The 144179-nt window shown below is 40.5% G+C and overlaps 6 protein-coding genes across 9 annotated transcripts; 2 read left to right on the plus strand and 4 right to left on the minus strand.

The window, feature by feature from the left end:
* The first annotated feature begins 286 nt into the window (after positions 1-286).
* Positions 287-16449, plus strand: LOC146323241 (homeobox protein PKNOX1-like). Of its 3 annotated transcripts, none has more exons than XM_084725450.1 (11): positions 287-405; positions 4802-4913; positions 7409-7539; positions 9778-9949; positions 11264-11464; positions 11632-11782; positions 11962-12059; positions 13184-13312; positions 13408-13484; positions 14247-14413; positions 15798-16449. In XM_084725450.1, the coding sequence occupies exons 2-11, from the start codon at positions 4863-4865 to the stop codon at positions 15974-15976; spliced, it is 1356 nt and encodes a 451-aa protein (XP_084581576.1). In that variant the 5' UTR covers positions 287-405; positions 4802-4862; the 3' UTR covers positions 15977-16449. The 3 variants fall into 3 exon arrangements, with proteins under 3 accessions (XP_084581576.1, XP_084581577.1, XP_084581580.1); XM_084725451.1 differs by lacking the exon at positions 287-405 and adding an exon at positions 741-862; XM_084725454.1 differs by lacking the exon at positions 287-405 and having other exon boundaries at positions 4212-4913; positions 11632-11749.
* A 99-nt stretch (positions 16450-16548) lies between these two features.
* Positions 16549-35008, minus strand: tmprss3a (transmembrane serine protease 3a). Its single transcript, XM_084725449.1, has 14 exons — positions 34947-35008; positions 34738-34784; positions 32658-32892; positions 30652-30765; positions 29103-29219; positions 28799-28922; positions 28348-28467; positions 27829-27875; positions 26038-26203; positions 23901-24070; positions 22190-22285; positions 21892-22034; positions 20648-20800; positions 16549-17891 (listed from the first exon to the last, which is right to left on the minus strand). Exons 1-14 carry the CDS (start codon positions 35005-35007, stop codon positions 17847-17849), a joined length of 1638 nt encoding a protein of 545 aa, XP_084581575.1. The 5' UTR covers position 35008; the 3' UTR covers positions 16549-17846.
* A 1091-nt stretch (positions 35009-36099) lies between these two features.
* LOC146323243 (fibroblast growth factor 4A-like) lies at positions 36100-38872 on the minus strand. Its single transcript, XM_084725455.1, has 4 exons — positions 38707-38872; positions 37003-37134; positions 36731-36834; positions 36100-36556 (listed from the first exon to the last, which is right to left on the minus strand). The coding sequence occupies exons 1-4, from the start codon at positions 38864-38866 to the stop codon at positions 36374-36376; spliced, it is 579 nt and encodes a 192-aa protein (XP_084581581.1). The 5' UTR covers positions 38867-38872; the 3' UTR covers positions 36100-36373.
* Positions 38873-41891: 3019 nt separating this feature from the next.
* ccdc93 (CCC complex scaffolding subunit CCDC93) lies at positions 41892-54763 on the minus strand. Of its 2 annotated transcripts, XM_084725456.1 has the most exons (24): positions 54584-54763; positions 52729-52842; positions 52183-52277; positions 51856-51967; positions 51430-51528; positions 50825-50881; positions 50585-50685; positions 49199-49216; positions 48825-48861; positions 48613-48711; positions 48094-48144; positions 47718-47804; positions 47374-47490; positions 47228-47290; positions 46778-46851; positions 45218-45299; positions 44982-45056; positions 44779-44850; positions 43681-43789; positions 43478-43560; positions 43320-43357; positions 43153-43237; positions 42788-42901; positions 41892-42195 (listed from the first exon to the last, which is right to left on the minus strand). In XM_084725456.1, the coding sequence occupies exons 1-24, from the start codon at positions 54710-54712 to the stop codon at positions 42139-42141; spliced, it is 1968 nt and encodes a 655-aa protein (XP_084581582.1). In that variant the 5' UTR covers positions 54713-54763; the 3' UTR covers positions 41892-42138. The 2 variants fall into 2 exon arrangements, with proteins under 2 accessions (XP_084581582.1, XP_084581583.1); XM_084725457.1 differs by lacking the exon at positions 49199-49216 and having other exon boundaries at positions 54584-54759.
* Positions 54764-56608: 1845 nt separating this feature from the next.
* LOC146323245 (U3 small nucleolar RNA-associated protein 14 homolog A) lies at positions 56609-60445 on the plus strand. Its single transcript, XM_084725458.1, has 3 exons — positions 56609-57172; positions 57790-59310; positions 60003-60445. Exons 1-3 carry the CDS (start codon positions 56687-56689, stop codon positions 60414-60416), a joined length of 2421 nt encoding a protein of 806 aa, XP_084581584.1. The 5' UTR covers positions 56609-56686; the 3' UTR covers positions 60417-60445.
* Positions 60446-74792: 14347 nt separating this feature from the next.
* insig2 (insulin induced gene 2) lies at positions 74793-83613 on the minus strand. The gene is made up of 7 exons (XM_084724157.1): positions 83476-83613; positions 80834-81046; positions 80166-80338; positions 76840-76964; positions 76437-76603; positions 75173-75272; positions 74793-74979 (listed from the first exon to the last, which is right to left on the minus strand). The coding sequence occupies exons 2-7, from the start codon at positions 80953-80955 to the stop codon at positions 74938-74940; spliced, it is 729 nt and encodes a 242-aa protein (XP_084580283.1). The 5' UTR covers positions 80956-81046; positions 83476-83613; the 3' UTR covers positions 74793-74937.
* Between the last annotated feature and the right edge of the window lie 60566 nt (positions 83614-144179).

The raw sequence follows: 144179 nt of genomic DNA on the forward strand, positions 1-144179 counted from the left end.
TCTTTGGGTTGTCATTGTGGAAAGTGTTTATTGTAAGAGAAATCTAATTAAAATCTTTTACAGGTTGTACTCAAGTACTTGAGTAAATGTTATTAGTTACATTCCATTATCATTATGTTAGTGCATTTGTGTGTATATGATGAGGTAATATGAATAAAGCAGTGTAAAGCTGGAGATATACACAGAAAATGTGTAAATGAGGGCAGTGAACAGCGTTTGCCAAGCAAGAACAAACCCAGCAGGGTGCAGAGGGACTCTGAGGCAGCAGGACGTCATGTCTCCGCCCACTACATAAATATTCATGAGCCGAGCGCCCCTGCGTGCCCTTACGCGATGACGCAACGCGACAACTGCGGGTCCCGATTGCTGCAGCCGCTTGTCAGTGTGACGAAGATTGGCACTCAGGTAAGCTGTCACTCAAAATCCCTCTTTTTCCGTTCCCTATCAATCAAACAATCTGGGCCGCACGCAAAAATGCCCCGGGGCGAGGAGCGCGGACCTAGTCCGGGCAGCGGAGGGTGTTTGTGGAAGGGAAGGAGAAGCGCGAGAGCTCCGGGAAGAATTAAAAAAAAATCTGTATACAGGGGAGGGGGGGTAAAAAAATATGTCGGCGTTTTGGGGGCAGAGGAGGATTGTGGAAAAGCAAAGGGCGAGAGCAAGAAACGAGGCCCGACAGTTGTAACGTTACCGCGGAGGGGAGGGGAGGGAGAGGGCAGCTGTCCCCGCTTGATTGATTGACTGATGTGGGAAGGATTTGAGGATCAGCCGGGCTAGCCTGCTGTGAAGCCGATGCTTCTTTAATATCACTGCACACGGCTGACAAGAGATGCATATTCATTTAAAATGTTAATAGAAAGAAACGGTAAAGCGGCCGAGGCTGTCCTGTTATTTGGCTCGCTCTGTATCAATCCGCAGCGGGGTCTTTTTTTTGTACCTGGCTAATGTTAGCTAACTGCGTTAGCTTGTTTTTCTGGCAGTGATTCCTTTTCTAAATATGGCGCTTTGCATTTTGGCTGCACCGTAGCAGCGTGAGAAACACTTTTAAGTTAACAGTTAGCTACCTTGCTAACGCTAGCTGTAGCTAACCAGATGGCTGCTCCTTTGAGTTAACCCCAGACGGTTGTGTCTAAAAGGGAGCCCTTTATTTGCGAAAGTCTCGCGAGATTTGTGTACGCAGTTTATTTGTTACTAACTGTGTGCAAATTGATTAAAGTTTACAAGGAGGCAACGATATGGTTAGGATCTGGGTATTCTGAAGGACAGAAAATACTTGGTGAGGGTTATAGAAAGATCATAGTTTAGGTTAAATTGACCACTCTCGCGAGATTCTTCGCGTGTGTGGGGTTCCCTTTGAGACTGGGTTCGGTAGCTAACGCGAGTGTAGCGCTAACGGTACAGGCTAACAGCTAAATATTGTGTAAAAACAAGGCTCACTCCAGCCGAGCTTCTTTGTCTGTGTGTTGCACGAACGTTGTACCAGTCAGAGGACAGTTGGCTCATGTTAGCCCAAAGGCTTTTTAAACTTTTATCCCCTTTGCCGCCACAAATGGTGTGTGAGGGGCTAACACGGGGCTAAAAGCTAACTTCATCGTGGTGGGTGTGTTAAAACAGTTGCAGGGTAACGTTAACATAAGATCGCTATTATCACAACAGCACACCTCAGGCTCGATTTATCAGCCTCCTTTTGTTCTTTAGGATTAGCGTGAACATTAATGTTCATGATTAAATGAAATGTATACAAAGATATAAGTAAACGGAGTTCCCTAATGTAATGTTGGTGTTTTTTCCTGAGGGTGCCTTCACAATCCCTTGTTTTGCCCAGATGTGTGTGTCTCTACCAGTACAGAACGTTGGATTAGAGGTTTTTGTGATATTTTATTTTTGTTTTCATTATTCCTGCTGTTCTAATAAATGTCCACCAAACCAGGGCTGGACAATTTGGCTTGTAAATAATCTATTTTTAGGCTAGTCCACGATATATGATATGTATCTTGGTATACACATTTCTCTAAAATAACATACCGCTAATTCTTTTATAGTGCAAACATGATGAGCTTATACAATATGATACCATTAGGGCTGGGTGATATAGATTAAATAAATGTCATGACATTTTTGACCAGATGTGTTTATGGACATTCTGGCAATATTGTAGAGATGACTTCTGACACTTTCGTAAAATTAGGACTTCGGCTGAAGATTATTTTAATCGACTATTGTCATTGATTAATCCCTCAATTATTTTCTTGATTAAGTGATTACAGTTGATTGGTCTGTAAAATATCCAAAAAAGGTGAAAAATGTCGAACAGTGTTTCCCAAAGCCCAAGAGGGTGTCCTCAAATTGTTTTGCCCACAATCTAAAGATATTCAGTTTGTCACCAAGAACTAAATAAACCCGATTTTAACATTTAAGAAGCTGAAATCAGAGAATTTTGACTTTTTTCTTATCAATCTAATCAATCGATTATCAAAATAGTGGGCGATTAATTTAAGAATTCCCCATCATGATATAACAATATCACAATCTAAATTATTTCTAGTTGCATATCACAACATTGCTCTAATATTGATGTGTTGTCCAGCTCTACTCCAAACACATGCTCAATTTTGATGACAAGGTTTGTTTTAAATTTTTGGCCGATATGTTACTGTCCAGTAATGAGATAATTAGATCATTTATTTTTTCAATAAAAAAGTTTTAGCTCAACAAAGATGGCCATGATAATATCCGATTTGACAGATTGTGCCAAAACATTTAATTTGAAATCTTAGGCAAACTACTCCATGAAAGCCAAGAGATATTTTAAGTTTTTTACGAACTTAAAAATAAATTAACATTTGAAGACTCAGAACTGTTCTTTGTTTTTGTTTTAATAGCAATCGCTGTTAAATTTGGTTTGGTCAGAGCTGTGGAATATTAAATTGCCGTTGCTCAGAACATTTTAGCCTTTCTTACCCTCAAGGTATGTGAACTTCTTTTGAAAATACAGAAATGGGAAATTATCAGTTATCATATCGTCAGCCACGAGAAGCAGCCTGTGGGACAGGAAATTGGCATGAGGCACCAGCCAAATGCTGATGAAATATCAAAGTGAAAGAGGCTGGTAGATTTCAGACACTAAATTATGGTGAATTCCAACATTTATCTTCCAGCTGCTGGTTGATGTTCACATTTTAAAAAGTTAATTTCCCATCATGGAAGAAGGTAATTATTGGTTATCTGTATCAGCTGAATAAGTCAGTGTCATGCATCCTGACTTTTTAATGCTTACCCACCTTAAACTTACATTAATTAGCAATATCAGTTCTTTGCTGTAAGAAAATGAGCACATTCAACCTCCTTTTAAAGGGTCAATTCACCCCAAAATGAAAAATATTAAAATGGGTTTGACACCAATGATTTAGTTAGTTTTGCTGTGAGCTGACAAGTTTTGGAGATACTGGCCTGTGACTTGTCTTCCTTCTCCCCAGTCTTAATGGAACTAAATGTCTCTTCCTAGAAATCATGACCCAGTTACTCAAGATTATCCACACACCTTGTTGTAAGCAGTTTCATGTAGGAACTATTTTCTTTCTACCAAACTACACTGCACAGATGGAAGCAAAAGGATGGACAGACGAAAGGCCATAGAAATTTATACGTAGATGCCGCATTGAGCAGTTTTCCCAGTTGCTATGATACAGCAGCGACGAGGATCAAGCAGGGCTCATATCGGAACAAATGAAAGTAAATGGGGAGCTTTGGTTTTTCTGGATAAAAAGCAATGCAACTGTTACTCCTCAACTGATTTCAGTGAGTCCTGTTATATTCAAGGGTCCATAATTAGAAAAAAAAAAAAATTTTCCCCCCAGCTTAGTCCATGTAGAGCGCTTCATAAAAAACAACTCTTTAAGTTAGGTTAAGAAATCTCAATGTTGTAGTGCTTTTATCCAGAAAAATGGCAGCTCTCCCATTTACATTCATGCGTTCACAGGCCAGTATTGCCCGGTCCAATATGGAGGTGACGTTGACGTAGAATCCAAAGGCCAGTGTGGCGTCTATGCTTGTGACACTGAAATTGCAATAGCGATATAAGATACGATTAGTTGGAATGATTATTCAGTTTGGGTATGGCACTTGGTGACATTGCAGTTAATTGTGCAACCCTAATTCAAATTTTAATGGCATCCTCAGCTGAGCTGTAACCTCTTTTCTTTGCAGACATGCATACTTACCTCTGCGTGGTGATGTCGTCACCAGATGTGATTTGGAAGAAAATAAATTGTAAATAATATTCATCCATAACTTGTTAGCTCACACCAAAACAATCTAGATGGAAAAATAGCACTTTGGTTAAGTATTTTTGATTTTGTGGTGAGGGTCCCTTTTAGGGCTGCAACTGATGATTATTTTCACTGTTGATTAATCTATCAATTATTTTCTCGACTAGTTGCTTGGTCCATAAAACATCAGAAAGTGGTGAAAAATGTTGATCAGTGTTCCCCACAGCCCAAGACGATGTCCTCAAATGTCTTATTTTGTCCACAACCCAAAGATAAAGACCTAAAGAAACGAGAAAAGTTTCTCATTTAAGAAGATGAAATCAGAGAATTGTTATTTAAAAAAAAAAGGAAATTAATTCTCAAAATATTTGGCGATAGATTTAATAGTTAATGACTATTCGACGAATTGCAGCTCCAGTCTGTGAAATTGCATTTGCCCAGTTTACATAATCTAATAATAATCTCATTTTGACATCATGACAGAACAAAACTACTATTAAAAGCTCATCTAACTGTGTGATCTGTGTATTGTGCAGGTTGGCCACCTGTCCTGGTCTCTATAATGCCCCAGTGTTTGCAGCATCTGCAGTGAACGTGATGGCAGCCCAGTCGGTCTCCATAGACAAGTACCCAAAGGGAGAGCAGCAGGTGGGTGACAGGGACCTCAAGGCCTGAATTATCTGCTCCAACTGCTCTTTTTTCGCTCGTTTGCTGAAGTTGCTTGCAATAACGACACTTACATGTTCCAGGCTACAACTTCAGTATTATGCATCCTTTGCCTGTGGATCCCCCAGTTATTTTTAGCAGTGATAAGTCGGCCTGGATAGCCAAACAAAGGGAAACACTTAATGCATGTAACACTAGAACACAGGCAGTGTTAATGCTATTACATCAGTTTTGGTAATCTGTTGGTGGCATGCATGTCTGTCTGCTGTGGCAGGCCACCACAAATATATCACTGTATGAGAGACACTGGTGCAGTGTATAAAGCCCCGTTTTCTGCCAAGTGTTTATGTGTCTGTGCTTATGTAAATTGCTTACAAAACATCTTTATTCAAGTGCCAAATTTGGGGGTGTCGAGAGCTGAGAAGGATCTATGACTAATGAGAAATTTTCCACCCCAAGCAAGTGATTATTTTTAGCTTGTTTGCACTCAATCTAAGTCATTGTTGGTCTCCGTCACATGGCTGGGGATGGGATTTATGCTCTGGAAGGGATCCTGTGTTTGCTGGTAGGCAGGCAGGCACAGTGTGAAAATGTGTGAAAGAAAAGGAGGAGAAACTTGGCTCCTAATCTATGAATGTGCCTGGAGTGGAGCACTGCAGAGGCTTCAGCCACATTTGAATGTGTCTGTTTATTTGCATCCGTTGATAGGTGTGCACAGGTTCTAGATTACATTTGAGTGGTAATCAGATTGAACACCAGATATGTCAGTGTTTATGTCTGCATTGTGTCTGGATGCAGTCTAGCCACAACGCATTGTGAAGAGACTCGAGGGCACGATTGAATGCAGACATATTTTAGTGCATCTGTGTGCTGGAGATACCTTAAAGGGATAGTTGGGGTTTTTTGAAGTCGGGTTGTATGAGGTACTTATCCATAGTTGGTGTATTACCTATGGTTGATAGCAGTCAACATGCCCCTAGTTTGGAGAAGCAGCAGGAGTACCATTGTAGGAAGTCAAGCAATGTACTGCTGTGGACTGGGACAGCAGGAAACGTATTTTAGACACAAAAAAATCTATATCCATTTAAATTTACGCTATATTTAGAATATTTTTACAGCTTTACCTTGCTGTCAGGTAGCTCCCACCAGATTACTTCAACAAAAATCTTACCTCACAGAACACAGAAGTTGTTGGTCTACTGCTGCTGCAATGTGTTAGTTTAATTCTGTGACTTAAAGTGTGCATTTTAAAGGTTTGGTTTACATTTCATCAAAGTTGCACAATAACACAAACAAACTAACAGATGCAGGCAGTGGTGGAACAGCAGCTCCTGTGTTCTGTGAGGTTACATTACTGTTTTTGTCAAAGAGGTCTGGTAGGACCATCGTGGTCATGGAATTTTGCCTGCGGTTATTTGGGTTGACTCAACGGTGAGGTACAAATTCACAACACACAATGTTGCAAATGAATTCCTACAGTTTGACCATTTCCATTTTTTTTTAGTTATGTTGTTTCTTTCAGAGCATTTATTATGCTATTTATTCCACTGATTGAGTAATCAGATAAGAAGTACTTTCGTCTTATTAAAGAGCAATAGTAAATACACAAAAAAAATATAAGACAAGTCTCTTAAAATGAACAAATGGTTTCCTTTTTTGAAAAATCGTTGTTAAATTGTGTACGATAATATCAATTATTAATCTAAGAATGCACTTGGCTCTGATACTGGAGCCTCTCTCTGTCTATAGTTACCATTATAGTATAATATATATACTAATAAAGTATAATAATGATGTGCTGTACAGTATACAGACAGTTGCAGTATGAGTAAAGTAAAATTTTCTGACTTGTAAAAAAGTCTTGGCTCATGGAGAAAGAGAAAACAAATGAGCAAAGTGGTTGTTGTGGTTGGTTTGTCAATAGCGCTGTATTTCAGAATTGCAGCTATTGTGACAGCCCAGTGGGTTTGGAGGGAGCAATACAGCGTCTGGGTTTTTTGAAGTGTGGTCGTAGGAAGTACTTCTCCATAGTCGGTGTATTTTCTACAGTAGATGCAGTTGGCATGGCACTAGAAACAATCTATTCCTTTAAGAGCAACAACAAGAGAAAAAACTTCTGAAAAATCAGGTAACTCTAACAGAGTGAGGGACTGAAAACTCATGACTATCAGTAAGTCTTTCTGTCTTGTTGTTGATCACAGTAAACAAGTCTTACGACTATAGTCACACACACACTGGTGTGAGAAATGTATAGTTTTGGAAAGTGGTTGTCAGACCACGTCCTCATGACTTCTCCACAGGGTTCATATTGAAGCGAGGCTCTGTGTGAAGTTTTGCCCTGCGGCTACTCTTGTTCTTCACATGATGTCTTCATGTCTCTTCATTCCCCGCCTTTCCCTTCACCTCTTCTGTCAGTTTCTGTCTCTCTTTCTCTTTCTGTCACTCTTATCATTTCTTTGTTTTCTCTCTTTCCGCAGATGCAAGGTGTGGCGACGGTAGACAGCGATACGGAGCAGAAGTTCATGGAGGGGACGTTGGCAGAGGCGCCCAGCCCGGCACCCACAGAGCCGCAGACGCCCATGGACGCGGACAAAGCCTCCATATATCGGTAGAAATAACTCTGCTTGTGTGTTTGTGAGAGAATCAGAACAACATCCCTGTGTTCCTGTCCTGGTCCGTTCTTTTCCTGACTTAACTTCATTACTGCCAGATCGGCCAGAAATTAAACCATCACTATGAAATATCATCTGATGTCTGTGAAGTCCTCCCCTTTGTCCATGTGACTCCCATGTTGCTCTCTGGCATCTGAAGGGTGTTTTAACACCGCCTGCTGATTTTGTTTGTTGTCTGATCTAATGGAGATGTTTGTTCCATTTTTGTTTTGTTCACACTGCCCACTTACAGTCTAATCAGAGCCGACAAACAAGTCACATGGTCTCATGAACAGTGTACTGCGTTGAACTGTAGCATCATATGGCTGTGGTCGTGTGTTCATAATGGATATACAATAGAAGAAGAAAACTATACAGCAGTTAATACAGCAATTTGTCTCGACAGGGGATTTACAAGCGTTTGTTTTCACCCTTAAAGGGGTAATTCGTATCACTTGAAGTGTGGCAGTATGAGGTACCTATCCATAGTGAGTGCATTACCTACAGCAGATGGCGGTTGACACGTCCCCAGTTTGAAAAAGCAGCAGGAGTACCGGTGTTGGAGGCTAAGCAGTGTACTGCTGTGGACAGGGTCCGCAGTTAAATATCTTTTAGACACCTAAAAAAATCAATTTCAGTTAAGTGTACACTGTATTTTGAATATTTTTACCATTTTAAATTGCTGTTAGACAGAGTTTTGTAATGTTGAACTGCCGATATATAAGCCAGATATCCAAACCAACCAAACTGAACTGACAAAGTTAGACCATGGCTCTCAGTAACTGATGAAGATTTCTTTTAGGGTGACGATATTAACATTCTTCAAATTTGACGCAGTAGTTCGATGATGATTGCGACAATAACTATAAATCGATAATGGTGAACAGAAACGGACCACCTGCGCCACATTTAAGTGATAAAATATTGTGTATTATATATTAAAAATATTGTATGAATTTGAATTTGTTGCAGGCATTTTTCACCAAAAAAAGTACTCATAAAAGCAGAAAATTGTAAACTTATGACGCTCGCATTAACTTGCACCACCACAGTAATGGCAGCTTGTTAACTTTGTCTGTAGGGAATAGAAAGGAGATTTCATATAAGTACAAATCTGTCTTCATGGAATATTGTTGTCAGAGTAATATTGTATTATTGTATTGTGTAGATAAGTATTTAATAATCATGTCCTTCTCTTTACGTATGAAGAGTTTCTGTCAGAATATAATATCCCTTTGACACCTGGGAATTCTGCAGAAGTATTTGGTGAAGAAACCCTCTGGTGTCTGTGTGCTGTTTTGATTTCTCTTTCGAGGGTTAAAGCCCAGCAGTTGTCCATGTTTTCTCCAGCATACACTCCCATAAGGAAAAAATGTGTGTCCAGTTTTTCCTGGTAATAATATCAGATCTGTAAGAGCTTTGTTCCAAAGAGATATTACCACATTACTATCTGATTTCATACTGGAACTGATTGTTAATGATGTAGTATAGAAGAAGGCCTGGCCTCCAACTAATCAATACTTAATCACCAACAAAGTCAAGGAAATCTCTTTTAAACTCCAGCTAAAGATTTTAGAGAGACATTGATGTCAGTTGTAGTCTCTGTAATGGATGTCCTGAATCTGTTGTGCATTAGTTTTGGTTTGGTGAAGAGATTCTTGCAGAATCTGTGTTTTTATTGTTGGAAGTATTGATAAGGCTTTTGTCCTGTGCAGGAAGAGAATTTATTGTTTGGTCTCCTGGAAGACGTATACATAATTAACCTTATTATAATGGAAAATTTCATATCCATGAATGTAAATTTACAGGTAGGAAACAATAAGGAATTCAACCAAAACATTGATTAAACTTGGCACTCTTTGAAGCAAAAAGCAATTAAATCTTGTAGTAATTAATTTTGCTTCTAAATAAATGATCTTTTATTTTTTTATTTATCCCCCCTGGTGTTAAAACAAAGTATTTTCTCTTTTATGTATGTTTTTTTCTTTCTTGTGCTCCCTTTTGTAGAAGATTTGTGCATGCAAATGAATAAAGTACCTCATACAGTCACACTTCAGATAATCTGAACTATGGCTTTAACCCCTTTTTTTGTTTAGTTTGTTGCACTTCATCTTTATTACTGCGGAGCAACTGTACTTTGTCCTTTTGAAATAAGTGCTCATTTTACCAACTTGTTTTGTGTGTACTTTTCACAGACATCCCTTGTTCCCTCTCCTGGCCCTGCTGTTTGAGAAGTGTGAACAGTCCACACTGAGCTCGGACTGCATCACTTCGGCAAGCTTCGACGTGGATATCGAGAACTTCGTCCGCAATCAGGAGAAGGAGGGCAAACCCTTCTTCAGCGAAGACCCTGAACTCGACAATTTGGTGAGAAACCTCATGGGGGAAAAGTTGTTTTTTTGTTTGTTTTTTGTTTTTCCCCTGAAGAAAGATTTTCTTTTCTGTGTAACACACTACTTTGACCCATGAGTAAAATTTTTTTAAAAGCTTCTTAAAACAACAAGTCACAAAACTATAAAAAGGAAAAAGAGGTTTAAAATAGTTTGAGTCAAACCTTAAATTTGACTGATATGTAATCTAATTTCAGTATTTGTTGGACCCTCAGCACCCGTTCATGTATGTCTAGTTAGTGTTTGGGCTGAAAACATAAGCAGACGACTGAAAACCAGTTTTAGTTCTGAGGTATTTGACAAAACCAAAACAGGGACATGAGGTATTTCACAAAGAAATACAAAAAGGAGCCCCCAACTTACTCTCACAGTCACATGTGAGTGACCTTTAACCTCAGCAGCATATTGAGCTGCAGTCCCGTCCACCTATCGATTAGAATACAGTATCTCTACAGAATGATTAGATGCTGCAATCAGTGTCACAGAGCTGGTGAATCTTAAGTTGTTAGAAATACAACATGTTGCTCTGTGCTGGAACTGACCCTGACCTGTCTGAAGGGCGCAGGTTGAACTTTTTTACCTCAAGTGTATTTCTAAATGTTCAGTGTTTTAGCTTTTGCTCCTGGTGGTCATATCACTGTCTGATTCAACCTTTGTCACTTGTAGTTGGCAAGTAAGCATCCAGAATAATCAATTAAAAATACAGTGTTTACCCTAGATTCACTGTGTCTGCCCTCACAAAGCAGTAAACCTCATTATACTATCTACCACCACAACTTATTCCGTTGTCAAATTTAACACTTAGATGTTTCTGTGCTTATGTGCAAAATGGAAGTGACTCTGCTCTTCGTCGAGAGCAGAGGAGAGAAACCAGTGTGACTGTAAGAGACAGTAAAACACAGTTAAGACTCACACACTGAGCTGAAATGAAAGGAATGCACATAAACTAAGTGAAAAACATAAATAAAATATTTTATTTCGTTCAAGGCAATGGTAGGGGAAACACAGCATCACACTTAATAAATACTTTGGCTGGTATGATTGTGGATAATTATTAAATTCAAACTTGTGAATCCTGCAGATAAAAAGTAAAATACTGGGATAAAATCAGAAGTCAGCAGCAGAACATCAAAGGAGTGGAAATTATGTAATGAACAGAAGTGGGCAAGAGTGAGACTGATTATCTAAGTTTAGTGTCTAAATCCTCAACATGAGGCACAAGAATGGACAAACATTCAGTCTCCTTTCTGCAGACTGCCAGTAACCATTTTTGAATCCCTCTGATGTGTAGATGGTGAAAGCCATCCAGGTGCTGCGGATCCACCTGCTGGAGCTGGAGAAGGTGAGTGACCTGTGTAAGGACTTCTGCAGCCGCTACATCGCCTGCCTCAAAACGAAGATGAACAGCGAGACTCTGCTGAGTGGAGACCCGGGAAGCCCGTACTCCCCCGTTCAAGGCCAAGTCCAGAGCTTCTCACCCACCAAGACTCAGGTACGAATTGCAGGTGGACACTGACTGTGGCGATTCTTTGCCCTTAATGCGTGTCAGCTGATTTCAGTGCTGCACAATAATAAAGTCAAATCAACATGTTGTAAAAATCAAGTTAAAGATCCATCAACATGAAACAATGTTACTGAGGCCTGCTCTCTGTTCCACAGACCCCCAGCTCTATCTCGGGGACCATCAGCCCCCAGGGTCAAATCGTGGTGCCTGCGTCAGCCCTGCAGCAAGGGAACGTTACCGTGACAGCTGTCAACCCCACCCAGGTGGTCGCAGGTATGTCACCGTGGCATACAACCCCTCCCTCAGGTACTGTACTGTTGTGACTGCAGCTGACATGTCATCATGTACCAGTGGGACACTCTGATCAGAGCTTTATGTGCACTCTGCAGCTCAGCAGATTATATTAAGCCGTGTGTGTGCATGTGTGTGCGTGTGCGTGTGCGTGTGTGTGTGTGTGTGTGTGTGTGTGTGCATCTTAATTCCAGGTGGCACGGTGTACCAGCCTGTTACAGTTGTCACTCCTCAGGGCCAGGTGGTAACACAGGCTCTGTCTCCCGGGACAATACGCGTCCAAAACAATCAGGTAGCACATATCTCTGTGTGTCTGTGAAGGCTGCTGTGTTGTCTGATGATGTTTCCACTGCAGGGTACAGCTCAGCGAGGGCAGGGTATCATTCAAAACTTTTCAATACCATTACCGATACCTTGGCTTTGCGTTTCAATACCAAATCCATTTTAACAAAAAGAAAATTACACATTACGGTACGTGTTATCCCCTCTCTCTCTGCCCCCTTTCCTGTCTTCACTTCAGCTGTCTCTGTCAAATAAAGCCCAAAAATCATCTTAAAAAAACAGAGAGAGAACAGTCGTGTGAAGTGCAGGAGTTCTTCTGTTATCCCTTTTCCACCAATCGGTTCTGGTTCTTCAGTCGGTTTCATTCAAGAATCTGTGTAGCAGGGTGCCTGGGTAGTTCACCTGGTAGAGCGCAAGAATCCTTAGACATGGCCGTGGGTTCAAAACCAGCCTGTGGCATGTCATCAACAGAGGGTTGCACTATGCACACCAGCTTCACCTCAGGTCAACCTGTTGTTTTTTTTGCTTTTAACTGGAAATGAAATTTTTTAGGTTATTAACTAGTTTATTTTCGGACAGATTCCTCAAAATCTCAGTGCATGAACAGGAACAGAACCAGTCCCACGTGGTGGAAATGTTTGGTTGCTGATGGAATGATCTCCAAAGAAAACATATCCTCCATCGTTCTGTGTGTGTTTGTGTTGTTGAAAATGATGCCATGATATCTTGCCTGCATTAATAGGGTACCAGCTGCAGTGGAAAAACCTAATCATGAAAAATACCTGCTGCCAAAAGTGCTTCAGGTTGAGCTGAGCTGTGCCATGCAGTGGAAACACGGCTTAAATCAGAGGTTCCTGTATGTTGGGGGAGTAGGAACTTTTACTACCCTTCAAATGGGGTCCAACAGAGAAAAAAACTTTTGAGACAGACTAATGTTAATTCCTCAAACAAGTCTTTTTTTTTTACAGGCTTTACAGTGGTACATTAAATATACTAGATAGTGCAACTTCAAATCATCAAGTTATTATTCTACACCAACCTTTTATAGCAGTAATATTAGAATTTACATGATCATTGACTTCTACATTGGTCAAACAAAGAGAGAGGTGTCTAAACAAGTGTTTGTCTGTTCAGCTCCAGCTGCAGTTTCACCAGGACCTGAACCTCTTCAATCACGACGACAATTCAACCAAGAACAAACGCGGTGTTCTGCCCAAACACGCCACCAATGTCATGCGCTCGTGGCTCTTTCAGCACATCGGGGTGAGTCCGTCCGTCTGTGAGCGTCAACTCTGTCTCTTTCACATGTCAATTCAAAACAAAACAGTGAAGCATCTCTTTGCTGTTCTCTTCTGCAGCACCCGTATCCAACAGAGGATGAGAAGAAACAGATCGCCACTCAGACAAACCTGACACTTCTGCAGGTCAACAACTGGTGAGTTTAGACTTTTCTTTTGCATTTAAATTGCTGACAGGATGAATGTGTTCATTCAGGCAAAAGCAGTTGGGGAAAGAATAAACAAAACACACAATTCAAACATTTAAAAATAAATACATAAAGATAAAAAAATATCTAGGAAAAGAGTAATTTCTTTAAATAATATTTCCACTGTCATTTTCTTATTCTTTTATAGATTTCTTATTTTTATGGCACTCTTGTGACTTTTTCTACCCACTGTGGAAAACTGATTAGTCCGTCAGCTGATTGTTGATGCCCCCCAGAAATCCTCCTGATAAATGCAAACTAGTTTCTCTAATCTTTTTCTATGTTGAAAGTAAAAGTAAAACTGTTGGTGGTGAATTGGACTGAGACATCCTGTTCAAAGATTTTCCACGGTCTGAAACAAAAAAGGCAAACATGTGGTGTTGACCTCAGGATCACACAACAGGTTTCTTCCCAGAAGTACAATTCCGCTCTGCCAGAGTGCAGATACACATTCAGCCTCAATAACAGATGGGTAACTGTTTTCCCTTTACACTTTTGTTGCTGCTACATTAATTTATCCTTCTCAGACTAAAAGAAACAAGTTTGCTGTTTGTTTGGGGGTATTTTAGGCTCAGATGATTTCATCACAGCCTGTCCGGACCGAAGGTGTACAGGTCTCTGCTACACCTGCAAGAAACCACAGAAACACATGTTCCAGCCAGCGTCAACACAGATGGAGAAAAACCAACCTGTGTTGTCTTGTGTCTCCAGGTTTATAAATGCACGGAGGCGAATCCTGCAGCCCATGTTGGACGCCAGCTCCTCCGAGACACCAAAAGCCAAGAAGAAGACTCCTCAGAACCGGCCACTGCAGCGCTTCTGGCCCGACTCCATCGCAGCGGGAGGAGGCACTCATCAGCAAGTTACCATGCCAGACGGTACGCAGCCGTTTTCTGTGTACTCTTTGTGTTCAAGTTAAATGTAAACTGAAAGCTAAATACAGCCCCGCCCCTTTTTGTGTGGCTGTAGTAAATATTAAAACTAGTGGAGATGAAGACTTTGGTTTTTCATGCTATAAGAAACCTCATCTAGAATTGCTTATAATATATTACTGTACATTATGTCACTAATAATCGATCACTGTTTAACAGAACGTGGTCTGTCTCTGTAGTCCTGCACAGACTGTCAGCCCAAAATATTTTTTGGTATATCCAGATTGAATTTAAAAAGTCTGGACAGTAAAAAAAACAACATCAAAAAAAACATGTGATTTTTGAAAATCAAATCCAAGCCACATTTGCAGATGGTTTTGAAATGTGACACCAATCAAATTTCCAAGGATCAACAAATCCAATCTGATCAGTCTGTCTTTGAGATTTGATTAGAGCAACAAATGTGATTTTCCTGCAGTCTGAGCAAAGCCTGTGTTTAGTGAAGCTCTCTGAATGCTGACTTCACATTAGAAATAGAGCTTTACATCATCTACACTGAACTGATTAAAAAACAGCCCAAAAACTGTTATAACAACTGTGGCCTCTATTCCACTGTGAATGTGCTGCTTGTGTATTTGAGGCAGAGGAGCTAATTTAGAGATTTTCGGCCCAGAGCTTCAGCTGTAACAGATAAATACAGTACATGTTGTGTTGTACAGTAAGAAATAGTCACCACATCTCACAATCCATTTAAAAAAACCCTAAACTTCACATTCCTGATCTTAAAAAAGGCCAACAGTGGAGTCGCTGCATCTTACAGATGTACCAGTCCCAAATAAGAGGATAAGAGCAGCCCATCTGGGTACTTAGCTCCTGCATCATGCCCCCAGCACTGTGTTGTGAAAACAACCGCTCTAATTTGACCAGCAGTCAGTACACATGTCAAAGTTTAAATGTATAAAAAAAGGTTAACAGTATCGCTGTTTAGGTATGAGGAGCCAAAATCCTCTGGTCTGTCAGCTGAGCATGATTTCACCGGTGAATGTTCAGTGTTGTCACATAGAATAGTCACTCATTGTGGGACGTGTCGTAAGCCTGCTCTCATCTGTCAGAAATGTTAAGCACAGCAAGCCACAACCCCAAAGTTCCTGTACTTTTGGAAAGCTCTATCAATGATCAGTTCAAGTTCCCATTCACACGAGCCCATATGTTCCTGAACATTTCAGGGTTACACTGCAAATGTGGACTTTGATTTACTTTGTCTCAACTATTTAGACTTCAGAATCACATATAAATAATTTCTTGCCATTTGGAGAATTGTTGTTGCACTCGTAAAAGACTGATGAATATTTTTTAAGGGTATTGTCACAAGTAATTCTTTGATTCTCAGGTACAATGGTGACCATGAATGTGGAGGGTCTGCAGAGCCTGACGTCAGATGGCGCCACGCTGGCGGTACAGCAGGTGATGCTGGGAGGCCACAGTGAAGACGAGTCGGGGGACAGCGGAGACGAGGACGACGAGGACATGGCCGGGCTGGGCCTGGACAACAGCGACTCATTGCAGTAGAGGACACACTCCCTCACACTCTGATCTACACATACACACAAGACTACGTGCGTAAATAGGTCTGCAGAATGCATGTGCGTTCTCGAACACACGAATCATAGTACAAACACACACACACACACACACATTAGGTTTACACAGAGCACAAAAACGACAGGACGTGACAGGAACGGTCCTGCTCTCTTCCAACCCTCCACCCTGCTGACCGGCGGTTTACGCTGCGTGTGTGTACATCAGGACGTTTCATTTCAGAAACCGTTTTATAATTATTTAGTTGACGTATGCGAGTGCACTTTTTTGTATATTTAAGCTCAAAAAGATTAAATCAAACAAACGGAAGAAAAAAAAAAAAGAAGTGTTAAAACACCCGAAGCAAGTTTATACGCTCCGTTACTAAATGTTGACTGAGTTTTGATTTGTTTTCCCTGTCCCCCGAGTTGAATTCTCATTTTGGATGCCAACACTTTAAAGTTGTATCTGTAAGGGTTTGTCTTCACTTTTTGCATGCTTGTGTTTTGAGTAGATGTGCGCACTCTTACGACCGACTCCACGGGCTTTCACACAAGGCCCCTGAGTGGAGAGAATGGAAAAAAAAGAGGAGAGATGCTTATTTTTATATACAAACATATGGAATTAGTGTTTTTGTTTCATTTTTTGTGTTCTCCTGTTTTGTAAGGACTATTTATGTACAGATTCATAATTAAAGCTAGTGACCCTGTTTTCCAGGGTTCTTTGAAGTTTTCTAAAAAACAGAAAAAAGGAATTGAATGCTGGTGAAAATTGCTATTTAAATTGGTTTTAAACTTACAATACTAACAAGGCCTTACCTGTGTTCTTTTCTAAAGAATTATTGCCAAGAAGAAGCACAAAAAGAAAGTCTGACCCTCGGTTGTGAAATTGGTCAAAAAGACACTAAACTGCAGAACGACGTCTGTGTGGTTCTGTATAGAATCGTTATAAATAATTTCACTTTTTGTGCTCGCAGCTCTCTGAAGAGTTTTATCTCACACAGTAACGTTACTGCAGATATTTTTAAATACAGCTCCAGTTTTACCCTCATTGTGTATACCATACGTTACGTCTTTTAATCATTTTACAGTAGTAGCGTAGGCGTCACTTTCTCAAAATGCACAATCCAGAACACTATGCTGATCACACAATCACAAAGGTCTGAGTCGGAAACCCCTGGAGGGGCAGCTATCACACGCAGTGAGATACAAACTCATCATGAACAAGAAGCCGTGGACTTTTTGCACGCATTAAACTTTTATTTATGTACACGTACATGCTACTGCGATGAAAACAAAGAGCAGTTGGAAAAGTTGGACTCCTTGTTCGCTGCCTGAAGGACTGGGACTAAGCGCTGCAGCCTCTGTCGGTCCCCCTGCCACTACATACACATGTAGTGAAAGATCGGAAATCTCTTTATCAATATATTGATATTGCTGCACAAATTGGGGTGCCTCTTGTTTGAATATCTGTAATATTGTACTGTACAACAGTTGTCTGTCAATAGTTGCAGTAATCTGGTTTATATCCCTCTTGTAAAGTTGAGACTTGAAATGGTTACCTTCACGCAGCCTGAGGAGGGTGTAGTGACTCTGGGTGGGCCCTCGCTGAGCTCTCGGTTCCTCACTTGCGTCTGTCTTGCTTTTTATGAAGCGTTCTTCACTTTTCTCTTGTCTGTTTTGCCTTAGAGCTTTCTATTTTGGAATAAACGATGCCTAACTCTCTGTTGCTGTGCACCGTCTCTTCTCTCTCCTGAATCGAAGGCTCTGTCACTCTGCTGCTGGAGTTTGTCTTTAAGTTTTTGGTTTTTGTCACATGTGGAAACATCGAACCAAAATCCCGTGAGAAGTAACCAGGTGCTTCAGTTGTCTGTGCTCAGAGTCGGAGAATTTTGAGCTTCTTCTCTCTGAAAGACAATGTAGAAATGGGCAATTTTAACACAAGTGGACACAGAAACATGTAGCAGCGATTATGCATGACTCTGGAAACACTGTTCTCACAACTGACCAGATCTGAATGTTTTAGTAAAACCAGCTGTGCTTCCATCTTTACTTCAGCGGTGCATTAAGGCCATTGTAGGCTTTGAAAAAAAGGAACCCAGGAGGGGGGTAATATTCTGAGAAATAAGTCTGAATTTCCAAAATTAAAGTCGTAAATTTACAAGAAAAAAACTTCAATATTCTCTAAGATTATGTCGTCCTACATTTGTGAGCAAAATTTCAGAAATTCTAAGATTGGCGTCATAAATTTACAAGAAACTCGGAGAAGAGGTGGGCATACAAATGAATTGATCTGCAAGTATTTCTTTATAACTAAATCTGATTGTAAAGTATAATTAATATATAGTATAATAATAATAGTGAGAATAGTGTTTTTGTTTATTTGTTTGTTTTTTACTTGCAGTGGCCCTAATACACTGCTGTACTTTACAAACTTCTAGGGCACACACTGTATTTTGAAACTACCAAATATCCAGAGTTTTATGACAATATTAATAAAAGAGATGCACCATGAACTTGAGGGGCTTTTCAGGAGTTCAAGGGCAATTCCAGTATTCTTAGACCTTGGCTCAATTTGTACATGCATAGTGGTTTTAATGATTAACAGGTAGCTTTTGGAATTGGTCCAGTAGATCAGACAGCAGCCGCCAGATGGGCTCAAAGACTGTCCACTAAAAGTGTTTGTTTTTGTCACTGACGTGCTCAGATTGTTATCCTTACAGAAAGCATCCCTACAAAGACCGACCTTGGTGAGTAAGAATAAAGTCCTTTTTGTTTAACCAGACACAGCCATTATATCGCTCTCTTCAAAGCCGCCAGTCTCCTGATCTGATACAAACACTGATACTTTGGTGCTGATACAAAAAAAGTATGATGGTGATTTGTTTGCTTATTTTGACACCAGACCATGAGAAAATGTTTAAAAAACACTTAATAGAGAGTGTGCATCATGTTGACTGTTTCGCACGTACATTTCCAAAAAACAATGCACATCTCAAGATAAGGAGTTAATGGACTGAAGGCTAGTTATTTGGCTTATATTAAATAAATTCAGGAATAAAGAAATAGATTTAAAAAAAACCTGGTTAAGTAACTAAACCTTTAAACACCAAGGTTGCACAATAGCAAACTAATGCATCGAGCCAGCGACTGGCAACCAGCAGCTCTTGTGTTCTGCCAGGTAAAATGACTATTTGTCAACGGAGCTTTGAACGGTGCGATGTGACGGCTAAAGGTCTGTGTCTGTAGGGATCCTGTTTATAATGTTGTCTCTCAGAATAACTATCTGAGCCTGTCTGTGGCAAAACACGCACTTTTAGAGGGCAAAGGTTGACAAGTGCATGGTCGTCCTTTACGTTCCAGCCAAGTTTGTAACTGCTGATCTGTTACTTTTGTACCTATTAGCCATTTAGACCCCGAAACCTGTAAAGAGAAAAATAGAGGGGATAATTGCATTTTGCTCCTGTAATAGATCTTCACTCGTCTCAGTAACAGAAGTTTGTTTCCATGTGGTCTGTGAGAGATTATGTGTGTGGTGAGCAGCAGAGCACATGGAGACAGGGCCTAATTCATGTTCTCATATCACAGAATCTAAATGGTAAAAGGAACTCTGTGTCAAGTGTAACATTTCAAAGCTTTGACCATATAAAGGCAGCTGAAATGAGGCCAATAGGAGCTCGCTGCCAGCTGCTGCGGTCAGATTCCATTCAGGAGGAGAACCAGCTGTCGATCCAACATCACACAACAAATTCACCCAGCAGCTGGTGCTCTGCAGCGGTCAGTTAGTCCAGACTTAACTGAAGAAATTGTTAAACTTCAGCTGTTCTTCAAATGCCCCCTTCATAAAATTCACTGAAAGTTGTTCATGACCACGTTAGAGTCATAATATCATGCCCTCTGCTCATATGACTTTCAACATTTACTGCAGAGCTGCTGTTGTTTTGACTGAGGTTTAATGAGAGTGAGTCGACAGGGACCAGTTTCACAAAGATGGAGGAATAGTAAGACTTCAGACAGACAAATTGAAATTCATTCGTTGCCCAAAGCTGTCCTGTTCTTGACTGAGAACTTGGCTTCATTCGCTCCAGCAGACAGTGTTTGCATTCTGGAAGAATCCAACTCTGACGTTTCACTGTGGACTAGACAAAAACATCTGTGCTGAGGCTCTTGAATGTAGCAGCTCTCAGTGCTAATGTGAACTCAGTCAGTCAGGCTCAGGACAGACGACTGTGTCCTCACTTCTATGGCAAGCCGTTGTAACATTTAATTGAACCACACTTATCTGTAATTATTTTAGATGCCTGTAATCGCATTTCTCCATGTCAAATTTGTATGATAATTAGTATGGTAATGAACATATCTGCTGCTAGTGTCCCAAACTCAGCTGTGTGTCCTCCACTGAGACACGGTCTATTATTCCAAAACCCCAATAGTCTGAAAATGTCCTGGTCCCATTAGACTGAAAGTCTGTCTTGTCTGATGGCTAGTTATCTCGCAAACAAAAGCCCAAGGATATGAAAACACACTCTCTTCCTTGAGTTTTTTGCGGAACAACAACAAACACGTGGTTAATGTTGTAAAGCAGTTTGGTTTGGTTTAGACACCCAAGTTTAGGAAAAGATTGTTGCATCAAGAATCAGGACCCGCCTAATCCTGTACTGACCTCCATCTGTTGGCGGATCCAGCTCAGCGACTGCGTGATGCGAGTGTAGACGCCCGGCTTGTTCCTCACAGCGCAGCCGATTCCCCAGCTGGTCGCTCCAACCAGCTTCCACACAGACGAGTCCTCGCAGGCCAGAGGACCTCCACTGTCCCCCTAAGGAGAGACACACGGACACACACAGGTGAAACAGTCCACATCTCACTGTCCACATCACTGATCCGTCATAGGCTCACATGATAGATGACATGCAGCCACAGGAGATGGAAAATCATTTAATGTCTTGTTCATATATTTGAGAAGACTCTCTGAACTTTGGGGGAAATTTAAAGTGACTGACTTAGTTTACTATGAAAATTTCAAGGGTGTATTTTAGTCCACTCAAAATTATAGTGTGATTGTATTTTACAGGCCCCAGTTTCCGATTAATTTACAGGAGAGAAACAGTTGAGTGCAAATTACTGGAAAAGACTGAATTTGCTATAAAGCTCCATGAAATCATCACTACCAGCAACACATTTCACTTTGCATTTCAATGCATTGTTATGATAGAAAATATGCATTTTAGCAGCTTTAAGTAAAATGTCAAATGTGTGACAGTACTGATGGGCAGTAAGAATGATAACTAGAACTAAATATATCATTTTAAAAATTGATCTAACTCAAGTGGATGATAGAGAAAATAATAAATATATTAAGAGCTATTCAACCCACATTGGTAAATGAATCAGTGAATAAATAATTATTACAAAACATACTACAAAAAGATACAGATACAATCATTTTATACGCCCTCAAATGCTGAATAATAATAAATTAGCCTATGCTTTAGAATATACAAATATGCACTCAGAAATATTCTTTATAAATAGAGGGCTCAAACTAACTAGTAAATAGGCGAATCACAGAAACTGGGCCACATAGCATGTGCAGTTAAATGAATTTAGAGCTATATGACCCTATCAGCCCAAGAAAATTTCAAGAACATATAGAGATATGTCTTAGAAACAATGTAAACCCTACATACAAAAATATGCACAATAGTTTTAGGGTACTTAACATGTAAAAGTCAAATAATTAAGAGCTATATGGTCCTGTCAGGTGGCTAGAATCAAAATAAGAGAGCAATGATGCAATGTCAAGGAGAAATGACACAATGGAAAAACTGATGTCATTGTGATTCCAGCTCTTCAGGAGCTCTCAGCTGCTTTGAAATCTCAATGACTCTTAAAGGAAACCGTGCGTACCTGACAGGAGTCGGTTCCTCCTTCCAGGTATCCTGCACAGATCATCCAGGAGGAGATGAAGCCCTGATAAACCTCCGGTTGGTTGCACGTCTTTGTGGAGAGGAGCGGCACCATGGCAGAGCGCAGAACCACACTGGTCTCTCCTGGAATAAAAAAAAGAAACAAAACACGATCGATTCCAGCGATGTATGAGTCAGAGTGAGCAGGACCATTAAGTTATTACATTACACTCCATTTCAAATGTATCTGTGGCTGTGTGGGCGCCATCACACAAGAAATCAGCTGTTTTCAGACTGACCTTCATCCTCAGTTGCTCCCCATCCAGAGATCCAGCACATCGTACCCTCCTCAAACTCCTCCCCATAGTTGGGCAGACAGATGGGCTCCACGAATCCTACAGAGGAGAAGTTTAATGAACTACAACTCCCAGATTATCAGACACACTGTATACAGCTCTGTGTGTGTGTGGTCTCCATCATAATCATCATCAATGACATCAGTCACAGCTAATGTATAATTACACCAAAATCCTGTTTTCAGACGGAGGATTTCTGCAGTTTGGACTGAAATGACACAGCAGACACAGTTACACTGAGAGGCGCTGAAGAGAAAAAAAATGAAGACTAATGGAGCCAAACTCAGGCAACTGATACACATAATGACACTGAGCTGTCAGAGAGCAGAAACCTGAGATGGAGGCGCGAGAAGAGAGGCCTCCCCTCACAGGACTGGGTGCAGAGAGAATAAAGGCCAGACAAGAACTTTCATTTTAACATTCCTTCAAGTTACAGGTGATTTTTGATCTTTGCAGGGTGTAAAGCAGCAACACACATAAGTGGAGGTGGATTACACAGAAGCCCAGAAAAGCATCCATTTTTAAGTCCAATCTAAGCTTTTTTCTCTCCTGTGATCTTGAGTTAAAGGGTCAGTGTGAAGGATTTAGTGGCATCTCACAGTGAGCTTGCAGACTGGAAACACTTCATCTCACCTTCCTCTTCAAAGGGTTAGGAGAACCTATGGTGGTGGCCACCGTGAATTAAGGATGTATTTCAACCAAAGCAGAGGTGATGGTTGTTGGGACAGTGGAAAGACGAACCAAGATGTTTTATTTAGTTTCTGTAAAGTTTGAAAGAAACACGATGTAGCAGAAGGCTTCTGGTGAGTTTGGCGAGAGCCATTTCGGGTTAAACAAAACATATCTTACGCTTTACAATAAGGTCTCTCACCATCGTGATAACAGCCTGAGCCTGTCAGTGACTAAAACAAGCACAAACAACCAGCAAGCGTCACCTGCTCTGAGCGCTCTGCAGGTGCGTCTGGGTGGATGAGGTGTTTGACTGCGCGTCACGCTGCTCTGTGTTTCAATCACTCTTCTCAGCTTCCATCACAGTTAGTTTTGTGGTGATTTAGAGACTTGGTTTGTTAAGTTTACAGCCTGTCTCATTGCTCTGTGTACAGTGATGCAGATAAAAAAAACAAGAGCTGAAACTTGTTTATCAACCACTTCTTTCATCCTCGCTTCAGTCAACTGACAGTGCATGTGATCCCAAGGATATTTTTGAATAAGTGAACCAGTGAATACAAAAACCTCTATTTGATTACCTTTAATACCTCACTGAAATGTTCTCCCTGTGCATTTGTGTGAGCTTCTGTTTTATCCAGGGACTGTAATGCACACTGACTGACAAAGGAAAAAAAAACTGCACAGCTGGGAGAATCTCAGTCGACTACGGGGGCTCTGACTAATCTGAATCATAAACTATCAGGGGGTAGTCCTATTCCCATTATATGAAACTGAATATCAACTCAGGCTGTAAGTACCTCATACAATCCCACTTCAAATAAACCAAACAATCCCTGTAAAGTGTGTCTGATTTCCATTTGGGCCAGAGAGTCAGTACACGGTCTGAACAGCTTTGAGGCATGAATGGATGGATGAGTGAATGAATGAACACAGAGCAGCAGGTTGTTTGGACTCAGTAAGGTCTTAAAAAAATGAACACTGTTACCATTGAAAACCAGTGACGTAGCCAGTTTCATCAGAGCGATGTCGTAGTCCAGTCCTTTGGGCCTGTAGCGAGCGTGGTAGATAATCTGCTCCACGGCCAGAGACTGAGCCCCGTTGACCGGCTGCTCCGTCAGCCCCACGTGCACCGCCCACATGGAGGGGTCTGCAAACCTGACCACACGCAGGAGAGGAGGACAGACAGACAGTCAAACACGACAGTTATGTTAGTCTGACACAGTGAAACAAAATCCTTGTACTACAGGGACAGTTTCCTCCTCCTGAAGAAGCCAATCAGAGTTTAAACACCAGTCATGTGTTCAGTTCCTGTCACTCTGCAGGTTAAAGGAGTGACTGCAGAGTAATCTGATTCCCGTTGTTACAACTTTAACTACACACGATGACGGCGTGTTTGTGCTCTGTGCTGTGTTCATGTTGACACTGCAGCCAAATGCAGCAGAGAAGAAGAAGGCGCCTACAGCTGACACCTCCTTCAGTAACAGCAGTCATTTCAAACTGCTCAGGACAAACCTGGCTGACAGGAGGAGGCAGTTCAAAACCCACCACTTATCAGTCCTGGAGGATAAATGTGCCCACATACACCAACACAGTCAGTCTGTGATGCTTCATATGAGGACACCAAAGAAATGAGAGAGGAAAATCACACCATGAGGCTGAGAGATGCACCGTGCTCGACTGCTTCTGTGACCACATGCTGAGTGCATCAGCCAGGTGTGTACATACACTGTCTGGCCTTAAATTAAAGTCACCACATGGATTTAACTAAGGAAATAGGTGAGATGCTTTCATTGGATAATTACTGCAGTGATTAATATGTTTCAGCTGGGAACAAGTTATTGAACCCTAACCGATGCAGTGAGCAGCTTCTCATTTCTTAAACAACCATGTCAGAAGACACATCCTGTGGTTGAGGAAAATATGTTCCTCTGTTTCAGAAGTCAGCCAGAGGTCAAATTATTGGCATCAAGCAAAGAAAACAACTAAAGAGATTGATGAAACTACTAAAACTGGGTTAAGAACTGTCCAACACATGATTAAAACCTGGAAGGATAGAGGTGAACCATCATCTTCAAGGAAGAAATGTGGTTGGAAAAAAGTCTTGAATGATCGTGATCAGAGATCACTGAAGCATTTGGTGGAATCAAATCATAAAAAATCAATAGTAGAACTCAATAGTTAAAGTAAGAGCATTTCCAAACACAGAATGTGAAGAGACTAAACAGCTGTGTAGCCTTAAGAAAATCAATTATCAGTGAGGCCAAATGGAAAAAAAGACTTCAGTTTGCTGGGGAGCATAAAGATTGGACTGTGTATCAATGGAAAAAGGTCATGTGGTCTGATGAGTCCAGATTTACCCTGTTCCAGAGTGATGGGGGCATCAGGGTAAGAAGAGAGGCAGATGAAGTGATGCTCCCATCATGCCTAGTGCCTACAGTACAAGCCTGTGGGGGCAGTGTTATGATCTGGGGTTGCTTCAGTTTCTCAGGTCGAGGTTCAGCAACGTTATGAGCCCAAAAAAAGAGGTCAGCTCACGACCTGAATATACTGAATGAGCAGGTTTTTACATCAGAGGATTTTTTTCTTCCTTGATGACACAGACACATTCCAAGATGACAATGTCAGGATTCATCAGGTTCAAACTGTGAAAGAGTGGTTCAGGGAGCGTGAGACATTGTTTTCACACAAGGACTGACCACCAGAGTCCAGACCTGAACCCCACTGAGAATCTTTAGGGTTTTTCTGCTGGAGAAAACTTTACGCAGCGGTCCGACTCTCCCATCATCAATACAAGATCTTGGAGAAAAATTAATGCAGCTCTGGACAGAAATAAATGTTGTGACACTGCAAAAGCTTATTTAACGATGCCATGGTGAATGTGTGCTGTGATCAAAGCTTAAGTCCAAATTTGCAATGAAAAGCTGTTCTTAAATGCTGTCGACTGTAGTTTTGTACTTCTTTCTTTAATGTTGCAACAGGTAAAAGTGGAGCTCATTTAATGTCTTTATATACTGCTGGGTAGCTTATGAACTTTATCTTCAGAGGACATTGGTTAGAAAGATTTTAGTGCAAAAATAATATCACATTTTGGAAAGTGAGGGTTACACAGAGGTGTGACTCACCCGTACACGCAGTGAGCTGCAGTGAGGATCCAGCGTGACGTTATGATGGAGCCTCCACACAGGTGTTCGCTGCTGAAGTGGAGGCTCACCTGCCAGGGGAACTGACCCGGCTTGGAGATGTTTCCCCCGACGATACGAGTGGTGTACCGAGGCCTGGAGCCGCACTCTGAGGACAGACAGGGGGGGAGGGTCAAAGGTCAGATCATGTACCTCTAATGGCATCACTGCAAACACAACAAACTGGATTAACACCATGTTCGTGGGCTGATATTAAACATCAGTCAGTAACTGTCAGGTAACAGGTGTTCTACTATCCAAAAGTTTTCTCATGATGCTGTATTTACAGAAACTTTCAGCAGCTTGAACATGAGAAAATTCTGAAAGAAAACATCTGAAACTTCAATTTATTTTCAAGAAAAGGTTCATCTAACAGCTGATCTGCAGTGGTTTAGTGTTGCACTTCCCTGATGGGGACTCAACGACAAAAAATTATACAAATAAGTGAGTTATTGTCATTTTCTCAAACTTGACAAAGCTCTTTCTGTTTTCACAGGTTCAGTGCTCGTCATAATAAACTGATGCAGCGCCCTTTAAAGCTCGACCCAAACTGTCGCCTCTGAGCAGGTCGGACCAGAAGTATCAACCGTCACAATCCACACTGGTTGAACCCCGGTGCAGACATATGCTCAAATCCAGAAAACCACACGTGCACACACACTGGTTCCATGTCAGTTGTGTAATGACATTAAATCCTCACTGTTTGCTAAAGTGTTTCATATGAACATTATGAAACATCCTCCCATGGCGTGTTCACACCAAACAAAACCAAGCAAAATTTCATTACTCTCGATTTCGCAAATGATCCACCTTCAGCAAATATTCACCCTTCTCTTACAAAAAAGAGGAGAAGGAGATTTGATTGGTGTTTCGCAAACCATAAGATGACATCCTCCAATGTCTTGCTTTGTTCACAACCCAAAAATATTCAGTTTACTGTCAGAAAGGAGGAAAGAAAACAAACAAAAAAAAATCACATTTGAGAAGCTGAAATCTGATTTTATTTAAAAAAAAAAGTGACTGAATTGATCATAAAATTAGTTAAAGATTGATTTAATAGTTGAAAAGTAATCATTGCAGCTCTACTGCAGAGCACCTGTCCATCTGTCTCCACCGAGTGGCAGTGTTATAGTTGGTGTCTCAAAATCAAAAAAATGAATCTAGTTTACTATAATGGTAAGAACCCAAAGTAAACTTAAACTTAACTGAGATTTAATTAACAATCGGATCAAAAAGATGCCAAAGTAACGGCATCATGATGAAGATTTGTAAAAAGTCTGAATTCATGTTCGACATGACGACAAGCAAACAGCTTTTAAAATGCCTGTTTTCTGAACTATTAGGATTAGAGGAAGAGAAAGACTCTTTATGCTGACAAGCTTTGGTGACAGAATTTACTTAGATTTTTCACACAAGCTGAAAATTTTCATCTCTGCAAAATCAGTGAATTTGTGTTCTTTGCATTGACTTTCACTGAAATTTGCTTCGCATTTGGTGTGAACACGTCATGATTGTGGTGATCTATAAAAACAGACTACTTGTCTTAGCATGCAAAAGTAACGACACACGTGTCTGCATACTCTGCAACAAACAAACACACAGAAGAAACAAACATATTTGCATTTCATGCGAGAACATCTGCCCATGCAAGAAGCACATATGCTCCTCTGGACTCCATCTGAAATCCTTATAGAAAAAAGAGAGATGATTTCAGTCCGCAGTTTGTTTTCTCACCCAGACATTTCAGAGTGGTCACCTTCCCTGAGCTGCACTGAGTTTTACTGTGGAGGTGGAGGTCAGATCAGATCAGACAGCAAACATGGAGAACAACCACAGGTTAACATTTTAATGTCCACTGACTTCACGGATCACGAAACGGAGAAAGCAGAAAACTCAGGTCTAGGAAAACATTTCAGTGCCTGAAGAGTAGCTACACTCATCACAGTTCATCAAGATATTTGACAGCAATGGTGGAAGTAAAGTAACTAAAATACATTTACTCATGTACTCTACTTAAGTACAGCTGGAAGGTTCTAGTTCATGTGAGCATTATCAATTTGAGATCCACTTTTTTCCTCAGAGCGAAACGTTCTTGTTATTTCTGGACTGTCTCATTCATTGTCTGGGCCACAGTCCTGGACGGTTCCCTTAGAAAATCTGAGGGACGCAGCTGAGATGTTCTTTAATTAATCAGGGCCACTTAATCAAACTGTGCATCTGCCAAAAGCAACCACATCTTTAAAGTGTTCCTACCTGAAGGTTGTGGCGTTCTGGAGTTTAATGATCTGTGATTGGCTCAGGTTGATGGACACCAGGTTGTACTGAAGGTCCTGCTCGATGGAGGTTAGAGAGATGAAGAACGACTCCACGTAGCTGAAAGACACGCAGAGATACAGACAGAATGGAAAGCTGATGATGCTGAGATTTTAACCAGATAAAGTTTTTAAAGTATTAGGATGAGACTGTTACACAAAGCAATACAAGAAAAAACACAGAAATTTGTCTCCTAAACCTCGTATTTTTCATTTGGTCAGATATGTGAGTATAATGTGCATAGGAAGCTCTTTATGCCAAAAAAAAGTTATATTTTGCTGTTATTTAACTGCAATAACGGATCAAAAGGATGCTGAAATAACAATATCACGATGCTGATTTGTGACTGTGAACATCAGGACAGAAAATCAAAGAAAGTATTCCAGAGTACCTGGAGTATCCGAGCTGTTTGCAGGCGGAGATCCCTAACCAGTTGTTCCAGCCCTCTGAACAGATTGTCCTCCACACTCCTCCCCTCTGGACCTGCAGGACAGAGCTCTGTCCACTGAGACGCACTGACACACAGACAGACAGAGAGATGCAGAGACATACACAAAGACAGAGACAGGTTTTTTAGGGTAACGTCAGGGTAAGAGTTATAGTTAGACAAATGGTGGTTGTGGTCCAGTTAACGTAAGTCTCCAGGACACGGTTAGCGGGGTCAACATGTGTGTTTATGTGTGTGTGAGAATCACCACAGCCAAGCTCGTCCTCTCCGTTGTCACAGTGCATCTCTCCGTCACACTGAGCCGATGTGCTGATGCATTTAGACGAAGAGCCGCAACGAAACTTCCCGGCACAGCTCAGACCCACTGTGGACACACAGGTGAGACTGAAAATAAGTCCAGCGGACATTTAAACTGATAACAGTGAGGGTGGAGCGTAAATGCAGAAACTTGCATTCTGTTCATTTCTATTGAGACCAACTTTAAAGTTTCCCCCCAGATACATTTTAAAGTATGGAAAAATACTCTTAGTTTAACATGGTTTGCCCACGTTTGTCCACAAATTAAAAAAATCATCCGGCAGCACATCTACTCTTTCTCCCTCACTGAGAAATTCTGATTCTTGCCTCATGCCACATCAAAATGAAAAAGGAAAGGAGGAAAAAACAGATAAAATAAAAAAAAAAGATAAAATAAATAACTAAAATGTAAAAGTAAAAAAAATAAGGACAGAAGGAGGGAGAAAGAAAAGAAGGAAATAAAATTCATTTAGACTGAATTAACAGCCCATCTCATTGTTTTTACTTCCTCTTATCAAAGAGACAATATAGGAAATTTCATTCTCCTTCATAAATGAGACAAAATAGGTGCATTTAGGCAGAATTAACAGGCTGTTGTTCTTTTTACTTTCATTTATTTTGTGACCCAAATAAAATCTCCTGTGACCCGTGTCTGAAATCTTGAGTTATGGCCAAAAAACATGTTTTGTAAGGTCACAGAACGATGCGTCTAAAACTGTCTGTGTGATGTGTTCAATCATCTAAAGTAAAATATAGACTACTGTACAATATATCATTATGTTATGTTCCACATGTCACTGTCTCTGGCCTTTTTGATTTGAGTTTGGTGTTTGTTTAGATACTGATCTGATCTGATCTTCCAGCCGTGTAATCTGTGATCTGCTACAGACTGTGACTCTGCTCCATTTGACACCAGTTACTTCCCAACACTGTGTGAGTGATCACCACCTCCTGCTCCTCCAGGTAGCAAACTAACTCCAGTCTGCCAGCGAGAGTCTGTCTGTTTGCACCGTTCACAAAGTGCTGTCGTCTTTAAAATCACAAAGCTGCAGAGGAAACTGTAAATTAACACTGTCCCATTACCTTGATGCCCAGAACTAACCCAAACTCACATGTCAACCTAGTTAGCTGGCTGCCAGGTAGCATATGATAAAGATCCTACACACTAGAGCTGCACAGTTAATATAAATTTTATAGAAATTGCAGTATGGCTTTCTGCAAATTTTCAAACTGTGGGTCAGGCTGTTACTCTTATATTCCCCTAAAATAACTGGACTCTGTGTAAAGTGTCGGTTTCCACTCTGCTCACAACACGACTGACCGCCACATTAAAGCTGTCAGTTAAAGTGTCGGTGGCCTCATGCGTCCTGCCTGCTCTGTGTGGGTGGGATCTAAATTGTGTAACAGGTAAGGACCACATCAAATATTGATGGAGCGAAGGCAGCCCATGCTACAGTGGTTCCATTGTTGCCAAGTTCACACTGAGCCGAGCCGCTTACCTCCGAGGCCGACGCCGAGAACGAGAGTGACCCCCACGGTTACGCAGGAGGCGATTAGCAGCTCGACACGGTGCGCCCACAGTCTGGTCTTCCAGCTTTTGTCCAAGTCGTCCTCTGTGGAGAGAAAATAGTTCGTAAACATCAACATCTGTTTAAATATCACATGATATGAACTTTTAACAGTTGAATATCAAGAGGGGAAAGGACAATGTCAGAGAAAAGCTGTAATTCTATGGGTTTTTTTTTTTACAATCTATAAAATAAAATGTATTAAAGTTGGTGTTCTTTTAGGGGATGGTACAGCGTTTAAACCATTAAACCACCACTAACAGGCTTTTATGTTTACTCAAAACTGGAGTGGTAAACTTTCAATTCTTGTATCTTTACACACTCAAAAATGATATAAACACACTTGTTTTTGCTCCCATTTTTAAAGAGTTGAAGTAGGCCTAAAAGATTTAAGACTGGTTGTCTGTTCCAGTGGTGACTGTATCAGGTTGGGCGATTATGGTCATAAATTGTGGCTGTGACTTGGCTGAGAGACACGACAGACTTCACGCTGTTCACAGAGCTGTTGTGCATTACATCAACGGGAAGGAGGTGCTAGAGAACAACAATATAAACAAACAATGGTTGTGTACGATACTGGCTGTTTCGTGTTCAGAAAATCCTAACCTGTTGATTCCACTGGGGTCGTCACGTCTGCGCCACAGTTTTGATACGTCCTCCACACGCCCGCAGGTCCCACCAGCAGCGTTTCAACATGATTATGTTGACCTGCTCGGGTTTTGTTGATTTGATCCTCTTTTTGTGCCACCGCCATGGATAAGTAGACTATTTTGTTAAATCGTTTCTTTCTTTGGCTGTTTTTATTATCACAAATTGCACATGGTGTTTTATTTTGAAAATTGATTGGATTCTCTCTGCTGTTTCTGTGTCTGACTTCCTGCCTGCTTGATCTGCTCTGTGCAGTTTGACACGGCATCAAAAATATACGCTGCATGTTTGAAGTGGAGAGGAGCAGTGTAGCATGACTGCAATCAGCTCAGATGGATGTGGCAAAGCTTTAACGTGACGTAGCCAGGCCCAGTTGAATCAACAACATATACAGGATTTTTCTCAAAAACGAATATTTTCCTCCTGTATGAAAGAAATTCACAGCCCACATGACCCTCACTTTGCAAAATATCTCGGCCAGCAGAGGGCGATAAAATCTGCATCAACAATATGAAAGCAGAGAAGAGCAGAAAACAACAAAAACACACATGGACATTCATGAAATAAGGCGACGATATTGTCGTTTTCCAAATGCTCTCGTTACACAGAAACTGGAGTTTTTAAAAATCTGCACTTTCAAAAAAATGCAAATAAAGTTTTAGTGACCTAAAACTCTGTTTGCATGTGGATGAAACGGAAAGAATATCTTTTTTGCAGAATATCTTTTTTGCAGAATATCTGATTATGATATATTGGGGGCTTTTATGCCTATTTTATACCTAGTCTGAATAGGGTTGTTCTGATATCAACACCAAAATGTCTCTGATCCAGCCTAAAACACTGGTATCATTTTTTGGAAAATACACAAATCTATGCACAATCTGATATCATGCAATTTATTAACCCCAAAAGAGGAAACCTCTCCTTCAACCTGAGCCAGGCCATACAGCAAGGACAGAATCTAGACATTTCTAGTCTGGACTAAGTCAGTAAACTTCTTCATTACTGTTCAAACAGGCATTCAGCAGCTTAAAGTCTGAATGAAAATCCCACAGAATTATCTGTTAAGGTTAGGAAACAGTCTTAGTCACAGGAAAGTGAAGAGGAACAAAGAGCTGAAGTCTGGAACACATAAGTTATTGTGGGGCCGATGTAGGACTATTATCCTGTAACACAGCGTGTCGCTCATCTCACATTTCAAGCAGATCCCACCTGTAACTCTACCTGTGTACAGTCATCTCCACATTGTTTCATGCTGTACCATTACTACCACGTGAACAGCGTCTCACCGTGGATGAACGGCTGCACCTTGGTGATGGGCATGCTGGGACTGGGTGCAGCCGGAGGTTTGCTCTCCTCGGGTTTGGCAGGATCGATCTCTGATTCGGGGCTGGCGGTGAGGCTGCCCAGTGGGCTGACGTTCAGTGTGTTGGGGGTCTCGACTGTGGGGAGGTCGTCCTCCGTCACCGACACCACCTCGATCCTTGAGGGGTCTGGTTGCTCAGGTGCCTCTGCCTTAACTTCCTAAACGTGGGCAACAGAGAAGGGAAAGATCCAAGACAGTTTGTGACAGCAGTTTAGAGATGTATTTGATCAATCTTCTTGCAGAAAAGAAATGATTAGGCTGAAGTGAGACTGTTAAGCCTGGATTATACTTTCCATGCCCACAAGTGTGCAAAGGCACACTAGCGCCCACACCTTATAAATTTCATCAGGTGTGTGCAGGTTTTTTCAAATGTATTTGCCTTCATTACGATGGAACAGCTGGAGGACACGCAGGTTGGAATCAAACCAGGGCAGCTGCTGACTCAGTCTCTACATGCTGTACCAGCTGAGCTACTGGGGCGCCTCTGTGCAGACTTGGAAGATGTTCACTGGCTTAGCACAGTCCTTCCAGGAGTCGTCAACAGTGCATGGAGGTTGATGCAGATGGTGCCCAGAAAACAAGTTAAGCTGAACATTTGCCTCTTTTTCAATAAGAGCACTCTGGTTTTTCTAATTTGGAATGAAGGCTACATCTTACCCAGAGGTGGAACACCAACATTACAAACATACATATACTGTATTTTCTACAGTGGACCACCAAAGTATCACCTATTAAAATCAATCAATATCAAGACTGCGTTCTCTGAACAAAAGACTACGTTTCTGTTTGACCAACAGCTGATTACTGTTCAGAGGGCTCATAGAAAATGAGAAAATAACCAAATCTAAATATATCTAAAAAAACTTCTGAATCTTATAGTGAATAATCCCTTTCTGGAGGGTCTGGTGGCTAATGAATTACAGCAGATATCAGCCATTTTCAAAGGGTCCGTGTGGCCTACGGTAGGGACACTTTTGTCTACATCATCTGAAAAGAGCAATGACTCCAACTCCCTGCTGCTCGTCTCTGGGATTCTCTTCGCGCTCGTCCCCTCAGTTGCTATTGAGAACACAAACTTCAATCCACAAGACAACAATTTCCGATCTATAGCTGCATTTCCAGTGCAGAAGCCTTTCCCTGGCGCAGGGAAAGCTTTGGAGGAATTCAGTGCATTTCCACCTCAGGGACCAGGGTCTAAATTAAGTCTGACATTATTTTACCCCCCAAAGAGTCCCTGCTCAGGGGGTTGTGTCATCAAAGTACAGGAACTTTGGGGGTGAGGCTTGCAGAGCTGAACAGTTCTCATTGGTCGAGTTCATGCTGTATTTTCTTTCAGCAACAAAGCAGTTTGCCTTTGTTCAGTGTACCTCAGCACATCAGCATGGAGTTACAGAGGAAAGAATAACAGATGGACCACCAGTGAAATCCAGACCTGACTGAGCATTTATGCCGGGAAATCCAAAAAAATGCAAAAATCTCCTGCGAGTTAAGTTTGCTGAACATTTTATAGAGAGGGAAATAATGCCAGGAGAAGCTTAAAAATTAAAACAAGGTTACAATAAAATTAAGGAACACAATGACAGAAGCAGTTCAATTAAGTGGTTTTGCTGTCTGGATGTGTTGATGGATCACTGGCCACAACAAAGCAGCTACAAAAAACTCAGATCAGAAGTTGGAAATCTGTTAATCATCACCTTTTGTCATGGGCTATAAAAGCGAAAACAAGAGTGCAAAAACCAGTGCAGGGGTTCAACAAAACTGTCGTACAAAACTGGTCCAACAATCATCCCTGTTAGTTACACGTTGCTGACATGTGAGTATGACACTCAGGTAAGACTCCTTCACATGTTTCGATGTTTTCGATTTATCATCCATGTTGCATTTAGGGCTGCACACAATAATCTAGTCTATTCAATCAATTGACAATATGTTAAAAAAAAAAAATAATTCTATCATGTAATGGCTCCAGCACTCATTTCATTGATTGTAGTTCGTCCACCTACTGTTGGAGGAGTTGCCGTGTCAGCAGCAGTGGTGTCGGCAGCAGGATCTGTAGAAAAGAGGTGAGGGACAGGTGGATAAGTGGAGAGGACATCGGAAGAGGAAAGACAAGAGGAAACAGAGGATAGGTGAGAAGAAAAGAAAAAAAAACAAAACAAGGATCCTCAAGAAAAAGTCTGGATGAGTTCCAGGTTAAGTCCACTGTACTGACCCACGAAGCTCTTCGTCATCGTGCCATCGTCCACACTCAGCTGTGCTTTGTCTAAGACCATATCCCCCCCTGACTCCCTGTATCCCCCTCCCCCTTTTTTCTGTCCCCTTCCTCTCTTTTATTCCCTTTTTCCTCCCCCGCTCTCTCAGTCCTAATGGCCGCCCTCCTGCCGTTCCTACACTTTGGTACAAAGAGACACCTGAGCAGGTGAGCGTTGCCACTCGCGGTGGGGATCGGGTGACCCTGCACCTCCCACTCTGGGGATAAGATTACATACTCGCGTGTCCCCAAAGTGTCCAGGGAGTCGGTGTGTTTTGAGGCAGGTGGAGGAGGAGCTGGAGGGAAGCTGCTGGTCACTGCAGCCCGGACACCGTCCAGCGGCTTCACCGTCCAGCTGCTCTCTGCAGACAGACCCACACACAGGTGCTGCTGAAGACTATGAGTCAGAGGTTTTCAGAGGGAGGCGGGGCTCCTCAGGGGGTCTCAGTGAAAACAAGTTTTTCACACATTTCTAAGACCTTCAAGCATAAACACAATACTTGAGCTAAATACTGGTGGAGGAGGCCAAAGAGCAACTTTCTCCAACAAAGCAATTCTTAATTCTCTAGCTTTCTAGTTTATCTAATAAGCTAGTTAGCCAAGCCCAGCTATTAAGTTAAACATGAAAGGATCATCAATAAATTTAAAAAAAAAAAGCTTTTAAACATTCAACTCATCTTAATATTTGACAAGTTTCTTTATTTCTCTCACATACTCACAACTTAACATTACTGAATGTTTTTTCTCTCGAGTTTGTGGAAAGTTTATGTAATCCAAAGATTTAATCCAAAGATTTAATCCAACCTGCGACAGAGAAACTTCAGCACAAAGTGATTATAAAAAAATAGATGTTTTAACACTACAGTTAATTCAGAAATGTAGAAGCCCATTTCTGCCAGTACGATGAAAAAGAGATCCTCATTATTTTGAAGTACAGACTCATTTTTTTATGATATCAAGTCATTATTTTGGTTTAAGTTTCTCGTAATAATGACTTTCAGTATCATTTTTTCATCAGTGGAAAACCATCGGCAGAAATGGGCTTCCATTTAAAAACACAAATAAATAAAACTACACAAACAAAATAAATAAGAATAAAATACAGATTTTAAAAAAAAAAACTATAAATAAGTCAAGTCTGCTTAATCTCGTCATCCATCAATATTTCTATAATAATACAGAGGATTCTGTATTATAATTCACACTGTTCTTACTTAAGTAAAGCTCCAAAGAATCCCACCAACTGTGTCTCTTGGATGTGGCACTAGCTTTTTTTAGTAGCTTGTTTTCATGTGTTGTTGTGTGGAGACCAATTTCCACTCCGTTGCTCTCAATGAGAGCGACCATGTTCCTAACGTGGCTCCAGTTCTGGTCTTGGAGGACCGTGATCACGCGGTCCTCCGAGGTAGGAAGTGGGTGCAGGCCTGGTGGCGGCCCACGGCGTTGCCCTTCCTGAGCTCTCCTTTGTGGGACAACGCCAGATAGATGCCCGGGTGAGACAGAGAGGAGTAGGTGGTGTAGTGGTTCTCCTCCAGGTTCTCCTTCAGCAGGCAGTCGTCAGAAAACTGCCCCTGGAAAAGATGGTGCATTTTATTTGATGGTGTTTTGGTGCCATAATGCAGCTCTGTGCTTGGTGTTAAGTGATGACAGTTTATTATTAATTCATCCTCATATAAAACTGTTTGCACAAAGTTTGAGAAAGTGCATATTTTCTCTCACAACATATTTTATCATCTTCTACATACCGCTCCATATGCCAGTCCTTCTCGACTCATACAGAGGTACAAGCCACTCTTGACTCCTTTGATTCCTACAACTCCATGTTTCATAGCGAACACCTTCAGCCAGCCTTGAACAGATGGAGAAATGGAGAATTAAAAAATGCATAAAGGCTTTTGACTCCAAACATTTTCACTACAAATTCACTACAAGTCCATTCTAAAATAGTTGAAAAAAAGAAAACTGCAAACCAGTGAACATACAGGACGTAAACAAACCAGGTTCGGACTGAACTCACAGTTCTCAGTGGGTTTGTGGACGCCTCCCACAGAGCCGTTGGACAGAATCTGGAGATGGTAGCCAATCCCGACGCGGCAGTAGAGCAGCTGCTGTTTGACCCCTTCTCTGATTGGATGAGAATTTGAACCTGCTTTACAGAGACAGGAGGAAATATCGCAAACAGATTCTGTTCTGACAAAGAGTCTGCAGTTCTTGTTATGAAATAACACTCATGTGTGACTTTTAATTTCTATATGCTCTCTAAAGGCAAGGTACATTTATTGTGTGTTTGCAAGTTATTATATTATTGTCATGTCTTTTAGAAATGTATTGTACCACGGACAGCAAATTAGTGCTGATTACAAACTAGACACAAGGCACAAAAACCAGAGCAGGTGTAAATTCTGGATGTTGACAGGTTGATGCTAAACTACATCACTGGTTTTAATTTGTTTAAAGAAACAGTTGAAGGAGTATCAAGAGTTGGAAAAGTGGGAAATGGATAAAGGATGTAAAATAAACTGGAAGCTGGAAGCTAAACTGCATTGCTTCACTACAGGCTGGGATCTAAACTACAATGTTGGCTTTAAAATTTCATTAATGCTAATAATCTATGAAAGCTGTAGAATATTTTAAGACTGGTTTAAAACTGGTGCTAAACAGTGGAATAATATCAATAATGTGTGAACAATGAGGACCATTTTAAGGTTTGATTAAATGCTGAAACTAAACTGAATTGCCAGGTTTAATTTGCACAGAAGCAGCTGAAGGAGTATAAATAATGGACGGGAATTAAACTGAATCACTGGCTTAACTTTGTATGAAGAAGTCACACTATGAAGAGTTCGAGAAGAAGGGAAAAGGGTCATTTATATGAACTGGAAATGAGCAGATAAAAACATATGAGGATGTCTGAGTTGTCTTTGCGTGAGCATCAAACCTGCACCAACTAGCTCATCTCAGTCAGCTGTGTTCCTAACTGTAGTCATGGGTTGCCATGGTGATCATAGCTGCTACATGAACCGCTTAGAGTTTATTTCATATAGATGTTAGTTGAAGTTTATCTCTCACACTCCTTCTACCTCAAAGACAGGCCATCCTGTCGCTTGGAGGCTCACGGAGCCAAAGGTCTGAGATTGTTTGCCTCTGAAGTTACATGTCTGTGATTTGCTCAAAGTTTTCTACATTTTGAGGTATAAATTATCTACGTGGAGATAAGATTGTGGGAGTGAGGGCAAATTTAAAGAGAAGATTTTCAGACAATTTTACAGTTCCTCTGTTCTCCAGCACAAAATATCCTAAAAGGTATGGAAATATTACATTAGTTTCAACTGTGAAAGATATGAAAAAGGTAAATTAATTAAAGAAACTCCCAAAAGTGTTTTTAACATTTTAGTTTGAATGGAGCTTCAGATCGAAAGTGTGAATAAGTACAGTTGAAGTGCATGGAAAACTGTAGATGTGTCAGTTTTGAACATCCCATCCATTATTTAAAAAAAGGGAATATTTTATAAAGTGTTAAAGGTGTTAATGAGAAAAGTAATAATCATGTCCTGATTGAGCTGAATTGAAGATGTATTGTAACAGGTAATGTTTCACCTGTTCTTCAAGTCATAAACAAAGAAAACTTTTTTGACACTTGCCTCTCTGTGCAGTTTCCATTCTGGAAGAAAATTAAAACTTGTAAAAAAAAAAAAAAAAAAGTCTCCTGGTGCTCGCTCACCTTTTCCTTTCAGCAGGGAGTCCCTCATGTGCAGCTTCCAGAGGCCTCGGAGACGAGAGCCGTGGTCCTCAGGTGAAACCACGGCTTCCTGTTTCTTTGCTCCCATCGTTTGATGACACACGCCGAGAGCCAACAGCAGCAGCAGCGAGGACACACTCATAGCGAATCACACCAGACAGCTGTCAGCAGACAGACCCACAAAGTCCTACAAACAGTCATGTCCACTTATGACGGGACACAGCCCGTCCATGTTAGGCCTCCTCTGTTCATCCCCTCGACACACACTTCCTGCTTTTATCTCCTCTACGCCTCTTTCTACACTGACTGACGGGGACACAGTGAGATACTCAGCTGTACACCATCACTATCAGCCACATATCAGTCATAATCCTGCCTGAACACACGTGCTGTTCTCTGAAGCTGCTGCAGAAAGAAGCTTCTCATATTTTCACTAACACAGGTTCTCAAAGTGTAAAACTGCTGCAGCTTGACCAGTTTACGAGTTTTACTTCGGCCACTGAAGGATGGAGAGGAGGTCAGTCAGGTAAACTGTGACATTTCACTGTTTGGGGTGCAGCCTCCTGCGTACATGAACGTGTTTTCATGTCGCCCAATCAGGCCTCTGACGGGTGAGAAACATGCAAACTGTCTGTTCAGTATCACAATCAGTGAGATATGAGGGCAGCTGAGCCGATAGCGAGAGCAGGAAAACACAAATACAAGTTCAGCTGTGGAAAGTTTCCTCAACTTCATCACATTTTGGTTATTTTAGGTCTTAACAGGATTTTCCAGCCTGACAAATAAAACATAAACAAATGTACATGGACACCTGAACATTAAAACCATATGTGATAACAGAGGAGGGACCAAGTCATTGTGTTTAGCAAGTCGCAAGTCCCTAGCATTTGCACTCAAGTCCCAAGTCCTGAACAATTCTTGAAGGCTAACCTCCTCCTAGAGGGACTCTATCCCCACACAGCGAACCTTCACCAACACAACATTACAGTTCCACAACATCGATTTCTTTGCGCCTTTTAGTTTAACATTCAACAAAAACAGCCAGGGTCAGCCAAAGTCAAGCTTTGCAAATTGCAAACATGATCTTTACAGGAAGTTTAAATGGCTAGAATGTGACGTATCTAAAGACGTAATGTTTCCTCAACTAGCTGAGAAATCCTGCTTGTTTTTCATCAGAAACAATAACAAAACACATCTCAGTTAATAGGAAACATAAGCATCCCAGTTAAAGGAGGCTGCATTATGCTGCATTAAATAGACTTTTCCCTAAGTTTGCATTTGAGCCACTGTAAATGTACTTTGGCCACCAAATCTAGGGGCTTGGTGGCCCACGGGGCCAGTGTTTAAAAATACCAGCATCTACCCGTGCAGTGAGTTTCAGCCTCATTCATTTACAAAGTTACTTAGCTGTTAAGCTACCGTTAAGCTAAGTATTACCTCACTAACTATACTAATACCAGCCTCAACTCACCATTCTTTGTTTATCCTCAAATGAAGTTTGCAGCTGATGCGTCTTTGTCTGTAATTTTCAACCCACACGTTGGGCTGCAATTCATTTTTTGTTCTTGTAGTTTTTTTCATGCAAATTAAATGATTTGTCATAATTCTTTCCAGCTGGAGCTCAGGAACATAATGTTTGGCCTTCATGGTTTACTTCTGCATCTCTATAGTTTAGCTTACAGTTACCTAGTTGGCTGGCCATGCCTTGCATAGCTTTTGGCTGGTTGAAAGCAATCATTAGTTATACACCTTTGCATAAGTATTTTAACACAAATTTCTCAGTAAATAAGTTAGTATCATGGATCAAGTTAGCTGGCGAGCTAGCCAACTAACATATCCATTCAGACAGTATTTTTCTAGCAATAATGCACAGATCTGGCACTGGTTGTTTTGTAACATTAGCTGATGAAATAATTTGCAAATGGTGGATCAGCTCTGGGAGTCTGGATGAAAAATGACATTATCCACCCAAGACAGTATTTTGTTACATTAGCGGGAAATTCATCTGCGTTAATGTTAGCCAGCTAAAAACCACAATATCACAATACATTTCACATGCTGCAGTAATCTTAAATTTGACTTTGGAGTCTTCTGTTGCTGTTAGTGGACTTCATTTCTAAGCTAATCTTAGACGGTGTTGCACACTGTTGGCGCTGCAGGGGAGCTGAAGAAAGGCCAGACACTCAGAAGCATAAATGTCACATCCTTTGGATTTTCACAGAAAACCGTCCCGAGTTCTTTGCAGAGAAATTAGTCACAGACAAGCAAAAACGCTGGTTGAGGTCTCATTTTTAAGTTAGGTTACAATCTGTTCACACATTGGCAGCATGGAGTGATTAATACACGTGAACTGCTTCACACATTGCTTCAAATTACACCTTTAACATTCCTTCTGTAACAATGGTGTGAGATTTAAAAAAACGAGTTTCTATGTTGTTCACCCTGTTAATGGTTTTCTGATTCAACATGTTTGTGAAATAGATGAAACATATCTAGTGGTATTGTTTTTCCAAAGACTTTTTTTTTTTTGGACAAAATCTCTGTCTGTTGTACACTTTCCAGGGTTAAAAAGTTTATTTATCCAGCTTGTGCAACAGGAGATCTGAAGTGCTGTGGTGACACAAAGGATGTTTCCTTCACAGATTCATCATGTGACTCAACACTGGAGACGTCTGATAATGCGCCGTCTTCAATCAGCACACAGTGCGTGACAGAACACTTCCTATCTGACGTGAGTAACAGCAAAGGCATTTATTTAACCGTTAATCCAAATATTCTTTTACTCATTAAATACTGCATGTACACATACGGTCAATGGACGGTGAGAGAGACAAATCTGAGACATGAGGCACGAGTCAAAGGCACATAAGAACATCATCGTTGGCAAAGAATTTCTCATTCAGAGGTTGACATTTAAAGCTGCACTGGGAAGCTTCACACATCAGCATGTTATGATGAAATTTAAGGACTTTAGTTCATAAACATCCTTTGGCATCTCTTTTGCAGCCCCAGTTTATGACCAACATGAAGACATGGATGTATTTTCTACGGATAGTGCAGCTGCCGAGTGCAGCTTTAAAAGTATGGAGTAAAAGTTAATCAAGTTAGGATAGATTTGACATTTAAACCACCAGAATTGGTCAGATATTATGAAAAAGGAGGAACTGTCTGACTATTTAAAGGCGTTTCAGTCAGCTGTATTTGGCACATGTGAAGACTCTTCTCACAGAGTTTCAGATGCAACTCATTAATGTTCGTTTCCAACATTTATCAGTCATAAAGAAGAATGATGAAACAAGGTGTGGAATGTTAAAAATCCCTCGTACGTGTACATTAATCCATGATCAGTTCAGCTCATATAGATAACATTTTTCATTTACATCAATAAACACTTTACCAACAGTCAGAGGAAGGTTAAGAGGCTCCTTTTGCTCTCAGCTTGGAAAGCAGAATCTCGTTCTTCCGACACTCCTGGAAACAAAAACATTTCATCGTCAGTCGTGTGACATTTATCAGAGATCAACAATAAATGAAGTGATGCTTTACTTTTAAACTCTGCTGATATCTGCTAACCAGTAAACTCAATAGTCATTAACTAATCAAGATAAAATTCTAAATCAACATTTGAGTGCTGTGCAATTTTTTAATTTATGCCCGTCTATTAATTCATTTCAGATGGAGATTAGGCTACATTTATAGTATTATTATTAGTAGATTATATTATTAGTAGAATTAGTGATTGCTGAATCATGTGATCTAAACATTTCCAATAACCCCAGAAGTCAAATTTATGGAGACAAATTGTATAGTCTTTCAAAAACATCATTACATTTATGTTGACAAAACTGATGAGATATGCTCATTAAAAACTTTATCTAAAAATAAAGACTACCTTTTTTAAGGGTGATGTCATAAAGTATGACAACAGACATCTGAAGCTTCATTACAGAACACAGAAAACAGAAGCTCTGAATGTAAAAATAAGTTATATTTGATACAACCCTGTCATTTGGTTCATCCATAACTACTGGAGCACAAACTGATACTACACAGATTTTCTCACCTCTTTAAAGTCTTTGACAGTTTTGAAGTAAAGCCTCTGCTTGTCGAGCAGCTCCAGGTACTCGTCGTTCAGCTGGTCTCTCCTCATTTTGTTCTCCTGCTTCTTCTTCTCCATCTGGAAAAACAGACGGGTGTCACATAAACGCTACAGCAGCTCGTGCTGAAACTATTAGAACTTAACTTGGCCTCTGGATAATTCTGCTTTAATGCGGTGACACCTGTCTGACTGCTTGTCTTTCTCGCTCCGTTCTGTTCAGCGATATTCGCAGATCTCTGCACTTAACTTGGTGAGTTCAGCGGCACCAAAGCCACAGAAATAACAGGCACATTTATGAACAAAGCAGAATGATCCTGTCAGAGTTTTACCTTGATGCGATTCTGTTTGATTCCCTCCACGATCTGCTCCATCTGTCTGAGGAACTGATCCTTAGCTGCTGAGGACGACATGGCCCTGGAGGGCAGAGCAGCGCTTTACTCACCGAACAAATGTTTTATATTACAAACATACAAGAAATTAGTCGAGTTATACTTACTGCTGGAAGTTGTCATGAATGGAGTTCAGCAGATTCACCTGCAGGGCACAGTTTTTCATTATTATGAAGAACATAATGTGTTTGTCTGCCAGAAGCTTTCTATCAAATTCTATCAGACGTCGGTATCATATTATTTCCTGCCTGCTGTGGTCACTCACCTCCTTCTCCAGATAAACCTTCTTGTCATCTAACGTGTTGTACAGAGTGAAGAACTGTTTGGTCTCTTTGTGTGTTGCAGAAACTAAAAAGAAGAATTATGAGACAATTAACGTCTTTGTTCGGCTTTTTGGAGACACTGAGTGTTGTCATTTACGGTCGGAGACAATTTTTTTCCCCGAGAACAGATCCTGGTTCAACCCACCTTGACCGTAGAGTTCGATGAACCTCTTCTGGTACTGCGTCAGCTCGGCCCGACTAGGCACCTCGTCGATCTTCCTCTGCAGGATGGCGATCTCACGGTTCCTCCGAGCCTGGACACAGCGGAGGGAAGAGGTTCAGCTCAAAGAGGAGGGAGTTTCAACTCGCTAAAGCACCAAATATGGATAAATACGCCACTGAAAATAGTTCCCATTGTCATCTAACGTAACACTGTGACATTATATTAAGAATAATTATCTTAATGTTAGAACTGATTAAATACTTTATGTGCTGTTGCGATGTTTACCATCACCACTGACCAGACATCCACATGAAAAGTGCTGTTCAATTCATACTCCAAACAAATACGAGGCTGTGCATCACCAGGGTAACCGCTAACTGCTGCTAGCTGCCGTTAGCTAGTTAGCTCAGTTAGCCGTGCAGGTAGCAGTCCAGAGTACTGATGGGAGTTTTGGTGTTTAGACCTCTAGCACAGGAGCTTTGGACCGTCAGGAGGAGGAGATTTTCAGGCCCGAGGTGGAGGGAAATGCTGGCAGGAAGCAGCAACAGAATGGGGAACAGAACCAGGCTAAGCAGCCTCCCAGTGAACATGGTCAGATGGGGATCGAACACAGTCTCCAAGACCAATGGAGGCCAGTAAAGATCAAGTACTTCAGTACAATAGTTGACCAACGGAGGAAAACATTAAAATACTGTCCTCATTTTAGTTTCAGCGAGACAATTTTAATGTCTCTTGATGGTCTAAATGATGTCTGATAAACTTTCCCACTCAGACCAGGTGACAATTCTGTTGGCAAGGGAATTATTTTAAATAAAAAAAAACACTAGATATAAGCAGAGACTGAAACAAAACAATGACATCAATCTTTACACCAGATGCTGAGAATAACCAGTGAAGCTGATCTGCACATCTGCAAACACACCAGTAAATGACACCGTGAGTATTTGTTGTATTATTGTCAGAACTCTCACTTTGTCTCGTTCTTATCTGCAGTCTGTTATCTTACGCTGTGACCTAATTGCCCACAGAGATCCCTGCAGCTGCATCTAATCTGTGTTGTGTTAAATGTGAAGTCGTTACCATGAGCAGACGGATCTTCTGCAGTTTCTCTCTGTCTGTGTTGTACTGTTTGTCTATCAGCTCGTTCCTCTCCTGAGAACAAGAGAAAGAGGAAAAGTTTAATCCTGAAGGGTTTTTCTCACAATTTTTATGAGTCTTTACGTATTTTATACAGTAAAAGACAAATGCTGATATATAAGATGTGTTGAAAAGTGAACAGAAACCTTGTCCTCATCTGTATCCTGTCCCGACGCCGTCTTCAACTCCTCGATGTTCTGCTGCAGACGGACCATTTCTTCCTGGACACAACATGCACACGTGTAAAGAGAAAATCAGCAATTTCCATCACACTCATCTTATTTTCTGTATGAAAACCCAGCAGCATCACATCACTGTGTGTGTGTGTGTGTGTGTGTGTGTGTGTGTGTGTGTGTGTGTGTGTGTGTGTTGATGTTCTCACTCTGCAGTGTGTGCGGAACTCCTGCTCCTGTTGCTTCAGGTTCTCGTTCATCGTCACCAGAGCTCTCAGCTTCTCCAGCAGGCTGTTCAACAGAACCAAACACTGTCAGATAAACTGTCCACCAATCACAGATCTCAGGTCTCATGTCAGATATTGCTGAAATGTCCAGCAACAACACAGCAAATGTCTCAGAGGGGCTTCGTCACAGCTCTTTACATAAATTTGACTTTTCTGACTTCTGGCAGCAGACGTACAGTATAGACCCACCCTATAGTGTAGTGATCCCATCAGAAACATACAGGGGACATGACTGACAACAGTAACTGCACCATTCAGTCCATGTCTGATATCTGCAACAGCTCCCAACTGTAATGCAACCAGGACTAATGTCCCTCATTCTAATGGCTTTAATATGACTGTAATTATTTCTTAGGCACAAAATCAGTTTAATAAATTAAGAACCACAATGAAAGGGCCAATTATAAGTTGCTGGGGAGATTCTTCTCATTTCAGATCAGTCTATAAAAACTATTTTTCACCTCATGACATCACTGGAGCAGAAGAGGTCATTAAAAAAAAAAGTCTCTGACAAGCAGAGTAATAATCAAACCAGCAAGCCCTTTCAAAATGAACCATTTTCATTCATGCCGAATGGTGAATAAATTAATATCCAGCAAGATTTGATACAGAATGTGAGGATATTAAAAAGTAAATGAGTAACATTCACCGTCAGTGAAAAAGAAAATGCAAATTAGGTTCGTTTCCATCAACTGATTCAGAGCGAATAAACTAGGCTGCGTGAAAGTAGCGTTGGTTGTATAGGCTACGTTAATAAAAGGGGTAGAAGAAGTAGAGGTCATGGACGGGACACAAAACCAGTTTGCCAGCTGAAAATAAACCTCAAAGGAGAAGAAGAATAAAACCAGTTGCCTTGACCCTCTACAAGAGAAACAAAGAGTCTGTCAGGAATTTTTTTAAACAGGGAACTTTTACTTATTCTTTGATGCAGCAGAGGAAGCATTGAGGAAGTTTTTCTTTAAATTTTGTTGTTTCCATTAACTTTTTCTGATGTGATACTTCAAACTGCATGTTAATGTTTTCTGAAAACACGGTTAATGACGACGAAACGTATCAAAGGATCGGTGTGAGAGGAGGATGGTATTAATTCATATCACAAAATAAGTTTTAAAAATCCTTCAGTGATGCAGCCTGTGACAGTCTCTCCCTCTCTCTCTCTCTCACTATCTCACTCTCTCACTCACTCACTCACATCAGAAAGCACTGTGTCTTTTTCTGTGAATGTGCCGTCATGTCTGATCAACATTAACATAAAACTCTCTTCTGTCTAAATGACAGGCTGCAGTTCTTACAGATGCCACAAGAGGCCAGTAAAGGTCTCAGTTATAAACTGCCGCAGAGCTGGAGAGATGCTGGACCTCAAACTCTAACTACAGATTTCTCTCAGATTTTTGGTTGTAATAAAAAATTTTAACACCAAAACGCTTTTATTCATGTGTTTCACGTGTATCTCATTATGTTATGTTTCTCTCCATCACTCACCTGCTGTCTGCCTGCTCCTCCATCTCTTCTAAAGACTTCAGCTCTTTCTCCAGTTTCTCTGAGAGCTCCGTCGCCTGTGGAGACACATAAACACCTGGTGGATCTTTCTTAAAAATGTTTCCTTAAGTTCATGACTCAGTCTTTTAATAACACAAGCTCAATCATTGTCACTTTTTTTTACAATGAATTCCTCATTGTGAAGTAATCGTTGAATTCCAGTGCTGTTTCTGCTGCCAGTTTCCCTCTCTTCATCTATGTTTTCTGAGGACTTGTTTTACAACAGTATAACTACAAGTCAGGATCAAAATGTCTGTCAAATAATTCAGCTACCTTTGATACAGTTTACTGGAAAACAACTAACACTAATACGTCTTCACACCCAATCATCAATAGTCTTATATGTCTGCCAACCTACTACAACCAAACTACAACATTAAAGGCTTCTCTTACCTCCGTCAGTTTTCTTTTTGCTTCATCACAGCCTGTTTTCACCTCTGTGTGCTTCGCTTGCAGCTGTCAAAAGAATATAAATACTTGTAAATAAATAAGAGATAAGAAACTCTCCATTAATTTTACAAATCCACAGGCCTGCTGACCTCCTCCAGCTGTTTGGTCTTCTGCTGGATCTGTTTGCTGAGTGAAGCCACCGCCCGGCGGTGTTGCTGCAGCGGGCCGTAGCGCTCCGAACGCTCCTCTGACGACAGCTCCGACTGCTGCAGCGACACACGGGAGAAACAGTGTTCAACAACAAATGTGAACGCGCGTTGAATCTTCAAAAAGTAATTTTTCATAAACCTGGGGTTGAAAAGAAAGGTGTGTGTGTGTGTGTGTGTGTGTGTGTGTGTGTGTGTGTGTGTGTGTGTGTGTGTGTGTGTGTGTGTGTGTATGTAGGGGGCCTAACACAGCACATAATTTTACTGACTTGCTGACTGTTGCTCACCTTCTCAGCGTACTCTGAGGCGATCTGTTTGATCTCCTCAGACTGAAGTCCAACGATCTGACCCACTGCGCTCGCTGTCAGCCTCCCCTGCACAAACACAAATTACAGTCAAAACCAGACAAAATGAATAATTCACATTTATTTAGACGCTTGTTTTACACTAAGTATCGTGGTACAAAGAGATGCACAGGATCTATTTATCATTAAACAACAGGGTTGCATGGCAAGATTTAGGTGCAATTCCCTTTTTGCTACTCATTAAAAAACAGGCAAAAATATTAATCACCAGTAGGGCTGCACGTTTAATAAAAATATTTGCAAATTCACAATATGGCCAACTGCAATATCATGAAAACAGGCTGTTGTACAACTGTACCTCTTCATTCGCCATGGCAGCCATGCTGGTCATCAGAGTTTTGATTCGCATCTAAACGAAAAAACAGCCAAAGTTACATCACATTTAAGTTCAAAATCTCACATAACAGAAGGATGAAACAGTGGAAAATAAGTTGGCACAGAGATGCATAAACACTAAACAATGTTTGGCATAGAAAGAAGTAAGACACTCCATTTTTAATGAGTCCTGAGATGTTTTTTTTTTTTTAAAGCTCTGGTACTTTCAATACTAAAATAACAGATATTCTATATCTCTTACCCTGACCCTTTTAAATATGTAGTATTGAAGTATAAATACTTTTGACAACTTTAGTATAGTGGTTACCTAGCAACAAAACTACCCAAAACACCTCACTGCTCGTTCTTTTAAACAACAGCTTCAATAAAAAAACATGATGCAGTGATCTTGCTCCCTGACTGATCTGCTTCTTGTCTGTATTTCTAATTCAGTGCATATTTGCCTTCCATGTATAAATCACTCTCTGTGTAAAGCTCTCACCTCCTCTGCTGCCTGCAGGTTGTCTTCCTCCGACACCTCCGCCATCCCGAGAGGTGCCGCCTGGGAGCCACTTGCCAGCGAAGCCTTCCCCTCATCCACCTACAGGAGGGAGACGGGACGGAGAGACTGAAGAAAAGGACGGAGCAGAAACAGGTGGTGCAGACAAAAAGAACATTCACTGTCTGAGTAACAGATAACTGTCGAACACCTACCGTGTCTTGTTTGGACTGTTTGCTGAATCCATATCGCCTAGAGAAGAAAAAACAAAAAAATCCTCAGTGACATCACAAAGGTCTTAAACTAAAAAAGAATATTCTCTCCACAAAGTAGTTTTCAAATACACCATGCCACATAACAACATCAGCACGTCAAATGGCGATAACCCAGCCCCCTCAGGGCAGGACTGTCTGGCTAAATAAATAAAAACATTTTTTAAAAAGAATGCATCAAAGCAGCACCACAGTTTGCATCCATCATGCCTGAAACATGTGAGAACAGTTTGCACTCCCTGACCGACACGTTCAAACACAAAAAACAACACAGTGCTGCTGTGAGTCGAAGCTTCACACGTTCAGACAGTACTTACAAGAGGAAATCTGACACTCTAGTACACAGGTGGAGATGAAAGGGTGGATGGGAAAACAAGATGTCAGACAGAAAAGACATGAGATGTGTGAATAAAGACTACAACAGCAGAAAACTGGGGTTCAAGGATCTACTCAGTGAACTCTGCAGAATGGGATACATCCAAAAGTGATGCTCAAATGTTGCTTTAAAAACATGCAAAGACAGGTTACAACCAAGTATGGTAGTTTTTTTGTTCATCGGGATATGATGACTGACAGTGAGATAGACCAATCAGTTTATGTGCAAGCCTCACTAAAAGGGTAACTTTGGTATTTTTCAACCTGCACCCTATTTTATTCTAATATTGAGGGAGAACGCTTGTTTTTTACCATAGACAGGCTCGGAGTGTTTATCTTAAATGTCTGACAACATCATGGGAGGGATCCCTACAGATGATATACCTTTTTGTTATCATAATCAGCTGTTTTTTTGCTCTTGCCAAACTCATCAAACTCCATTAATAAATACAGTAATTTTACCTCAGAGATCATCTTAAGAAAACTCACCAAAACCGTCTTGGTTTTGGAGGCTCTGTGGGCAGTGAATGCCAATCACTCGCATATTTTCTGGTCATGCAGAAAAATACAACCATTGTGAGACAGGGTGACTCAGATTCTGATAGATGTTTAATGTTTCGAAATCCTTACAGACCCTCAGATTATGTACCTGGGATTCACACTGAGCATTACAGTTCTAAAGAAGGATATCTATCTCTTCAAAATCTTGACATCATTTCTCTCCGCTGCCTCTCTGAAGTCTGACCTCCCTCTTGCTCATCTCTTCATTTTTAAAATCTAACTCTGTGAATTAAAGGTTTATTTTAACCAAGCCTGAGTTTATGATTGTTGAGACAGTGGAAAGGCGTTTCCACTGTTTCATGATGATAAAATTATTGTATTTGTCGATGGTGTGAGCGATAAAACAGCTGGTTAATCAAAAAAGGATGTTAGTCTTAAAGAAAAAGCTCCACCTTTGTTGGGATCCTTTCCAATAATGATGTCATAATGTTGTTACCCTTTAAACAGTGAGCCGGATGTTGACATTCTGCTGGGACTGACAGGGTTAAAGGCTGTGTCATAACTAGTGTTGTGACAGCTCATGTAACAGCTTCCTCTTTGAAAAAATACAAACACGATGTGAAGAGTCTGTCCAAAAACAGATCTGAACACATCAGAAATGGCAGCAAGCTGAGACCAAGGTTCAAAGTGTAACACGGTGATTAAAAACACCGTGCATTACAGTATGTGGTCAAAGACCGGACTGTGTTTACATCTAAGACACATGGAAATGAAAATAAGTGACTGAGATGTCTTAAAAATGAATTTGAGCTGAAGTGAAGTCTCACCTGCCGTATTCCAGCAGAGTGGAGTGAACCCTGGACTCCTCGTCCACCAGTTCACCTGCGTCTCTCTGCCTCCTGTACTTCCTCTGAGGTTTGTACACTTCCTGGAAAATATCACAGTAAGAACTTATATTCAATATAGAAATAAAGTTGGAAAATGTTCTTATTGTTTTTTTAACTTACAGTATAAACAGTTATCTTAATAATTCGTACGTGCTTTTACCTGATGGTGTAGAAACTCACCAGTACATCCAGAACTGCTCTCACAGCTTTGTCTTTCCTCTGCAGAAACTCTTCATCCTGGAACACAGAGTTTCACAGAACATGTCAACACTCACGCCTCTTAAAGGCCTTTTCATGTAATACCACCGAACAAACAATAGTTTGGGTTTAAACTTTACACGTTAAAAACACCAATCTCACACCTGCAGAACACTGCTGAAAGTCTGTGAGGGTTTGTATGTTTCTGATTCTCTCACTTCAGCTGACCGTGATGAACTCTGCTGTTTTTTCTGTTTAATGTGTTTTCTGATATGAAACCCACTTCCACAAGGAAAAAATTATGAGAGTAAGTGACCCCATTTACATCTGATATGAAAATTCAATGTGTATCCGCTCATGTTATCAAGATAAGAAAAAATAAATCTCAAAGCAGTGTCTTATCACATCTGGAGGTGGTCTGACTTGTATTGTATTCAGGTCTTAGGTAGATGTTCAAACAATCCATACAACATGCAGGCGTTTGTACACGAAATCACATTTATATAGATATTTGGTTTGAGCTAACATAAAATAAAGGTTAGCGAGTGAGCAAACGACTCCATTAACTTCAGGTTCTGTGTTTTTACCTCTGGGAGTTTGTGGGTCTTGTGGAACTGGGAGATGGAGTACGCTCTCACGTAGTCGCCCATCTCCTCCCGCGTCTCAATGGCTCTCTTCACCAGCCACTAAAAGGAGACACAACAGATGCCTCATCAGACACAAGAATCACTCGGCACAGAGCGAACTCCCATAAACACTGAACCGTCCTACAGCTGAGCCTGCCGTTTGGACTGATGTGAACACGACACATGTATGAGCAGATACTGAAGTCCTGCAGTAAGTTCCAGATCACAAGACAAATATCATCAGAAGATACAAACTTAATTCAAATTTACCAGATAAACAGACGTTTAAAAACTACTTTAAAGACAAATTACAAACAGCAACCACACTGACTATATTATCATGACTATTTTTTAATGCTCTGTGCAGATGTCCACAGGATAACTCACCTGTATTACTGGAAAAATGTGGATAAAATCCAGCCCTTGGATCTGATGGGGCTCCAGGCGATGAGGACACTTCATTTTTGGCAGCACAGATACGATTTTCTCGGTCAGAGCTCTGCAAAGAGGAACGAAGCGTTCATCAGTGACTGAAGCAACCTTTTCTCTACGTTCACTCCAGTTACTACACTGTTATCAGGAGATTTATATTGAATTTGAAATCTTCTTTTGCTCCTGTATACACAGAAGAAATAAAACTTCTAAAAAGGTCACAATGATTTCAATGAAGAAAATAAGCTTTTAAGGAAAAAAAGCAAATGAAGAGACACTCACATTTTTTGTCCAATGGTGGAGTTTTCTTGGAAAAGAAGATCCACATCAATGTCAAAGTTACATGTGGTGATGCACCAGGTCATACCTCCAACCACCTGAGGAGGAGGAGGAGGAGATGAGCTGAGTGGAGGTGGAGGGTCACTGTTGTGATAAATGCCACCGTCGACGTTCTGAAGCCTCCTGAACTCATTGTACAAGATTTATCTGAACTCAAATTCACAGTTTGGAAAACCTTAGATGTAGTATAATGAACTAGATACAGAATGCAAAGATGGTGCTTCATAGAAAGAGTCATAATTGAGCTTGTTTGCAATTTGAGGTGTCCAATCAACACTTTTACAGCCATCCCTTTCTTAATGGACTATGGGGGAAAACTCCTTTTGGGCCAGAGAGGAATTTTTCGCTGCAATACCAAGAGTGACCACTAGGAAGAAGTGGAGCAACAAAGACCTGTCTGCTTCATTATCATACATCTATGGGTAAAACTTGAAGGGTAAAATGTTCTGTAATGGCCCCTTTGATGGATCAACAACATATTGTGCGTACCTTATCGAAAGGTGACAGTCCTTTGATTCGAGCTCTGAAGTATCCTGCAGCCAGCAGCAGCTCCAGGATCTCTGCCAGCTTGACGCTCTGCTCTTCATCCTCTCTGGTTTCCACCTGGGAGTCAAACGCACATAATTATCACCATCCTCTGTAGAAAACCAGCCTCCTCTGGGGTTGCTGAAGTGCTCTCAAGCAAGACAGTGAATCCAGGGCTGCCAGCTCTCACACACTGAGCGCACGACTCATGCAACTGACACACATCATATACTCTTACACCACACGCCTTTTCTCACACTAACTTTTCATCTGTGCTTTTGTCTGCTACTTTACACCACAATGTCAAAATACTATTTATACGTAAAAGTCCTTACTTTAAAGTCTTACTTAAGTAGAAGCACAGAAGTATCACCAGCTAAAGTGTTTCAAATATCTAAAAGTACCCCTTCTTGAAAATGCCCACTGTGACTACTACCACATTATGTATGGCATTCTTATGTTGTTAGCACCGATGATTCATCATCATCATCATCATCATAGTCTAAGCAGTATTTTACTATTGTAACCTGAGTTGGGGCTACTTTTGTCTTCTTTATATAAAGTTAGTTTTGTCCCAACCTAGTGGTCAGGTCCCCTTCAAAGGGTCACAAGATAAATCTGAGGGCTTGGGAGATGATTAATGGGAGAGGAAACAAGTACAAATAGTCTATACCGATAACTATTCAATACAAGTAAGATACTCAGCAATTTCCCATTTTTGTATGTTAAAAAGTAGTTCATATGACCTTTAGTTTATGCACATCTGAGGGTAAGAAATGTTCAGATGTGGTGAGCAAAGATGGATGATTTATTCCACAGCCCTGACTGAATCAAACCTAACTGACATTACAATGGCTACAAAAACAGAGAATAGTTCTGATTCTACAAATGTTCATTTGTTTTTTCTAGATAAGTTGTTAAAAAAAATGTAAAACTATATGCTTTGGCAATCTGTCAAATCAAATATTATTACAGCCAATATTTATTGGTTAATATTCGTGGCTACCAATACAGACCAATATAACTGGACAGGCCAATATTAGTCGACAGTTTATCGTCCTGCTATTTGTCATACATCCCTAAATAAAAGCAAATTCTGATACACAAATCTGTTTTCATTGTTTTGTAAAATACTGGATAATATTGGATAATCTGATGCCTTCGTGCCTCAGACAAGTATTTGAATGAAACCATGTGAAACGTTTTGAGGGGAAATGTCTCTTTATTGCAGTGGTTCTCAAACTATGGGGCGGGCCCCCCTGGTGGTGCACAGAGCCACAGCAGGGGAGGGTGTGGATGACCAGGGGGGAAAAAATAAATAGTCAAAGCAGGTTAAATGGAAAAAGTGAACTAGTCTGCTGATGCCATCATGCTGACCTCAAACTGGATCCCCTTTTTATTACCTGGTTTCCCCAATCACTATTAATTACCAAATCTCACACCAAGCTGAAGTCAAAAGTTGACTGATCAGCTGACTCTCACGCAGCTGCAGAGTCTGAAGAGGCTGATATGAGTCTGAGGAAAAGAGGCAAACATGGTGCAGTGGGACGTTTTGGTCTGCCAACATTAAATGACATAACATTATGGAGAAACGTCTGCATTCCTCCATAAATACTGTCTTCAAACTGTTCTTGAACTCACCATTGAGACGTTTTTTTATGACATAGGTAAGAGTTTAAATTCACCCGTTATAAGTTAGCTTTTCCCACCGTTAGCTAAATAGCATCCACGTTATTTGTTGACGTGTGTCGTTATAAACGCAGTTTTCACAGTAAACTCCTTACTACAGTGTTAAACACGTGAATAAAATGTTCTTTACCTGAATGAGGTTTCCGTCTTGGTCGTACTGAGCTCCTATTTTGGAGCCAGTTCTCACTCTGTGGAAAACAGACGAAGCCGCCGCCATGTTGAACTGGAGTGTTGCTGACAGGTCACATGACCGTAACATGTGACGGGAAGACAGTCGCTGTTATTTAAGCCTAATGTTGAATACACAGACGAACACACAAAGAAGCATTATATGAGAATATCATGTTATAGTATCTGAAAGCTTAGTTTGTGTTTTAAACCGGTGAAAATGTAACGAAGAGTACGAACATGTCGACAACACAACATGCAGGCGCACGTTCAGCCGGCAGGGGGCGCTCCGAGATCACTGAAATCAGCCACAAAACACAGGGCAGAAGAAGAAGAACAAAACAATTTATTACAAAATAAAGTCAAATAAATACATATATATGTGCAGGTATCGCCCTTGCAATATATTATTGTACAAATTTAAAGTTAAAATATCATTTTTAACATAAAAAAAAGACATTTAACACATTTTCCAATATTTCTACTGTACTACTACTACTACTAATACTGTTTATAAATTTCTTTTAATGTTGCATTAAAAAAAAAATCTATTACATTTGACCATATTGAAAATTATCCATTTACATTTCACAACAATCCAAAACAGTGTAACTGAACATAATAAAATGGAAAATAAGAGCAAACAAAAAAGTCACAAAATCACACAAACAAGGAAACAAACAAACAATATATAATAATACAAATTAAATCAACCTGTACAAGGGAAATGTAAACATAAATATAAATTATATAACTCACTTTTTTTACATAGCATTTTTTCCAGTTAATTGAGATAGCCTTTTTTACACTGTCATGTTCTATCAGCACAGAATAGATGAACATTAGGAATTGTTTGATGCATTTTGGCTTTATGGTTTTGGTATTTTGGTGATAAGACATAAAAACTCGAGAACATTGTTAATTAATTGTGAGCCTTTGTTACAATTCAGAAATAAGACCATATCATCCAATTGGTGTTAATATATTGCAATCTATATATGATCTTTGACTTTTTTTCTTTTTCTTTTTCCTTTACCTTACTGTGTCTATTAGTGAATCTATTCTAAACCTGCTTGGTAATAAACCTAAGGTACAACTGATTGGTTTGATGCTCTTAACTCTTATTCTATTTTACATATAAAGACAACTGACTGGTGTCTCTGGGGAGCCCAAGAATAAACTCCTATAAGAAACAACCATCATAGCAAAATGCTAACTTATTTCTTTCTCCTAACATTACTGGTTATGTAATTCATTTCAAATGAAGAAACAGCTTTTTCTTTTTTTTTTAAGAAAGTTGCAGTTAATGTACATATGTACAACAAAATCAACAGAGCAGGCGAGGACCTCTGTTGAATCTGTTAATCTGTCCATTTATTAAAACTTGGGTGATTCTGATTGAGATCCCCAGGAACCCACTACTGAGCACAAACTGTTTGACAAAGAAGAAAATTGCAATAAAAGAATGAGGCACCTGTGAGCCATTTACACTTGTCTATATTGTTCTTATTTTTTCTAGCTTTACTCTTGTTTATTTTGGTCCGATATTTTATATTTACTCTTTTTTATGTGGTTTCTGTAACACTGCAAGTCCCCTGTTGTGTGGGATGAATAAATGATCATCTTATCTTATCTGATCTTATCTTATCTTATCCACATTCAAGAGTCTAGAATAACTCCAACTCTTTTTTTAACTTAATTTATTTAGTTTTTAATTATTTAGAAACATGTAATCTGCAAAGGCATCCAAAACATCCCAGCTCTGGATACACTTGTACTAGGCTGTTTATGTTTAAACTGTGTTAGAAACAAGCATAAATCTGTGTTTTTATTTTATATTTAATTTTTGTATATTATTCATATATTTATTCATATTTACTATCGGTTATTTATTTTATTGCTATTTTAAATTCACTTTTTTCTATTTTGAATTGTGTCAATAAAGAGAGAGGAGATTGCGACAGTGCTGCTCTTGTTGGCGACTGGTTTACGACAACGGCTCAGTTTCCGGCACACGTGTGTACAGTCCACTGCTCCGACTGCGCCCGGCGGTGTTTACTGCAGCATGGCGAAAGTTACTAAGAAGAAAGTGAGTAAAAAGAAGGTGAAGAGGAAGAGCTCCAAGGTTAAAGACGAAGGTGCAGCTGTGCAGACAGATGTGCACTACGACGATGATGAGGAGGAGTTAAATGTAGAAGATGAAAACATCACGAGTGAGGAAGAAGAGCAGGAGGAAGATGAACGCAAACATCAGAAGCTGCTGGCAGCCATCAGCTCTCTGGGTGGAAACAAGAGGAAGAGTAATGCCGGAGAAAGGTCCGAGGCTGCGGCCAACATGTCCGAGTTCACCGTCAACATGGACGGGGAGGGGGACAAGATCGACCTGTCCGACCTGATCGGGACCATGGAGAAGACCCCCGCTGTCTCCGCAAGGTCCCGGAATCAGCTGAAGAACCTGCAGAGGATCAAGAAGACCATCGAGAGTCCTCTGAGCAGACAGGAGACAGACAGGATCCAGAGAGACGTGGCTTTCCAGAAGGCGACCAAAGAGGTGAGCAGACGTCCTTAAAGGGACACTTCACCACTTTTCATGTGGATTTCTAGCCAGATGGTAGATGTTGTCACTTACAGCGATAAATTTACCAGTGCTGCTGTACTGACAGAAAAACTGAGTTCTCCTGCTGCAAAATCTGTTGTCTTCCTGCATCCAGTGATGTCACTGGGTACAGACACTTGTAATGGAGACCATAAAATCTTCAGGAAACTCTTTACTGAACTCAAAAACCAGTGGAGTCGCCCCCTGCTGGCCATAGTAAGAATGCAGGCTTAAGGTATTTTAGCATTGACTTCACTTTTTAGACTTTGTTGATTTTTTCTGTCTGTGTTTACTACAGTGCTTCATCTTGATAAAAGTGTTTGCAGAGACAAAATAACTTAGAGACCGTTTAGCTGTAAAATGAGAAATATTGCGACCAGGTGGCCGCAGTTGTGTCTAGAAGGGAGTGGGACAATACTTTGTTTAAGGTTTAGGTTTAGACAAAAAACGTGTGTATACAGTTAGAGAAAGACCATGGTGCAGATTAAAATGCAATTGCAAATTCTTTGATGGGTCGTGGATTCTCGCTCTCCCCTGTCCTGAATTTAACCCATTCTGATTGGTCCCCTCAGGTGAGTCAGTGGAAAGGGATCATCAAGCAGAACCAGAGGGCGGAGCAGCTCTTCTTCCCCCTGAACCAGGAGCCTGCAGGCCCCAAACCCATGGAGCGGGTGGTGATGGGCTGGAAGGCTCGCACACCGCTCGAGGAGGAGATCTTCGCCCTGCTGTCCGCCAACAAACAGCCCATCAACGACCCCGTCCTGACCCCAGCGGAGGAGGAGTCGATGAGGGCGATGAGCTTGGAGGAGGCGAAGATCCGGCGCGCGGAGCTGCAGAAGGTTCGCGCCCTCCAGTCCTACTATGAGGCCCGCGCTCGCCGCGAGAGGAAGATCAAGAGCAAGAAGTACCACAAGGTCCACAACAAGGCCAAACGCAAAGACTTCCTGAAGCAGTTTGACGAGATGGTGAAGACGGACCCCGCCGCCGCGCTGGAGGAGCTGAACAAGATGGAGGTGGCGAGGATGCAGGAGCGGATGTCCCTGAAACACCAGAACAGCGGCAAGTGGGCTAAATCCAAGGCCATCATGGCGAAGTACGACGAGGGGGCGCGAAAAGCCATGCAGCAGCAGCTGGAGATGAACAAGGACCTGACGCAGAAGATGGTGACGGCGCTGAATCAGGAGGAGGAAGAGGAGGAGGAGGGAGCAGGCGATGAGGAGGTGCTGCCCGACTTTGTGAACGATGCAGAGCAAGGAGTCGATCCTTCAAACCCATGGATGAGAGGGAAGCTGACAGAAGACCCCGCAGAGAAAGAGGCAAGTGAGACTGTGGATCTGACAGGAGAGGAGGAGGCGGTGGGAAATAAAGGTGGAGAGGAAGAAGAAGATGATGAGGAGGAGGTGGAGGAGACGGAAGAGGAGGCACTGCTCAGAGAGTTTGAAAGGAAGAGGAAACAGCGTCAGGCTCAGGAGGCCGAAACAATACCAGTGATAACTGTGGACGATGATGATGATGATGATGAGGAGGAGGAGGTGGAGGAGGAGAAAGGTGTAGTAGAGGCCCCTGATGATGATGAAGAAGAGGTGGAGGAGGTGGTGCAGGAGGATGAAGCTGCAGCAGAAACTTCTGACAAAGAGGATGAGGAGCTCTCAGAGTTCACAAGAGTTTTCCGAGGACTAGCAGAAGCTGAGAGAAATGAGGCAGCAGCAGACGCCATTAGCCACATGGACACGTCGGCGCCGCTGGAGGAGGGACCGACGAGGGTCCGGACTCTGGAGGACGTGGAGCTCCTCAGTCGGGTGGAGGCGGCACCTGATGAAGCGTCTGCCGAGCCTCCAACTGCTGCAGAAAACCCACCGTCTGCAGCTCAGAAGAAGGGGAAAAAGAAGAAGAGGAAGATCGAGCTGGAAAAAGTCCTCACCAAAGAGACGAAACGTGTCAAAGTCCCGCTCGCCCCCACTGTCGAGGACGCCGAGGAGTCCGATGAAAACGAGGAGCAGAGGGGGCTCATCAAGGAGGCCTTCGCCGGGGATGACGTCATCGCCGACTTCCTGAAGGACAAGAGGAAGCAAGAGGACGCGGGGAAGCCGAAGGTAAGATAAGAGACTCTCTAAAATATACAGCATTTCTGCAGGTCATTTAAATACAATTTTGAAAGATCTTAAACATTAAAAAATGATCTTATTATGAAGTTTTACATTGCTTTTAGAAAATTATATTTTGAAAAGCAAAGCAAGTGAAATACGTGTTAAAATGCATTCATAAAAAACACACTATTAGTTTTAATGTAAAAAAGTTGGTGTCCAGGCTGTTTTAAGTTGACTGAATTTGAAAAGACAATTTGAGAAAAACAAGACATTTAAAGAAATAACCTTGGACTTTGAAAAACTGGGATGGACATTTTATTGACGTTGCACCCCAACATTAAACATAACAATTAACTTTAGTCTCTGTTATTATTTGATAACTGCTAATAAATAAAATAGTTTGCAGCGGGGCAAGTAAAAATTTAATTCTGGCTAGTACATTTCTGACCCATTATTTGTTTTAACTTAAAAAAGTTTTTGTCAGGGCTGCCTTAAAATTTAAGTTGAGGTAATTTTGCAATAATTCAAAACAAATAAACTGTTTGTAGTCACTTTTAGTCCTTAAGTGTTCTGAAAATGAATATTAGACATTTAAAGTTTGAATAAATAAAACTTTGATACTGAAAGTTGATATTTTTCAACCTGCTCAGTTGTTTCCCACCTTCCTGTAGTCAAATATCATGTCTTTTGTCTTTAAGGTGGTGGACCTGACGCTGCCCGGGTGGGGCGAGTGGGGAGGGACGGGCCTGAAGCCGTCGCGCTACAAACGCAAGAAGTTCAGGATCAAGCTGGCGCCGCCTCCGCCCAGGAAGGACCAGCGGCTGCCCAGCGTCATCATCTCAGAGAAGAGGAACGGCGCCATCGCTGACCACCAGGTGAACTCGCTGCCGTTCCCCTTCGAGAACCACGCCCAGTTCGAGAGCACCATCCGCTCGCCGCTGGGTCGCACCTGGAACACGGAGAGCACGATGAAGAAGGTCAGCAAGCCGAAGGTGGTGACGCAGCTGGGCGCCATCATCGAGCCGATGGCCAAGGAGGAGCTGATGAAAGACAAGAAAAGGGCGGCTGCTGCGAGTCAAAATCGTCCGGACTCATCAAAGAGAAAACTTTAACAACAACAAACTGAACTGAACTGAACTGAAATGACTAACTGATGTTAGAAACTCTAAACTGTGTGTGTGTGATGATCGGTTTTCCTCCATGTTGTGAGAATATTTCAGCATTCAGAGATGAAATTACGTGTTTGAAAAATTCTGTATCTCTGGAGTTTTTCATATTGTATATTTGATATTAAAATCTGTTCAAATATAGAAAATTAAAAAAAAGATAAAAGCCTTTTTGAGTTGAATTATTAGCAGCTGTTCCTAATTTGCCTTGTTTATTGATGAGCAGGTCATTAATGCAAAAATAAACCCTGACAGGCTGATGTAGTGTTTATTTCACTATAATGAAATAATCTCTGTACATTATCACTTATTACATGGTTACTTATCAAAAATGGTGTATTAAATTAGATTAGGTACATTTTTTATTTGTTAACCTAACATTCATAGGTAATGAAATTGTCGTGCCTACAAGGCATCAAAATTATGTATTTTTGGCATATAATTAATTATATTATTAATATTTTCCATCTATCATTTTTTATTTGAATTTTTAACTGAACAAAGTTTTATAAACTGAATCCCCACCGCACCTGTTAATTGGGGGATACTGAACAATCAAAAAAAAAAAAAAGATTCAGTTCTACGTTGGACAGTGAAGACACAAAAATATTCATTTCAAGTGAATAATCTTAAATTATAATGATGGTCTTAAAATAAAAATAAAAGTACTAATGTTACTGTGTTACAATTACAATTCCATCACATTATTTGTACCTTTGAAAATAATGTATTTGAATTCAGGTGCATCTCTTTAATGTCTCCTGTTCTACTGGAAAATATCAACCTTATTTTCTATTCTGTTAGAATATTCACTCATATTTCTGTTTAATTCTTTTGCAGATACAGATGTTTTGTGCATTATTGAGCCTCTCACTTTACATAAAATATTTTCCTGCTGTCAATCAAAACCTAAAATATCCTCACTGGTATTTTATACTGTATATATATATATTTTTACAGTATTCTGGATAAAAATATGTAATTGAAACCTATTTTAGAGTTGTAGATGGCCACGGCCTGTCGATCAGCAGGTCTGCAGACACACTGCAGACCTGCTGTTCACACTTCGTTCAGTTCCTCCTGTCCTGCCTGAGAGAGTCTCAGTTCTTAGTGGTCTCGGCGTCTAACAGCAGCAGTGTTTTCACTTTCTCTCTGTTGATCTTCAGTACATGTGTAAGGCCGCGCAGCAGCAGCGAGTCTGAAAAGAGAAGCCATTTGAGTTGGGTTAAACCTTCACACATGGGTGAGAGTGCATGCTTTGGCACCTGACGTCTCTGTATTTCACATGATAGACACTCTATTAAAGTGGGGGATCCCGTAATGGACTATGCATCAGTTCAGGTAATGGTTGTCAGCCTGAGTGCCCGAGAGGCAGCCGGAGAATTCCATTAGAAAGCTCATAGTTACTAAATCAGTCATTCTGCACCTTCCTCTCTATCGAAGCAGCTCTTTGGGGCAATTACTACAGCTTCATACAGCTGAGAGCCATGAAAAGAGACCGGGCCTTGGACTGAGTCCTGCCCGCTGGACTGAGACGACACCAGACAGTGATTCTCACTCAGATATATGAAGGCGGCTGCGGCTGTAAATCACAGAGCTGCAGCCTCCGTGATGGAACATGTTTTCCTCCATAATGTCCATTTGTGAGATCCGCTTAAATGTTTGTCCTAGGATGAAGGAGCATTTAGTCCTGCCTTATTGGTCGGCTGCAAAACATTGAAGATGCAACACTGACTTATGTTGGTATCATTCCTGTATTATTTCTTTTTATTAACTGCTTGATTTATACTTATGTACTGTAACACAGTTTGGGCCACCACCTGTCCGTCTTCTCTTAATAAGATCTTACTAATTCAAAAGGATTTTTTGAGAATGATTAGTTTTAGTTTAATTGCACAATTTAAAAAATGCACAAAATGGCAAAGATAACAAATGATAGACATTCAAATTTCAGTTACTGAGGACACTAAACACATAAAATGATACAAGTGATGGCAAACTAATAGTAACCTAACAAGCTCACCAAACTCACAACCAAACTCATATTGCTTGCGTAAAAGTTTGTCCCACAATCAAAACTACACATTTTCCTCTGGCCTGTAGTGCTGCTTATCCATCTATACTGAAAGATATTGGCTGTAGAGATGTCTGCCTTCTCTGTCTCTTTTCAAAATAATCCATCAGTTTTATTTAGGAACTATTTTCTATCTGCAGTAGAATCAGAATCTACTGGAACTACTTTCTTTCTCATAGAAAGAAAGTAGTTCCTACATGAAACTGCTCACAACAAGATCTGTGGATTATCTTTAGCAAATGGCTCTGGATTTTTTGAAAGAGACACTGGAGACACAAAAGTACTTATTGTAAGTATTTTTTGGTGCTTGGAGCAACACGTTGGAGAGAAGGCAGACATCTCCACGGCTGATATCTCCAAAACTATCTAGATGGATAAATAACTTTACCATTTCACGCTGCTTGCCACAATATTTCATTTTATTTTATCCTCCACAAACAACTGGCGACCCCAGAAACTATCTTGTGACCTCCTTAGGGGTCCAGACCCTCAGCTTGATAATCATTGATATAGAGGAGTTTTCTTTATATCCCAATTTTGGCTTCCAACCTCTCTTGCACAATGTTTAAACTGTTTTTTAAATCCTTATTGTGTTTCTTATATATATGTGCAAATAAACCAAACTAAGCTAAGATTATTTTCTGCGGTTTCTGTGGTGAGATAAGGCTTTAGATGTTATCTTACTGCATTAATCATCATGCAGAGTGGTTGAACACTGACTGAAGAACAGTACAGTGGAGTTAAACACTCCTTTGAGCAGCAGTAGATGTTGAAAGCTGCAGTTTTATTTGCCCCTGCTGCTTCTCTACAGTCCAATCGTCTCTACAGTCTGTGCATGAAACAATCTGATAGAGGACTCTTTCCCATTTGCCCTGTAATCTGAGGCCCAACTCCATTCCCACCCTGACAGGTGTAAGATTAACTTAGTTAGGTGCAGAGCCGCTCATGCGCACCAAATTAAATTAATGGAACAAATTTCCCTCCTAATTAAGATGAAAATACGTGTCAGTTGTAACCTTGCTGAGCACTAATTATGTACAAATGATTTATCATCTGTTTCGTCCTGAATAGCAATGGGCTCACCTCTCCGATAGCCCTGGCTGGCTGTTAAGAGATGGCCCCTGATTAACTGTGACAGGTTGTGCTGCGGAGAAGCTGCACGTCGCCGGCCAGCCAATCAGAGGAGGCCTGAGCTCAGACTCTCCTCCCTTCCATTAACCTACATTGAGTGTGCAGCTGAGCATCTCCTCGCCTCCTCGGCTCTCCTTCTTGTTTCTCTCCTCGGAATGAAAATAAAGTAGATTCAGAGAGGAGAGGAGGAGGTGGAGGTGGAGGCGGGAGACTGATGCAGGCTGATGGAGCAGAGGGGTAAAAACCTGAAGCAGCAGCAGCAGGGATGAATCCCCTCTTGGATGTGACTGGATTAGTGTGTGAGCCTGTATGATCCGAGTAACTGGTCTTTAACAGGCTCTCCACCACAAACAACAAATTGAATAATGCAGAATACGGTCGAGCTCATACATCAACATTTTACGCCCGGCGGCGGATAATTGCTTCAAAGTGCCCGAGAACAAAAACAAGCCTGCATCCACAGAGACGGGGAAAAATACATCAAAACGTGTCTCATTACAAATTAGAACTACTAAATATGCTATGGAAAATGTTTTAACTTAAGTACAAGCAGTTTTTAATGTGAAAATATGAATGTATTTTAGGTAGCTTCAACAGAGTGCTGCAGAAATGACACATTGTAGGCCAATCCAGAACTCAGCATCGCTCTGGTTCCCTCCTCAAAAAGCCAATGAGATTTTTCTGATGGATTTTGGATTAGTGCAGAAAATAATGTCTGTGGGGAGCAAAGGTTTATGACACAGACACATTTTGTTCCGTTCAGCAAGATAATCTTCACCACATCATGACTTCATCGTCACACCAGTGACAAGTGTTCGACGTGATGATGTTTAATGTCCATGACAGCCTCTGGCTGCGAATTCAGGGGTGGATTTTGGAAAGTTTCTTATTTTAACCCAGACAGCAATCTTTTCCTTAACCCAGTGTTTCCCAATCCTGGTCCTCAGGGCCCACTGTCCTGCATGTTTTAGATGTTTCTCTGCTCCAACACACCTGATTCAAATGATCAGCTTGTCATCAAGCCTCTGCAGAAGCCTGACAACAACCTGATCATTTGAATCAGGTGTGTTGGAGCAGAGAAACATCTAAAACATGCAGGACAGTGGGCCCTGAGGACCAGGACTGGAAAACACTGCCTTAACCTAACCAAATAGTTTTGTTGCCTAAACCTAACCAAATTGTCACCATTTCACAACGTTAACCAGACGTTTAACTTGATGTGTCTTGCATTAGTGGTTCTTGCATTGGGGACTGGGGACCCCAAGAGGGTCGTGAGATAATTTCTGGTAGGTTTTGTGGAAAACATGAGGAAGTGAGGAAGCAGCTCTCAGTGACGTCAGCCAATCATAAGTGACAACATTAATCATTAATCAACTATTCGGCATTGATGTTTTAACCAGTTGAAACTATATCCATGAATTTATTATTACATATAATCTATAGTCGAGAAATGGCATTAATTGCACCTCATTCCACATAGTTTTTTTCTGGTGGAGCAATTTGTTAAATAAGGAAACTAAAACTTAAAATGAGAAGAAAAAGAAAAACAAAACAACACAGAAAAAAATGAAAATGAGAAAAAAGTTTTTAAAAGATGTGTTTTATATCTTATACACTGTTAATGATTAATTGATCGTTAGCATTTTCATCTATCGGTTAAAGAAAACCTGAAAATTTGCAACCCTCGTTCGGAGACGTGACTGTGACCACTGAGCAGAACAGACTGAAGACTGTATTTAACATCAGCAGTTAAAAAGTAACTAATACTCTGAGAAGTTTTTGAGATAACTACTTTGTACTTTTAACGAAGTATTTTCCCACCACCATTAAACTTACTTGTAATTGAGTAATATGTTAGTAATGTAACAGTACTTGAGTACAGACTGTCAGTGCTCCTTCCACCTCTGGAAATGAGGGCTGTATTTTAGATGTTTTTACATTAAAATCCATTACCTTTATCTGTGATATAAAGTGTGTTTGGTAGCTTTCATGTGTTGCACAGTACTTCTTAAACCGTCTCAGGCAGGCAGGAGGTCGTGAACATTAACGTGATTTTTTTTTTTTTTCAGGGGTCACGACTCAAAAAGGTTGAGGGACACTGACTTACATCATGCACTTAAAGTCTGATACACCTGTTGCTGGTTTGGTCATATCTTTCATTCTCATTGGCCATCGACGTCCTCTGTCATTTAGGTATGAGGAAGTATTGGGGGTTTATAGTTATTAGGTGTAGTTGCCATTTCTCGAGGACGTGTGTTTGTGAATTGCTCTTTTCTCGTGGTATTTTAGTGTCATTCATTAAAGCCAGGATGATTCATTTACACTCAGCCAAAGACTGTTTTCTAAAGTTTTAACTTGTGGATAAAAATGTGTCTCATTTGAGAATAAAATGACATGTTGAATAAATTATTTAAAAAGTACAATCTGCAACACTTTCCTTAAATAACAATGCATAGCTTATACAAACAGCCCCTTTAATCATCGCTTATGACCCACGAGAAGCGTGTGATGGTGTCTGTATTTGCAGAGATCCTGCAGCCTTCTGCCTGTATGTTTTTTCTCGGTATGTTTCACCAACCCAAAACGTTGGTATCTGACGTCCTGATGCATTTACGAACAACTGAGAAAAATCTTTTTCAAATACACTAAAACAAGCTCTTAAAGTTTTTTTTTCTTGTTTGCTTGTGTGTCTGAGGTAGCAGCCTGAGGCCAGCAGGTGGTGCAATAGGTTAAGCCTGCCAGAAGCCACTGTGTAGACTCCAGTGGACTAAAATATCAAAATAAACAGGGCTCCGTTATACAATTACAGTCTAACTGGGATATTCCATCTTATTTCCTCCTGCCTTGCGAGTACAGATATATTTCAGTGGGCAGCAGCAGCAGCTCTGATTAGCATTAGAATCAGAGTCCCTTGTGATGCTGAGGGACACACCGGCCAATCTGTAATCATTGTTCCGCAGGCGTGCTCACAGGGGATACAGCCCGCTTTGTCATTATCATTCAATATGCCACACACATGCTGGCAGCAACAGGCCATTTGCATTTTTCTCCTCGTGGTTCTGAGAATTTAGCAGAGACAATGATGCTCTCTGCACAAATGACTCCTCTCTGTTTGCACCGTCTCTCCTCCCTGACTGCTGCTGAGGAGAAAAAGCTCCCGTTCTACGTCTCATTCCCTCCTTGTGCGCCTGATTCTGCAATTGTCTGCCCTCAGAATATCATTATGTACAGGTGTCAGCTCCAGCCATTAGGGATCATTTGACTTTCTATTGTGATTTGGGGGTTATTTAGCCGACACGTTCACCGGCGCCACAATTTGCTCGTTGGGTGTTTCATTGTTGTGGTTAAATGTCAGTCTGCTGCACACACAGGGGAGGTACCTGTGTTCTCCTCCTGCTCGTTTCTGTTTTTTAAGCTGAGCTCTTCTGTCCAAACCTGGTTATTTATTCCCCTGCTGCAGGAGACATGGCACAGCTGCAGTTAATGCAGATCCAGAGCATGTCAGACAGGGAATGTCAAACACTCATTGTAAGAGGGATCTCCATGTTTCTGCAGCGTGCACGCCCTGTGGGTGGAGGTTGTTCTAACCTGCACAAGTGAAATAAAATGCTCTGCTCTGACAAAAATCTGTGAGGCAATTGGAAATAAGTCTTTATTTGGATTCTGTTATATTTCCCCAGCTGAAACACAAAAGATTAGCATTTTTGCATGTATTTATCACCCTCACTCTAATCTCTCTCAGCTCTGGACATGGATAAATTCACATTCTTATAGATAAAGATGAATTTCAAAAGATATTACTTTAGGCCTCCTAATGCAGAGCACTTCAGTACAGAAGAGCATTAGGGCCAGAAGGTATAGTGAGTAAAATGAGAGGAGGAAGATTTTTTTTTGCATTTTTGCAGAATGAAGTAGAAATGTTGAGAATAAAGTCAGACTTTCAGGTTTTTAGTTGCAGGCCAAGGAAAAAAAAATTATCAGGCGAGGAAATTGTTTTTTGTTTTTTTAAATTTTCAGAATAAAGTTCGAATGTTGACAATAAAGTTGAAATTTAGAGATTTAAGTCAAAATATCAAGAATAAATTCGAGATAATAATAATAATAATGTCAGAATTTGATAAGAAATTTGAAATTTTGAGATTAAATTGAAATGTTGAGGATGAAGTCAAAATGTTAAGATTATAGTCAAAATAATGAGAATAAAGTCAAACATTAGTGACAGGCATAAGAGAAAAATAAATCAGAGGAATAGTGTAAGATTTTTAATTTTAATTCAGAATGTTAATAATAAGTCAAAATGTCCCGAATAAAGCTGAAAAGTCAAGAACAAATAAAGTCAAAATGTCAAAATGTGGATAAAAATCAAACAAAGCAAAAATAAATCTGAGGAGGAAGATTTATTTATTGATTTATTGATTTATTGATTTATTTATCTACAGTTTTTTGAGAATATAGTCCAAAATTTCAAGAATAACATCTAAATACCATTTTTAAAATAAAGTGAAACTTATTCTCAAAATGCCTCTGACTTTTGAAATGTGAAAGTCACTTTATTTTCAACCTTTCAACTTCATTCTTGAAATATGAAAATAAAAAAATATATCTCCACTCTCTCATTTCACCCCTAATAATCTCGCTCTAATAATCTTCTGTACGTAGGTCCTGAATTTTGTCGTATTTCTCCAGACGAGAAACAGGATTTCACATTTTTCTCCGTATTTATTTATGACCCTCCTGTAATCTTCCTCAGCTCTGCTCATTGATAAACTCACATTCTTATGGACTTTGAGACTCAGGTCAAAACAGTATTTAGTGTTAGCACTGCCAACATTTAGACTTCATTATGGAAATGAAAAAAACAAAATCTTCCTCGTCTCATTTTCCCCCCTTCATGTCTGGCCCTAATAATCTTCCGTACTGAGGTCATCCCAGACATGTGACACACTGACTGGAACATGAAAGCAGCAGCCATTTTCTTTTGTTGCTCCCAGTTTCCTCCTCCTGCCGCCTGCAGTGAGAGAACTGGTGGCAAACAGCATCTCTCACATCACATCAGGGCTGTCTGGGGATTGGAGGATAAGTCCGGGGAGGGGATGGGGTGGCGGTGGGGGGGGTTAGAGGTTAATTATAGACAACAGAGAGGTCACAGGGCCTATTATTTTGGAGCCGGGACCTGCAACGGTCCAATGGGGATGACATTTACGACGAGGGCCCGGCCCCACCCCTCCATCACCGTCCACACCCACCACAACCCGCCGCACCCCGCACACGCCATCACTCACGTTTATACCGGAGGAGCCGACAGTGGGACTGTGGTAATGAAAAGGCCCTTAGCGTTTGGCAGAGGCAGGATGATGAATTGAATCCCTGGCTGCTCTCCGGCTGCGTCAGGGGGCCTCCAAGTAGCCCTTGACAACTAATTGAAAGCCCCCATACCCTCCTCTTACCTAGCAGACTTCCTTTATCACTCTAATTATTAGGGTTAAGTGAGTCTCCCATGGGACAGAGAGAGGAACCTGCCGAGTCATCTTATTAGATAAAAATAAATGACAAAACCATAAATTAATCATTGTATCTGCCTCAATCTGAGGATTATAACCATGATAACGTAGGTCTCACCAGCCCTGAAGGTTTTTAAACCAAATGAAATAGATTTTTTAATCTGTGACGACATAAAAGGCTGCACAATTATTTATTTTAGCATCTGGTTGGTGATCCTTTGAATTTGTATTATTGCAAACAAACTCCATGAAAAAAGACAAACCAGCAGTGAATATATTTACTAACAATTCTTCTTCCTCTGTGCGATAGAGCACAATTGTTCCAATTCAATAATAAAGTCTAAAATTTAAAATAAAGTAAATATTTAGAGAATAAAGTTGAAATGCTGAGAGGAAAGTCAGAATATTGAGAATAACATTGAAATATTGAGAATCAAGTCAAAAGTTAAAAAATATTTATTACAGATTGGGATTGATATTCTAAATTTGTATTATTGTGAATAAATGCCATGAAAAATCAAAACAAATAGTGAATATAACCACTAACAAGTACTGATATACTGTGTGCTCTTCTTCTGTGGTGCCACAAAGTTCAAATGTTCCAAAAAAGCCGCATAGTCGAGTAAAATGTTATATTTCAGAATTACAGATTGTCTTATCTTATGTTATCGCGACACTCAGGATATGTAGCTGTCACAGACATCTTCAATAAGTGGACGGGACAACTTGACATAGTGGAAGGATTCCACTAAAAAGAGAGGAGCGCTCACCCTGCAGTTACTTCTGGTTACCAAAAGTACACAGCACACAACAAAAACAACAACAACAAAATAATGACGCTCGACTTCAATATTCGACTGAGTCGAGGTATGACGTCTGTGACAGACAGACAGAGAAATGAAGGAAGAGAACGACTAAATTTCACATTTCAGTTATTCATTAAACTGTTTTTTTTTAAATGTTATATTTTCTGTAATTGTGTTTGCATTGCGTCCCTACAGGTGCCAAGTATGTAATATTATGATCTAAGTGTCTTTAATTTTAATTTAATCTATTTAGGTTTTTTTTTTAGCTAATGACTTTAAATCCAGCATGTTTTCTATGAGCATCCAGCTGAGCTTCTTCTGCTCGGATGTTTTGAAATCCGTAGCATGAAAACTACAGTTAAGTGTGATAAAGTTAACTCTGAGCTGCGGAGGAATGAGAGAGCGTGGGTCGTGTGTTTACGTTCAGACTATTGTGTCTGCAGATTTAATCCCTGAACCCCATCATGAGCAGCAGGCCTCAGTATGCTGAATACAGGATGGAGTGTAAATGGGACTGAAGGATTAAGAGTGATCCACTCCGCACTGTGACTTCCTCACCTCTGCATCCCTGTAAGCCTATTAGAGCACAAGAGCAAATCAAACATGTTGTGAAGAAAAACAGTGTATGTGTGAAGAATGACATCCAGCTGTTTATTTCCTGTGTCTGACGTCTGAACGCTGCAGTGGCCTCTCAGGAAAAATTATCAGTTTTAGAAATACTACTTAAAAAACAAATAGCATGGTTGTTTTAACTGTTCAAAAGACAAAAAAACCATACATGACCTTACTTAAAGTTACTCCACTTAAGTACTTCATGTGGGACTATAAATGCAGGATTTTAAGTATTTTTACATTGTGGTATTAATGGTTTAAGTAAAGTCTGCGTGAATACAGTATATTAATTGCCACAGGGATTAGTCGACTACACGATTAAATGTTGCCACCCTCGCTAATCAGTTAAACTATTTATCTATATTTTATTCATGTACGATGCCAGTTAACTTTTGCCCCTAAGGTGTTATGCAGCCACCCGCCACTAGTCGGGGCTGTGGCCCAATCAGACGGCAGACCCTCTCTCAGCGCGTATGCCTGATGGCCCACGCAACCACGGATGTTTATATCTGCAAAGTCGGACAGATGACAGCTCATAAAACCAGCACGGTTTGGCAGTATCTTGATACAGAAAATGAAAATAAGGTTTAATGTAGACTGTAACAGAATAAACTGATATATAATCACTCGATTGGAGCAACATGCGCCCACATTCAGCACAAACACGGACGTTAACCTGCAAGCAGAGCAGCTGCTGCTGCTAGCACTGCTAACGTTAGCCACACTGTGTGTCAGGCTGCAGCTAACGTCAGTTCTGAGTAAACGACGTCATTAACCTGCAGACTGTGATCCACTTCAGTCTGAAAAGTTGAAACATTTAGTGAGTTGTTATGTTTTGTAGGTTAATGTGTAATATTTTTATTGCACAGCACAAAGTGCCACATTTCACTTAATTTAAAATACTATTTGATGATTATAGACTGTAATTAACGGCTTCAAGTGACTCTTAATACGCAGTATTTTTTCAGAAAATGTTTAACATTATCAGTTAATAAACTGTGCTCAACTGCTTTCTGAGTGTTTTCTTGCTGTTAGACAAGTCGACCTGCTAAATTAAATTTTGTGTTTCATTGACAGGGAAATTAGTCACCAGGAACATCACTAATAAAAACAAAGACTTTCCGGTAAATATTAAAAAAAGTGGATCTTTCTCCAGAGAAGAAACTCCACTACTTACAACACTTGCAGTATATTTTCTATACAGTTTTTTGACCTTGCAAAACTCACATCCTCTATCATGAGGCGTGCTCCCACCCACAGTCCCCATGCGATTACCTGCAGGTCTGAGGTGTGTCAGGTAAAGAGAGAACTCAGAGGCAGTTACCAAAAGGCCATGGTCTTTATTACACCAAAACAAATTGCACATGTTCAGTTCTCAGAGGTTGATTTAGTGAATTAAACTATTAATCCCTGTTTAACCACTATACAATTAAAGAAAGTATAACAATTTCTCATATTTTGACAAATTTACAGCTGCTACAGTGCTGATATAAACAGGCTAACCCCAAAATATGCCTTCAAAAGGTTTCTCCATCATGATTTTTCTAATCTACTGTATATCTTGGAATATTACAAAAACACTGTTTGTCATAGACATTGCCTTAAATGCTGTAACTCTAATTATACCAATCATGTTTTATCACATTTTGTTTTATAAAAATGTCCCTTAAATGATCCAGTCATCTCTTCCAGATACACAAGTGCTCCCTGTTTTTATTCTGCATGTTTTTCTTCTTTGTTTTTCATTTATTAGGTTTTTTAACAGATTTTAACACTGCTAAACACTGTATATTTAGTAATATAGCTGCATTAAAATCAGAAGAAACAGCTCCTGTCGTGAATTATCCAACCAATCTCAGAACAAAGGAATATATATGTGGTAGTACTGTAGATCCAATGAGCTTGAACATACGTCCAGAGACTCCTCACACTCGTAACACCATAAATGTCCTTTACGACCCAATGGAAACATAATGATCAGTTTATTGTGTTTCTCTGCGCTAAATGTGTCTGTTAAATCTGTTAATGTTAGACAGTTAGTTATATACGATCATACATATGATCTTTACATGCACCCAAGATAGATTATTTCATCCTACTTTAAATTTTACCTACCTACCTCAATTATCTACTGTCCTATATTTTAGGTTTTCAACACCTGGTTCATAAAGGACAAACATCAAGTTTTAGTATGAAGACAAGAAGTGGGCAAATTTGGCATTCCTGCTGTTTTTTCTTTTTAACCAGGAAACTGAGAAGGCTACAGATGTGTATATTTGGACTTATGTTGCTCCCTGAAATGAAGAAAAGTATTTAAGAACATATATGATCATATGATAAGGGAATTTTGAAGAAAATGTCTTAATGTGTTGGTGTGTGAAATAAATCTCCGAAGCTGGTGTAATTTTCAAATGGACCGTTCACTTACACCAAACATACTGTATAACAAAGCCCTTAAAGGTGCAGTGTGTCATATTTAGAGGAATCTACCAGCTGAATATGGTAGAAACAGGATATAATATAGAGAAAAGTCCCTCCCTTTCCAGTGTCCACCGTCGGATCTTATTTTAGGAAGAAATACTTACAGTAGTTCAGTTAAAAAACAAAAGCATTAGCTGCTCAGTGAATCAGACCTCTGGTCTCACACAATATAAATCACTGGGGATAGACTGATTAATCGGCCAATCGATTATCTGGCACTTTGATCATCGGTTGATGTCTGCACTCATGAGGACTACAAACAAAAACTGTGTGCAGGAACATGTGTAGGCAGCCTCGTCAGTGTGGCTGCTGTGGAACCCCTGTGAGTTTTAGGGAGGTGGTGAAAAGCTTTGTTTGCTTCCTAACTGGAGGTGATGCTAACTTCAGACTGTTTCAGTTTTTCCTCAACAAAGATGTCCCACTTTGCTTCATGTGTCAGGGAACAGGCTTGTTGCTTGTTTGAAAAAACATAATCGCCCTGGCTCTACTTTTGCAAAGTAGGACACTGGCGTCCTTGTTTCAGTTTCCCCTCATCTAAGCAGTCAACATCGACGACAAAACACTAATTAAGTGCCGTAAGGTTGAAAGCAGCATATTTTATATGATCCTGAGCACCCTTTCTATAGGAATATTCTCAAAAAAGATGAGGTTTGCAAGGAAAATAGGAGCTGCAAGCAAGTAATCTTTCCCCCAATTATATAGAAACAAGGCTGACCTATGAATCCTGTGTTATTTGTGCATAAATAACTCAAGCAGTGTTGCTGTGACATCGTTTGTAGTATATCTGGACAATTTCTCTCCCTATCTCCTCTTGTCCGTGACTCAGCGTTAACTACTGTGCATACCTTTTCCAAAACAAGGTCCCATGGTGGACCACGAGAAGGGGAGTGGCTTCACCACTCTTTGCGTAGGTATGTTTTCATTAGAGTATATCACCTGAAAATAAAAATTACTTTGAGCTTTTCATATCTACAGAGAGCAGCTCCTCCTCCACTGAGACCATGTTTCTGCAGTGTCCCAGAAGAGACAAACCAAACACTGGCTCGAGAGAGGGATTTCACATTTTTTTCCAACTGCAAATTCTCCTGCACACTTGAATAGGGAGAGGGAGGCTGGCAGCATCCAGTTCACCACTAAATTCTTCACACTGGTCCTTTAAAGCTTTGCACAATCAATAAGGAGTCTCTCACCTCTCATTCTTTGGATCTGATGATACTGTACATGTTGGTGACAAACAGGGCAGATGTGACTGCAGGTGAACACTGAACACTGCGTGTCCTCACAGTCACATCATCATTCATTTATCAAAAAAACTTAAAATGTAGATATAGGCTAATTACATACAATAATAATAAAAATGTCGGGTATATAGATCCATATCTGTCTAGATTTAAGTTAACTAGGCTGTGTGTTCTCCACTGATACGTGAAGGATGTGAAAGAACCAGCAGATAAGAGCAGACTTTCAAACTGATCCCGTGTGACTGCGTTTGGCACAATGAAGCCAAAGGTTTCAAACATACGAGCTGATCTGAAGAACGATAGACGCTCCGCCGCTAATCCCTCCAGGTAAGTAGAGATAAAAAAAAAAAAAAAAAAAAACACAACAAACTCTGCTTTCATTGTTCACCTCAGCTCAGGTTAGAACTTAACCTGATGAGAGCCAATCAAAAATACTGTTTGTGTCCGGCGGAAAGCACCAGGCAGCCAATCAGGAGCCAATCAGGACTCACTGGACATGCCTGACTGGGCCAGCCAGTCCTGGTGTTCACTGCATGCAGATGTTCTCTGATAACCTGCCTCTGCCTTCAGGTCGGTGCAAAGTCACTGTGAGCAGAGGCCTGACGGAGCCCAGAGATCCCCTCAATCCTGATGGGTCTTCTCCTGGATGAATTTATATTCATACTGGAAAAAAACAAAACAAAACACAAGAGCAGAAAAAAACATAAGACACAGGATCCATTTTCAGGGCTGGATTTCATTAAATGGACAACTTTTGCAACTCTGACACTGTTTTTATTTACAGTCCACCTTAAGGGATTCTGATTCAACAGAGCTTTAGCAAAGCAGATTTACTGAACTGATTCCAATTTCTTACCAAGGCTAGTTGCCGTCCAATGTTTCCCATCGTTATCACCCCCGCAAAGAAGATGCATGGTAACCAGGAGCGGATATACAAGAAGTCTGGAGAAGTATACCTGCAGATAAGAAGACACATGACAGCAACTTGTAATTCTTATAACACAACAATTTATAATTACTAGGATTTGGTGCCTAACATGGTTTGACTGACTTTTAAAAGGTCCAGTGTGTCAGATTTAGGGGCATCTCCCGGCAGATGTAGAATATAAAGAAGCCACCATGTTGCACCACCATGTTTCTACAGTAGCCTGGTACGGACAAACCAAACAACGGCTCTAGACCTGGCTTTCTGTGTGAGCTTTGCGCCCACTATAGGGTCTCCTACGCGCTTGGAAGGGGAGGGTGATGAGAGGTGTTTGTTGCCACTAGGTGCCACTAAATCCTACACACTGGTCTTTTAAGAAAAGGTCAAATAAAGCTAAATATTGAAGACAGAGGAAGGTTTTCAAATGCTTATTATTAAGACAAATAGGCTGCTAGGAAGCAGCAATCAACACACAATCTCCCTGATATACTTTTTTCTCATTAAAATTAGTGTATATATGCTGTTTGTTTTTTTTTAACGTGGCTTGACCCGCTACAAATAGGTGATTGACCTTTTTTCCACTGCCAGTAGAGTTTTTTTTTAATGCGCTACCATGAAAACAGACTCAAATCCTATCTATTCAGGACAGCAAAAAGAAAGAGGTTTGTGTTCAGCTCTCAGGACTTCTGTAGCTTCTAACTGAATCTCTGTGTGAAGTTTAGTTTCATCTGTCTCGCTGTTTGTACTTTCAGGTATCTGCTTTATTTTACTGTCTATTTGCTTTCAGCTGAGAGGAGTGGTGTGAAGTTACTGCTGATGAGAACCCAACATTTACTGGTGTTGCTGCTTCAGAATGAAAGTTTTTAGATATAAAAACAGGGGACTTTTATTGTGAAGAATTTATAGGGAATAAAATGTTTATCCATCGCACAGGTGCAGTTAAAAGTGGCATGTTTATATCACTGAAGATCGGACCTGGAGCCGATAAATACCTGTGTGGAAAAGAGTTTACACACGGAAAATGACTGTAAATTATATTTCCTGTTGTTGTTCAGCTTGTGGCATTAAATTAATTTTTGCCTCAGTTGCCACTTTGAATTTGTCTGTCTCTCACATCACCTCTGTCCTCTTCTTCCTCCCTGAATATTCTCCACTGTTCTGCAAAAATATAAGAACTATTTGAGGGGGAACTTACTGAAAGACTCCATTGTAAACCAGGAGTTGGGTGGCCAGAGTTGCCAGCAGGGCGATGCTGACTCCCAGGCCGAAGCCGCTGCGGGAACGGTCGAACGTCCACCATAGACCGATGGAGAGAGCAGCCAGAGTCAGAGACAGCTGGACGTTGTTGGCAAAGTCCACTTTCTGACAGCGGGAGGGTCAAGGACCAGACAGTCAGTGGCTGACAGCTCCAAGTTGTATTTACAGAGCTGTGATACATGTGCAGTTCTACCTTTGACCCAAATAATCATCAAATCATAAGAATAAAGGCACTCAAGACACACAAACCACTGCCTACATCCACAGAGGAGAAATATTGCAACTTTTAAAAGACAGACTGGTTCTTTTACAGAAAACACTGAAGAGAGATTTAAGGATACAGCACTTGCATGGTTGATGCCCACAAACACAGCCACGCAGCGCATCACACTGGACCATTCCCTCTTGAACTTGTGCGGTTCACCCAGACGGCTGTCGATGCAGGGATACAACAGTCCGATCATCGCTGTGAGGAGACAAAGAATAAACATCAACACAACATGTCACACATGGTGTTGCTTTGCTGAGAACAGGCATTCAGACAGCATCCACGCCATTCTGATGGCACACTCACACAGACATGGAAGGATTACTGAGCGGGCCAACTACGCACAGGCACAGGGGCCCAAAGGGTCAGGGGGCCCCTGGGACATAACCTCTGTTTGACATGACTGTTAACATTTCTTGTTGGAAAGTCAATCAAAAAACTGTGACACAAAATGACCTCAAAAAGACAAAAAATAACTACAAATGGCCTGCCGGTGCCACACAAGTGACCCCAGATTGCGTCTCTGGGTGTTTTGCTCCTATGCAAAGGGTTGAGGGACTAATGTTTGTGCCTAGGAGCCCATTGTCTCTCTACTTTCAAGGACTGTGTGCGCATTGAGAAACTTCATGTGTTGAATTAACAGACTGAAATTTAGCAATGAACCCTTACAAGATGTGTCCTTGACTGGAAACACGGGTGCACTTTTTTGAGATGGAAACATTTTATCACCTCCGTTGAATATAGTATGATCTGCTCTTAGATGTGTCCGCTGTCGAGAACACGGAACACGCTAAAATTTTTTGGGGGGCTTTTATGCCTTTAATAAATAGGACAGCTGAAGATATGGCAGGAAATGGCGAAAGAGAGTTGGGGAATGACACGCAGCAAAGGGCCACAGGTGGGAGTCAAACCCACGGCCACTGCAGAGGACTTACAGCCTTCATACATGCGGCACACACTCGACCAACTGAGCTACCCAGGGACCCCTGGAGTTTACATATGTGATGGAAATTAAGTATGTTATGTAGTTAATGTTTGAAACGGTTGAGGGACAAAAATCACTTGGTTTGGGTTGGGAAAAGATCATGGTTTCTGTTAAGATAAGTAACCTAAGTCACCCTGGTTATGCTGCTCTATATAAAGCTGAGAGTCACTGCTTCAGATCGACTTGTTTTTCCCCACATCGTTAGTTTCAAATGTTCTGTGTGAATGAATAAATGGAGTATGACAAATATGAACGTGCTCTTTAAAATGCTTCACACGGCACAGCTTCTACAGAACATCAGTATAAAGTGCAGATTCTTTTATTTCCCAGCTGATCAGAGAGTCAAAAGCTCATTCAGCCAGTTGGTGTCCTGAAAATAAGAATAAACTGCAGTGATTTGCATCACAGCTCGCATCCAGATAACCTCTGACATAACTAATGTGGCTTCAAAACAAATTAATTTTTGCACTGTCAACAAAACGCAGTAGCTGTCCCCAGGGGGGTGAAGTGTACTGTGTGTGTGTGTGTGTGTTAGCAACAAGTGGAAGCGAAAGGCTCCTGCAGGAGGCGCGGCGCGTCTGGGGAGAAAGAGCGCCTCAGGCTGTTGTGCTTTGTGCGGTGCCTCGTGGGAGAATGCAGCAGCACTGAGCTGCGTTTTCATCCATAGCCTCACACCCAGGGGACGACATTTCAATAAAGCTCAGATTCGAGCCTGGTGGGCATGTGGTGCATTCATATGTAAGTCTGCGTGTGTGCGGTTATACTCCTGCATGGTCCATGTATTGCCTTTTTTAAATGCCATGAGCCGTGTGTATTCTTCTGTAACTGCATAGAACTATTTTAATATCTGCTAATGAAAGGCTTTACGTTCAGCTCAGTAAAATAAAAAATATCTAATTTTACTTTGATTAAAGTTACGTAATACAGATAATGTCCCAGTATCATATAATATAGATCAGGATTTTAGCTTGTCGTTACATCCATATGTAATGAGATATATGACAAGGGTGAGAATCTTGCAATGTGATTTTGATTCTCAATTCAGAACTGACACTTCGTTTAATAAATAGAATAGAAGGTACTATTTTCTGGCTCTTCAGTCTAAGCGCACTGTAGTGTTGTAACAACACTGAAATTTCTAAGCTCAAAACAATATTTCAAAAAATATCATAATTCAATACCATTTTTGATACAGAGGAAAACTTGACCAAATCAAACCCTAAAATTTCAGATTTTTACTAAAGGAAAAAACTAAAATTCTGTGTTTTGTATGTTGTGACTTCGTCACGCTCAGATTTTTATTTTGTAACATTCATTTTGAAATTTAATCTTGAAATTACAGGTTTGTTTCAGTTTTCTCCTCTTTCCCCTCATGATCTGTATGAGCTGTCACATTGAAGATCACTGGTGCACAAGCCGCTGACGATGTAAACTGTATCACAGCTACAAAGTTCATATTGCACTTTCTCTCAATCATTCATGATATTGCATGGTATAATCAATTTTAATTTTGTTTGTTGTACCGCTTAGCCTTGTTAAAGGTTAAGCTAAGTGGCCAGCCCAACTACCTTGTCCTGTTTTACTGTGAACAGACAGTTAACTTGGTTTGCATGTGATATTAAAACAACAATGGTTACTGCAGCAGTTGATGTTTAGTTTTCATACAGTTGAAATTTTGAAATGCTTTTAGAACGCTACTATCAGCTGCCTTTCTAACACTCCCCTCTGCAACATCTCTCTCAACAAGAGAGAGAACAGCTGGTCCAGGTGTATTGATACTGTGGATTCATTTCAAATATTCAGAAATGATATGTATTGAAAAATCACCATTTTTGACAACACAGGTGCACTACACTGTTTACCAAAACTCCCCCTCTCTATTGTTGCATTTATACTGCAGGAGCTTCCCCCAAGGACTACAAACCTTTGGAGGGACAGCAACACAGGGACCAGGGTCTAAATTAAACTCTGTGGATCCTAACTCAGGGGAGTACTTTAGAGATGTACCTTGGGGCAGTGTAGTGCTGAACATTTCTGAGTTGAGTACTTGCAGCATTTTATTTCAGCCACCATTTTTAAAATCTAAAAAACTTTTTTCATTGTGCTTCAAACATTGCGTTACAGTAGAAAACCTAGAAAACATACAACAGATGGAGAGACAACAAGTCCAGACCTTATTGAGCAACATTGTTGTATACTTGCTTGGAAAAACAGCAATCACTTTTTCATAAGTCAACAGACTAATATGCCTAATCTTTTTGGCTCACGGTGGAGACAGACAACAACAGGCTGAAGGAACCTATTGGTTCCCTGAAAAGCTGTTCCTGGGACAAAATGTTCCAGCTAATCTGGTTGGAAACATCTTGTGAGGGCTGAAACCAGAACAGACTTCTCACACATATGAGTTCACATACCTGAGGCTGTGCCGCAGCAGGGCGGCACCCACCAGGCTGAGGAGAAGATACTGCTGATGACATCAGGGGGGAAGAGGGTGACGTTTCTCTGCACCTGAAGTAAGTTCAGCACCAGGGCCAAGAAGACGCCCACGGAGAACAGCATGGCCCCTCGGATCACCAGGTTGGTTGTCCTGTAATGCAGAGCACAAAGAGTCAGATCAGGAGACTTGGAAAATATAAAAATGCCTCCAGTATTAAAGAGACAGCTTATTTATTTTTTTTTTTTTACTTGGGGTTGTATAAGGTACTTATCCATAGTCAGGCACACAACCCCGGTTTGGAGAAGCAGCAGGAGTACTTGTGTAGGAAGTTAAGCAATGTACTGCTCAGACAGGGTCAGCAGCAAAATGTATTTTGGACATCTAAAAAAAAAGTGCAGCTATATATAGAGTATTTTCACCACTTTACCTTACTGTTAAACAGACTTTTCTGACAAGAAACTGAATCTGTTGTATCCATCTATGCTCTCCTTAAAGCCACACCTGGTGAAAACACTAAATATATCTAAAAGAAGAGGGTACAGCTGAAGAGGGTACTGTGTTTGATAGTGAATTATTTCACCATGGATGACAGAACTTAAGTGAGTGACTTAACGTGAGCCAACACGGTGAAGAGGCAGAGCTTACCTGTTGGTGATGACTGAGATATAGGGGCCCCGGGAAGGCCGTGGCGCCTGCCCGGACCCCGACCACTGCTGCTGGCCGCTGGTCGCTGCGCTGTCGCTCATGGCTGTCAGTGTCAGGGACATTCGTAAGCCTAGGTCAGGAAAATATAGAACGGTGTGCGACGCCTATATCCGCCGGTGAGTTCAGTGTCCCCTCCTGACATCCCAGACCACGCTGAAAAACAAGGAGAGGTAAGGGATCAAGAAACACTCAAACACAACACACAAATACATCTGTCTCTCTGGATGGGAATCAGACCATCAGTGAAGCTGGTGGGTTAGGGTTAGGGTTAGGGGTTGGTGGCCAAAGCACGTTTTTGTGGCCCAAATGTAAACTTAGCGTACATAAAAACAGTACAGAAAAGGCAATTTAATACGATTTAACACAGTCTACCTCAACTGTGACACTGTTGTCCAGCTTTTCCCATGAATTGTAATGTGGTGTACATTACCTCCCTCGATCTGTCATATTCTTTAACTCCTACTGTTTAATTTTTTTCATAGTTTGCAACGTTAGCAGTTTGATTTGACTAAGTAAATCCTGCTTCAGTAGCCCTGACTTATTGGTATCTAGCCAGCAGCAAGTACAGCTCAGATGTTATTCCAGAGCTCAAGAATTTGTTTCTAAATGATAACATGGTTTCTATCTGTGGGTTTGGTTCTAAGCTGAGACAAACACTTGATCCGTGTCATCAGAGAAATAAATAACAATTTATATTAATTTATATTCTGGCCTGTGCCTTATTGTGCACATCACCTCACCGTATCACGTGTAACATTGCTTACTGGAATTGGTTAATATTGTGCTACTAACTGGTGAAACTGGTGCTACAAAGTTGCACCAGTTCTCCATCAACAGCAGACAGTTTGTACCTTTCTAGTTAAATAAGTGATGAGGTAGCGTTAGATAACTAATTGCATTCAGCTGGCTTCTGTTGGACTGCTGCACTCACCTTTATCCTCAGTGTGTCTGTGCCTCTCAGGCAGTGATAATACATGAGAGGTACACACTGGGGCGAGTTCATTCACGTGAATCTGTGTGGTCACTGGGTTGCACCAGACTTTTGTAACTACATCAGCTACGAAACTTGGTTGCACCACAATGACTTTGGGAATAATCTGACATTAAGTCTGAACTAAGGCAAGATAAATCATCAAAGATGGAGATACATCATCATGGTAACTGTGGTGGCATGAGCCACTAGGCATCTTTAGTACAAGCTAGATAGATATTGACATATATATATCAGTAAATTAGGTATCTGCCTTACTGGGATGTAAATGGCTGCAGGTGATGTGAAAATGATGCTGTGTGGCAGCTGAACTGCTGTTTTGACATTAGTGAGTATTTTTCTGTGACATTTTGTTCATTTTCATTGCATGAAAACAATCGTTGGTTGCAGCCCTAATGTCAAGACCATGATCACATACAGATGATATTCGTCTCTCAGATGATTGTCACTACAAATGCTTAAGATCCTATGTTTTCTATGCAGGCCTTTATATCTTCTAATGAGCTGAGGAACTGCGATGTGGCTCACTCTAAAATTAAAGATAGCCTGAGTGTACTTTCGGTTTTTGGTTCATCAATCCACCTGCTGCCTACCACATAAACATAAGCTGACCATGAATATGAGCTGTAGCTTTTCTGCTTATCTGTAAAGACTGAACGGTATGGGAAATAAATCATCAAGATTATTTTTGACATATTTTAATGGCATGGGTTTGGGTGTACTTCTGTCTTTCTCCATGCTTGTGTGTGGGGAGTACATTTTATGTTGGCATACTGTTGAGGCAGTTAACTAAGTTTGATAAAATCTGTTCCTTTTTCTCTTTTTATTTTTTCCCTACATTTACAGCAGAGGCTGAAATGGCAAAAGTATTTTTATAGTAGCACTGTAGCCTCCTATCTCCATTCTAGTGCACATATGAACACTTGAAATGTTGTTTTATTATTATGTTGCATGTAGAAAATTGTAATGAATGACAATACTGTTGCTATTGTTTTCATTTGTATTGCTTATTATAAATCATATTTGGGCGTTTTTTTTTGTTAAAGATATATATATATTTGGACGGATTTTGAGCAGTTATTGGGCTGAAAAACATCAAACCAAACTGGCAACCCTGACCTGCACTACAGGGGCAGGTATGTAACTCTGTAGTTGTCCCTTTGAGTTATGTAGTACCTTATCTACATGACGTAACCGCTTTTATTTTAGAAATGCAAAAATCACAACTTAATAATCATTTCCGTTTTAACCTTGCGCTAAGACATTTCATCTTTAACTTTTTACTTTGGTATAATAACTTAGCTAGCGACAAGGCTGCGACCTGATGAACTTAACGTTACCTTAACCGGTAATTACCAAACAACGTCAGCAACGTTATGCGTCTTTCACTATTTTATGCGACTGAATAAATTGAAAAGAAGCCTCAAATCACGTTAATTAAACCGTTATAATGTTATAATTAGTGGTGTAGCAGCGGACATGCTACGTTAGCTTGACGTTAGCCTGATTATGTATGTTAGCTCACCAGCTAGCTAAACAGTCACAGCTAAAACGTCGTAGCTCGCAGGCTGAGGTGAATAATAACTCTTACCTCATGTTGACAGAGACCTTCCACCCGTATTGCTCTACATTATATATGACATTTAAAATAACTCAGCAGCGTTTAATACCAGACTGACAATAATTAGCCTCCTCTGTCTCCACTGACACTAACGTTACTTCCTGCAGTCTAAGCTGAATGAACAGCCAATCGGCGTCCAAAGCCGTGACGTAACCGCGTTACACAAAGCTGACGTTATCACGCACAGGATTAACCCAAAAAGAATTCCTTTGAATTGATATAACACTGTTACTAAATGAAAACAGATTTTATATAATATATATATTATATATTGAGTTTTTAATCCTTTTATTATTATTATTATTATTATTATCATTTGACAAAAGACTGTTTATTTTGGGAAATACTATATTACCAAATGAAAATGGACAAAAAAGACACCATACTCACAACAAAAACAAATTGAAAAGCCTATTTCATTTTTACTGCTCCGTTACATAAAAATAAAAAATACTGACAGGCCTCCCTGCACGTACATTCAAACCCCTGCAGATGATCCAGAATCTAGAGTCCCTCTCAGTCTTCAAGAAAACACTAAATAATCTTTTGTGAACTCCTATGCATTAGTTGACTGCAAAAAATACACTTTTTTGTTTTGAAAATCCAATGCATCTTATGCACTCTATGCATTGCCTGTTGCACTACTTGTAGGCACCTACATCTGACATCCTATGAGACTTGAACTTTGTTTTATGACACTTACTCATGTTGTTCTCTCCTGACTGACTAAATCCTTGCTTGTGTTGTATCAGCTCTAAGATGTACGTCACTTTGGATAAAAACATCCGCTAAATTAAATTTCAAATGGTAAAACTACTATACAATACAAAAAAAAAAAAAAAAAAAAAAAATCACATTTCTGCTTGTTGCATCTGATAGGTGTGATGGCATTGCAGTAAGTGCTTCACCATCTGTTGCCTGATGGAGATCTGCACTCTACTGAGTTCTACTAATTCAGCCTACTTCTTGGGTTTGGAAAGAAAACAGACACAAGCCATAAATTTGTATGATCACAAGAGATCAAACAACTAAATAAATGTTCATGTTTTCACTTACAAAAATGGACTCAAATGTATTTTTGAAATGGAAACATAAATTAGAGGTAAGGTGTGGGATATTTTAGAAGATAAGCTTAATTGTGTGTGTGTGTTAGTGTGTGTGTGTGTGTGTGTTGCATTTAAAAGTCTATAGCCTATTTAAAGCTCTGGCTAATTAAGTGGAGATAGTACATATCTGGCACAAATGCTGGAACACAAACTGTAGTGCCACAGCAAAATTGCACACATCAACTGGTACAGTGTTCAGTGCTAATGTGGATTAATGTGTCCTGTCTTGTAGCAGCTCCCACAGACACGGGCTCTTATAGACAAAAGTAATTAAGATGAATAATCGGGATTTAAAGAGCCTTTGTTTGCATTATTGCTAAATTCCAGGATAAGGAGCCAGTTTCTCTGTGGTTTACATGAGTGTATGAGGCAATTTGCTGTGTGAATGTTATTGTTCAAGGCTAACTAGCTAGTAAAACAATAGGCGTGATGTGTCATAGCAGTAAGTGCTGCTCCGAAGAGCTAAACTCCCCACCACTAATGAATTCATTAATCTCTCTATTTATTCCTGACAAGCAATTATCTCCTCTCGCAGAATGAGGGTCAGGAGGCAAGGTTGAGAGCTCTCGCATATTTGCTGAGGAGGAAACATTAAACAGAGCCAGTCGCTGCTGCCCACATACACCTGGTCTGTACTTATTTTTCTGGTTTGGTCAACACTCTGATCGTATGATGATTCAGGCACTGGTCTATAACTCAACCTTTATCTAAATGCATGTTTGAGTGATGAGTTTTATAGATTAGTCTCCACCTTTTGTCATGGGCAGGAGTGGATCTCCAGGGTGGCAGGTCCGATATTTACACCTTCCAAGAGCCAAATGTGGGTAGATTTTTCTTTTGGCATATAAATTTCATAAGCCAACCAACACGACACTCTGTATTTTTAATGGTACACACCGAATTGCGTTGGTACTACAAAGTACAAATTAAGGTTAAATCAATCGGTGCCAAATTTCGATACGTGGGAGCAGCTTGTTCAGTCACAGAGCAGAGTGAGTGAGTCAGAGTGAACCAAAAGTGGTCACAAGTGTGGTTAAACTTTTCAAAACTCAACACGGACGATACTTGCTGTTACTTGCTGTTACTAGCTCACCATTATCAACATGGCTGCTCAAAATATTCTCCCGATCTGCACTTTCCTTTGTCATAGTTCCAGTTAGGGACCACAACTGCAGAGTTTTTGAAGCATTTATTTTCCAGCTCTTCAATTTACCTCATCTTATTTTCTTGATATCACAGTTTAGATTGTAAATTATCCTGGATGGATCACATAGGCACATGCTACATGCGTGATCGTGACTTCGTAGCAGACTGATATCAAACATTTCAGTGTCCTGATTTTTTTGTATTCTCAATAGAAAAGTTGTTGATAGTATTATATGTTGTTAAATTAATTTATTTAATTTAAAAAAAAATATTTCTCACATTTTACCATGTACCACCAGAAGGACTTGTTCACATGAATTTTCCCAAACGGGTTCTTTTCCTAATTATTCCAATATGAACACAGGATTAATGGAAAGACAATTTGTACAACAAAGAAAAAGTGCAGCGCAAATATGAACCTGTTTCATAGATGATCAGGAGAGGAAAAAGGATAACTAATGTAGAGAAGTTAAAACTTTCTGGTGAGTTCTGAGTTTAGTCAGAGGCTGAACACACACACACACACACACACACACGCACGCACACACACACACACACACACACGCACACTCCCACAGATACAGTCAGTGTGTCTTTTGTGAACTAGCTTAGGTGGCTGTAAAGTTGATCCACTGGCTTTTTGGTACAAATACACACCAACTCTATAGCGGCCAAATTCTTAGAAATGTTTTGCGGTGAAAATCATCTTTTCTTTCTGTCTGACTTCACCATAAGTCCATGTTTTGACAGACAACAGTTGTGCATGAATAATCACAACCATTCATTTCAGTTGAGGTGCCAAATCAGAGGGCTGGTAAGAAAAGTTGGGTTAATGAGCAAAAAAGTTGAATCTGGCTCAAATGTAATGCAGCTGAACTTTGTCCTGCCAGACAGTTCATTCTCCAATTAAACATCTCAAAGATAAAATGATACTGTGATACATTTCTACAGTTGTAAAAAACCAAGGTCCAGACTTTGAGATGTCTTGCCTCAACCCCAATATCTAATAACTAATATTAAATGTTCGATTTTGTCAGAGCTGCCAAGCTTGATCAGCCCACATCTGGTGACTCAGGTGATGGGGGTGAGCACCAACTGAGGTAAAACTTCAGATTTTATTCCAACATTGGAAATTTGTCTGCAACAGTAAAACACTTGGCCAGAAAGACAACCTCTTAAAGCCTCTAGAAATGTGTCCTGTGACAGTAAAAATACAATATATGATATCAAAGCTCAGTGTCTCATTAAGCATCCACAAACATCTGAGTGAAAACAAGCATGCATAACGATAAAAAATCAGGTCATTTTGCTGTTTAGACCATTTCTCAAGACCATACAGGCGTTTACAGATCATGTTTGATTAAGTTCAAACATAGAGCGCATTTAAGCCCCGCCCACACCTGAGGGGAAAACATGGCTCTCCACTGACTTGTATTGTGTGACAGCGACTCTTGTCATTTTCTTTCTGCTACCAAACAACAGAAAATGTTTAAAAGCTGCTATGTGCTGGGATGCACTACCAGTAAGTTAAAGAACCCAAAACTGAGTTTTTATAAACTGCAAAAAAAAAAAAAAAAGTCTTAAAGAAGACAAAAGTGGATACAGACCTGAGGTGTCAGCAGGATGAACGGGGAAAGCCATAAAAGGATCTTTGTTAGGTTAAATGATGATCTTACCTGGTGATGCAACCTAATAGTTGTTCGAATTAAAGTGTTTCACCACTGGATCATTTCTCACAAAAAAGCAAGGTAAGGAGAAGATTTACTGGTTGACACAGGGTGCTAAAATAATCCTTTGACATTGTTTTATGAGCTACAATCACTTTGTTAGCGTTTAATCACTTAGTTTTATATTATGGGCTTAGTTTTTATATTCTGCAGATAAAAATAGTAATATCTCTGATCAGAAAATGGGAGTTGGTGCACTACAGCTCCATTGGTTTGGTGTTTTAGCACGCTAATTTGGATCTGAGCTAACATTACTTGCCGTGGATCGAGGAAGCGGTGGGCTGGCAACTCTGGAGCGATGCAACAGCCTCAGTTCCCCGTTGTTGAACGTCCAATCGCCCAATAGCAGGAAAGTGAACAAAAACGTATATGATAACTAATATGACTTTTGGTCCGATGGGGCATTTTTTGGACTATTGGGGTTTTGAAACAATGGGCAGCCCCCATAAGATGAAAGTCCTGATGCATTTGGATGCTCCAGACTGTAAATTTTTACCCATATTTAAATAAAAAACACCATTCAGAGGTGTTAAGGTGAACAAAACACTGGTCTGCTATAGTTTACAATGCTTATTAATCAGGTGCCTCTACAATAAAACAGAATTTTAGCCTGTAACTGCTTCACACCTGAGTGCTGCTGCATGTGGAATCAACAGAACCAGATTTAACATAATACACTGATTTACATGTAATTCTTTATACAGGCTCCGGCAGCCTGTGGCACCAACGCCTCCTGCCACCTTTTTGACACCTCGTGTAAAACTTGCTCGGTCCGCCACTGCTGCTGGAACTCATAAAGTTTGACCTTGCACTCACTTACGTGTTTTTCACACATAGCAGGGCACAAAACCTATAAAAGGCACACAGTAATCGCTGAGGACAGGCCGAACACAATGAAATAGGTCTTAGCGGGGAACCACGGCGCTCCATCTCCAGCTCGTCTCTGAGGGATGACCGTCTAAACTGGAATAAAACCCTGTTAAACGGTGTCACAACATGAATCACTGCCCCGGGAGACATCCATCACTGCTTAAAAGGTGACCACAAATGATCTGTGAGCCACTAGATATTGATTACTCATGTGCTGCAGGTGTCAGGTTTAATGTTGCGGCGGCTTGATAGCGTCGCCTCTGACAGCCGCTGCCCTAACTCTCCTCTGATAGATTTTAATGGTGAAATATTGATTTCTTTCTGGCCAAGGTCTGCCAGCAAGGGCCAGATCATTTGTTGGGGTAATGCAGGACACTCTGTGCCCTGGTCCCAATCAATCATTTTGACAGGAAGCACCAAAGAGAAAAGGAAGAGGCGAAAAAAATCGGAGCTGGTGAAGCTTCAGCGGATACATCCACAATCAGGACGTACAGGCCTGAGAGAGACAGAGTCGTGCAGATATCTCCAACACTGGCTCCAGTTAATATGAATACTAATCATGTGTTTATTGAGTGGGAATGCTCAGCAAATCACAGCTGACGGGATAACAGTCGGAGTGCCTTGAGCAGGGAATGAGGATCTCGGAGAGAGGGTCTATATTTTATTTAAGAGGCTCTCGGCTGGGGCTGGGGAGAGAGACTCAGGTAATGTGTTGTGTTACAACTCAGTGGTCGTTCCCCCCAGCCGGAGCGATAACAGACTTGCTAATGGGAAGCCATCAATCACAATCAGCCTCCTATTCCACCAGTGTCTCTGCTCTCCTCGGCTCTGTAAGAGGGAGCTGGAATAGAGGTAATAATGGAGTTTTGTGGCTGAAGCCGCTGCAGCAGCAGCAGCAGCAGCAGCAGCAGCAGCAGCTCGTCCAGGAGTCATATTTCCAGCCAAAGCAATAGATGCTTTGCCATGTCAGCATGTCTTTTAATAAGAGAGCCACAAAACGGCCATGAGGAGCAGTTAAAGGCTGGACGAGGCCTTGGGCCGCTGGGGGAGAGCAGAATTAATGCGGAGCCGGTCTCAGGTGGGATGAGTGTGTTGGGTGTTTGGTGCCAAAAGCAGCTAATTGGTTTTTCATTACACTCTGTTCAGTCTACTGTTACATCCACAGAGCGCAGGCTGCAGACAAAGGACGAGTGAATGAACGAAGAAATGAGCGTGGTTGAAGATATAAGCCTACATGTGTGTTCAACATATTACAGGACATTTAAATTACATCTAATCAATGAAAATTTTAAGTTGCATTACATACAACCAAGGAGAGTCTGATCCATATATTGGTTGCCTGATATTATCAGCCAATATGGGCCTGATTTGAGCCTGTCACAGATAAATAAATATCAGTATGTATGTTTTTCAATATGCACAATAACTGAAGAACATATAGTACAGAAAACAGTGCTTGAGGTGATCTAGACTCCCTGATATATGCTGACAAGCTAAACCTTTTCTTTAACCTGCCCCTGTTGATTGGTTGTATTAGAAAACACAGAACAGTGCTGATATTTCAATTGGTAATTATTATTTTTCATTCATTCACTCATTCTTTAAAGGTATTTGCTTAAGAAAGAAGGCTTTTAAATGCCTTTGCATAGTTATATTGGTTCAAAATCCATCTACAATCAACGTTGAAAAGGTCCATTTTCATTCCAGTTAAAACATTTAATATATCGGTCATCATATCCATAACTGGTGCTTTTTCCCCCTTCAAAATCAGTATTGGTCTCTCGTATTGAACCGGTCCTACTACCATCTAGGGTTGTTTCAATTAGATCTGTCCCCTAATAATCAACCAAACAGTTAGTTGGTGAGAAGAGTCTTAGTCGACCACGTTTTCATTTATTTGTTTGTCACAGAAAAAAAACAACTCTATTTGGGTGCTACAACTTGCCGGTAGGCCCATGGGATTGTTGGAACGTGGACATTTTCTCTTGTGATGCTGAGGTCACCGGTGCACTGCTGCCATTAGCTAGTTAGCTCAGTTAGCGGTCCTGTTAGACCAGGATGCAGCCTCAGAGAATAGTTTGATGACTGGGAATAGAGAAGCTGAGTCCCTCCCCTTCCAATATGCCCCATGTGACCTTACACTGCAAAAATTATAAGTGGTAGTCTATGGTAAGAGACAAATACTTTTTAATCCTGTTTGAGCTGTGTCATGAATCACACACACGACGTTTGTCAATTTAAAAGACAATTTTCTGAGTCAGGAAAGCCCCAGTTTGTGGCAGGTTTCTCTACAGACACAGTGTGTCCCTGCAACATTGCAATTGTGATGCATCATTTGTAAAAACATTTCTGCAACATTACAGTTACAGTGTTACTATTAGTTACATTGCTGCTACGTTGCTGAAACTTTGCAACACAACAGGTTTCCTGTGGTATATTTGCAGCGCCTGTTGAACATCCTCTGCATGACGTTTGCTGGACTTTATTTAATGAAGCTGCTGCAACATCTCCAAAAAGTGGTGGAAACAGTAGCACAACTTATCGGTGACATTGCAACTAAGGTGCTTATAATGACACTGTGGAATTTCACTTTGTAGTTTGCTTCAGTGTCACATTTTGCAAAAGTTACATTGCAGCTACGCTCCTGCTTTGAAGACCACCAATATGGCCAAATATGCCACTTAAAAGATCTGTATGTGGCTACAGGATGGCAGCGTTCACTGCACACTTAAGAAAACTTAATTTTGAGGTGGTTTTGATTTTCACTCCTCAATTATACTCAAAATTTTTTTTTATATATATACGTTAAACTCCATCAGATAGAAAATCTGATGGAGGTGACGTCTTATAGAGTCAACAAAATGTTATTTTTCTTTCATTTCACAGCATAGTCGTAGTGAGAAGCCATTTCATTTTTTAAAGTTCCTTAGAGTTCTCTTAATGTTAATCAAAATACACATTTTTAAATCATAATTCATATTTAGCTTTGATTTAGAAGGGCTAGAGAGTTGACACATTATGGTTGAGATGCACCTGACAGCAATATTATCTAATGAATTTGTTTAAAAATAGAAAGTTTACCAGTGCTTTTTTAAAACCGGGAAGTGAGACAGAGGTCCTCAGGGTATAGAGTTGATGGAAATCTGGGACTCAACTTAAAAGGACCAACATCTTCAGTGATTATAATAGCACATTTTTACACCTATATTATCAGTAGATATTGTACGTTTTAGATTTTGAAGGTTTTTAACACTTTTTTTTTTTTTAATTAAGTTAATTCCTATCAGGGTCGGGTTTGTTTTCTGGCACAGAGCAAGTTTAGAAATTAAAAAAAGTAAAGCAAACGAGAACATTTCGTTATAACATATCGAATTACATATATTTTATGTGTGTATTAATGCTTAAAGAATAGATTGCTGCAGTCATTTTAAATGTTCTTTTATTAGAACATGCTTTGTCCCAGTTACATCTCATTTCAAACCATAGTGTTCTCTGTTTTTGCGCTGCTTCATATACATCTCATAACCATACATGTAACAGATTTGCAGGTTTAAAAAAAATGAAATTCACATTTTATGATAATAACTATATATGCTGACTTTGTTTGTAGTGCTATTTTATATTCTCTGCACAGTCTTGCACATTTCATATGTTCTGTTTTATTTATGCCTGCTGTCTATTACACTGTTTGCACTGATCTACACTTTACTTTTTACACTTTCATATACTACGCATATTATGGACCATGTTCTTTCATTAGTATTAGGATTATTCATTTCCTCTTTTAATTAATTAATCTTAATTTTTGTTGTATTACCTAGTTATTGTTTTTCTTTCCGCCCTTTTTTTTCCTGTCCCTTTGTATCTCTGCCCATGTGAGATGGGGATAAATAAAGAGCTGCCTATCTACCTAATATATTTATATTTGAAACATTCGTCAGTAAGTTCACATCTTATACTTTAATTGCAGTTTGTGCTGAACTGCTCTGATCCTCAGATATGTGGACATGTAGTGTGGATGACCAGAAGGGGGCAGAATACTACACGTCTCCTCCACCAGCCTCACCGAGGTGTCAACCCCTCCAACACAGTCAACAGCCTGACTGTAATGGATGAAGTGATTCTGACCAGGCTGAATAATAAACACAAGGGTAAACACGACGTTGAGGCCTACGCGGCTGTTCGTTTTGAGGAGTTACAGCGAATAAAATATTTGACTGTAAAGAGGAATTTCTGCTGTAAATGCAAATATCATTTTATCCTCAATTGTCTAGTTTTCTTGTCTATATCTTATAAAATGTAGCTGGTGTTTGATGTGATTGGTGCTTTGTACAGCCACTGATGGGATGTTTGTGCACACACACACACACACACACACACACACACACAGAGTTTCCCAAGAGGGATCAAGTGGAGGTTAAAGACTTGTAAGCAGACTAATGGCTGACTTCCGCCTCGTATTGTTTCGTCGTCTTCGGGCTGTCTACGTGGAACATGTATGTCAATCAAAGCCAAGTGTCTGCATGTGGCACCATGTTCCCATGGCAACCTGGTAGCTTCGGAGCAAATGTGGCTAGACAGGGGCCCCCGACCCACACACACTCCCCAGAAACCCAAATACACCAGGGGCCCCGGAAAAGGTGTCTTCCTCCCAAACACGAGGATTTAACGTTTGTCTTTTGATGCTGGTGCAGGGCAACAAAACAGTTGTGTGTGTACAGAGTGTGTTTTACACACTGTCATTTACACTGTATTATTGTTTATTGATCGAACTGAAGCAAAAATGTGACAAACGTCATTATAATGAGGTGCTGTAGTGCTGCAGAGATATCCTGTCTTACAAAATTTTGTTCTCCGGATGTAAGAAAACATGTTTGTTTGGTGCAGACCCCAACAAATGTCACATCAACACGGTTTTAACAGTTTTTTTTTCAGTGAAAAGGAAAATTGTGATGCAAAAAATGATAATTCCTACAAAGCATGAATCATATTAAAATTGCAATATCTGTCAAAAATAATTACAACCATACTTTTAACTATTTATTTTCTTCTTGTGCTGTTGTAACACCCAAATTTTCCCTTTAGGAGATCAATAAATCATTATAATTTGCATATTTTTTCACTGTGAAAATACATAGTTCTAAGAAAAATTGCACGGTCCATTGAATTTGTTAAATATAAGATGTATGTTAAGAAATTAAATCAGAAGGTTGTTGAGGACCCTTAGTGTCACCATGTCATAATCTTCTTTTACTTTTTTATTAGTTAAAACAAAAATTCTGATGCAAAAATGATTATTCCTACTAATCAGTAATTATATTGTGATTGCAATATCTGTCAGGATAAATTCATTGAACTGTATCGTGCACAGACTTGCGTAGTCGTGATGCCCGATACAGAATTTTAGGCCGTATTGGATGCATTTCCAAAACTAGTATTGGTATTATAACAACCATACTAAGTTTCTAGATTTTTCTGTTATTATTCTGTTTTCAAGCTGTTGCAGAACCAGAATTCGCCCTCTGGTGGATCAATAAATTATTGTCTTATCTGTGCATTTATTTCCCCTGTCAAAATAAATATTTTTTCATTAAAATGACCTAGAAGTCTGTTTAATTTGCTAAACTGAAGTTGTGTGTTGTTGTTGTTGAAGACCTCTAATGTTTGTTTGGTAAAGTTTTTAAAAATGAAAATCATGATGAAAAAAATTATCACTCGCTGTATTTGCGAATCATATCGCAATATCTATCAAAATAATCATCATTTGATTTTTTTTTTTTTTTTTAACTTATTGTGCAGTTAAAGGGACAGTTCACCCCAGAATCATAAATACGTATTTTTCCTCTTGCATGTAGTGCTGTTTATCCAGTTAGATAGTTTCAGTGTGAGTTGCAGAGTTTTGAAGATATCGGCTGTAGAGATGTCTGCCTTTTCACCATTATAATGACACTAAATGTCATTTGGCTTGTGATGCTCAAAACACCAACCAGTGTCTCTTTACAAAAATCAAGACCTGGTTACTCAAGATAATCCACAGTCCTTGTTGTGAGCAGTTTCATGTAGGAACTACTTTCTTTCTGTATGAATCTACTGGAATTACTTAAGAATCTACAGGGCATTAAACTACTAACACCAAAGTCTGTGGAATATCTTCAGTAATCACTCATGATTTGTGGAAAAAGACATTTTTAAAATATATCTTTTGGTGCTTTGAGCATCACAAGCTGGGTGCCATTTAGGTGCATCACATTGGAGAGAAGGCAAACATCTTTACAATGAAAATCTGCAAAACTAAATGGATAAATATCATTACAGGCCAGAGGAAAAATATGTATTTTTGATTTTGGGGTGAACTGTCCCTTTAAGTTTCTATGTGTAGCTATAATTATTCTGTTTTTGAGCTGTTTAACACCCACATTTCCCCTCTGTGAAATCAATAAAATATTTTTTTTATTTTATGTTAAGATAAATAGTTTTTTGTTGAAATGACAAAGAGGTGCATTTGTTGAACTGAAGTTATGTGTTGAGAATTGCAAGTACCGGTAAAAGGTTGGCAGATCCCAAAAATGTCAAATCATCATCATTCTAGCAGCTTTTTTTTTAAGTGAAAATGAAAATATTATAATGCAACCATGAATCATACCATAATATCTGTGAAAATAATCCCAGTATGATTTTTTTTAACCATATCATGCAGTTCCAGTTTCAAATGGAACTCGTAAACTCGACAGTGGTGGTTAGTAGTTAGGACATGGGAACTCGTGTACATGACTCGTGAACTCGGAGCTTTCAGAATATTTACGAGGCTGTGAATACCAGAAGAGGGAGGCGTTCACATGAACACATGGTAAATACAGCACAAATCAAAGGCTGCATCCTTGCAGGAAAATATTAAAGAGGTTTTAACCTGATGTTGTCGTGGCACGTCTTTAACAACAAGGTTTCTTTTGGCAAAACCACACCAGCAGCTTGTATTTAGGGCGGTCATATCCACAGAGTCTCTCTCTCTCTCTCACACACACACACACATCAAAGTGAGGACTTTGTGTGAGTGGGAACAATGGTGTGGTCACACATGAAGGGCCGTGTTTTGTGGCGAACGTTCAAGTCCCTGAATCTCCAAAGACGTCCAGCCAGTGGGGATCCAGCAGACTGGGGCACCGCTGCAGAGACAGGTCAAGACCAAAGTCAACAGACGCAGAGACAGACTCACTGTGGTAAAAACACACAACAGTCACCTGTGAGCGGGGCTGGGAGGGTTACTTTAAAAATGTAATCTGATACAGTTACTGATTACCTGTTAAAACATGTAGCCAGTAACAAGTATCATAATATTAAAGTAACTTCATTACTTTCCGGTACTTTTGGATTACCTCAGTACCAAATATGGTGAAATTCTTTAGCCTAATATCATGTTTTTAGCAGTGGAACGATTATTTTCATCGCTGATTAATCCTTTGGCTATTCTCCCAATCAATCAATTACTTGTTTCGTCCATAAAATGTCAAAAAATGGTGAAAAATGCTCAAGATGACGTCCTCAAATGTCTTGTTCTGTCCACAACTCAAAAATATTAAGTTTACTGTTAGAGAGGAGTAAAGAAATCAGAAAATATTCACATATAAGAAGATGAAATCAGAGAATCTGGACTATTTTTAATTTAAAAATGACTCAAAACGATTAATCGATTACTTAATCTCGTCACTCGACATTCGTCCATGTGCGCAACATGTTTGGACTTATTTTTAAAGTCTCTCCTGTAATGATAGTTTTCATTATCAATTAATCTGTCAACCATTTTCTCCACTAATCAATTACTTATTTGGTCCATAAAATGTCAGAAAACGGTGAAAAATGCTGACCAGTGTTTCCCAGAGTCCAAGATGACGTCCTCAAATGTCTTGTTTTGTCCACAACTCAAAAATATTCACATTTAAGAAGCTGAAATCAAAGAGGTTTATTTTTTTTTTGTTAAAAAAGGACCCTAAGCGATTAATCGATTATAAAAATACATGCAGATTAATTTGATAGTCGATGAATCGTTGCAGCTCTAAGTGTTTTATGTTCATTGTTAGGTTTACTAGTTCGTCCATTTGCCCCTTCCTTTGTTGTGTGCAATTGATTGATTGATTGATCGATTTAAAGACAAAAATGTCCACACAGTGAACCGTTTTTTCATGAGAGGGCCATGATAATAAATTGGCAGCTGTGTGCATGATAGTATATTGTTCTTTATTTAAAAGTATAATCCTACGAGTAATCCACATTTTTACTAAATCTATCTGTAATCTGATTCCATCTTTTGTAACTGTAACTGTAATGAAATACAATCTTTTTTTTGTAGCCCGATTGCATAATCCTGTTTATTGTAATCTGTTACTCCCCAAGCCTGCCTGCGAGGAGACATAATGTCCTGACAATAAAACGTGATGGATTAAAAGATCTGCAGGGTGAAAGCGCCGCTACCTCGTGAGACATTTTTGATATCCAAACAACTGTAGTTTAACAGAAAGTCCCGAGAGAAGACGGAGCTAAATCATTTCTTAACACTTTCCAAATCGCGTCAGGGGAGCAGTGAAGGTCTTTCATCAAGACGCTCGTCACCGCAGCCACGAAGGAACCCTCCGCGGCGTCGGAGCACAAAGGCAGCCTGTGCTCCTCCTCAGGCACAAAGTCAGTTTGTGTCTAATCACATATGGCATTGTCATCATACAGTGATTTCCTGCCCTGACACAAACTCCACAGCCACTCGGTCATGGAGGTCAAACCGAATTTTCTCAGAGAGGGTCTGAAGATACAAAGGCACTGTCACGGTCCCCTCTGTGATTTCGAATTGCACCCCCTCCCCTCCCCTCCCTCGCCCACCCGTCCTCCCTCCACCCTCTGCTGAGAAGGTACAAAGCTAAATTTCGAGTGAAGATGAAGTTCGTCACTGTTGGGATGTGTGTGGAGCGGTGGTTTGAGGAGAGGCTTGCGGGCCGAAAAGGTCAACATTTTTGGGGACTGTGTGGGCGTCCACGGATTTTCACACGAGACACTGAGTCACGCCTCGGCTTTCTTCGACGCCTCTTGTTTTTGACGTCTCCTTTGTAGCGCTGTTTCCCTCCCAGAGGTTTATTTCAAACATTTTGCTCAGATGATTTTTGAAAATCTTTCCATGTTTCTGACATTGCAGCACAACTCTTATAGGTAGGCCGTTTCATTTCATGCACTTAAATAGTGTTTTTGTGAAACTTATTTGGTGATTTTCAGGCAGTGGTAGCAGCACTCTGATTTTTTTTACTTAAGTAAAAGTAGTAATACAACAGTAGAGAAATACTCTGTTACAAGTAGAGATGTTCCAATAGCAGTTTTTCCTTCCCAGTATCAATTCGGACACCTGAACTGTGCGTGTTGGCTGATGCTGAGTACGGCTCTGATGCCAGTGCGTTAAAAGAAAGAAACAACATGTTATTAATATTTTGTAATTTCTTGTGGTGTTGCAATCGCAACGATTCAACCGACTTCTGTGAATCCTGCACGACCTCACACTTTTGTCCAGTCACAGTTCCACCAATCACAGCGGGTCCCTGTGCAAACGTCATGCATGTACGTCTCAATGAATCGACTCAGTGTTTTATTATTTATTATTTGAGTTTTTTTTTATATTTTCATGGATACTGAAAAGAATAGTATATTCCAGAGCCTTTTCCCCCCCTCAATTATGACTACAAACAACTAACAAACAAACAAACAAAGGAACTGTGATAAAAATCCCCAAATCCCCGACTCAAAAGCTTGTAAAATCCTGGAGGGACTGAGTTGTAGTAACAATAGTTAGAAATGCCATTTTCCACCACATTTTGTCATTTTGTTAGAGGGAATAAAGGGATAGTTCGCCAAAAATTGAAAAACTGAAAATCTCCCAAACAATGTAAGTGAATGGTGACCAGTTTTCAGACGTAAAAAACAATCAAAAACGAAACCATAAAATGCCTCCATACTGCTCGTCCGGTGTAATTCAAGCCTCCTGAAGCCCCAACATGCTGTTCACTTCCACTTGCATGCCATGGGGTGTTTAACCTTGACGATTAGATGTCTTTTGATCTGAAAATCACAATGGGACCTTAGCAAACTATAGTGAAGTGAAGTCCCTCGCCCTTCTGGTGTCCAACATGGGACGTTACTTCAGAAAGAACATGCATCATAAAAAGCTCCCTTTAAAAAAACAAACAAAACAAACAAAACAAACAAAAAAAACAAAAACAGATTTTTGTGAGTTTTGTGTGAAACCACTCTGATCTACATCTCTCAGCTTGTATAGTGCGTGTCACCTAAACCAAGATGGCCGCCACCTTGGTACATGCCATTTAATTTCTTCCAGAAGGAAAGAAAAAGCATTAAGAGAGGTGAAAATCACTACAAATCTGCTCATGTTGAGAGCTGAATAAATCTATATTTTTTTATATCATGATAATTTAAATGAATCAATCTTGAGAACCACTGGTTTTATGTACCGAAGAAACAGTTTGAAAATCTGGACCATAACACTCAGACTCTCTCTGAAAGCAGCAGATCCCCTGCACCTGTATAAATTAATACCTTTTAAATGTTTAATAACAGTTCAGCTCATAAATATGTAAGTCAGCTTGCCGTTTTGTCTCAGTGAGGATCCTCTAAGATACTGGCTGTGGAAAACGTGTCTGGTTGGCGTCTGATGATAATAAAAGACCTGATTTGGTGTTTCGCTACGTTTGGGGTCAATGTGAACTAAATCAGTAAATCAACTCTCTGTTCGTCCGCTGCTGTTTATCCAGTTGCTCTCCTCTTGTAGCTGCGCTCAGCTCACGGCCTCCACCCCGGCCTGTTAGCTTGTATGCTGACAGACACATATGACATGCTAAATCACTGACGCCATTAGACATGCTCGCTGACCAAACGGATGACATGCTAGGGTCCTAATCCTTGGTTTGAATTGCTGTGCGCTCCGTGACTAAATGCTTTTGGTCAAACACAAATCATCAGTGTGTAATCCACTTAGCTGTGTGTGTGTGTGTGTGTGTGTGTGTGTGTGTGTGTGTGTGTGTGTGTGTGTGTGTGTGTGTGAGAGAGAGAGAGACAGACAGAGAGAGAGAGAGCGAGAGAGACAAAGATGGTGTGTGTGTGTGGTCCAAAATAGCATAACAAACTGTAACATAGCAGCTTTTTAAGCTGTACATGGGCTGCAGGTCATGACAGAGCCAGGGAGTTAAGCTAGCAGCTAGCAAATGCCAGAGTGGCTAATGCTAAAGCTAAAGTCTGTCCGTGTTCTCTGACCTTTTTCATCTGATTGCATTAATTGGAAAGTTTTAGCCACATGATTAAACTGACATTAATATGAAATGTTCGGTCCCTTTAAACATGTAAAAATCTGACTTTTTTGTGTTATTTCAACAACTGAAATGATACATTTAAAGCCACAGAAAGACAAAATGTTGATAAAACTTGCAGAGCTCTAGACCTGTCTCACAGCCTTCTTTGTCCTTCTTCTACATACCTTTAAAAAAACATGACTTGGGGCTTGTGGGAAACTGTGTTTGTTTTGTTTTTAAATAAGCCAGTGTTTACTATGAGTGTTTGCAAGATCAACTGAAGGAGTTGGAAGATGATTACGAGGGTAGGAAAGAAGAATTGCTACATCATTTTGTTTTTTTCTCTAATCTCCTAATATTATATTGAACCTCTTCCAGCCTGGTCGTCTTTGCAAGCAGCTTATTGTGAACCACATTTATGCTTAAAGTCAGGCAGCAACCTCTAGTGGCCATATATGATGGAACAAATGAGGAGGTCATTTCCCTGCATGGCTGCAATATTCGTTAATGTAGTCTTTATTGGCACCCACACTTTCCATGTTTAAATCTTGCTCAACGATGTTTGTATGTCTGCCGTTTTCTTGTTGATGTTTTAAGCAGGTCTTCTTTGCTCTCACAAAGAGCTTTCAATAAGCAGTTATGCACTTCCTGCCCGTCTACCATGCTAGCAGGGTTAGCTTGGCGGCTGTCAGGGCTTGTATCACTGTAACCAGCTTGTTTGCAATGCTTTTTACGCCCGAGGCTTGCCATGCACCGGTGAGCGAAGTAGTCAGATACTATGGTAATGTTAATAGAAGATAACTGATAAGGATTGAAAAGTAGTTCAACTTTGAGAGCTCACAAATGCCCTGTCTAGATCCCAAGGGAGGCAGTTGAACAAAAAACAAAGTGATGAATATGAATACTCCATTTCTGCCATATTCTGCCAATAGGGTGAGGGTGAGGTGGTGTCGTGTGTTGATCCACGGGGTTTATGTAGTGTTGTGGGACCATGGCTCCGGCACAGAAATCGTGAACAACAGTTTAATGGTCTAACACCAAAATTCAGTACTACATAGTTTTCAGTGTTTTCCCATTTTAAGCAAATATGTTCCAACATGTATACTTTGTTAAGAAGAAAACCTTTTTCCTTTACAGGAGAGTTTTATTTACATTTTTTTGTTTTGGTTATGGTGGTGGAAACACTACCGCTTCCTTCCACATGGGGCTCCAAAAACAACAAAATATGAAAATTCTTAGCTACAGCTTTAGTAGCTTTAACTTGTGTAACCCAAACCATGATCTGTTTTGATGCCTAAACATAACTAAACTGCAACCATTTCATGATGTTAACCACATGATGATGACGGTCCACTGTTCCTGTTGCTGGTACCCTTCAACAGCCAAATATGTTTTAGCAACAATCATGTCATAAATGTTGTTTTGGGAGGCATTGGCAATCATCTTATTCTGTTATTTTTTTAGGCCTCAGCCTGAAAAAAAGAAAGTGTAATGTAGACACTGTTTTTTATTAAAGGGAAAAAGCAAAAAAGATTGTTTTTACTTTTTTTTCAACCATATCTAGACATATGGAGTGAACCACACAAAATACTGTTTATGTTCCAAGGCTGGAAGTTTAGTAATTTGCATTTTTACACAAAATGATTTTAAATGAGGTTTTCTTACTTGTGAAACAGAAAACTGAAGATCCAAGTTTACCCATACGCATTCATAAAACAACAGTTTGGATAAATTCCACAGTAACGAAACAATATGAAGAAAGCAACAACTCTTAACTTGTGAATCTGAGCAAGAACATCCAAATCACGTTTTGCTGTGGGTTTATTCCTCAACAAAAACATACAACAATAGGTGGCTCCCATACAGCGTGAGCACATGTGTGCATGTTCACATCCTCGGAGCGACTGGCTCAGCTATGTGACCAGCTTTCATGAATATCAAGGTATTCAGGGGCACTTAAAGGGTTTAACACTGCACTTAATCCCTGCTACAAGTCCCCAGAAAAACCAATTTAGCTGCCATAAAAGGGCCGCCTCTCCTCTCCCGCGCCTTCTCGCCTCTCTTGCTTCTTCCTCTATCCCAATGATGGAGATTAGGCTTATTAAGAGGGCTTATTGTCTGTGGTGTCATGGATACCCAGTGATTACACACTCCGTGGCTGCTCCTCCTCCGTTCGCCCTCAAACCTCGCAGGGATTCGTTGCCTCCAAAGTCAAATCAATTATTCCCCCACCCAACCACCCACCTCCCCTCCACATTCACCTCTGATATCGTGCCAGACAGGCTGCACACTTCATTGTCAACAAGCATAGATGGCAAAGGCAGGGGAGTGTTTGAAAAGAGGCTGTGATTGGGATTGCGAAGTGTGGATTTCACAAGGTGGCTCATCCCGTCGTTCAGGATAGAAATATTCCTCCCCGGTTTGCTGCTGCTGATCAATCCACATTCAGATTGTTTCAAGAAAAACATATTAGGACACACGCTTGACTAAAGGTTAAACATCAAAACTGTTATTTCCTGAATGTGAAAAAATGTCTATTTATAAAAACACCCTCTATGACACCATGTGTATAATGCATTACATAAACATACTTATAAGGCATTATAATCTACTTATATCACTGCATAGTTATAGCTGCACTCCACAATGCTTATAACAATAATCATAATACATTATAAAGCATTTTATAATGCCTTATAAGGTCAGATATCATAACACCCCATAATTGCTGGTCAGTCACTTCACACTTTTTTTTAAATGAGGATAATAGTGTATTATAACACAATAACCCCATAACCCTTAAAGAACAGTTAAATGAAAACAAAAGATTAATAGCAGGAGTTCATTTATGAATGAAATGTTGATTGATTAATGTCATTTCTAAATATAAAGCCTACAGGATTCAACAAAGCCCCAGAGGCAGGGTTAGGATTATTTCATTAGGGAATTTAATTACTTTCCTTACACTACCTAATGACCACTATGAGTAACTTGTATTGTATGCGTTATAACAGTGATTATAATGCATTAGAAAATTCCTTTAATGTACAGTGAGAATCATAGTACACCATGATCATGGCAGTTGGTGACCAGCAATTCTGAAGTATCACAATACTAGACCTTATGAGTCAGACATAAAATGCTTTATAATGTGTTATGATTATTTTTTTATAAATCTTTATTAATATTTGATAACTTATAATGATAATTACACAATGCTACGAGAAGACTATAACAGATTTAAGTATGTTTATAATGCATTGGAGACATATCCTTTACTGTTACAAAGCATTAAAATATTTATTGGTGCACATGACTAAAATTACACAATGCTATGAGCAGATTTTAACAGATTTTAATAATGTCTATAAGGCATTATATACATACTTACTGTCATAAATATTTCTGAGCACTTATAAATGTAATGCAATGTAATGCATTATTGTCATATTTATGGTTATAAATCATTATGGATATTTATAACTCTTCATATCTAATTTTATAGTGCTATAAGCAGATTATAGCACATTGTATGTATGTTTATAAGGCATGATTTACATACTTATTGTTGCTTTAGAGCATTTTGAATATTTATGAGTGATCATAATTATACAATACTGTAAGCAAATTATAACACAGTATGTTTATAAGGCATTATAGCCAGTTATTATTGTTAGAAAGTATTAAGAATGTTTGAGTAATTACAAGTATTGTAAGTATGTTTATAATGCATTACACACATACTTATTATTGTTATAAAGCATTATGATTATTTATGTGTGCTTATAACTGTAATTATACAACGATATAAGCAGATTATAATGCACTATATGTATGTTTATAATGCATTATAGACATGGGCAAAATAAAAACTGTTACCAAACTGTTATTTTTAACAGATTAACAGAGTGAATTTGAGAATGACTTCATATAATAAGTTGTGTTTTTGTCGCTGTTCTTGCAGCACTGACTGCACATGAATGGAAAATCTACTTCCTGAATTGGGAGTGATGTCACCTCTGACCTTGTCGTTACCACCACGGTTATGAGACAATGATTTGTGTTATTCAGGAACCCCCTGCTGCTGCTGTGTGCTCACAGCCTGGATGTTAAACCCTGGGGAGCCTGCGGGCCTACACGGACCCGGCCTAAAGAGGGGTGAGAGGGGTGACGGGTTTTAAATGTTCCCCTGCTGCCGTGGCACTTGACCCCGGCTGCCCCCTTGAAACCCTCGTTCACGGCTGATGTCATCCACTGTTTGAAGGAGGCTGTTTGGAGGGCAGTGATACGCTGAGCCTGGGTCGACTCCACCTGTACACCTCCGACACTCACAAATCATAAGGAAACGACCACGCCGGGCTAAAATAACCACCCACTTTCTGTTTCCAGTAGTGTCTTTGTAAGAACCTGTTTGTTGGGGGTTAAGAAGCCGTCCTGACGTCTGACACTTTCTGTATCTGAGTCAGACCTCTAATCCCCACCAGAGCCGAGTCTAGATCCCCGGCGCACCAGGAAGGCACCATCGCATCGGCTGTAAAAGTGTTGAAATGAAAGCTTGTTGACCTTGAACTGTGAACTGTGCCAACGCCAGCCCCCCTCCCAAAAAAAAAGCCTCTTTGAAAGCTCTTCCAGGCGAGGAAATGAGAGCGAGAGGATGAACAATCAGGATAAACAGAAGGGTGAGCAGGTGAGGAGGACAGAGACAGAGGAAGAGAAACAGAATGTATAATTGAGCTGGTGCATGAACGGGTTATCTCTCGTCAGTAGACCCTGAACACAAAGGTTCGGCTTTGTATGTGAGGAAACAGAGGGAGGCTGCCCCATGTGGGACCAACACGAGTGAGCGTGTGTGTGTGTGTGTGTGTGTGTGTGTGTGTGTGTGTGTGAGACCAGACAGCAGAAAAGGTCTGGAACACAGGAGACCCCGGCCACTGATAGGCACTCATGAAGCCTCTTCAGCAGGTTAGCGGCGACATAATTAAAAAGATAAACCTTATGAGCAGGGCACAGAGATAAGGGGTGTAATGAGAGCGAGGAGGGAGATCATCCAATGAGAGGGGAGAAGGGGGGTTAGAGGGCGGTCTCAGGGGAAATAAACCCCGACCTGTCAATCATCTGCCAGAGATAAGTGCGGATATGGAGCCCCGGAGCAGATCTAGGAGAGCATGATCTGTAGCTTAATGTAGTCAGGAGTCTCCTCCAGTGAGGACTGGTAAAGCGAGGTGGATCAAACTACCAAGAAGACCTGATGACACCGTACATACATGTAGTCAGTCAGCTACAAGGCCATGCTGTGAAAGTCCAATTTAAGTGTGGGACGTGATGTGGATATGGTGCGTCTTTAGCTCAGTTCAGAAGGCATCCAGATCAGCTGAACTCCCCTCAACACATCCAACCCCAACATATTTTTTTTAAAGTTGTTGCTTTCTACATTATATGCACATAGCAACTGCAGCATGGTTAACTCTTGCAAGAGTTGCCTCAGCGTGCTTTAATAAAGGCCGCTTTTCTTTTCTTTTTTTCTGGTTAATATCTTTTATGATCATTCTCCACCTGATATTCTAATATCACAGAAAGGGCTTCTGATTGGGTGGAGTGGGATTATCTTTTTTATACCCTCAAACAATTTGTTTCTGGTCAGAGATTACTCTCTTGGATAAGGGCGCTCTATTCTTCTCCTGGCGGCTGTCAGAACGAACAACAATCTCTCCTCCTATTTCGCACTCAGGCGCGGCACTGCACCCCACCACCGCTTTTATTCGTTTTTGCAGTCGAATCGCTGGCGATCGCGCTGCATGTTGAAGTCGATAATAAAGGAATACAGAGAAATGGTTCAGAGAATAAAGTATCCCTTTATGCTGATGACATGCTTTTATACCTATACGACTCTTTAACTCTTTCCCCGGCAGCATTTTTTAATAAAGTTGCCAGCTAGCGCCAGCATTTCTGACACAATTCACAGGTTTTTCATCACCCATTTTATAATCTCTTGCATGTTGGTTGGTTGCATCAAAAACATTTGATCACTTCAGGATATAAAATTAATTTACAAAAGTGAGATCATGCTGAATACTGCAGCTAAGCTAGTTAAATATGATTTCTTCCCACTTAAAGTAAGTACACACAAATTTAAATACTTAAGAATTTTGGTCGCACACGACTTTAAAGACTTCTTTAAAACCAATTTTCTCACATTTCTAGCTCGTCTGAAACAAGAAGTGGAAAGTTTACTACCTTTATCATCAGGAGGAAGAATCAATAAAGTTAAAACAAACGTGCTGCTAAATTTTTGTATGTATTTCAGTGCATTACTGTATATTAATCCATAAACAAAGTGATATCTGGATTTATTTGGAATGGGAAAAAAAACCATTCAACAGCACCGTCAACACAGCAGACTATCTGTTCTTAATTTTCAGTTTTCTCACTGGGCTGGCGACATGAAGATTATGTCATATTGGAGTCTCCATCTAATGGCACCGCCCCCAAAGAACTTATCTTGTGGCCCCACTTCCTTGTGGCCCTGCTCTATTTAAGTTGCTTTGAAAGAGCTCTCACTCACTTGGTGTGACATTTCAGATGGATTCTTCAGGAGATTTTGGTGTCTTACTTCAGTGAGAGGTGCATTTCGCCACAGCCAACTGTTGAAGATAAATCCATCACATCGCTGCTGTCTCTGCCAGTATTTCAGCCGGACGTGTTTTGGCTAAAATATGAAGCCGTGTTCTTGCACTCTTTGGACTTTGACTTGGAGTTTTGTCAGAAATTCCAAATGTTGCAGCAAACTTCAGTCCAGCACATTTTATACCTCCGTAGAGCTCAGTAAACACCCTGCATATTCATTGTTTAATTTTTTAAAATTAATTCCACACAAAGACTGGAACGACATGCAAAAAACTGCAAAAAACACTAAAACTGGACAAATTCATTCCCAAGTCAGTTTTTCAAAGACTCTATTATGGACAACCTCACTCATACATGCAGCTGTTTCCTGACCCACTAACATTTCCAAACTTTTGTCTGCCGGCTGCTTTCTGTTGGCCCACGCATGTTTCTTGTTCTCCTGCTGCTACTGTTATTTCTCTGCCTGCCTGTCTCGCCTGTCTTGTCTGACTTTTTTTGCTATTTGTTGCTTTGCCTGTATCTTTTTCTGTGCTGCTTTGCATTTTTGTTGATTATTTGATATTTGTTGCATTTCCTTTTTGTTTGTAAGAATTTGCTTTTAATTATTTGCTTGTTTAAATAACAAAAAACAAAAAAGTAAAACAGATGGCCTTTCGCCTGGTGTTGCAACCAAAGAAAACAAGTCTGACAGCGTCAGAATTTAGGATAACGTCTCAAAATGTCACATCTCACTGCTGCTACAACCAACATCCAATAAACCAGCCAACAGGAATGTACACACATGTGTTTGTGTGCTAGTTTAACATGCTAGAAATCCTTATTTCCAGCTTCATTGTTTACCACTACAGCAGCGCAGATAGACAATGACATTTTCTTGCACACTGACTTGCGCCAGTCTATGATTCAGTTGGTTTGATCATCATTCAGTCTACAGACACAAACCTGATGTTGTACCCAAGTTTCTTCCAAAAGAAAAATAGTGAACAAAACAAACTCAATAGATCTTGGCACTAGACAATATAAAAGAATGAAAAGAGAGATAAAAAAAACAAAACAAAAACAGGGTACATTTGGGCACATTTCCTTCTTTGTGGACATTGAAGAACTTGAACTTTATAAAACTTGGTAATTTGAAAGAGGCTATTTCTGCCATTAATTTTGACCATTCATCATGAACAAACTTTCTCTGACTCCTTGAAGCACCAATAAATCCTGCCAGTGCAAGTCTAAGTTTCTGCGTGTCGTCCATGTCGCTCAGCGTGGCTGCCACAAACTTAAAAGATTTCTGAAATCTCATAGACTGAAGGAGGACATCAACTATTATGGGAAAATGTCTTAGCACACAGTTGCCTATTTACACACGAAGTAGCCTGAGACACAGAGCTGTTTTAAATTCCCAGCGGCTCCTGAGAAAAATATCTGTCTCTTTAGCTGCTAAATGCTCCACTATGTTCACCAGCTAGTTGCTAACTTTGTCTGTCTGCTGTTTGGTGCTTCTGCCTGAAGCGTATGTGCTTATCAGAGTTATTTTTTCTGCTGAAAACCACTGGCAGCTGTGGCTGAAAACGATGCCATGACAGTGGTGAGAGTGAACTCAAACAATGAAGACGCGGTCTGGTCAGTGAAAAAGGGAAAAGTAAAGGTTTGTGGTGCATTTGCATGTAGATGCTGCCGGTAGCTCCTTCAAACTTTGCTACTTTTCTCCTTTAATCTGTTATTATTATATTGTTTTTTTTCAGCTTTGTTCCTAGAAAATGCATCACCTATGGCAGCAACACTCGTAGGTTTGGATTTAAGAGCAGCAGACCCTGAGACGATCAACTAATGGAGTCGGTATGGTTCAAACATGCAGTGGGTCAACTGGATGCACCACCTCAGCCAAACTACAGCTGGGACTGGGAATTATTACTGGGTGACAATAACAATAATATAATGTAGAGTATAATGTTGTATATTTATAAAAAAAAAAAATGCACTGGTTAGGGGTTAGGGTTAGGAAAATACTTCTGCATATATACAGTCAGTCACTGTCAACAGTTCACATTAACCAATGGGAGCAGACTGACTGACCCGTACACGCCCACTCAATGGATGGACCATCTTTCTATAATGGCCATACGGTTGGACGAATATATCAACGACCAGACTGCATTTAGGGTTAAAACAAGTGCTGTTTAAGTCCCAGCGCCAAAAAGAGAACACTAGTATCATTTTCATGCATGTTAATGTTGGTGATGTAATTTATTTTTCCGTAACACCAGTGATGGTCAATGCTTTAAAAAAGTCATGCCCTTTCCAGTGTGGACCAAATTCGTAAAACCTTCGTAAAGCATATAGAGGGAGGCAAATTCTTTGATTCAACCTAAACTGTAACACAAATTACATGTTCTTTGTCAATTTAGTAATTTTTTTGTTCGTAGTGTGGTACTTAAACAGTTTTACAACAAACTGCAAATTTTCTTGACCTGTGAAAGTATCTTTTCATTTGACAAACTTCACATGAATTTCTGGCACAATTCAGGGACCAAAAAATAATTGTCTCTCACCATTGACTACAGTTCATATTTTTTCCAAAGTCTCATGGTGGTCCACTGGAAGGGGAGTGACTTAGGCGCTTTATACCAACTCTGACCACTTGGTGGAGTTGTTCTTCCACTTTGATGGAAGCCGACGCTCATCAACCCATATTTCGTTAATTTTTTCTATGTAATGATGCTGATCGTTAATCAGTAAAGCATAATTGTCCACCTGACAGAGGATTTGGGCTCCTAATAGCTCAAAAGCTATGCGTTTTTCTCATTTTATGCATTTAAAAGGCAAATACCTCAGGATTTATTCTGACCACCAGTGAAGTTAGGGAAAGTACCCGATGGGTTGCTCTGATCTATGTCTGGGTGTTTTATGTCTGGCGGGGGGGGGGCTGTCATTTTATTTTGCTAGCTCCAGCTCAGGGTGCTGCTGTTGGCCAGAAAACAGCTAACACAGTGTTGGCAATTGTTTTAACAGTGAAAAGACTGACCCAGATGGTTTTAGTGAGTTTTGTTTTTGTCTGTCAAGTTTAAATGAATTGTGTTTTACAGAGTAAACGAAGCGATTAAAGCTCATCTTTGTACTTTGAAGGAAAAACTTGAATTCAGAAAGAGACGAGCTGTATTTTTCTATGTAATAAGGAAAAGAGGTGTGAGATTTTTTTTCACCTTTTGAGTTCATTTTGTTCACTTTGTCGCAGCTTAAACACATCTTAGCTTTCATTTTATCATGTTTAAATATAGTTCTCTTCAGTTTTTTCTATTTTTTTGAGTGGTAGTGGCAGCTGGCATGTGATAAAACTCGTTAATACTTAAATTCGCAGCAAGATGACATTTTATCTTGGTTTTGTGGTCTACTACACAGTGTTGGGCTCCAGTTTTCCCCTTTGTTTTGCCTCCAGATAATACACAATTGTGACATCGGCCCAAAAAGGGCTGGCACTGGATATTGATGGTGAATTGTGGAAACATCCAATATGGACATAATTCCTAATAACTTTTGTGTGTTTTAAGCTTTTCTTATAAATAGTAGTGGATGGTAGGCTTCATGGTGGGTGTCTTAACCTCTAATCTAAGCATTAGTAAACTGAATGAGAAAAGCAAGTGTTCCTCATGTTTTGCACATTCAGCACAGAGGCTTTAGTGACATAAAATACAGCTTTCTTCTCTCTCACTTCTCTATTTTCCTGCGGTTTCTGGTTTATTATGACTGAAATGAACTGCGGTGTGCCCGGCTTTATAGGGTCACTACCATCCAAGCACGACTGCAGCGATCCGGCGCTCCTTGCAGAGGCGTGGATGTGTGTTATGGCCCAGAAAGAGTCTGCGCCTTCATGGCCTGTAGCTCGGCAGCGCGGCTCTCACAGCTGCGTAAATAACAGACATGTATTCATTCGTATAGCGAATAATTCGCACCCTTCAAAACACACATATAACAATCTGTTCCAGTTGCAGACGTACGACTCTCTCCCACTCGGGTGTGTAAATGATCTGGGAGCACATTGTCTTTTCCTGCACCAGCCTACCATGTGAGCCCGGCACAGGCGGGTGCCTCGTGATTGACAGTTTGCTCGTCTCTGCGACACTCGGCTGCTCGTATGTAGAGTTTAGAGCCGTGAACGCAGGCGTCTCCTGTGAAATGCTCCCGCTCCCTCCCTCCTCCTCTTCTCCGTCTCTCTCCCTCTTCTGTCTTTGACACCCCCGATTAGAAGGGAAACCTGCGTGGAGAGAATGCATCTCTAACAGGAACAACGTGTGGTGCTGTGAGGTGGAAAGTGAGCTCTCTTGTTACAGGGCCTGCAGTAGAGGTTGTTTACATGAGCACCTGAGGAGGAACAGGGTGTACAGCCTGACAGCCGGCGCTGCTTCATCTCAAAGACCCCCTGTGAAAAAAACGCCAGAGGAGGCGGCCATGATGCCTCCATGCAGCCCTGTGCCCTATACCTGCAGGAGGAGGAGGAGGAGGAGGAGGAGGAGGAATTTCCCCTGCACATGTTTGACAAGAGAACCCAGCTTTCAATTTGGAGGTGACATGAAAGAGACGCTTGAATTCTAATTGTTACATCAGTGATATCCTGGGCTGTAAAAAAACAAAAATGGCTTCCTTTCGGTGTGAAAAGATTTGAGACTAGGAGAGGTAATTATCTTCACACACCTTCTCCCTCAGACTCCTCCGGTTTCAGCCTCGGCATGTCTTCCCACCTGGTTTAATGCCTGATATTAAGTTAGTCTATGAAAATATCTTAAAGGAGAGCTGCTGACCTCCATCCACACCTCTCACACTCACACTGTCAGATTAGGAGAAGACAAAGAAAGTCGGCATCATTAAGCTTTGTTTTTTAGATATTTCAACACAAATTGTGCAAACACACCCGCTTCTATGAAATTACTCTACAAGCTATGACAGTATGTTTTTTTTTTCATTTTACAGTCCAGAAAACAAATGAATTAATCCAGAAAATGATAGACAGATTAATCAGTAATAAAAATAATCATTAGTTGCAGCCTTAGTAATTTTACATCACAGAACACAGAAATCGCTGGTCGACCGCTGCCTGGATCCGTGGCAGTGGAGGTAAAATTACTGTTTTTGTCAAAGGAATCTTTGAAGAAGGCACAGAGACAAGGATGTTTAATGTATTAATGTGAGGAAGTTTCCATCTGATCTATGCAAAGCGGTCATGTGACCTAAAAGTTTATGTATTTAGAAAAAGTGTTCTACTCTTGTTTTAAAAAAAAAAGGCTAAAACAAACAAACAAACAATAAAAGAGCGTAAAAACTTTTTTGCTAAAGTGAGTAAATTTTTTAAATTTGATTTGAATTTTATGTTTCCATCAAACGTTTCCAGTGCAATTCTCCAAAATAGAAATACACCAATGGAAATTAGAATTCATTTAGAGTCACGTTAGTGTCAATCTAATGAATAAAAGTCTGATCAGTGTTGTGTATGAACACGCTAAAAGAAAGGTCTGCTGCTGGTAACACACAGGTAGTGTACAATGGGTTTTTATAGAAAACAGCTGCCTGCTGCAGCTAGAAATGGTTGATTCAAGTGAGGTTTGTGGCCTGAAAACCAAAACCATGAGCTAAAAGAGGCTAAAAGGCTCTGCAGGGGGAACAGCAGACCGTCCACTCTTCCACGCAGCCTCACAGCAGTTGTTATCCATAGATTTATGCATACCGACAATATGGATATTTACATTTTTTGTGAAACAAAGCACGACTCTCACACTAATATAGCATCCGCTGCACACACAGCAATAACAAAATCTGGTTACAGTTTCAAAATAAATCAGTTTGGTTCGGTTTAGGCACCGAAACTACTTGGTTAGATTTAGGAAATGGTCGTGGTTTGAATTAAAATAACTGCACCCCTAAAACAGTCAACATTTACTGTTGGTTTCACAGTTAACTAATGGGTAATAAACCCCAGTCTCTGATGTAAAAGTCCAACTTAAGAGGACTTTGTTGCTCTAACTTATTAGTGAGAAACTCGTGCTGTCAGGAAAAAAAATGAAAAAAAGATGATGTGTGTCCATGTATGTGAATCTATAGACCAGATTTCCTGATCATTTAAGACAACAGCAGCTCAAAATGTACAGATATATATAGATATATAGATACACTTTATACACCTTTCACTTATAGATAGGTGGAAAAAATATACAGCTATATGGACAGATGTATGAATATATATTATGAATATATATACACATATATATGGACAATTGTGCAGGATAAATGTACACACAGTGTATAAAGATAAAAAGTATAATAATGTGTGAATGGATTATTGCACAGGACAGCCATGATACTGGGCTGTTGGGTTCGTCATCACAAGTGACTCTTTTCACATTACAAATAATTATTTCATCCATTATTAATATATAAAAAAAATATTGATTAGCGAACTTTAATTTCTGCAGTGTCAGACTTCATTAGGCTACTAATGAATGAATACTAATGATTAAAAGGAAGTAAGATTTGATTTTTAAATGAACAAAAAACTAAACTAAAAAGTTAGATATTAAATTTTGTATTTTCTCTAATCCAATTATAAAAGTGTGACTGTATCAAATCTGTTGTATGTTTATGTATGATTATGCTAATTTTAGAGTAATTAAATTTATGTGCAGCAAAGATCTCCCTTCTCTTTCCCCTCTTCTCTCTCTGGGTACAATGGTGTTGACATAATGGAGACAATATTTAGCCAACCTGCTTGAGCTCCTGACAGATAATTAGCATTGTTCATCAAGCAAAAGAAGCCATGAAGATGTTGGAGAATCTCTCATCCTAATGAAAGATGAGTCCTCTCTCAGTGTGGTGTCTCTTCATTCAGATGAGCAACACATAAACGTCACGAATCCTGTAAATATTTATTTATATTAATCATCAGGTAACTGAAAATATAAAAAATCCTGTGATGATAAATAAAAAATATATAGAATTTAAATTAGGAATGACATTAAATCAGATTTTCTCACGCAAAGAATTTCATTTTCTGGCGTTTTAGAAACAGTTTATCTCTTCTCTTCTGTCAGTGTTTGACAATGTGACATTGACGCCATATTGATCTGCGCTGATTGATTTGTCGGCGCTGGTATAAGGTTATTTGACACGGCCGTGTTAATGAGCTGAACAGAAGTAGCATACAGAATCGACACATGTCTACGGGTCTGCAGTCTTGGCTCTCGGTGTCCCAGCAGCTGAAAAGTTGTCTGTCTGTCTGTCAGAGGAGACGCTGGGCCAAAAGTCTTGACTCACTCATCTGAACTCACAGTCCTCCGGGAACAAAGTTCATCTGTACTGTCTGTCAAGACTTATTTCAATTGTGCTCTGTGAATTACAAGCCGTTTGATTCCAAATGCTAAATTTACTGCGGACAGCCTTGTTGAATTAGTCATTTCTGGGAACTCGGAAGGATCTTTATTATCCTGTTTATTGCGGTTTGGCGAGCTTTCTTTACGGGGCAACAACAGTTCACCATTTATCCTCGCTGAAAATTGATTCATGTTAAGGTTAAAAAAGGGAAACCCCCCCAAAATAATGTGAACCATTTTTCAGGGATGACTGTAAAATAAAGAGAAACGTAACACTTCATTTATCAAACCTACTTATTTATCTATTGATGACATCATCATCCATGACACAGCGGGTTGCAGCAGTTTTCTCCTCCTGCACAATGAGTGTGACGTATACGTTATATGACTAACTGGTTACCCTCACTGTTCAAAAACACCTATTTTTGATCATTTTGATCAAAATGTGCACAATAGAATATTAACAATATGTACAAATTTTATGTCCTGAAGTCAAGACATAAAATTTTTTGACATTATAATAAAGCGTGTTGTTATGATTAAGCATCACTTCCTGTTAATAAACATATGAGGGAGACATTTCACAGTTATAGGCCCTCGCTCACACTTTCCTCATATGCTGCTCATTCATTGGCTGGACCGGATGAGGGGGGTGGGGTTTGTGTGGGTGAACTGAAAGCACCTGTGTGGAAGACGGTGGAAGGGTCAGGACATCGTTGTGCATCTCCCCTTGTATCGTTATATTTATCACCTACACAGAACAGACTTTTTTAACAAACAAAACTTGAACGCGGAACCGGAGTGGTGATGCAGCTACAGTTAAACAGCGGCTGCGGCAGCGAGCGGGAGACCAGGCGTGCCGAGAGCATCGTCAGTACCGTATTGGACTCTGACGATATCTACCACGATGTTACATGTTATATTGTTTTTATTGTTACTGACTGTTTTGCAGTTGCACAAACATAATTCAAAGACAGTTCATGTCAAGTTTTGCACATGTTCAGGTCATGGCTGCTGCTTTTATTTTACCTTTAGAAAGAAAGTTTAAAGTTACAATAAATTTTATATGAACAAAAATGGTGGACACAAAAGATTTATTGTTTTAAAAAGGACATTTTTTTAAAGGATGTGATTTTTCTTGGTTTTTTAATATCATGATAAACATTCTATCATGGACTTTGTGGTATTACTGTATATTGAGTTTTTAATGCCGTTGTATCCCTGTTAATGTAAAAGTGTACACCATGATACCATTTCATGAATCTCATACTGCAACCCTACTCCTGACACTGAGAAAAAAAAAATAATAACATAATTTACATATGAATGATTAAAACAATTATTTAATAACAAACTGATAACAAAAGTGACTGACTGAGCAGCAACTGCCATGTCTCAGTTGTATTAAAAAGAGAACATATACACAATATATATATTTTTTCTGTTTTTACAACATGTTTTACAGTATATGCTAACTGCAGCATTGCAGAAATGACTTTCTCTATGAACATAATGAATGAATGAAAGGATTAGATTGGTGTCTGGGGCTGATATTGAACTTAAATCACCAGAACAAACAATCAGTTAAATCTATCGTGAGAAAATTCTTAATTCAAAGGCTCAGAAGAGAATTTTAGTTTCCCATCATATAAACTGTGTTTCAGAGGCTCCTCTGCAATGCAATTCAAAACTAAATACTAAATATAAAATCTTTTTTCTTTTCTTTCCAAATTCTGTTTTTTACCTTCATATGTGAGACGTAACATCAAACGGTCCAGTCCTGCTGCTCTGTAATGCAGTTCGGTCTGATATATAATCCCACATAAGAAACCTTTAAAATGCGACACTGACATGGCTCTATTCTTGGAGCAGGAGACCGAGCCACTCATCACCAGGACATCGGTTACATACATATTATCCGTACACTGGCGCCCCAAATAGAGGATTTCACAGCCAGAGCTGGTGAGGATGACATAGCCGGTGCGCTATGTGGCCTCTCGCTGTGCTAAAAGCACAATAGCAACTGTGGGATTGATAATTTATCTTCTCTCTGCACCTCCTGGCTCCTAAGAGAGCAGCGGCGCACAGTTGCTCCACTGTGATACGAGAAACCAATGCATTATGGATCAGGATTGATGTTACTGATTGTTTGAAAGAGGAGCCGGCATCACAGCGTTTAGTGTAACACTATAGGCCCATTGTATGCTGTATAATGTATATTTAAACAATTAAATGGATGAAAGGGTGATAAAAATGGAGGCTGGACCACATCCACTCAGTCTGAACTGAACAACAAAATGTTGACTTAATTCACTCTAAAGCAGGGTGTGTTCTCAATAATTCTACACATCAGTGTTAATGTCTCACACATGGAAACACAAGATTAAACAGAGCAACAATCCTGTAGACTGTATTTATTGTCATTTTAACCATATACAGCCACTACAGTGAGTTCATCCAGAACCGTGATGCTACACAGAACAACACAAGAGACCACACAGAACAAACTAAGACTACATAAAAATGAATAAACCTGCACAAGACTAAACAAACATAAATAAACCGATACAAGACTAAAGTTAATTAAACCCACGCAAGACTAAATCAACATATATAAAGATACATAAGCCTACACAACACTATGTAAACATACATAAAGCTACACAAGACTGCATAAACACATATAACCAAAAGACAACATGAAAATACATAAACTAACAAAGATTAGATACACACAACTACACAAGACTACATAAACAGGTATAAACCTACAAAAGGCTAAAGATGCATGATCCTACACAAAACCACATAAACAAACATAAACAAATACAAGAGTAAATTAAGATACACAAACTTACAAAACACAACAGAAACCTACATAAACCTACACAAAGCTAGAGATACATAAAACTACACAAGACTACATAAGCATACAGAAACAAACACAGACCTAAAAACAGGTACTTAAAAAAAAACATTTGTTTAATTGGTTGGTTCCATCTGGTTTCCCTGTTGTGGGTCATACACAGCCCTAAAACTGTGCTCAACTGATAAAAACAAACAAAGACAACAACAAAAAATTAAGACAGCGCACCGATAAAACTTTGTTTAAATAGTTGAAAACTGCAGTAAATGTAAAGTTAAGCTGCTGTAAGTGTAAACAACTGTTGTGCAAACAGCGCAAGTCGAGTTCTGCACTGGAGGGTGTATTGTAGGGAAACTGTTCGTCCTGTTTGGGGAGATTTTTTTTGAGGTAATCTGATTCTTTGTTAGACTTCTCAGGTAAAATCTCTAGATCTTTATTAAATAATTACCTTCAAGTCCCCCAAAGTGGTGGAATCTCTGGGGAGGATCTATTTGTATTGAAATCCAGCAGAGGTGTGTGAGGATCAGCCTGACTTGACATGCTAGTCCTCCGTCGTGCCACTAGAAAGTGCTCTTCAGCAGCTTATCCTTCATCTTACACAACCCCTGCGCCTCTGCACTCCATCCCTCCGTCTTTCTCTCATATCCCCATCTGTCTCCCTTTCCACCTCTCCTCCAGACTCAGACAAAGTTCTGCTTCTAATTTTGCAGAGCAGGCAGAGAGAATGTGATTTAAAAGTGTGAAGAGGACGACTAAGAAGGAGTCTGTACCACCAGCGGTGCACACGGTCCCCGGAGTCTCCTTCCCCGTGTGGTCGACGAACACACAGGAAGAGCGGTAATGTGTCCGCTGGGAGCCTCTACTCACAGTACAAGCTTCTTCTTATTCCCCTTTGAGTTCAGATCGTCTGTTTCTGGCTTTCACAGACGTCTCGGGGGTCGGTGCGCGTCGGTTTCCAGGGGTACGTTTTAAGCAGGTACAAGCCAGCAGACACGGGATCTTTCACTGCGACTATGATTTAATCGAAAGAAGTTTAAAATATCTCAACAAAAGGAGCTCGAAATAGGTGCGTGCTCGTCACTGAGCAACAACAAAAGCTGTGACCAGCGATTCCTCCCGAGCATCTGCTTCGCAGTAGCAGCTATCAAAGAGGCTCCCAGTGAACAAGGAGCCTAAATCACTGCTGCAGAGTCAGAGGGAGACAGACCACTTCTACAGGCCAGACACCTTGAACTGCTCATTCCTGCCTATTATGCCAGACAAAGACTGGGAGGTATAATGATACGTGGATCCCCTGTTATAATGCATTATCTGATTCTTTAAAGTCAAGGTTTACATGTCAAACAAATTACTTTTGGCTCTGCTATGAGCCATTTAGACAGAGCATCCTTTTGGTTATTTTTTAATACTTGAGACCACAGTAGACTTCTAGTTTGTTGTTGAGAGTCCTCGCTTAAATCAGCATTTTCCTCCTCAATCCAAACAAAACAGAAAGAAACTGACAATCAAGTTGTTTTCATTTAAAAAACCCCGACAATTTTCGCTTTCATTTGATGCCAAATATGTGGCATATGAAGCTTTTTAGAACACCTAGAAACACCTTAAACCAACACGTAGCACCAGTGGCTAAATTCCACCAGGCATCGCTGTCGTGATTCCACCAGCAGCGTCTCAGCGCGTCTCAGAAGCGGCTCTCCGCTCTGCTCCGTTTAAAATACGCTTTTCTCCACGGATTACTCATCAGTTAGCACAGAGAAGAGCAAGTGAACAGGAAGTCAGATACAGAAAAAGAAGAGAAAATAAAAGACCCCGTGCAGACTTGCGGTCATAAAGACAGACAGAAAAACTATTCAACTACGTAGCACACTTAACCATGGTAGAAGCGCACAGAGCAAGGAAAGAGGACCAAATCAACAAAATCTGACCAAATAAACATGACAGGCGGACAAAATGCTCCGCTGCTTGAGTGCTGCCGGTGGGGGCTGCAGATATGCGGATGAGAACAACTGCAGGTCAATTTTATAACAAATATGTGATCCACAACATTTTCGCAACATTCAGGGTCTGACAGCAAAGTAAAAGAGAAATGTCCCACACTTTACTCCACACAACTCTATTATAAAAACTAACAACAGCAATGTTGTAGTAGGTCGTGTTTTTGGCAACATATATGTGAGACATCACCTAAGTTTTATGGAAATGTAAATTTCGCAGCCAGTCAGTCATCCCTACCAACTCTTTGTCGCACTTCCTCCCAGGAAACAGCCATATCCAGCAGAGAGAGCAGGGTGGGTCACATTGTTTGCAACTTATTTGAGAGAAACTTCTTTATTTATTCATGGAAAAGTCATGATCCAATCAGTCGTCCCTACCTACTCTTCGTTGCCTAACTCCGTCGGTGAGAGCCGGTAAAGTCCAGCTTACTGACAGCTGATAAAAAATTCCAGATCTCAACGTTCCTAAGACTATTTTCAGTGCTAGTTTTTGACGACAACTTCAAGTATGTACAACACACAAATCACTTTCTTCTGTGTTTTAATACACAGGGTTTGATAAAAAAAAAACAACTCGTCAAATGGTCCACGTAATTGCTTTTCTGAAACTTTCACCCAGACAGATTAATATGTATAGAATCATTTAAAGTAACATCAGACTGTAACTCATCCTTTTTGCAGGTAAGATGATCGACATTGAGCTGTAGGAGCTCACAAACACATTTTTTAGTTATTTTACCACAAATTCCCTCCGCAGGGGCGGCTGCACTCTGCATCATCTGGTTTAAAACAAGGTTTGAATGACATCAACAATCCGTTATTTACGATAGACTAATTAGTGCAATAGACAAGTGAAAACACATAAATAATGCTCTCCTTTGAAGAGTCTTATTTACAACACCAACTTGTTACGCGTGTTTACAGTATGTTACTAATTATGCATGACAATTAAGCAGCGCTCCACAATACACAACATGTTCGGTGCAGCATTTTTTTTTTTTCACAAACTCAAGTCAGACAGTTTTCATTTTAGCTTGCTCCTGTTATCTGTTATTGGGAAACAAACAGGACAGGATTCCGGGCAACTTCTCAAAATTTGGGACTTTGGGACTTTTTCAGGACGTCTGGTCACTTTTGTCTGCTTATGTGTCAGATTTACAAAGGTCTGAAGAATCACACGTTTCTTCTGGTTAGTAAAACGGTATTTTCTAACAGCCATATATCCTCCTCTGGAGTTGATTTACCGCTTTATCTGTCTGCTAGTAATGTTAGCTAACTTTACCAGCTTTTAAAAGGAAAATAAGAGATTTATGGACAAAATGCATCCACAGACCCACTGAAAATAAAGCTGTGCCCACTCTGCAGAAGTTTTAAAATCCTAACACAGCTTAAAATCTGGTTGCATCGCACACATCAGCAGAAACTTCACAGATGTTCTTCTCTCTAATCTCAAACACCCACATGATTTCATGAAGAACGTGATCTCATGGTGAAGCAGATGTAAAGAATGTAGTCGGACATAGCGGAACAACTCACTGTAGTACCGTTAACGCTTTGCAGTAGGGAAAAATAAAAGCAGAGGTTAAGCAAGTCAGGATGAGAAAATGTTTGAGGAGATACATCAACGTGGTTGCTGGTTCAGTGAGAACTGGGGGTGAGATTTAATATCTGTCAACACAAGTATACAAGCTAATGTGGGGCAAAGGGCTTAGAGTTTACAGATGCTTGGCAGCTCCTTTTCACTTCCTCACTGATGTAATTGTCCAGATTGTTAGTGATTTTACAATTCAAAATTATGGAAAATCTGGTTCAGTCGGTAACATTAAGATTTGGTCTGTAAACATCTCACACTACAGGATCAGTTGGAGAGATAATCTGATCAGACCGGCCTTGAATTGAGAACAACCCTGCGATTCTTGGGAGAGGCAAATCAGACCTAACCTGACACACTGGATGGTTTGTTACACAGAAACGTCTCGGAAATCATCCTGAGAAACTGTTAGGAAAAGGGCAAACATTTTCGAAATCACTTGGAACGTAATTGGATGAACCGTCTGTCTATCATGTCTATCAGTAAGGCTAAGTTTAATCAATCATTGAACCACATCATGTCTGGTTACTACCAGCAGAACGAGTTGGCAAATCAAACTCTTGCTGAAACTGATCAGGAGGCGAGTGAAAACATCTTTTCCATCAAGAAAACCCTTCAATGCTGTGTGCTATCACACAAACTCTTCAGGAGCTGCCATTGTTTTTTTTTTTAAACATATCTCTTCCATGGATGCCTTCTAACTTTGTTGTTACAGCTAAAACCACGCCCTGGGACGCTGACTGGCTGCACCACTTGTGCTGCAGACACAAGCGAATAACATAAAGCCTGGCAAGATGGAGATCTGATGCAATATCTTCCCAATTATCCTGTGGTGTGGGGCCATGTTTATTCTGACAAGAAACAGCAAAAAATGTGTGTGAGTGTGTTTTATTGTAAAAGAGCTAAAAATCAGCATTCACAAAGATTTCAAACAAGAGCTGAGTCAGATAATATTCATAATAAAGTATTTAAGTGTAATCGGAGCCATAAAGCATTCGTAGTACAGGAGTGTAGGTCCTGCACCCATATTGATGCTTTACATGTGTGCTGCGGTGCCCCTATATCTTCTCCGGAGTAATAAATGTTAATGGCACATCAAGGGGACATTATGGAGTCATGGTACAGCGAGTCTTCATTTAGAGACACGTATGAGATGAACTAAAGGCCAACTGTTTTAGGTGCCCTGTCTGCTGACCTGTAATGGCCGATCCATTCTGATTAATTGGATCCTTTAACGAGCATCCAGTGACAATTACATGTGGGCTCCGGAGGGAGAGGTGCAGGATGTTCGGGCGGGTCCCCTGCGGAGTGCTGCTTCACTGGCCCCGGATCCTCCCAGGGGCCCCCTGAGAGCACTGGGGCTTCCACCCCCCCCCCAACTTCATTGAGGAGGAGCAGCAGGCTGGGGTGAGATTACTACAAAAGATGGCTGGAGCTGCTCTCTGGGGAGCTCATGGGGGCTCATTCACATGATAAATTGTTTATCGGGCTGCTGGTGGCGTGACGTTGAAGCATTTTATCACACAGCAGTTCAGAGTTTTCTTAAAAATGTGTGAAATCTCCATCAGTATTATTCCTGAATGTGACACTGAGAATATTTTATCAGTCTGGCTGATCGATGAGGATACCTCCTATTACTATTAATACCACTAACTCTGTGTTTATTATATGTTTCAAATTACAGTCTCATAGTACTTTACAAAGCTAGAAAAGTAGCATGAAAAGTTTCTTGGATTCCTTTATACTCAAAAAAAGCAAAAAGCAAAAAAAAAAAAAAAAAAGAAAAAAGGGAAGGGAAGGGAAATTATGGTGTTGAGAAAATATTTTAAAGCTTGAAAAGGGGTTTAAAAAAGGTAGCTTTGACAGGCAGTGAAAATGAAGCTGAATAATGAAGAACCCCAGTATTGAACCCTGAGGGACTCCACCTGAAAAAATCAGATGAGAACGAGTCAGAGATGAGCCAGTTTATTATTCTATCCACCTAAACCTTTTCTTTTTCTTCAGTAAAAATTAAACTTGTAATGCAAAAATGATCATTCCCATTAATCGAATTGCATATTTCAAGCGCAGTTTCAGTCAAAATAATTGCAACATTACTTGTTTGTTTTTTTTACCATATTGTGCATCTCTATCTGATGAAGAACACAGTCTCACATCACTCTGAAATAGACATGAAATTTAATTTATAGATTCATGTACATGGACAAATTTTCTTCCTTCTGTCCCCTTTTATACCACATTTGTCCTTATTACTTTGACGGCTGCACTGACCGCCAAGATAGAAATTGACAGTTCGTGTCTGCGCACACAGAGCTGTAGGGTGAATTTTGTCGCTATTTAACAAACTGCCGTTGTATTGGACTGCCATGCAACCTCGTCTAAAGTGAAATTAGCGCTATTCACTATCATTAGAACTTGGGTCAATAAGAAGCTGAACCGAACTGAGCCACGATCTCCTGAATCAGACTCCTGAGCTTGGACCATCCGCCCACCTCGACCTCTTCGATATGCAAACATTGTCGCTCCTTATACTACATTTATCTTTGTTGTAATGATAAGTTTTGCATCACAATCAAACGGGTCAGGACGTGTAGCCCACATCATCTCTGCAGCACTGCAGTTCCTCATTATAATGATGTTTTCTTATGCATGTTTTCAAAAAATTGAAAATATTGACATTTATAAATCATATTTTGTGACTTTTTCATGAACAGCCGTGATGTCACTGCTCACTCTGATTTTAATTTATTAGTTTAGTTGAACCAGCATCCTAAGTTTTTAAAGAACATATATATGTGAGTGCAGTAAATGGGAGGAGAAGAGACTTCTGGCATTATTGGACCGTGCAGGTTAAGTAGAGTCTCCAAGACAGAGGAGAGAGTGGTGATGGATTCAATTACTCCTCCTTTGTCCATTCAACAAAGAACATAATTAGCACTAATGGTGATAGCAGCAGCAGCAGCAGCCACAAACTCAGCACCTCCTCCCTCCTCTGTGCCTCACACACACACACACACACACACACATCACATCCAACACATTACGAAGCAGCGGCTCACAAACACACAATAAACCCTCGGCGGTTGTTAAACATCCGTCCTGCGGTTCAACATCCAGCAGCCAGAAGGAACAAAAGGGTCATTTCAACAGCGAGCAGGCCGATATTTGGGCAAATTAGCTTTCATCAATTCAATTTGCAGACGTTGCCTGTCTTCTCAGCGCGAGAGGTTGCCTAAATGAAGCTCTGTGATTAGAATCGGCAACCTAACTGATCCCAGTCACGGCCTTTCATTCAGTCTCTGAATGATCCCAGCAATGCTTCTCTGTCTGGGCAGCGATAGCAAACTCTTTTCAATGACTGCTATAATAGTCCTCCTGAAACCCGTTAATTACTGTGATGGTAAGATATGGATAGGGCACTATACGGATGGTAATTGAAGAGATGTGTGTAACCACCCCCGCCATTATTAATCCACATAATTTCCTCTTTCATTTCAAATTAATTGGAATAAAATGCTTGCTACATTAGCCTCATAATGAAAGGCAATAATCTACGAAAAAATGTATAAGAGCAAGACCTTCTCTGCAGGTTCAAATTAATTAAATTCCTTTTTAGCCATATTTCATTAAAAACGCTCTCATTTTCAGGGCAGCAGTATCAGGCCCTTCGTCATTCAAGAGGCACTGATGAGAGGGGAAAAAAAAAGGTGAATTGTTGAGAGAACCCAACTGTCAGCGAATTTAGTTCCAAATTAATTATTTCAGCCCGATAACCCTTTTCATCTCTTTTGACTCACTTTATAGAAAGAGCCAATTAATTATGTCAAACATGCTCTCTCCTTTTTGCTCCCCAGAGTGGGCAGGCAGGCTGATGGGGATGTTTACAGTAAGAGGACGGGATGATGGTGGGGTGATGGGTGTGTGTGTGTGTGTGTGTGTGTGTAGAGGGGGTGTTAGGGAACAGCCCGCCCCTAATCTCGACACACCTGTCAGGCATACAGCTCGTTATCTAGGCACTGAGGGCCCAGGCTGGATTTGTCAGGAGCCGGGCTCTAACAACAATCCAGGGGAACGTGTTGGAGCGCACACACACACACACACACACAGCCTCACTAACACACACACACACACACATACTGTCCACTGTTAGACAATTCACTCAATTAGCCCACCGCACTCAGCCGCAGCCTTAATGAGCTGGGGAGTGGAGGAGAAGTCGAGGGTCAATGGATGTTGTTTCTCGTGCAAACTTGCAGTCGTGGTTTTATTGACGCCCGTGCAACAGTGTGTTCTCATCATTGCGGTCGTGTTTCGGTGGATCTCAAGGTAGACAAAGTATGAAACAATTTATGCAGATCAGTTTGATCAAATACTGAATGATAGGGTGAGATGCTGGAACTAGTCAAGGATCTTTGATTAATCTGGTAGAGAAACATTAGGGACAGTTTTTTACTGCAAACAAACCAATTCATTCATAACATCCAAGAGAGCTTAAAGGTGCAATATGTAAGAATATTAGTTAATAGTTTGTATTGACAGAATGTGAAGAAGTAACAGTTTTTAGGTTATCACAATGACTTCTATGCATTGTGTTGCAGAGATATCTACTGAAGTTATCATGCTAACCAGCTAGACCCAGCCTGTCTTGTCTCAAAAGACGACTTTGTATCTCAAGGATGATTGTCTGATAGTATAGTTCGCGCCCCACCCCTGCACTTTCGGATGAAAGATGTGTGTGTGTTCATTTCACAAACTCTTGTAGCTTTTTTTTAGTCTGATAAATAAAATAAACACACAAAATGTTAAGAAAGAAAATATTCTCACACCTTTTTCTAGGGCTGCCCCCTAATAATCAGCTAAACTGTGAGTCTCAGTTGACCAGCAGGGGATCGTTGCAACACGGACCTTTCTTTCTGGCACACTGCTGCTAACTGTGCTGTAGCTGCCATTAGCCAAGTTAGCAGTTCTATAGATGGGTTTCAGTGCAACTTTCAGCACAACCGGTGTTGCCAACAGAGAAAAAACACAAGGAAAATACTCTCACACATATTTTCTAGGGCTGCCCCGCAGTAGATGGCTAAAGCATCAGCTGCCAATCGCAAGTTAGCACTGTGTTTTGGTTTTATTTAAGTATGTCACGTTGCACTTTGACTCCCACAGAAATATTTTTTCTTTATGACTTGCAGCAAAGTATGGTGAAAAGGGACAATAAATGGATTTGATTTGATTGCGGGAGAAAACACAAGCAGCCTAAGTTAACCAATCGCAGCTCTTCTTGTCTCCATGTTGTTGCTAAAGCTCCAACATGTTGGTACATTTTTGAAGAGGTGCACATAGCAGCAGAGACTGTGTACGTGGCCACCAAAGGTATGACGTAAACCCTGAACGCGTAATTATTAACGTGTCTTTAGCCTTGTTACCTGATAGGTCGGTGAGAAGTTCACTGTCCCTCCACTGAGTTTGTATTTTTCAACTTCATCAGCAGTGACTGCCTGGAGCTCTGCCTCCTCAGTGCTGTTCGTGGCAGGTGTGTGAGAGGCAGGTAAGTGCTGGCCTCTCAGCTCGGTGCTGAGTGACTGACATGTGGCGTGACACCAAAATGAGAGCGTGACAACATGGCTGTGTCCACAGGCCTCTGGAAGGGCGTGTCCTGCCCGAGCTTGTGGCCGCGGCTGTGACACCTGGAGCCGGATGAGGCCTGAAGAATTCGCACATTGCTAAATTGAGCCTGCAGCATTGCTGCCGGCTAAACTCCAGTGTGGAGCAGGATACAAGAGCCTCCACTTTAAACACAAGGTGTGTAATTCTGATCTAAAAAAAAAAAAAAGGTGGGAATTCACGCCCTCTCATCCCAGAGGCTCTTCATGCATAGTTTCTACGGCTGACTGCACTTTGTCAGTCACTGGGAGAGGAACAGGCAGCATCAGGAGAACACAGTGCACCAATGTGAGGACATGGAGGTGAGTCACCTGCTGCTGCTGCTACTTCATATCCAGTTTGTTCATTTAAAAAAAAATCTTTTCTGATCTCCTGCATATTTGTTGGTGTTTTATAATGTGTTTAAACCAGCATTGCATCCTGAGACAACTGCTTTTTATCTTGGAGCAACATTACTGCAAACCTTAGTCATCTTTCCTAAAAAAAAATGTACATTAGATTACAGTGTTCAAGATTAGAGTAAGAATATCCAGATAAGCCAGTCAGAGGCAGAGTACAGCAGGTCATGACTTTGTCCTTTGCCCTGAGAAAAAAGGTGGTATCTGTAGCTCTGTGTGAAATATCCACAGTTCAGAACCAAGTAGATGTCTTTATTTCAAGATCGAATTTCACATTTTAGAGTGTCCTTTTGTTGTGACCAGTAGGGTCTTAATAATTACAATTTATTGGACTTTATTAAAGCATACTGTCATTAGCATAACATAACTTCTTAAAGAAATAGGGCAGTATGTAAGAGTGAGCAGAGAGCGTGCAGGAGGCGAGTGATGACGATGCTCATAGCGGAGCAGAAACTTAAACTTAACACTAGGTTGTGTGGCAGTAAATGTACAGTTCAGATTACAGTGTGGCAGTTAATAAACGCTGTAGTTATTTATAAATTTTTCCATGTTGAAAATAGTTGTTACATGTTGTTAGCAATCCCAAGATGCTGTGTGTTGAGCCTGTCGACCAATTAAAGGCTGTGTTCCTGGGTTGGGTGTGACAGCACTGATCCCTCCATGTATTAACAGGTCGTTGTGCTGATCTTAACATGAGATAAAATAATAATACTTCAGCTCATGAAAAATGGGAGCAAAAAAAAACAGTGTTGTGTTCAAATTTTGGTTGAGTTTATATAATGTTTCATTAACTCAGTGAGAACTAGTTTATCATTACCCATCAGAGTAGGTACAAAAATAAGACACAAGTTGTAATAAACCAGAATCCGTCTTTAGCCTTATTTAATACTTTATAATACTCTAAAGTAAAATTGGTCACAAGTGTTTTCTTCTGGCCATCAGCTCTTGTGTGGTTTTCTCACAGCCAAAAAATCATTTCTGCACCAAACACTTCACACAAATCTATTTCTGGTTCTCTTGCGTTTGAGAGTTTGAGAAGCAGCTGTTGTGGAGCTCTTAAATGATGGAGCATGGAGGAGAGAGTGCAGGTGGTCCGGTACAGCGGCCCCTGCTCGCTCCTATTTTACCGAACACGCTGAACTTCATATGAAACGCAGGCTGACATCAAAGAGCTGCAGGGGCTGCTGGGAGATCCTGAAGACAAGAGAACCAGGAGGAGAATATATGGAAACTACAGCCGACCCACAGCTTCCAGCCCAGCGTGAGCCTGACACACACACATACACACACACAGAAACCTAGACGATCACTTTACCTCGCGTGTGTGTGAAAGCAGTGAGCTGCTGCTGATTTTCAAAAGCTAAAGCCTCGACTGTGAGCTGTGAGGCTGCAGGATACAGCTGCACTGGAGACCAACAGGCTGTTAACTGATTCATTCAGTTGTTTAATTGATCACTTTTATTGATCTGCATACCCTCAGTACAAGTCCAAGGTCTCTTCTCACCAAATCAGTTTAAATTACTCATAAATACAGCTATATAAATCACTTAATGCCACTTAATTTCACTAACTGTTAAAGGAATAGTTAAACATTTTAGGATTTTTAAAAATTTGCTCAGCATTAGTGAGCTTTAGAAGTTTTGGTAGGCTTACTTTAGACAGAGCCATGCTAGCTGTTTCCCCTGCCTCCAGACTTAATGCTAAGCTAAAGCTAAGCTAGACACATGTCATGTCACCTGAATAACATCTCTTATAAACATTACAAGGAAACATATTTTATCTGTTTTTCCCGCCAACTAAAACATTACTGTTTTATACGGTTCTGTTTAGACACTCAGAGCACAAGGTTAAAGTGAAGGAAAGATTGTGGTGTTTAATGCTTTTATCACTATTGACTACTATTAAAAATTGACTGAATCAAGAGACAACAATTTTACTTTTTAAACTTAAGAATAAGATTGCAATCTTTCACCGAAGTGCAAGAGTGTTGAGACAAAATATCCAAACCTAATAATTAGAATGGCAAGCTCTTTCTGTGCTTTTAACTTGGAGTAATGTTGTTCTAAAAATGGTTTTTAACATTATTTTATCCCTTGAGCTCTTTGAATTTCCTGTGACAAAATAAAAATACAAAAAATAGCTTGCAGGAAGCTATAATGACTGGTCAAATTTGCAGAAAAGTGATTGGACAGAATTACAAGGTTGTGCAGAATCTGCAGGGATTAGTTGAATTTATTGATTTTTGCCATCACAACTTCCTGGAGGGACTGCCTCTAACACCTCAAAAATGTGTGTGGGGGTCCTACAACTCCCTCTCTTTACCTCCACAGTCTGACATTTCTAAGTTTATTTGGACTCCAAAGGTCACTAAAGTTCATGACCTTTAGTTTTGGCATCAACCAAATATTCTCACAGCTCTCACAGCTCGTATCCACCAAACCTGCACCTCTGTGGTCGATTTCAGAGTTCAATCCAATAAAAGCTTCCAGCTATGATAAATTATTCGCACCCTCTGATGCTAAATTGCAAACCATCCCACAAGAGCTAATTATTTTGATAGTCATGGCCAAGATGAAGGCTAAAGACTCCCCCGGCACAGGGCTTGGGTTACATTATCTTAAAAACAGTTGGAAGAGTCCAAAAGGTGCTTTCAGATGAGCTGCAGAGCATTTAAAAATGAAATGAGGGCAGAAAAGTTACAACGCTGAGCTTTTTTTTTTTTTTTTACCTGAAAGAAGATCCTAAAAATCCATGAAAGATGATGCAAAAAACCACTCTTGCAGCACGCAGTGTACTTATGTTTGTGGACGTGTGTGTGCGTGTGTGTGTGTGTGTACTGTTTGTGCATGTGAGATAGCTTTTCGGCTGAGTAGAAGTAATTCTCCTTGATTCGTTCCCAGTCACACATCCAAATGAGTTTGGATGAGAAACACAGCAGGGGTCCTGATGGCCTCCCGAAATCCAAGGCCCCATTTCTCTGCATGGAATCGCCGCCTCTCTGTTGAATGTGCAATGAATTTATGCATTGTAGATGTGGAAGTTGATATTCAAAAAAACACATGACTGTAAGTTGGAGTCAAAACAAAGGGAAGGGCCCGCGGGGTAATTTTTAGATTTGTCATGCTGCAGTGTCTCCAGTTTGGTGTCTCATCACATCTGAATGAGTTTACAAAACACGCTTTTCTAAGACAATAGATGGTGTTTTGCTTGACCTTGAATCTTTTTTAAAGGAACCTTTTGTGTTTCTGCACAGTTTGCATGACTGCAACACATCTGCATATTGTCTGTTTAGGTAGAATAGCACTTTTAATCATGGAGAAACTCAATACATTTACATGCACATCAACAAATCTCTCATTAAAGGCACAATATGTAAGAACCTGAAGCAATTTAATGTATTAATCACACTGTATCACTAATGTGTGGACAGACTGTAACATAACCTAAAAAAATTAGACCTTCCGAGGCAAAGCTAACGTTACTGCAAAGCATGTGAAATATAAAGTCATATTGTGGTTTTAGCTGGCTTAGCTAATGGTTTAGCTAACATTGTGGTTTCAGTTTCGGTCACTGGCTAACATGGACAAATTGCTAGCAAGATAAAGTAGCAAAATATCGCACAAAAATACTGGCCAGCACTGGGTCATAGATGCATTATAATGAACTAGACAATAAACTAGTCTAGTCTAGTTGCTTGCATAGCACATAAGCCAAAAAAACTTTCTAGCTTCTGGATTTACTTCCTGGTTATACAGTGCACTGAATATGTGCAGTAGTGTTTCCTCCCTTGACCCCCGCCTGTGAAGTTTTAAAATCTTTTTTTTTTTTCAGCTGAAGGAAAGTTTTACAAAAATCAAATATCCTTTGTTAAACCTTAGACCTTGTTTGCACTTTGAAGTGTTTACAGATCTTTTTTTATAATGGTGCTGGTGAATTCTTTGCTGCAATACTGTGAGTGGCCACTGGGAAAAATTGGTGGCAAGGTTGAGCAGCAATGCACTGTCTAGTTCTATTATAGGTCAATGCATCTGATCAATGCAGCGTGACTGAGTTGCAGCTGGCTGGCTAACTCTAGCGTGCTTGCTCACTAGCATTATCGCTAGCAAAGTACCATTTGGGTTGATATCTTAGTCAGCTAGCTTGCCAGATCTCTTCACCAGCTAACATGACCCATGATACTAAGTTGTATATGAAGGAAAATGTTGATTTTAGCCAACAATTCACTGAATTAATGAATCCGGTGTTGGTTGCTTTGTTAGCTGATAAAGTAATTTGCAAACTACAAATTAGTTAGTATCATGGAGCCAAATAAAATGTGGATTACAGAACATTATTCTAAATTTGATTTTAATTTAGTTTTGTGTTTGTCACGTCACTGTCTTGGCTGATGTCCAGGACGCTCACCGTAGTTCACTGAACAGTTTATTGGTGTCACTCATAACAAAGATTTTCTTAACGTTCCACACCGAACCTTTAAAGTTGCATTGATCTATGTTTTCATATTAACAATAAATCAGATGACTATAATTTATGTTTAAAGTTTTGTTCAAAGTGACAAACCCACCAAGAAGTGCCAACATTTCCTTTCGCTATACGGAGCATCTTTTAACTTGTTGTTTGCGGCCTGTTAACTTTACTGTTTTATCATCCTTGTTTCCAGCAGGCAGATGTTTTCAGAGAGAAGCTGTAAAAAGCCACTGTACACTTCCTGCTCAGCACAACACGGCAGGCGGACACAATTAGAGATGAGCCGGTGAACACTGACGAGCTAAAGGGCCACATATTTCCCCGAGGAGCTGGTGGACACCAAAAAAACAGAGCTACAACAAAACAGTTTTGTTTATTGTGTTTATTCTTGAGGTCTAACAAAACATGCTGAATGCATTTCCTCTTGAAGCATTTACGAAACACAAAATCTAAGGAAACAAAATAACATTGAAAATTCGTTCATGTTTGTGGTTCACAGTAGAATATCTTGGTCATGATACAGCTAACTGTCAGTAAGCTGAACTTTTGCCATCTTGAGCTAAAGGATTTGTTGCAAAAGTTCCAGAACAATATTAAACCGGCTACAAAGAACCCATTAATCCAATGTACTAATCTGGATAATGTGATCCATGCTCAGTGCATCTGGGACTGTTCTTCCCAGGAGTTCTTCTCCAGCTAATTTTACTCCTGAAGACAAACACGTACTCCTCCGCAGTATGAAAACTTTCGGTGTTGCTGCACCAACAGAGCAGTGACAGGCAGTAAACAGCAGAGCAGCGGGCTGCAGGTGGACTCTTTAAAGAGAGTCAGTGTTGTGGCTCTGTGACCTGCCCTTTGCCCATCTCCTGCTTCCCAGAGAGCTCTGGTGTCCAGACCGCTGGGAAAAGACACACCGGTTCAGATTTACGCTTCGTTTTGAGAAACAGTCGTCACAAACGGAGCTGCTGCTGTGGTGACAGAACATGACCTGACTGCTGAGATCACACACCAGACAGATGTGAAAGAAAAGACGCAAAATACAAATACAAATGTTGGAAAAGAATATCATTAATTTAAATTTTTCCCATTCTTTTTATTCTACGTTACCCAGATGGTTTTAAGTTAGTTGATTAAAACTGATTATTACCTTGTGTTATTATGTGATTCATATCAATAAGGGTCCTCTGTTGCTGCTGCTCGGAGGAGTGAGGAGTAAATCTGGTATAAATGCAAAAGAGTGGCTGATTATACGACTGCAGATCAGACAGAGTTACTTGAGGTAAATAAAAATCAATAAACTGTAAAGCTGCACACTGTCCAGTGTGCTGAGGGGGCTCATTCTTTGCCAGTATTTCATTTTTTAAATCACATTTTCACTTGTTTCTCAGACTCAGTCCTTTCAGGATGCCTCCACTACAGACCAGCGTGATCGGTGCTTCAATTCACAGCCGCTGTCGGGAGCCACGCAGGACAGTTGCCCCATGATGCACTGGGATTTCAGCACTGAACCATGATCAGGAAGCTTTTTTATCAGTGCAGAAATCTGATATTTTCATATCACGGATGATAATCACATCTAATGACGACAGTGTTGTGCAGGTTCACACTTCACAGGAGCTATCTCAGTTCACTTTACAAAGATTATGAAGAACAAATTCACATTCTTCGTTTTTCTCCTGTAACGTAGTCTACTTGTTGGGAAACAAAGATCACAAACTGTTGTTAGTTTCACTTCGCTGGAGGAACTTTGGTGCAGTTTGTTTGTTTCCTTTCCCTTTCTTAATGATTTCTTGTGATTGTTGTTCAATCACAGATATTTCACCAGACTGGTCCAGTGCTTCAACTCAATGTCTTGTTTCAGATTTGTTCTTAATGTTGCTGATGTTCAGACTTGTTTTTTTTTCCCATTAGAATCTAAACTGATCGATTCATGAAACATCTTCAGATATTTGTATGAGGTAGCTTCAGCAGCTACCTCATGCATGCATTTTTTTTGTGTGTGTGTCCATTAGGATGGTAATGCAGAGGCCAGCCCTACTCTGGCTCTGATTATCCAGATATTCTTACTGGTTGATTCCACGAGGCACGGCACGTCTGTGCTATGGTTTTGATCCGTCCTCCACACGTCTGCAGCCCCCACCAGCAGTGTTTCAGAAGCATTTCAGCAGCAGAGTGATTTGCCCACCTGATTGTTTACTCACTTAGATTTTGTTGATTTGGTCCTCTGTCATGGCTCTTTGTGCTTCTACCATGGCCAAGTACGCTACTTAGTTATAGCTTCTTTTTTTGTCCGTCTTTAGGATTGCAAGTCTGCATCCAGTCTTTTATTTTGAAAATTGACTGGTTTCTCTCTACTTTTTCTGTCTGACTACCTGCTAGTTCGATCTGCTCTATGCTGATTGACGCGGCATCCGTCAAAACAGACTCAGTGCGTATTTGAAGCGGAGCGGAGAGCCGCTTCTGGGACGTGCCAAGGCGCTGCTGGTGGAATCACAAGCATTGTGCAAAGCAGCCGTGATCAGCTCTGGATGCATCATTACAGACTAAATACCATGAAATGACACGTGAAAAGCCAAAAAGGCATTGTGGTAACATGCAAAATGACATTTGCATATACATACGTCATTTGCTTAGACAAACCTGGGAGACAAACACTACATTTTCTGCTTTATTTCTTTATTTCACCACTGTGGAGCCCCCAGGCAAATTTCAACCTTATATACATAAAGTTCAGCTTTTCATGTTGCCGCTCACCACTGCATCACATAGATTCCCACAGTGACTTGCAAAATGATTCGCTTGTGACCTTTACAACTTTGCGTCATGTCAGGTAAGTTCAAATTAACATCATCAGCCTTCAAAGAGACAAATAACGTTGATTATCCCCTCAGTCCACTGTTAACATTACCTGTCTGGATGATGTCCTCAGTTCTGAGAATTTTTCCTTTCTTTTTTTTAAGAAAATGACTCAAACCAATGATTAGATTATCAAAAGTTGGTGATTAATTAAACAGTTGATGATTAATTGTATATGGGACCACGTGTGCCTTGTATGTATTGTGTAGGTATGCTTCCTCATGTGCAGGCTGTGGAAACATCCCTCCCCCGGGAAAAGAAAGACCATCTATCAAATACAACCAATCGCAGCTGCCTGCGCAGCGTCCCTGTCTGTCTGTGTTTGAACAACCTAAACTTTAATTTGCAGTACATACATGTACAGTATACACATCAGGCTCAATGGTGCATGGCAACAGGTTGTCCACATATCGCGGAGCAGCTTGCGCAGGTGCCTCGGGGGTCGGAGGGGGTCAAGGGTCTGAAGCAGAGGGGTGAGAGGGGTCACATAGTCTGTTTTAAACGGTCCGCTCCCCCGTCCTCCTCCCTGAGCTCCCTCCCCTGCCACCTGTCCTGCCTGTGGGAGGTTTGCACAGCGTCCGGAGTCAGGGTCAGGAGGAGCGGTCAGCTCCTCTCTGGACACTTTTCAGGCTGGTGGGAGGATATGTGTGGAATGTCCAGCCTGTGTGTGCATGTGTGTGTATTATAGAAAGGAAGGGCAGAGCCTGCACCTTGCCCCACTGCTGCTGTATGCACCTGTGTTTGTGTAGTCTGTCTGTATGTTGCCTGTAATCATGGATGGTCATTGAATTGGACCACTGAGTACAGGAGATACCTGGTATTTTGGGATCCAGCGCCTATATCAGTGGGTATTGTCCGTGATTTTTTTATTATGTTCATATTTCTTGACGGAAAGTCAGTCAAATGACCACAAACAGACACAAACAGCTACAAAGAAATTCAAAATGACATCAACAACCAGCGCTGCCGCTACATATATGGGCATCACTTGCTGTGCGCAGGCTACCAAGTGCTGGAGGGTGCACCAACCAAAACACCCTTAATGGATGCAGGAAGTATTATAAGCACCACCAGTTGATTAATTTGCAGCAGCACAAGACAGAAAGAGAGAGTTCAAGACAAGTAGAGAGTGAATTTGGACAGAAGTGTCGACGTGATATAAAAACTTTCTTTGATCACAAAGCCTCATGTTTCTCCATGATTCTGTGGTGTTTCAGTGAGGTGTATGAACCACACTGCAGACTGGAGTCACACACAGATCGCTGTTTCATGCTCATCATCTATTTGGGATATATATGGAAGCCCATTCCCCCCAGTATGATGGAAAATTGTGACGTAGTATCTTAAGTTGAGAAACTTTTTCAAAATGTCTTCCATACAATTCATTATAGTGAGATAATAAGTCATTATTTTCATAAGGTTTCGCATTATTTTGAGATACTGAGTCAGTGTTTTGAGATAGGGGAGACCTGGGGCGAAGGCCACAAAGCAATTACGCTTGGGACATCCAAATGACCAGTCATTTTTGTATTTCTTGTATTTATTTTATGTCATTTTATATATGTATAATTTCAGACACACACTGTTTATCACATAGAAACCTTAAGACAGCAGTTTAGGAAACACACACACACACACATGCATTCACAGTATATAGGGACACATGCATGCATTCCTATTGCAGGAATGTGTGTTTACTCTTCGCTGCCAGGCCACACCATCGCAACACCAGCTGGACACCTGGCCTCTGGCCTGTCTTAAATTAGGCACCCTTCTCTGTGAACTCCCCCTCCTCAACCCCCTCCCCTCAAAAGTTTAGTTTTCCTTCCTGTTTGTCTTTCCTCCTCTCCTTCCTCTCAGCTCCACTCACTGATAACCCCGCCTGTTTGTCTCTTCGTTAGCTTCAGAACTTTTCATTTGTTGTCCTAATATACGTATGCACAAATTACTTCTGTTCTGGTTTATTCTAATGACCGTGTGCTTTGGATTTCAACTGAAAGATTTTGGGCAGTTGGCAGGCGCAAATTGGTCGGCACATCTGCGCTGCTTCCATTCATCCACACTTGAAATCATTTTCATCTTTTTGTTGTGGCCTGCCTTCATTCTCCTACACACCTGTCAACAAGACCAATTTCCTGCATTGCAGAGCGTTTCTCTTATCGTGTGTCCACATTCAAATGTGGCAGTCTGACAAGTGAGGGTGATTTCATACACAAGCCTCAACATTATTAAACTGGATTCTTCCAATATGGAAAACACCATCAAGATTTTTGTGTCAACTGTTTGTGAGGCTGCTTACAAATGGCAACAAATACAAAGTAATGAATCATTCATAATTGTGGAAGATGATGAAGAAAACACACAAAAGTGAAGCTCTGAATGAGGGTTCAGTTATCAAGAAGGGTCTGCATTCATCAGAGTACATGTGTAATTTTTACTGAAATTAATACTTTACAAATTACTGATATGAGAGATCACTGAACCTCTGCAGGTAATTAGTCCCGTGTGAATGGACAGCGACAGCAGCAGAGGCAAAATAATCTGCAATATCACAGACAGACAAAAGTAATGAGGTCCAAGTTTCAGGTTCAAGGAGGGCTTTCTTTTCCAAACAGACTGATGAATGTCACCACAACAATGCAGCAAATCACACGTCAAATATTCAGAATCCAAATAACGAAACACTTCCTTGCGGCGCTTAAGTGATAAAAAGGATGATGTCTTTGGTCCTGGTGTAACAGGACAGGAAGAGACAAACATTGTTGACCTTTGTGACACAGCAGAGGTTACAGCTAAATGGTTGTAAAGATGACAACAGTAGAAAGTGTTGGTGAACATCACTCTCTGTTCTCACTGCCAGGCGGTAGGTGGCGCTGTGAAGGATCATATGACAAAAGTTCAGCAACGGCAGAAGAAGAAGATGATGTTTCGTAGCATGAAAACCACTGGTGCTCAGCTGCAGACAGAGAGCACCATGACCCGACACAGGGAGGCTGCTCACGTCACACACCCCTGGGACTCGCACCACAGCCAGGACACACACAGCTAACGTTAGCCCCTGGTGACAGTCATGTCACATGTAATAGGAAATGATTAAAAAGGCAAAAATAAAAACATGAAGTCAATATTACACTTCAAAAAACGCAGTTTTCTCAGTATTTTGCCTAGTAAGTGGATTTTCAGATGCATTCAAGTGCTTAAAAAAAAAAAGAACGATTGAAGCTAGAACAACACTTTTTTGCGAGATTTGTTCTTTCTTTTGATATATTCCATGTTAACATAGATTATATATTAGTATATATTACTTTATAGTTATATAGTTAGTATATATTTATATGTGTGGTGTATAGATGTTACACTGTAAAAATGACAGGATTTGCTTACAATCTTGTGTTAAGTGAAAAGTTTTGGGTTTTTTTGGGGTGTTTTATGCCTCCATTTGATAGCAGAGAAAGAGATAGGACTGGTATGCAACACAAAAAAAATCCAAAAATTGGTCAAAGTGAGCTGCCAACCTGATTTTTCTTTTTTTAGTGCCTGAAAAAATTAATTGCTCTGACTGAAAATATTTAAAATGTAACATTTACTTTCACTTCAATGAATGTTTTGAATTTCTAAAAAAAGAAGAAAAGATCAGTAGTTGGTAAAACTTTTTCAAAACTTAAGAATCTGAGTTGGGCCCAAAACTCAAAACTCTATTGCAGTCTAATGCAGTGAAATTTTGAGTTTACTCGACTTTTTCATTTTTACAGTGTATGTGGTATACAGTATACCCTAACCACTTGTCTATTGAGTCACTCTGTGTTAAGTGAAAGGTTTACTGTAACATGCAGCAACTTTGTGTTTATTTTTTGTTTGTAAGATGCCAGATGTGATGTTTGTCATGCTGCTCATCACGATGTCAGAAGATTAAAATAATTTCACCCAGCAGAGACTCTCTGTAGTCATTATTGGTGTTGAGGCCTGCTACAGTAAGAAAGAAGCCGTCCAGCAGTTTGCCAGCTGTCTCTGCTCTGAGAATATGGACGGGTGGAAGTGTGCGTGTGTGTGTGTGTTCACTTGGCTGGCAGAAATGGCAGCAGGGGTTCAGGTCAGGGAAAAGGAGCTGGTTTCATCACCGACGACGCCCTAAATGAGTTACAGACCAACAGGACCTGTAAGAGGATCCAGCCGGCCTGAAGGGAGCTGGTTTGAAGTGCCGTCAGATGTACAGAGAAAGTTCATGTGTATCAGGACAGTTATAGGTTTACATGCTGTACTCAGATACCACTGACATATTCACTGACTGCTGCCGACACTCACAAAATACGGTGTGTGTTGTATGTGCTTTGAGAGCTGCCAGTGATGGAAACATGCAAGTTAAAACATTCTGCAACCACGACGAGACCCACATACACTGTCCACATGCTGTCACTATACACACCCTCACATGAAAAATCAGTCAGGAGTGAAGTCCTGTGTGTGTGTGAGTGTGTGTGATGGAGGGCAGTCGTAACAGAGAGAGTGAAGAATGCAGGGAGGGTCAGGGACTCAGCCGGTGAGCTCACATTCTGTGAGTGTGGGTGGGCTGCAGGGTGACGACTCCTCTCCAACCCCGAGAGGAGGAGAACCTGCTCGACATGTTCCACTACTGACATCGTTCACAGCTGCACTACGAACAAGACTTCACCAGTTTAAATCGGTGCCAAGTCATTGTTCGGACGGCCCATTATTCCAAAAATGTCCCACTGGACTGAAAGCCCAGTTGTCCGACAGCCTGTTATCCTGAAAGCAAACACCCACTGTTCCGAAAATACACACTTTGTAGCTCTGTCCATGGTGCTGAATCAGCAGGGGTTTGCCCTTAATATGATGTCTTTCTGACTCAAGAAGTCTCAGACATAATTCCAATGTTAGACAAATCACGAGAGTTTTACCTGAGTTGGAGTTGGTTAGGCTTTAATGGGTCAATATGTTGATTCTGCAGGTCCAGCTTTGACACACCCAACAGAGCTGGGACAGAGACAACGCCTGTGACTCCACCTGAAGTGATGCATCAGCTCACAGAAGCGTCTCTGTTCTGCGCTGTGGAGAATAAAGGTAAAGGTTAACTTTATTGTGACATATACAACCATACAAAGTACAATTATTCAGTCTCTGCATTTAACTCATCCTAGTATTGGGAGCAGTGGTGCAGCACCTTTGGTCAGGAGTGCTGACAACTGACCAGAGCACCTGAAGGAAACCCATGCAGGCATGCAAACACCACACAGACAGGCTTTATTTTCAAACCCACGACCCTCTTACTGTGAGGCGAAAGTGTTAACCACTGCGCCACCGTGCCGCCCCATACATGTCTCTACTGATTGTAAATAAAGCAGAAAAAGAGAAACCATTCAACTGTATAGCCCGAAATTCCATACCAGACAATCACAGAGAAAAACAAACAAAACAGCAAAACAACAAAATCTGGCAGACAAAATGGTCCGATGTGTGGAGGATGGACCAAAACCGTGTGGCAGAAGCAATGTCATACAGCCGAGTGTGTTGGAATCAAGGCTTTTTCCAACTGCAGAGTGAGTGTGTATTTTCTGGGCTTCCAGTCAAATGGGTCATTTCTGGGACTGTTGGGGTTTTGGAAGAATAGGCATTCAGAACATTGGGCAGCTCACGATAAAATCACAGATCTCTGCAGTAATCGAGGCGCAGTAGAGTCAGTGTTTGATGCGAATGTGCCATACTTGAAAGGTCTGAACTACAAATGGAGGTGTGGATGCAAATTTCTGACTCTGCAGCAGTTATTTTTCTGTATGGCACACAGTGAATTTCTGAAAGAACTAATAAATATATCTATCTAAAAGTTTCTACATCTTATCAGCAGAATAACAGGCATACATCACCACAGTGAGTTTCTTTTTCAGTCTGCCAGTGGCAAAGGTAAAAGAGCCATGAATTCCTTTATCACAGGGGTCCCCAGAGTGCAGGCTGTGGGCCATTGAGGGCCCTAATAAACAGTGTGTGAGCTCCTGAACATGACATGAAATGCATGCATTATATTTTAATAATTCCATATCAATACTTAAAATAGCATGCAGATGATGGCTTTTTCTGTAACAGTAAAGTTAATCCGTCAGTCCCTCCTGCAGCAGCACAGTCACTTACAGCCACATCTCGTCTAGACAGAGGAGGAACTCACGTTGCCCCCAGATGATCCTCACTCTTTGGGAGTGTTGAAAAGCCCCTCTGCGGTGCAGCCACTACAAATAGACCTGTTCAGTTTCCCCACTGTCACCTCAGCAGCCTCTCTGCCTGCTCAGTGCCTATCATCGCCCCTGCTGCCGTAGTGTGACCGACAATATTTACAGTGACAACAGCCACACTGGAACAGTTTCCTTATCACTGTGGCCACATAGAGGCTCCGCAGTTCTGCTACTAACAACGTCTGCTGTCATATACTGTCAGCCGAGTGTAAATAATCACTAAATATATAGCAACTGACATAAAGACCTGTAGAGGATTGGTGCAGCGTGTAGGTACAGATGGTGGAAATTCACATCCTCAGACCTAAACGACAGAGTAAGTCAATTCTAATGATTCCCAAAACATATGAGATCATTAGAGAGCATAAGAGAGCTCTAACCTTACATATGTTACTTAAAGGCCTTTACACACCAACAGTGAGACCAATAAAAGACACAAATATTTCAAAGCCCTAAAAAAAACACGTGAACATGACCTGAGACTCATTTTACTTAAAAGGAAAGAAGCAGCCAATTTAAAGAGAGGAGAACTTGGTTCAGGAGCCTGAACTGTATTACAGCCACTCATGTCACCAAGTTTGATGAAGTAGAGGAATGATTTCAGAGAGTGGATTGATCAGAAGCAGCAGCTAACAGTGGGTAAGACGTATTATATCATTTTTAACAGTTTTATTTGGTTCATTGATACTCCAACAGGTGGAGGTTCATCCAGACGTTTATACTGAACCTCTCTGTCTGTTCATCTCCACCCATTTATGATTTATTGTCTTTCAAATTGTTGTATCTGTAGTTTGTCCCCCTTTTATCATATAAAACATTGTCAACGACATGCAGTTTGATGTCGGAAGTGAAACTAAAATGAACCTCTGTCCGAAAAAATAAAAGCCACAATATCACCACACAAAACTCTGCCGTTGATGTAAAAGCTTATCACTTATCTTGTTTTAACTATAGATGCCAATAATTTGCAGTTTAATGATTTGTTACAACTTATAAACAGACACTTGCTCATTCTGCATTAATTTGAAATCTAATTAACGTGAAACAGGCAAACATAAACAAGAGAATATCGGAGAATATGATGGGAATTTTGTGATTTATTATAGCAAATATATCACAGATTTCTCCTTTAAGATCATGTCTGTAAACGCCTCACACTACAAGATCATTTGGGCAGATAATCTGTCTTGAATTGGGAACAGCTCCCCGAATGTCAGGAGGCGCAAATCCTCCAGTGTGGATCCAGCATTAGAGACCCAATCAGCTGCTCTAAACACCGTTACGCTAAAAGCTGTGGACCTCAATAGATGCCGTCTCTTCCAGACTTGATGGAGTAATGTGTGGCGTTTGAGTGTGCATTATTAGCACCAGTGTGTTTGTGTTTTGTGTGACCAATTACTTTGTGTGACTAAAAGTTTCAGCAGCTGAAGTTGACTACAGACGCCTGTTATTGTCTCAGCAACTCGACCTGCTCAAATAAACGCTGTGCTGCAGCTATGAATGCAAAAAGATAACTGATTAACACTCCTCATAAATAACTTATTAATTTGCTTTCAGGCAAATTCCTCTCAATACCCCGACAATTTATAAGAAGTGTCTCTCAAATATTTATAAGGCAGGGTAAGTGGGCAATTTGTGCCTGACTAATGACAAGAGCATTCCCTCTAATTACACCAGTTGAAATGGGATTAGACAGTTCTTATTTCTTAAAGGCCATTGACTGGCATAACCACCAGCGTCAGGCGTTCACCGCTGACAGGGAAAGGAAGCCGCCCGCCATTACACGCCACGCTAATAAAAGTGTGTCGTTTAATTAAGGCTAACATTTCCTCTCATAATAAAGCAGCGCGTTTGAAGAGCGTGCCTGACGTATCAAGAGATTTGTACTTACACCCCCGCACGTAATTAATAAGACAACAATATCGCAGAGCGCCCGTGGTTCCGAATTGCAGTTGCTGGCAAACACACAAAGCTGCTAATAAACAATATGGAAATGGGGTTCCCTGATGACCTCCGCAGGGTCTGAGGATCCGCGCGCAAAATCTGGGCGGCGGTTATGAATACAGAGCGCTTCAACCTTGTGAAAGTGGCAGAGAGAAAACCCTTGTTGATAGTTGAACATTTATTTCAGTCCCCCAGCAGTGGGTCGCAGCTACAGTATCCACCCCCCGCCCCATACACACACACACACACACACACGCACTCACACACACGTACACACTCACACACATGCACACGCACACACACGTACACACTCACTCCACGCCATACAGCCGAGACAGAAGGTTATTGCTGATACGGCGAGGCTTTGAGGGCCATTATCAGACAGCACAAACAATTAAGGGTGTCAATAATGAGAGAATAAGAGGGTTCTTTTGTGGACGGCCTTTTGTGCCGGAGGCCCCTCTGGCATGAAAAGACCGAGACACACTGTTGGACCTCCCCCTCGCTGGTGTGCCGATGTAGTCATTAGCTCGTGATAAGCCCGGGGAGGCGGCGCTCAGAGATAGAACGCACAGCATCCAATCTGAGAGGAAAAAAAGACACGGTAAACCTACACTCTGAGAAATATGGGTTCCAAAAGGACTCTTCATGAAGGCTGGCCCGGAACCATTTGCTTCTGAGGAACCTTTTGAAGAAAGAGTTTGTCAAATGTTCTTTGTAGGACTGAGGGGTTCCATTAAGAACCCTTTTCAGCCAAAGAACCTTTTTTGGAAGAAAGAGCTCCTCAACGATTATTGAAATCCATTTAGAACTCTTCCGTCAAAGGTTCTTTGTACCATAATATAAAAGGGTTCTTGGTAGAACACCCTGGCTGTGTTGTACATAAAACCCTTGGAATATAAAACGATTCTCTGTAGAACCTTCAGAGAGTGCCCTAGATAAAATTCCTGCAATGGAAAAGGGTTCTTGGTAGAACCCCCTGTGTGGGTTCTCGATGAAACCCTTGGAAGATAAACAGGTTATTTGTACAATGCTCAAAAGGTTCTCAGTAGAACCCCATGAGTGTGTTTCAGATAAAACCCTTAGACTAAGTTGCACCAACAAGGATTAATATTTAAACCTGATTAAATCGTGGTTTAACTTTGAAATATTTTGCACCAAACTTTTAAACTACTTAAAAACTTTTTTTGTTTTTTTTTATAAGCGTCTCCATATCGATTAAAATCTCATCTCTCATTTACTGCTGTAAACTGAAATCAAATCAACTGTTTTGTTGAGCTCTGCTTAATTTTAAATCTGGATTAAGTGATTTTAAACCTAATTTTTCAAAAACTGATTAGAACTAATCTTAGATTAAATTAGTCTTTGTTGGCGCAACCCAGTCTTAGACTATAAAAAGGTTCTAAGTAGAACCTGGGATCTAGATAAAACCTTTAAAGAAGGTTATTGTTAAAACCCTCTGGACGGATTCTTCCTAGCCTGCACCATAGCTGGAAAAGTTCTAGATGGAACCTCCAGAGAGGGTTCTGGGTGCAATCATTGCACCATTGCAGGGTTCTCTGTAGACTCTCTCGTAGAAGTTTCTGGACAAAACCTTTCACAGATGCCTTTCTCAGTGGAACTTTCTAAAAGGGTTCCTAGTGCAACCTTCATAAAAAGTTGTACCAGAAACCAAAAGTTTTAAAATGAGAAAAACAAAATCATGTTTACTTTTTCCTATTTATTAACAGGGAACCAAAAAACAGACAACAAGGCATTTCTTGTTTTTTGGTTACATGATAAAAAAAAAATCTAAAATAAAAAACAAGACGTGGGTCATTTTGTGCTTTTTGTTTCCTGCTTTCTGAATGTGAAATTGTAAACAACTTGTCTTCCGTTTTCTTTTTTTTAATTTTCTGTTTTCCCAAAAAAATTATTAATGTTTGTTTTCCTTTTTATTGCCTCATTTCTATTTCCCCATTTTGTTTGTAAGTCCTCTGGTTGCTCAGTACACTCACCCTGAAGAACCTTTTATGGTTCTAGGTCTTTATTTCTAAGAGTGTACATGAAGAACGATCTCTAATCAAGATCCAAACGTATTATTTCACCTTTCAGACCGGCTGTAATATCACGACCACCAGATAAATATTCAGCCTACTGTCATCATTTTTTCCCACTGTCCTCCTCTGCCGCCATGATTGACACCTGCATCCGCCCGGCCTTGGAGAGCAGCCAGCCGTTCTCTTGTGTCGTGGCTCTGCATGGCCGATCACGGGGGTCCCGCCCTCGGACCCTGGCTGCCGGGGCCCCGACGGGGAACCGCTCGGCCCCCGACGACACGTTTAGGAAGTAGCGCTGGCTGGTAATTGTCCTGTGCCAGCGGGGAAGATGGAGGGACACAGGGAGGAGACAAAGGGAGGAGAGGATGAGCGTGAGGGACGAGGCCTCCGAGCCTTTCATGGCGGAGGAGCCGTCTAGACATCAATGCTTCACCGCAGAGATTGAGCCTCTTTTAATGTGACTTTGAGAA

Source organism: Lutjanus erythropterus, chromosome 8 (genome assembly GCF_056507025.1).
Source record: "Lutjanus erythropterus isolate fLutEry1 chromosome 8, fLutEry1.hap2, whole genome shotgun sequence".
Lineage (NCBI taxonomy): Eukaryota > Metazoa > Chordata > Actinopteri > Lutjaniformes > Lutjanidae > Lutjanus > Lutjanus erythropterus.

What these genes read in the sequence shown, in the direction of transcription:
- LOC146323241 (XM_084725450.1), top strand. Translation starts at nt 4,863, where the DNA reads ATGGCAGCCCAGTCGGTCTCCATAGACAAGTACCCAAAGGGAGAGCAG. An exon ending in GACAAAGCCTCCATATATCG is followed by an intron (nt 7,540 to 9,777) that starts GTAGAAATAACT and finishes TACTTTTCACAG; the next exon opens with ACATCCCTTGTTCCCTCTCC. An exon ending in ACCCTGAACTCGACAATTTG is followed by an intron (nt 9,950 to 11,263) that starts GTGAGAAACCTC and finishes TCTGATGTGTAG; the next exon opens with ATGGTGAAAGCCATCCAGGT.
- tmprss3a (XM_084725449.1), bottom strand. Translation starts at nt 35,007, where the DNA reads ATGGTCTTAGACAAAGCACAGCTGAGTGTGGACGATGGCACGATGACG. An exon ending in GATGACGAAGAGCTTCGTGG is followed by an intron (nt 34,785 to 34,946) that starts GTCAGTACAGTG and finishes TCTTTTCTACAG; the next exon opens with ATCCTGCTGCCGACACCACT. An exon ending in ACACGGCAACTCCTCCAACA is followed by an intron (nt 32,893 to 34,737) that starts GTAGGTGGACGA and finishes GCCCACGTTTAG; the next exon opens with GAAGTTAAGGCAGAGGCACC.
- LOC146323243 (XM_084725455.1), bottom strand. Translation starts at nt 38,866, where the DNA reads ATGAGTGTGTCCTCGCTGCTGCTGCTGTTGGCTCTCGGCGTGTGTCAT. An exon ending in CTCCCTGCTGAAAGGAAAAG is followed by an intron (nt 37,135 to 38,706) that starts GTGAGCGAGCAC and finishes GTCTCTGTAAAG; the next exon opens with CAGGTTCAAATTCTCATCCA. An exon ending in CCACAAACCCACTGAGAACT is followed by an intron (nt 36,835 to 37,002) that starts GTGAGTTCAGTC and finishes CATCTGTTCAAG; the next exon opens with GCTGGCTGAAGGTGTTCGCT.
- ccdc93 (XM_084725456.1), bottom strand. Translation starts at nt 54,712, where the DNA reads ATGTTACGGTCATGTGACCTGTCAGCAACACTCCAGTTCAACATGGCG. An exon ending in ACCTGCAGGCAGCAGAGGAG is followed by an intron (nt 48,145 to 48,612) that starts GTGAGAGCTTTA and finishes TTTTTCGTTTAG; the next exon opens with ATGCGAATCAAAACTCTGAT. An exon ending in GAGGAGCAGGCAGACAGCAG is followed by an intron (nt 45,300 to 46,777) that starts GTGAGTGATGGA and finishes TCTGTTGAACAG; the next exon opens with CCTGCTGGAGAAGCTGAGAG.
- LOC146323245 (XM_084725458.1), top strand. Translation starts at nt 56,687, where the DNA reads ATGGCGAAAGTTACTAAGAAGAAAGTGAGTAAAAAGAAGGTGAAGAGG. An exon ending in TCCAGAAGGCGACCAAAGAG is followed by an intron (nt 57,173 to 57,789) that starts GTGAGCAGACGT and finishes TGGTCCCCTCAG; the next exon opens with GTGAGTCAGTGGAAAGGGAT. An exon ending in AGGACGCGGGGAAGCCGAAG is followed by an intron (nt 59,311 to 60,002) that starts GTAAGATAAGAG and finishes TTTGTCTTTAAG; the next exon opens with GTGGTGGACCTGACGCTGCC.
- insig2 (XM_084724157.1), bottom strand. Translation starts at nt 80,955, where the DNA reads ATGTCCCTGACACTGACAGCCATGAGCGACAGCGCAGCGACCAGCGGC. An exon ending in ATCTCAGTCATCACCAACAG is followed by an intron (nt 80,339 to 80,833) that starts GTAAGCTCTGCC and finishes TCTGCATTACAG; the next exon opens with GACAACCAACCTGGTGATCC. An exon ending in GTTTACAATGGAGTCTTTCA is followed by an intron (nt 75,273 to 76,436) that starts GTAAGTTCCCCC and finishes TCTTATCTGCAG; the next exon opens with GTATACTTCTCCAGACTTCT.